Source organism: Pelobates fuscus, chromosome 10, assembly GCF_036172605.1.
Source record: "Pelobates fuscus isolate aPelFus1 chromosome 10, aPelFus1.pri, whole genome shotgun sequence".
Classification (NCBI taxonomy): domain Eukaryota; kingdom Metazoa; phylum Chordata; class Amphibia; order Anura; family Pelobatidae; genus Pelobates; species Pelobates fuscus.
The window spans coordinates 30,923,427-31,067,605 of record NC_086326.1 but is presented as its reverse complement, the minus strand read 5'-3'; the positions used below and the strand labels follow the sequence as shown (position 1 = coordinate 31,067,605).

Genomic DNA, 144,179 nt, shown 5'->3' with positions numbered 1-144,179 from the left:
CACGCTTTTATGGGCCTCCCAGAGGCAGAGGGGTGTGACATCAGGCGTATCGTTCTCTGTAAAGTATTGTGTCAGTCGTTCCCTAGTCTCCGTGGTCGTTACTTCGTCGTTTAGCATTGATTCGTTGAGTCTCCAGTTACTGCAAGTGGGCCTGTAAAGTGGGGAGACTAATGTCGTTGTGATCGGGGCGTGGTCGGACCATGTCGCCGTCCCAATGTCAGTTCGTCTTACTTCGGTCAGGTAGTAGTGTGGGATAAGGAAGTAGTCTATTCTGGAGTATGTTCTATGGGGAATGGAGTAAAAAGTGTAGTCACGGTCGTCAGGGTGAAGCGCTCTCCAGCAGTCCACTAGTCGCAGCTCTTTCATGGTTTTCGCAATATGGGTCAAGATGTGTTGGGGAGTCGCGGAGGACCCCATAGATGTGTCTATGGTTGGCGTCAGGGCCACATTCAGGTCGCCTCCCACGACTAGGCAACCCTCCGCAAATCCCTCAATCTTTTTGAGTGTCGTGCGGAGAAATTGGTGTTGGCGTTTGTTGGGGGTATACAGGTTCGCAAACGTGTATGTGCGGTTTGCGATCGTTCCCTTGACACAAACAAAGCGTCCGTGGTCGTCTCGCAGTGTGTCGGTGGGAGCAAAGTGAAGTGATCTGTGAATTAGTATCGCTGTGCCCTTGGATTTCCCTTCAGGGTTATTGCTTAAAAAACACTGTGCGTAGTGGCGGTCCGTCAGTCTGGGTACTTGGCCTTCTTTGAAATGTGTTTCCTGGATAAAAACTACCTGTGACTTCTGGCTATGAAAGTGTCGTAGGGCGTGTGAACGTTTTTCGGGCACATTCATGCCCTTAGCGTTAATGGAGAGGAATTTTATTTCAGCTTGTTTGTGTGTGGCGTGGGACGGCATATTTGGTACGGTCCTAAGTGTACAGGGTGTGACGGTTGGGAGTGGTCAGGGTGGGTGGGGGCGGCTGGCTTTCCCCGTGGGCCCCGCTGGGAGAGGCGAGCGTCAGCTACAAATAACAAACTGTAGAACAGATTAGAACAATAAACCTTGTTGGTGTCGAAGCACCAATAAAAATGTGAACTAGAAGGATAAGGTGAAAAACACAAAAAGAAAAGAAAAGACTAGGGTACTGGCTAAGCAGGAGTCGACTGCGCCGCACCTGTCGGCACCGTCGAGTCCCCTCGCCAATTTCTGTGTGCCCCTGTCTGGTGGGAACGTGGCCTTGTGACCTCTACCCCACTTTTCCCCTTTCCAAGGGCCAGGTGAGGAGTAACTCTTCTCTGTCTAGGTTCCCCAGGACCCCCGGACCCCCTCCTCTTGGGAGCTATCTGGTCGTTCCGGGCGGTGTCGGCAGTTACCTGGCCCAACTTCCACCCTCCCTCTCCCACCTCAGTGTGTGCCCGTGTGCAGACCCCTGGAGTCGATCAAGTATCTCCTGAGTCACCTCCGTCACCCCACTGTCCCTTTGCGCGGCAGTGTGTGTCTGTATGCTAACGTGCAGACTGGTGTGGCAGCTGAATGTGTCTGGTTGGCCTCGTTTGGTCCCTCACGTATTCCCACCCCCACCCTAGCGGTCGTGCCTCCCCGTTGAGGTTGTCCTGTAAGGCGGGGGGGCTCGGTTGGGGGTCTGACTGCGTTCCCCTGCTAGGGCTACTCGGGTTATCTTTTGGGGAGTTCCTTCCCGTGTGTCCCCCGGTTCCTTTTCCCTGCGGCCCCATACGTGGTCTCAAACCGTCCCTTCCTCCCCCCCCTCCCGATCCCCCACCCAAGCAGGTGTTCATTAAGCATTAAGTCCCCCGTGTGTCTTTCTTGCTTTTCCAGGGTGAGCGGTCAGCTTATCCCGGATAACCTCTTCAGGGCACCCCCCCACCTCCCCCCGTATCCCCCACCCAAGCAGGTGTGTAGTAGGCATTAAGTCCCAGTGTTTCTTTTGCGCTTTTTCAGGGTGAGCATTCAGATTGTCCCGGATAGCCTCTTCAGTGTACCCCCCCCTCCCCCCCCTGGTACGTGTGGTGCAAGGTAGTGTAGTAGTGCATAATGTGGCCTAAAAGTGTTGTGGGCCTGCGTGTATATTGTCCCAATGCATAGTTACTAGTTCAGTGCGCTGCTCCCTGCTCGTTGGTTCTTCTCGGAAGTCCCTTAGCGCAGTGCTCCAGCCGGTCTCACAGTCTCCAATCTCGTCCGGTTTCTGCGCTGTTGCGGTAAAGATACTCCTTGCTGCGTGGGTGGGCTATTGTAGAAATCCAGCGGGTCTGGCCAAGACATGTGGAGGGGAGGCAGGTGCAGTTCTTCTGACAGCTCTTGTAAGTCCTGTGGGGTGCGGATCAGCCATGGGCCTTGCTGGGTGGTGGCTATCAGGCCTGTAGGGAAGGTCCAGCGATATCGGATTTTCTGTGATACAAGCAATCTGGTAAGTGGTTTCAGTGCTCTGCGATACCCCAAGGTGGCTGGGCATAGGTCTGGGTATATTTGTAGTTGTCGTCCTTCGAAGTCGATGTCGCCTCTTGTGCGCGCTGCATGCAGGATGTCTTCTTTCAGGGAGTAGAGTGCCAGGCAGCAGATCACATCTCTAGGCGGTGCTTCTGGTGGACCCCTGGGTCTTAAAGCCCTGTGTGCTCTGATAAAGTCTATGGGAGTCTCTTTGGGGCGATTCAGGAGCTCATTGAATATGGCCGTGAGTGTACCTTTAAGAAGAGCTGGTGAGTCTTCTCCTTCTGGCAGGCCCCTTATTCGTAGGTTTTGTCTGCGGCCTCTGTTATCCAGATCTTCTATATGTCTGGCCATTGCTTGCATTTGGGTGTTCTGTTTGGCTTGACTCACAGCATGGGCTGCTTGTGCTGCAGTGAGGGAGTCATGATCTGCTTCAATCTGGGCCATGCGGTCTGCTATGCCCTGGATATCAGCTCTCATCAGCTGTATGTCTGCCCTGATGGAGGACTGCAGGGCTGAGGTGGTCTGGGTAAGATCTGCCCGTGTGGGCAGTGCTTGAAGCAGGGCTAGCCATTCTGGTGGAGGGGTTTCCCTGGCTTCATCACGGCCTGGGGAGAGGGAGTGTGGTGTGGAGGCCTCTGATGGCGTGTAGGCCTCAGATTGCGCCTGGGATGGCGGGTCCGGCGCTGCGGCCAGGAACTGCCTTGGTGTGCTTCCCCATTCCCGGGTCCGAGGTTGGTAAATGTAGCTTGTTAGAGTGGGGCCGGAGGAGCTCGGTTCCTATGCGGCCATTCCGTTCCGCCGGCAAGCCACGCTCCCGTGTACGTTGCTTTTTAATCCAGTAACTACATAGTGAGAATGTGTCCATTTGGTCTGATAGCTCTCAAATTTAAATTCACTAAAAGTATTGGGGCATCAGGATCCAGCAAGACTACTGATCACTTATTATTATACAGTCATCTGCTACTCCCGTACCTCACCTCTCTGCCAATCATTACATTAGATTCCTGAAACCTTCAGATCCAATTCAGACTGCTAACACTAACCTAGAAATCCTTCACTAAACCCACTCCTCACTACATTTCCTCTATATTTAACAAATAGCCTCCAATACTTTAGGAAGTCACTGTAGCAGAGCTCCCATACTCTGAACCGAGCAACTCTGCCAAGTCTGCGTTCTCACCGCTATTAGGTACCCTGGATCGCTTCAGATCCAGTCGCAGAAGCTTGACTTAGGTTTCTTCCACCCTGAACCAGGCTTCAGCTCCCACCTTCTAGTCAGGTATTGTCCCCTCTGCCTCTTCTGTTCCTTTCACTAACAGGTATCCACGCCTCTGCCTGCCCTGTGAATAGCTCTTGCCTTTACAAAGACACTTGCGGCTCTCAAGACTAGCTCTTTTGCCCTTGTCCCAGGATACAGGACCCCTGCAACCAGCCAACAGGTCCAAAGACTCTGTTACTGGGAACCCCAAACAAATTCCCACAGGTCACACAGTTCCAAAAGTTATTAACATAACATCCTTTATTTTTGGACAAGGACTAGCTTTTGGGGACTAGTCCTTAAGCATATGGCGACAAACATTTAAAATACAAATACATAGAACATTGAGGAATGAGGAAATATAATTAATACATGACCTATATAATACAAGTAACATTTTCACACAATAAAAAACAACAAAATATGCATTTACCTACGTATTTGGTTGCCTCATTTGCATACCAGAGTATGTAAATATACACTTCCTTTCAACCAGCAAAGGGCGCAGCAGAGTTATCAAGTAACAATAAATAGTTTGTTTTTCAGTTGCTACCATCACAAGCCAGGTCCATAGTCTGACAGAAGCTCTCATGCCCTCAAACACACCTCTGTCTGCTGTTTGTAAATGACTTGTTGTCCAATATTCTTATTCTATTATTGCGGAATATGGCATTATATAAATAATGATACTACTAAGTAGATTGGCCTCTCCAGACCTTGGACTGTTGCAAACTCCTGTACATGTGCAATGTTGAACAGATACAGTTAAATGACTGTGGCCATCAAACATGCATATTTTGTTCTATTCTGAGCGTAGCTATTCTGCATACACATGGGTCGTTAAACCAAAATGTCCATTTGCAGTTTAACATTGGCAAACACCATGTGTATCTTGCGGTTCTCAATCGAATTTTTCTAGAAGTATCATTAGATTATTGTTTTGGAATGGTTTCTCGTATGCATTTAGTGGTTATCAGAAAAGCTCTCAAACTGGCCCAAGAAGTTTGGCATGCATCCTCTGTCCAAATGTATATAAGCTATCATGACCACAGGTCAACAATTATCCAAAATGGAACAGTCATTTTGATTCTGTCCACTGAAAAGGGAGTAGATTTATTTTTTCATGAACACCACATTTTTTCCCCACTGCCAGCAATTGTAAATTGAGAATTAAATATTTGTTTAAAATATACAATTTTTAAAAAATTGTTGTAAATCACCTTAAAGAGTACTTTCAATCAGTAGATAAAATTGTGCTTTTAGCCATTAGTTCTTAAGTCACAAATAATTTGTTAACCATTATGAGAAAACGTATTTTAATTAACAAATGGTAAAAAAAATGCATTTATGATATAATGCTACAATACTACCGGGCCAAAAAATATTGGGGTTTACTAAAAGAGAACTTTAAAATAGAAATAAAAAAAAACTGATAACATGATCTGAGTGGAGAGAGGAGTTTTATATACAAACCAGCAAAACTAAAGGTCTTTGGTAATGTATTCTAGATGTCAAGTACCTTCATAAATTAAAGGGAAACTCCAGTGCCAGGAAAACAATCCGTTTTCCTGGCACTGCAGGTCCCCTCTCCCTCCCACCCCCCAATCCCCGGTTGCTGCTTCTTCCTCCACGCCCCTCCTCCTAGTGATTGCGTTGGCCGGTGGGCGAGACTGATCCCGCCCACCGGCCGGGGAGACCTAATGCGCATGCGCGCCAATTCCGTGCATGCGCATTAGCACTCCCCATAGGTAAGCATTGAAAATGCATTTCAATGCTTTCCTATGGGGAAATGAGCGACGCTGAAGGTCCTCACACAGCGTCTAGTAGACAGCCACTAGAGGTGGAGTTAACCCTGCAATGTAATTATTGCAGTTTATAAAAAAAACTGCAATAATTACACTTGCAGGGTTAAGAGTAGTGGGAGTTGGCACCCAGACCACTCCAATGGGCAGAAGTGGTCATGGTGACTGGAGTGTCCCTTTAATAGAAGATGGAGGAACAGCAAAATGAATCTTCTCCTGTTATTCCACCGCTTATCTGGAATCGTTTGGCCAGATTTGGAATGCATTCCTTGGTTGAGCATGTTATGTTGTCCAAACAAGAATGGAAGTGATATTGCTAATGTAACCATTATGGGTATGGGACTGTAGGTGACACTCTATGTCAAAGTATTTGAGAGAAAAATATGAGTCTGAACCAGGGGCCAGAACCATAACCGCAACAGTGGTATAAGGGCTGTAAAAATATTATTCCTCCACATTCTTGTATATGATGATAAGTCCTGGTGCATTACAATAAATCTTTAAATCTTCCTTCTACCAGATCTCTCAGACTTGTTTCTGGAATATTTGTCACACGTTTTCTCACACGATATGCGTTTTCTATCACGAGTTCCTTGTTTTGGATATTGATATCTGAAGCTAAGAGAAATTCAAGCACAAATTCTTTTGTATTTTCATACGTAATGGATTCAGGGATGATGTTCTTTATTCTTTGCCTATCTTCCAATAGATGTATTCTTTGTTCCAAGGTGTTCACATCATTTTTCATTCTTTCTAGTACCTCAGTGACCATTTGGTATTTTTTTTTTCATATTTTTCTATATTTTTCTTCCATCTTGGTTATTTTTACACCAATTTTTTCTATTTGTAATTTTAATTGACATGTGCTATTATTAATTTCTTTTTTTTAAAAAGTTTCAGTTTGACTTTCCAAGTTGATTTTAATAAATTCTTGCAGAGCCCACAAACCATTCCCACTGTTTCATGATGCCTATGTGCATCCAGCTCGATAGATTCAAAACTACACTCTTTCATGTGTACAATGTGCTTGTGTTTGTAAATTCCTTAATAAAATAATGTAAGTGACAGTGCAGAGAGACAACAACAACGAAAAATCAATAGTTATGGAGGGGCTGCAAATAAACATTGCCATACCTGGTGCCAGGTAACCTAGGTACGCCACAGTTTTAGGGTAAAGGAGTGTATTTATAGGTGTTTTGAGAGAATTTAAGTCAATATATACCAGATTTAACATTTACCCTTGGTCTGAAGCTTCATGTCTTTTTGAAACCCAGCTACGCACCTGCCTGATACACCGTCCTTTAACCCCTTAAGGACACATGACATGTGTGACATGTCATGATTCCCTTTTATTCCAGAAGTTTGGTCCTTAAGGGGTTAAAGGACCACTCTAGTGCCAGGAAAACATACTCGTTTTCCTGGCACTAGAGTGCCCTGAGGGTGCCCCCACCCTCAGGGACCCCCTCCCGCCGGGCTCTGGAAAGGGGAAAGTGTTTAAAACTTACCTTTTTCCAGCGGTGGGCGGAGAGCTCTCCTCCTCCGATCCTCCTCTTCTCCTCCCCGTCGGCTGAATGCGCACGCGCGGCACGAGCTGCGCGCGCATTCAGCCGGTCACATAGGAAAGCATTTATAATGCTTTCCTATGGACGCTTGCGTGCTCTCACTGTGAAAATCACAGTGAGAATCACGCAAGCGCCTCTAGCAGCTGTCAATGAGACAGCCACTAGAGGAAATAGGGGAAGGCTTAACCCATTCACAAACATATGTGAAAAAATGGGTTAACCCTAGAAGGACCTGGCACCCAGACCACTTCATTAAGCTGAAGTGGTCTGGGTGCCTAGATTGGTCCTTTAATGAATAGGTGTGCTTAGCCAGACAAACAGCTCAACTAATAAAAAGGAAAATGTAAACCACATCATCAGATGGAATGCATTGGACTCAACAGCCCGACCTGTGTATCAGCTACTGGCATACATACCGCGGTCGCAGGGGTCGCAGCTGCGACCGAGCCCGTCACTCCAGGGGGCCTGGCCGCCCTGCGGACCCCGCGACCGGGTACCAGCTGACACATTTAGCGGCAGCGATCCGCACGGAAAACCGCCGGGGCCGCATGTTAAGGGGTCCATCGGGTGACCCATGCTGTCAGGGCCATCCGATGGATATGGATTATTGGTGGGCCTGGTCAGCGCTGGGCGCTTTAACAGCGCAACCGGGCCCCCTGTGATGAGATCAGTGCTGGGAGTAAGTGACTCCCCGGTCACTCCTCCCAGCTATTAGAGCCCACGCGGGAGGAAGGAGGAGGGATTCAGAGTGGGAACTCTGACTCCCATCAGTCTGAGCCCCCACACTGGACCCCAGGGAAAGTCACAAAAGGTAGGAAACAGGAAACATTTTATATATGTGTGTGTCTGTATGTGTGTGTGTGTTTCTGTATGTATGTGTGTGTATGTGTCTCTGTATGTGTGTGTGTCTCTGTTTTGTGTGTGTCTGTCTCTGTATGTGTGTGTGTTTCCGTGTCTCTGTATGTTTGTGTCTCTGTCTCTGTATGTGTCTCTGTGTGTGTATGTCTGTGTCTCTGTATGTATGTGTGTTTGTCTGTGTCTGTGTGTATGTATGTGTCTGTCTGTATGTGTGTGTGTCTCTGTATGTATGTGTCTGTGTGTGTATGTGTGTGAACGTTTGGTTTGTAGGCCAGCAACTCAGTCCAGGTCAAGGAGCTCCATAAGCACTTTGTATTTACTTTCCATGCAAGGCATGTTCTCTGCAGCTGAGCTGATGTTTAAACTACGCCTTCCTGCATTGATTCTTTCCAAAACACCGGATGCTGCTCCTACAGGTTATTTTGTAGTTTAGAAACTGTGCGAGCCATTGTATGTTGTTCATACTGTGACTTCTGAAATCCCTTCTCATCTTGCCTTTTTGGGGTGTTTTTGACCAAACTCAAAAGACTTGCTTTTACCACAGAAATCTCACTTTAACAGTGCACTCACTACTGCAAGTGATTTCAGGTGGAAGGGGTTTTCATCCACAATTTGGAATATATTTATATATATTTGCCATAATTTTTATTTATTTATATATAGATATATATAGAATGCCATTCTAAGTGTATTTTTCTACCTATATATATATATGTATATATATATATATATATATATATATATATATATATTAATATCAAAATACAGCTAGAATGAAATTACACATGTATATATAATTTATTTATATTTATTTTTATTATTGTAACTATATGAAGATATATATATACATATCTTATATATATGTAACTTCATTCTAAGTGTATTTTGATAGTAATATATGTAATTATATTAAAATACACTAAGTATTACGTTACATATATATAAGATATATATACATTGGTTCGAAGTGTGTGTGTATATATATAAAACATTGACTTTCCATCCCCTATTTTTGTGTATTCCTCATTCTCAGCCCTCGGCCTGAGAATCTGAGGGTTCTGCACAGTATCTACACTCTTCTGGGCAGAGATCTCAGATGTTCCATTTTAAATCTGCTGAAGCTACTCTCCCAACTGTGGTTGACAGCCTAGAGTGCTTTTATCACATCTGGGACTACCATTGCCTTCACTTTCCACATGCTTTCTAGCTCCTCTTACATTCTTTTGTATATGTCCTACTCCCCATGCTCCTTCTTCTTCTTGATGGACATTCACTACCACTACATTCTTCAGCTCCTTGTCTACAACTAAGATAGTACTTGTCTGCCTGGATCTGTATGTCCCACAGGATATTCACCCCGTCATTCTCAACTATCATTTGTAGTATCTTCCATCTACACATGGGAAAGGCCAGCCCAAATTCTGTGCAGATAACTTTGTACACAATCCCAGCAACTTGATTGTGCCTCTCAGTGTATGCTGTCAGGGCCGGCCTTAGGGGTGTGCGAGCTGTGCGGCCGCACAGGGCGCCATGGTGCAGGGGGCGCCCTGCGGCCGCATAGCTCACACGCCATATCTGTTAGCTGCAATGCTAACAAGGCATTTGCCTTGGGCGGCATTTTCCAGGGGGCGGCAAAAAAATCCGCCCCCAAATGCCCAAGGCAAATGTCTTGCTAGCCTTGCGGCTAACAGACATGCCGGGCTGCTGGGCGGTCGGGCGGCGCTGGCAAGGGAGCACTTCCTCTGAGCTGTATGTATGCTCAGCTCCCTCGCGCGCCGCAGAGTGAGGCTGGGAGCCGGAATATGACGTCATATTCCGGCTCCCAGCCTCACTCTGCGGCGCGCGAGGGAGCTGAGCAAACAGCTCAGAGGAAGTGCTCCCTCGCCAGCCGCCCGCCAGCGCCGCCCGCCCAGCCCAGCAGCCACTGGACCACCAGGGAGGAAGAGACCCCCCCAGCATTCCCAAAGGTAAGGAGGCTGTGGGGTGTCTAAATAAATTTTAAAAAATGTGTTAATGTGGGTGAGTGTGTCTGTTAGTGTGTGTGTATGTTAGTGTGTGTCTGTGTATGTTAGTGTGTGTCTGTGTCTGTTAGTGTGTGTGTGTGTCTGTTAGTGTGTGTGTGTGTGTCTGTTAGTGTGTGTGTGTGTATGTCAGTGTGTGTATGTTAGTGTGTGTCTGTGTCTGTTAGTGTGTGTCTGTGAGTGTGTTTGTCTGTCTGCGCGTGTGTGTGTGACTGTCTGCACGTGTGTGTGTGTGACTGTCTGCGCGTGTGTGTGTGTGACTGTCTGCGCGTGTGTGTGTGTGACTGTCTGCCAGTGTGTGTGTGTGTGTGTCTGTCTGACAGTGTGTGTTTGACTGTTTGTCTGTGTGTTTGACTGTTTGTCTGTGTGTGTGTGACTGTGTGTGTGTGTGTGGCTGTTTGCCTCTGTGTGTTTGGCTGTCTGCCTGTGTGTTTGTGTGTGGCTGTGTGTGTGGCTGTCTGCCTGTGTGTGTGTGTGTGTGTGTGTGTGTTTGTGTGTGACTGCCTATGTGTGACTGTCTGGGCAGACTAGATGGGCCGAATGGTTCTTATCTGCCGTCACATTCTATGTCTGTGTGTGTGTGTGTTTGTGTGTGGCTGTCTGTGTATGACTGCCTGAGTGTGTTTGTGTGTGTGTGTGTATGGCTGTCTGCCTGCCTGTGTGTGTGTGTGTGTGTGTGTGTGACAGGGTGTGTGGGAAGGGGTAAGGAGGGGGGGAGCTGTGAAGATTTTTTGCACAGGGCGCCCAAATGCCTAAGGCCGGCCCTGTATGCTGTTCCTGCTAACATCTTGCACACAGCTACTATGTGCTGGATTGTCTCGGAGGCCTCATTGCACAATCTGCACCTTGGGTCTTGTCTGGTTTGGTAGACCTCCACTTCTCTTGATCTGGTGCGGAGTGCCTGTTTTTGTACTGCTGTACAAAAAGATAAGTATCCAGGCACACCTGAGGTTTCACCTGAGGAACAAAAAAGTGGAGACAGATGAATCACCAAGAGCCGAAGAGTATCTCAAGAAAAAAAGATGTCAGTGCTCGCAAGGGACAAGTTTATAGCCACTGAATACAAGCGGAGCAGTCACCATCTGTGGTCTTTGCAAAATATGCTTAGACCCCAGAAGGTTACAGAGCTGCTTATAGCATGGTGTATAAATAAAAGAAACTATTGTGGGGGATAGGAAAGGACAGAGGGTGGGATATGTTGTGCAGGATGTTGCACTGGGGAAGACTGAGGGAATGAGATTAGACACGCACTGTGCACAGATAAGGAACTTTATTTGTGGTGAGATACGGGGGACAACAAAAAAGGTATTATTGCAAAACAAGTTGCAAAAACGAGTTACAAAAAAATATGCAAAATGAAATGGTATATATGGGGAAAAAATTCTTTACATTTGTGTAAACAGTGTCAGTTTTTAAGGAAACAGTTAACATTACAAGTAATTATGCTTAAATCTATTTAGAAAGACATTTCAAGGAATGGAAAGAGAGCACGGACACAGGATGTAAAGTGGTGATCCTATAGTCACACTGACAACTTGATGAAAGATTTTAATCCAGGGTGAAGCCAGGATGTGACCTATCACCTTAATAAAGCTTCATAGAGAAAGACCGAGGTTAGGAGTGGCTACAAACAAAAACCATGGACACCCAGAGGAAAGATCTATCTATAGCTTGATTTCCTGTCCAAGCTCAGTGCGAACAGTGGCCATTTCGCACATGTGGTCATCATGTGCAAAACCAGAAGACTCACTGGCCATTAGCTCCCATGCTCCATCTACAGGTAGATCGTATTCCTGCAGGTCATTCTGATTGTGTGCTGTAGATAATAAAATTATCCGTATTCCACAATTACATACACTGTCTGCAGATCATTCTTCAGTTACTTATATGACGTGAGCTCTGCTGAGAATCTGTAGTTTCTGCAAAGAGCTGATGATCTACTGTTTTGCCTTCGCTGTTTTAAATAATTATTGTACTTGACATCTACTGGCCCGGCTGCAAGGACAATATTGTATGATTTAAAGATTATTCATTGTATAATGCACATATGAAAAAGATTTGGGCAAATGTCTTCAACGGCAAAAGGGATATTTCTTCAGCTGTTTCCACACTGAAGGATTCTTTACCCTTGGCTTTCCCTAGTGAAATATCATTGGCTAGACTGAACGGCTGAATTCCTTGACTGGTAAACTGACCCCAAAAGGCAATAGCCCAAGGATTTCTACATCCAAAACTGACTCCTCGAGAAATAAAAATAAAAGGCTTTCTTGCAGTTATACAACATGCTTTCATGATAATATACAGCCGAACACAAAGGCCTAACTGAAATAGTTAATCATAACGACTGCTGTAAACTCAGCGTTATCATGACAAATACTCGTATTCCAGAAAATTGCATTTTACAAGGATATTGCACAGCTTAGGACAGCTTAGTTTATTTATTTAATGCAACTACCTCTGCCTACGTTAAATTTGGAATATTCCACAATAATATGCATTTAGTCTGTAAACCAACTGGAAAATATAATCTAAAAAAAAAAAGTTACCTGCACACTATTTCAAATCCCTACGCACATTTAAATAACTGGAGATTATTTAGTATTACTCCAATGGCCATTAAAGTGTGAGCGCCCTGAGGAGTAGTGGGAGTTTGAGCGCAGGGCTTAACAGTGGCGGCTCTAGACTTTGTGGGGCCTTAGGCGTAACTCAAACATGAGGCCCCCACTAACACCCAAAGTGAAAAAATAAACAGGGGTGTAAGGTGCTGTAGTTATATTGAAGGACCGGCTTGCAGCACTGGATACAGAGAGCTAGTCTTGCAGTGCTCCCTGTGCCGCTGCAATGTAAGTTCTCTGACTGAAGTTATGGCATATTTTGCAAACTAAATTAATTTGCAATAAACAAATGTAATTATTATGCTTATTGTTTATACAGGATTGCAGGGTATGGTTACATAGCCTGTCAGTCATGTATACATAAGTGCCGATATGTATATTTCTGAATGTGTCTGGCATTGTCTACCTGTGTATGTATAAAATGTATAGCTTGGAGGAAAGACGAGACAGGGGGGATATGATAGAAACATTTAAATACATCAAGGGAATCAACACAGTAAAGGAGGAGACTATATTTAAAAGAAGAAAAACTACCACAACAAGAGGACATAGTCTTAAATTAGAGGGACAAAGGTTTAAAAATAATATCAGGAAGTATTACTTTACTGAGAGGGTAGTGGATGCATGGAATAGCCTTCCAGCTGAAGTGGTAGAGGTTAACACAGTAAAGGAGTTTAAGCATGAGTGGGATAGGCATAAGGCTATCCTAACTATAAGATAAGGCCAGAGACTAATGAAAGTATTTAGAAAATTGGGCAGAGTAGATGGGCCGAATGGTTCTTATCTGCCGTCACATTCTATGTTTCTATGTTTCTATGTATGTCCCGGAAAGTGGGTGTGACAGAGAGTATCCTTAAAATTTATGTAAATGTATGTCTTTGTAAGCATGTGTCTGGGACCAGAGGCGTAACTAGAAACCACAGGGCCACAGTGTGAAAATTGCCCTGGGGCCCCAGTGTGAAAATTGCCCTGGGCCCCCCCCCACTCAATGTGTCTCATTCATACAAACACACACTGACAAACATGCAGATACACACCATATAACACATACAGATACATACATATACATACATGGACACACATACACACACACGCAAATGCAGACAAAAATGAACACACAGATACATATATATATACACACAGACACACATGCAGATACACAGACACACATAATTACACACTTTGAGAAACACAGAATGACACTCCTATAGATACAAACACTGACACAAATATAGATACACAGACACACATACAGACAGATGCACAAACACTTAAGGACAAAACATTAAAATACACAGAATGACACACATACAGATACACAGGGCACACACTGACATACAGATATGCAGACATACAGATACGCAGACAAACAGATACACATGCAGACACACACACACATACATGCAAAATGTCACCCTCCGGTTTCCTACCTTTTAGGTGCAGGAGGGTGACTTACCTGGGGTCCATTGTCTCAGGCTGATGGGAGTTCCCGCTCCCCCCCCCCCCCCCCTCGTCTCCTTCTTCCCGCATGGGCTCTGTGTAAGCTGTGAAAAGTTACCGGGGCAATCACTTCCTCCCAGCTCAGTCTGATGTCATCACAGGGTGCCCAGTCACGCTGTTAATGCACCGCAGTGCTGACCGTGCCCCCCGGGAAACACATAGCCATTGGGTGGCCCTAATAGCATGGGCCACCCAATAGGCCCCTGAATGTGCGGCCCCGGCAGATCTACTGCGCGTTTGGGGCCGCAACACATGGTAGCGGGCCCCTGGGTCCCCAGAGTGATGGGCCCGGTTGCAGCTGCAGCCGTGGCAGTTCCGCCAGTGTCTGGGACTATATATGTGTGGGGGGTAGCTGCCTGCGGTGTGTTGTGTTTATGGGGGGTGCCTGTGGCCTTTGTGCATTGTGTTATGGCAATGCTACGTTTCATGACTGTGACAGGATTATAGGAGAACAATGTGACAGGGTGAGTGTGGAATAGTTCAGGGATGTATCAAAGGGTTAGTGTAAATTTGCCATGTTTGGAGGAGGGAGACAGAACGAGGGGAAGTTTGGGGGGAGTGTAGCACAACTGGAGTATAGGATTGGAGGGGTTTATGTGGTTGGGTGAGTGTGGCAGAGTGAAGGCTTGTAAGTGGGACAGACTGATAGAGGATGAGTGTGACAGGGCTGGGGGTGTGACAGTGCGAGAGAAGGTCAGTCTGACAGGATTGGGGGTTAATCTGATATGTTAACTTTGGCAAAGCAAGGGCGGGTGAGTTTGGTATGGTTGGAGGGGTTAATGTGAGTGTGGCTGGGTGAAGGGGGTGACTGTTTGTAGTGGCTGAAAGTGTTTGGGATATTGGAGGGGATATTGGTGTGTGTGGTTGGGGGTTGACAGGGTGTGTGTGTGGGGGGTGTCAGGGTATGTGTGACACAGTTAAGGGTGCGGTGACAGGGTGTAAGGGGGCTGTGACAGGGAATGTATGAAAGCTGTAGCAGGATGGTGGTGGCTGTAACGGTGTGTGGGGTGACAGGGTGGTGGTGGCTGTGAGGCTGTTGACAGGGTGGATGGGGCTGTGAAAACCTATGGGGGGGCTGTGGGAGGGTTAGGGGGGCTGTGACAGGGTGGGGGGCTGTGGCAGGGTTAGATAGGGGGATCTGTGACAGGGTAGGGACGGCCGTGACAGGGTAGGGGGGGACATGACCGGGTAGAGGGGATGTGACAAGGTGGTGGGGTTGTGACAGGGCTGAACAAGGTGTTAGGGGGGCTGTAACAAGGTGTTATTGGGGCTGTGACAGGGTAGAGGGGGCAGTGACAGGGTTGCAGGGGTTGTGACAGAGCAAAGGGGGTCTGTGAAAGAGTAGGGGGGGCTGTAACAGGGTATGGGGGACTGTGACAAGGTGTATGTGGAGTGACAGTGTGGGGAGGTGCTGTAACAAGGTGTGGAGGGGGTCATACATACCTTTTCTTTGTTTTCTTTATCCATTTCCAGGTAGGTCCAGTAGTCAGCTTTCCCTGGTGGTCCGGTGGACTGGCTCTCTGGTCTGCACCTCCGCCACGTGCAGAGCTGCAGACCACATGGTAAGTCTCGCGATCTCCAGTCAGAGCATTGCCATGGTAACCTGTGGCAACACTCTGATTGGCTGGAGATCGAGCGATACCTCAGTCTGCAGCTCTAGACCTGGCAGAGCTGCAGACCAGAGACTGGGCTCTCTGCTCCAAAGGCAGACTGTATGGAGGAGCCTCGCAACCGGCGGCATAAAGTGCAAGCCGCCGGGCCCCCTCCTGATGACGTGCCCTCGCCATAGACTGAAGACCCGACAGGTCAATCTGCCCTAAGGCGATTTAGGCGCCCGCGAGGCCCCAGTCTATTGTGTGTTTGGCAAATCTAATCTGCATCATCTTCTGTTTCCTGATTTAAGGAAATTTAGAATTTGGCTTTCACAGGAAGGCAATTTGAAACAGAATCGTGGGAAAGGAAAATACACTTTTTCTTTTTAATATTTATATAAAATAGTAAGTCAAAAATCAAAAAACAAACTGCAAAATGTAGGCCTCAGTTGTCAACTTGGAAAAATATCTCAACTGAAAAACGTGCTTTCTATTTTCGTTTAATAAGTTGCCCTAGAGTTTAAATTCACTGTTAACCGAAATTTCCCAAATTTTCTTTAAGGAACACTATAGTGTCAGAAATACTAACGTGTATTCCTGACACTATAGATATAACAACTGTTTAGGTTTTGGCCCCCCTTGCTCTCCTGTAAAAAGTAGCATACTTAACTTTTTTCCAGTACCGTGCAGGTCTCGTCTGGTAGGCCCGCCCAAGTTCAGCATCAAAGATGATGATCTCAGCCAATCCAATCCTTTGCCGTAGGAAAACCCTGGAGGTTATTGCGCATGAGCAGCAAAACGCCACTCTGCGCCAATCACTATCTCCTCTGCCATTAGAGGTATTCCTAGACAGCAAATAAACACTGCCTTTTCTCTGAAAAGGTAGTGTTTACGTTAAAAATCCTTCAGGGACATAGACACACCCTAGAACAACTGCTTTAAGCTGTAGTTGTTCTGGTGACTATAGCGTCCCTTTAAACTAATTCCTAGTTTGAAGAACTGTTTTCCCAACTCAACCCATCAGCTGTTAAGACGATTTTTCCATAACGCTCTACTAATCAACTGCTGGCAGAGAATTATGGGAAATTTACACGGACTGAGTCAGTAAACTTCTGCTTTTAGGAATTTGGTTACAAAGGAATGCAAAAACTTGAAAAAACAGAAGCTTGCAACTGTTCTGTTAAAATATACTTTTAACGCCACTATTATTTTTATGCGAAAGGTAAAAATCACTCCATCCCTCATACACTGTTAAACAGATTCCGAATATGGTTGGAGGCTCTCTATGTATGCCATGCACAAGGTCATACACAGAACAGTTATAAATTGCAGAGTTCTCTAGTAAACAGTGACAGGCCAAGATACGCCAGAGCTCAAACAAAAAACAACAAAAAACAAGCAATCTATAACAGCAAGACATGTCAAACAACCCCGAGTCTGTGTTTGCCAACAAAATATTTTCTCACCTAAAACGCTGAGTGGAATTTGAAAGTGTGCCTAAGTTTCTCTTAAATACTGGTACATTTATTGTTTTTCTGATTTAACTTCTCAAAAAAAGGATTTGAAAGTATATTCAATTATAAAAAGAAAAAGCCTTAAAGGGACACTATAGACACCAAAACAACTTTAGCTTAATGAAGCAGTTTTGGTGTATAGAACATGCCCCTGCAGTCTCACTGCTCAATCCTCTGCCATTTAGGAGTTAAATCCCTTTGTTTATGAACCCTAGTCACACCTCCCTGTATGTGACTTGCACAGCCTTCCTAAACACTTCCTGTAAAGAGTCATCTAATGTTTATCCTTCCTTTATTGCAAGCTCTGTTTAACTTAGATGTTCTTATCCCCTGCTATGTTAATAGCTTGCTAGACCCTGCAAGAGTCTCCTGTATGTGATTAAAGTTCAATTTAAAGAGAAAGAGATACAATTGTTTAAGATAAATTACATCTGATTGAAAGTGAAACCAGTTTTTTTTTGTGTGCAGGCTGTTTCAGTCACAGCCAGGGGAGTTGTGGCAAGGGCTGCATAAACAGAAACAAAGTGATTTAACTCCTAAATGACATTGAATTTAGCAGTGAAACCGGAGAGGCATGATCTATACACTAAAACTGCTTCATTAAGCTAAAGTTCTTTAGGTGACTATAGTGTCCCTTTAAAGCATCCCAAGTTTTCTAGTTTTATAAAAGATTCTATGGGGGGATGCTACACTTGCTACCCTTGAACTTAGCTGTAAGTAGAATAGGACACAATGTAAGTTTCCCGGGCTCTCAGTCAAATTAGGTCCAGATGAGAAGATAAATAGTTCTTTAATGAGGTATCTGTGCACTGGAAGTAGCACATAGGGACTCATTACTGTATATATGCTCGCAAGACCGCAGTGCCAGCATAACAATGCTCCCTTGTGTAGAATCCTACATGTAATGAAATGCTACTGAAACAACAGGTTAAGTAACCTCACAGTATTGTTAAAGTCGTATACTACTGTAACAGAGTGGATCCAACAAATGGTAGGTAACAATGTCAGTTCAGAGTCTCCCAAAGTGACGATAGACCAGCCACATAGTGCAAGTCTAGGGTTAGATTGCTGCACGGGGCCAATCTGTCTATGTAAAAGATTTCATACTAAGGCGTAGGCTGATTTAGCTACTCAAAGAAAAAATAATAATTATAACAATTCAATAATGGGGAAAAAAATAAGACTATAAAAATGGATTGCAAGGAGTCATTGTACTGAAGAAGGTGTAAGCGGCTAGTCAATATAAGCACTCTGTAGAAGTTATGGCTGTAGCATTAACAATACAAATCTGTATTCCTAACGCCATATTCTCCCTGTCTCTAGCTAGATTCAGGGATCCCACGGTGTGCAATGTAATTAAAATATATATATATATATTATTACATTTATTTTATTTACCTTTTCGTCAGCTCTGAGTCTCCCTCGGCACTGCAGACCGCTCCTCCTCGCTTGGCGTCATCCTGTAGGCGTGCCTTCATGATGAAGGTCAAATGCAACACTCCTTATTGAGGAGCATCGGGGACCATAGGAGCATGTGTAGCACTCGCTGCGATCCTCAAAGATTCTGTCAGATAGAATCATTGAATTCAATGATTTTCTATGACAAATCATGACGGCACTTCCCATGCGTGGCTTGGAGGCTTGGCTTGAAGCCGCACTTCTAAGTCTTGTGAGTTGTGAAATAAATAATTTTCGGTGCAATCTCACTGGGGAGCAACTATAGGCACTATAACAACTTCAATTAGATGTTGTTATAGTGACTACAGTGTTCCTTTAAGAGATAGGATTGATCGATTGATCCTATATCCATTTTTTCTCTCTTTCATTTTTTACATGTTGGTTTTTGGTTGAAAAACATTTCTGAAAATGACCAAAGAGTATGGGAAGATTGGATGGGAGACCTACCTCTTCCATTCCGACAATAAGAAAAATTAGTAATATTAAAGGGACACTATAAGAACCAAAACAAGTTTAGCTTAATTAAGCAATTTTGGGGTATACATCATGCCTCTAAAGATCCCTTTTGTTTCGGACTATGCAACCCTAGCCACGCCTTCTTTGGCTGTGACTGACACAGCCTGCATAAAAAAAAATCAATCAGATGTTAACTTACTGCAGATATTTATCTTGTGCTCTGTAAATTGCACTTTAGAGGGACACTGTAGTCACCAAAACAACTTTAGCTTAATGAAGCCATTTTGGTGCATAGATTATGCTGCTGAAGTTTCACTGCTCAATTCACTGCCATTTAGTAGTTAAATCACCTTTTTTCTGTTTATGTAGCCTTAGCCACTCCTCCCCTGGCTGTGACACAGCCTGCATGAAAAAAATGGTTTCACTTTCAATCAGATGTAACCGACTTTAAACATTTATATCCTGCTCTGTAAATTGAACTTTAATTACATACAGTAGACTCCTGCAGCTGTTAAAAGAGCAGGAGACAAGAGATTCCAAATTAAAGAGAATTTGCAAGAAAGGTAGTGTAAATAGTAGATGACTCTTCACAGGAAGTGTTAAGAAAGGCTGTGTAAGTCACATGCAGGGAGGTGTGACTGTGGCTGCATAAACAAAGTGATTTCATTCCTAAATGGCTGAGAATTGAGCAGAGAGAATGCATGGGGCATGATCTATACATGAGGACTGTTTCATTAAGCTAAAGTTGTTTTCTTGGTCATGTTATTGATTAAGGGATCAGTTATTATTATACTTATATAATATAGCGCCAACATATTCTGTAGTGTTGTGCATTGGTACAACTTGTACAAGCAAAAAGATACAGTGCATCTAAGAGACAATACAACATTTTAAACACAAATACAGGAGGTGCAAACGAAAACAAAAAACACTTTGCACATGTATTCCTACTGAACTGGGTTTATTTATAATATTTTTTGAAAATCAAATAAAAAAAAACTGACTAAAACAAAGTACCACATTTTCTAGAAAACCATGAACCTTATTTCGAACACTAGAACTGTACGGTCGCTAGTAACAGTATATTAGTAAAATGGTTTATTTGCGAGAGGAGTGAGAATAAAGAATTTTCGAACGCACAAGCTAACAATGACAAGAAGTCCTGTAGTTTATGTAGGCAGTAACAGTTACGTCCCAGCATCCCATAAGAACGCTCGTGCAATGCCAAGCCTCAGTGTTTCATAAGTTCCTGTCATAATGGTAGCTGTGTGCAACACTTTCCTCATTATTTGAAATTTACGTTCCACATAACACTATCACAAAGCATTGGTATTCCATAAATTGAAAGGAAAAAATATCTATTTTCCACATAAGTACAAATCATGTCAGCCTTACTAACTTCAATAAAATAAACATTTCCCATCAGGTGGTGGACGCATATTTTAACACTAAGTTTGCTAGCAGCGATCGTGTATGGGATTGACAGACTTAAAGGAACACTGTACAGCCCGTAACTCCCTCATCAATGAGCCCCCCTATCCCCTCACTTCCAAGCCCTCTAATTAGTGAACAAAAGGGTTTTGGGGGTAGAAGAAGGGGTAGAGTGGACGGCATCACTGCAGGCACTATAACTACTTCAATAAAATTAAGTTGTTAAAGTGCCTACAGTGTCCCTTTAAGTTACTGATAATCCACAATATTACACTGCAACACTAACAAAATAAACACAAAGTGGTACTTTATTCTATCTACAATAGGATGGTTTTGGCAACGGTGTTACCAGCCTAATATTGCACCCACTTTCGCTCCCATGCTGGTTAGGAGAATGTGTGTCTACATCACGTTCTACTTATGTTACTCAATGGTTTCACTGGGTCCATTAGCATGGCTACCTATACTTTAGCTGTCAAAAAAATGCACTAAGATTGTTCTCCAAGTCAGATTGGTTTCCAGTGCACATTGGAGAGTATTGTTGCCAAATAAATGAATTTATTGAGGGCAGTTTCCTGAGGTTTGATCAATATTATGTGCCCATCCCAACTACTGGGGACCCACTGGAATTGTATGGGTAACTGACCTAGCGTCTCAAAAATAAATTACAGGGACACTGTAACCATTTAATTTATTTGAATTGATTATAGTGTGTGGAGTCCACCGACACTGTCCCTCCATGCAATGTTAAACCGTTTTAGAGCACTTTAACACTAAATACAGGTCCCTGGCCACCCACAGTCCGGCCACTTCTAGAGGTGTGACTAAGGCAGAGATTACACACTTCTGTGTAGTTATACCCTTCATTCTAAAAGTAGTCAAATGACAGTCTCAACCAATCACAGCTGCCCATTGCTACTTAGACTAATACTTCCTCATTACCCAAATCAGCACAATGGGGATGGGCTGCTGGGGACTCTCAATTAGCATTAAAACATTAAAAACTGTTTAATGCTGAATGAAATGATGGTACCGGGAGATTCCAGACACTATAACCAATTTAATGAGATAGAGCAGACACAGTGCCTACAGTGTCCCTTTAATGATTTGTCTTAAATGAATTGGCCTGTCTGCAAATTTCACAGAGCAATAATTTTATAAAGCAGTACTGGCCAAAAAGTTTAAACTCCAGCTGTTCTTGATTAGCCTCTCTCATAAGTCTCAACATATGGCTGAAGAATGAGATTTTTAGTTTAAAGTGGCGTTGTTACTATTGAGTACCTCATAAAGAGCAAATCCTTATGAATTACTCATTTCCTGCCTTAGAATTTCAATGAAATTCAACACAATCAAAAGATAGCATAAGAGAAAGGAGGAACTATTTTGTGTTAGGGGCCAATCCAAAGTTAACAAAAGGCAGGGCTTCCAAAGTCAACTTTGGTCAGTTCTTGGGGAAAAAAATATTTTTCTTGCACATTTTGTGAGTAGTTCTACAGAAGATCCAGGGGTCTGGTTATATGCGAAAGTCCGACAGTGACGGTCTCCTGAACCACCAGGAGCTAAAGAATATTCTCACGAAGAACAAGGAAGAATCGCAAGGGAGAATATGTACAGCTCCGAATTGCTTCTCTGTCGAGCTGTAGCACACTATGCTGGCAGGTCACCTTTACAAGATAAGCAAATACATGATATTATAGAGTAGACAGTCACTAGAGGTGGAGTTAACCCTCTAAGGTAATCATTGCAGTTTCTGAAAAACTGCATTAATTACAATTGCAGGATTAAGGGGCATGGGACACTGCACCCAGACCACTTCAATGAGCTGAAGTGGTCTGGGTGCCTATTGTGTCCCTTAAAGTAAATTTATAAAGATTATCTTGTCTTGTAAGATAACCTGCAGGAATAAAATGCAAACTTAAATGACATTACTGCTTTAAAAGGGACACCATGAGTACCATAATCATTTAATCTCATCAATTCATTATAGAGCCCCCATGCAGCGTTAAAATATCAAGCAGTTTAACATTGAATGAGGGTCTCTGGCCATCCCTGTCCACACTGGAAGTACAGCTGATATTACACACTTCATTCTCGCCAGCAGCGGTCAACTGACACTCTCAGCCAATCACAGCTGCCAACTGCTGCTCAGGTTAATGCTTTCTGATCACTCCAAGCAGCACACAGAGGACAGGCATTTTGCATTAAAACAATAAAGAAAAATTGTTTTCACTCTGAATGGAAGGATTGTGCTTGTCAACTCTAGACACTAAAACCACATCAATGAGATTAAGGAGTTATAGTGCATACATTGTTACTGTAAGTGGTATAGTCCAAAATTGAACTTTATAGAACCCAAATTTAAAGGGACACTATAGTCACCCAGACCACTTCAGCTCAATGAAGTGGTCTGGGTGCAATGTCCCTTAGGTTTTAACCCTTCAGGTGCAAACATAGCAGTTTTCCTTCTAACCCTTCGGGTGCAAACATTGCAGGGTTAAGACAGCCTCTAATTGGGAGCTGACGTCGGCTGGAGGCATATTATACCTCCATCACGCAGAGCGTCCATAGGAAAGCACTGAGAAATGCTTTCCTATTGATAGCTTGAATGCGTGCGGCACTTGCTGCGCATGTGCATTCGGCTCCGCTGACATCAGATGGGGGAAGCGGACGTCGGCGGGGGAGAAGAGGTCACCAGCGCCGAGGGAGCCCGGCGCTGGAATAAGGTAAGTGACTAAAGGGGTTTTAACCCCTTCAGTGCCACGGGAGGGGGACCCTGAGGGTGGGGGCACCCTCAGGGCACTATAATGTCAGGAAAACCGCTATGCAAATTAGCATCAATGTAAACTTGGCTTAGAACAGAGATCACAACGCATCAGATATATTTCAGATATATGAATGCATGCTTAGAATATTAAATGTTAAGACATTAATCGACTGGGGAGGTGTAAGATGGAATCTTCTGACAATCTTCAGAACGGTGAGATTCGTCACATTCACCATTTCTGCTCATTTTTAATATGCTTCTTCTATGGGTTTTCCAGGAGTCTAGTGCAAGAATTAAATTGACAATGTAAAACATTGTTTCAGTGATGGAAGGAAGCACAGTGGAGACTACACTTATTTGTAAAGTTCACAAGGCACTAAAGCTGCTTTTATGTAGCTGGCTTGCTCCCTTTTACACTTTTTGCTACATGGCTTAAAACAAATCATTTTGGAGGTTAATAGTAGCAGGTTAATAACCCGAGCTGCTATGACTTTAAGTCAAATTGGCAGATGCACTGTTTGCATGAATTAAAGACAAATTATGGGCATAACAACTTTTTTTGGAATTAAGTTGTTATGGTGCGAGGAGGTGCGGGGGTTTGCTTACCTCATAGGTTTAAGTAATTGACGAACAGTTTAATCCCTTAGTGTTGAAATGTACCACTCTGCCTATCACCCATCACAGGAAGCCTCGGACAGGGGTGCTGCCAATAGGCTAAAAGTGTCAGCTGACAAACAACCGATCAGAATACACATGTATTTCTCTATTTCTCTCAGGCTGTTCTGTGAATGGGTTCAGAGAGTCCCTTTAAGCGAATTGCCACTGGGTTTGTTGCATGCTGTACAGCCTTCAGCAGCACCCCAACAGCTGAGCAATCAATCCCATAAATCTATAACAAAGTACAGCTCAATAGAGAATCAGCAGAACCAAGCATTTTGCAGAATCCCAAAGACGTTCCAAAGCTCTTTATTTTGTATTCAATGTGTTATCTATTTGATTTTTTTTCAACATTTATGTCAAAATTTCATTTTTCAGCCTAAAATGTGCCGACCAGGAAACGTAAACATTAGATGACTCTTTACAGGAAGTGTTTAGAAAGGCTGTGTAAGTCACATGTTGGGAGGTGTGACTAGGGCTGCATAAACAAAGTGATTTAACTCCTAAATAGCAGAGAACTGAGCAGTGAGACTGCAGGGACAAGATCTATACACCTAAACTGCATCAAAGCTGTTTTGGTAACTATAGTGTTCCTTTAATTGAATATTTTAATCCAAACTAGCCTAAAACAGATCACATTTTATTTTAATTTTCCAGTGTGGTCATTGTGGCCATTTTAAAAAGACTTAAAAAAAAAAAAAAAAAAAAATATAGATTTGATTTAAAATAAGAAATACAGAATTTCACTTTCTATAAAAATGTATTTTAAAATGTCTTTTTTGTGTTTCTTTTTAAACCAGTTAATTTGACCTGTAATATTCAGTAACGGTTTATTTAAAACAAAATCTAGAATTGCTCATATTCTTTGGAATGTTCCCAAATGCATTATTCAAGATTTCTCACTTGGAAACCCTTCCAACAAAATTAGCAGTCGTCCAACTCCTTAAAATCACAACCCGCTAACCCAACTACACCCCCAAATAAATAAATAAAGATAGATAGATAACACAATAAAATGATATGCAGATAAAAACATAAGAGCCAAAACAAAGCCTATATTCTGTGGAACAGGTTTGTTTATTTAAATGGTATTGCTTTTATTCCCCAATCATATTTAGAACCATGTCAGGGCATTTCTTCCTAAACATGTTAATACACACACTGTTCTGTTTCTGATTATTGTTCCCTCGTTCCTATAGAGAAATATCAGATTGAAAGGGGTCTATTTTAAAAATCAGAAATAACTTACAAATATAAAGTATGCACAACGTTTCCACAATAAGTGTTTCTGACAGTCTCGGTCAAGTATTTAAATTTAATGTATATATTGTGCCAGCAAAAAGAATCATCAACAAATGCATTTGTTAAATGGGATACTTAATGGAACCCTGTCAGGGTCCCAGCCGTTTTCTGTGGCGTGTGGCCTTTTAATAAACTCTTAGTCAGTAGCATGTGCTCATGAGATCGAAGATCACATGGCTGGCTTTCCCTAATCACACTTTCATATTGCAATGATGTCAGCCTGGATCTACAGGTAAAATTGGGTGATTTTGTTTGTGTGAGGTAAGCAGGTGCTTCTGACCAAGGGTCTTGTAAATAAAAGCACACAGGTAGAGAAAGGCTAGGAACATGATACTTCCTTTAACTGAGATGTGCTTGTACTCTAGTATTCGTGGGCTGTATATGCATATGTATGTCGACAGAATGCACACATCCACTGCAACCACAATACCTTTATTTCATACATCTATGCTGCCCGTATGATTAAAAAAGGGAGGAAAATTTAACTATTTAAGTTTGAATGTCATTCAGCTAGCACAATATATACAGAGTGTAAAGCCTAGAAAGTACTACCATGCTACATATACATGGAAGGTACCCTTTAATTTTAGAACACATCCTGCGGAATACATTTGATATGTTCAAATAGGATCTGTGTCAATAGGAAATGTAAGACCACTGAAAATGTAGTGCATGGTTTTACAAATTGGTCTATAAACGTGATGGATAACTGTGGAATTTTACGTGGTAGGGTAGTTCTAAAAACACCTTGGCTGCCAATGTGTGCCTTTGCGGTTCTAAAAAGCAGGTAGATCACTGGGGTACAGGGTAAATATACAAAACAGCTCAGATGAGCAAGTTAGCAAAAATGCCAATGAATTCATCGGACTGGCAAAAAAAGGTATCTAACAAAGACAGCTTTCTGATCCTACTAGAGATTCCGTTATCATAAAGACTAAAATATCAAACGGTAAAATGGTAACATCAATATTTTTCCATTCAAAAGATTAAATAAATGCCATTTCGGCAGCAGTAGACGTGCTATATCGTGAACAAGCTACTGTCGGCTGGTACGTAAGCCTTTAATTAGAGTTGTAACAGTGAAAAGAAAAAAAAATATTGTGTTGAACTTGGAGTCCCTTCAAAATATAGATGAAAACTATTTTGGTCTTAAAGCAGCATCCTTTTGTTTCAACATGATATTCAGTCATTCAGATCCTGGTTCTATCAGAGGAATTATTTCTTCTTTGCATTTACATTTTTGCAGACCCAGTTCATGCCGTCCTGAAAATGAACAAAAACAAAACCAGTTAGATTGTGTTAATCAGCTTCCTACATGTTCTAACCATGATCAGATTACACATATACACATACTTTGACATCAACACTTAATCAGCATTTACGTACAATAGCTTCTGGGTGTGAGGAGTAACAATAGTTAGGTGACTCTCCAAAATCCGTTATTGGACCACAATATATATTTATGTACTCAACAATGATATATGTAAAAATACATCTAAATAAGCTCAAGAATGTGACACTTTAAAAAAGATGGATACCACCTGATAAACAGACTGGTCGCAATATACATCTGTATAACGACAAAAAAAAAAAAAAAAAAAAAAGAAAAAACTGCATATGGTTTTAAAACGTTAGAGATTTGGGGGTGGGCAGGTGTGGGCAACTCTCAAGACATCAGATTAAACAGGCTTGTCTCGGCATAAAGGGGTATAAGACCATGTAGATCGATCCTTCGTGTAATGAGCAGTTTAATGTAGTTACGGTCAAGGACTGCTCATTATACAGAGGATCTATCTACATGGTCCTATACCCCTTTTTGGGGAGACACGCCTGCCGTGCAGGCGCATTAGACCTCTCCATAGGAAAGCATTGAAAAAGCTTTTCAATGCTTTCCTATGGGGATTTTAGCGATGCTGGAGGTCCTCCCACAGCGTGAGGACGTCCAGCGACGCTATAGCACAGAAAACCTGTGCTATAGACCAGGAAGTGCCCTCTAGTGGCTGTCTAGTAGACAGCCACTAGAGAAGGAGTTAACCCTGCAAGGTAATTATTGCAGTTTATAAAAAAACTGCAATAATTACACTTGCAGGGTTAAGGGTAGTGGGAGTTGGCACCCAGACCACTCCAATGGGCAGAAGTGGTCTGGGTGCCTGGATTGTCCCTTTAAGGAAAATATCTTATATTTCCCAGACATGTAGAGAACTATGTAGGAGAAAGTCGTATCCCAGTTTCATAAGGGTTTTCAAAATATAACACAAAAAGCAAAGTGACTAGTAAATTACGATCAATGCTGGAAAATGTAGACACACAGGAAGAACAAACAAGTGCTAATAAATGCTGCCCTTTCAGCCACCCCATTCCTTTAACCCACTTAGATTTGGAGAACCATTGCTGAGGACACACAGGCCCAAGATGGCAGCCACCACCTCATCAAATAAACACAGAATAGACCATGTTGCAGTTGCTGGTGATCTTTATGCCAATTCACAGATATGGATCCATCTATGTACAATGTATATACGAAGCTATGGCAGATATTTGCACAAAACATTTACTTATGCAGAGAATCTCATGAAAATGTATCAAGCCCTCAGAATTAACAAGGTAGATGACAGAAATTAACACTTGAGCCTCGTAATCAGGAAGCCACCACATATTATTCGGCATCTAATCACAGCTTTTCTATCACATAAGCAACCACAAGGCATAATCGTCCAGGGTATTTAGAGACTCACCAAGTCTCAGAGAGCTTCTAAATCTGTCCTAAAACGAGAATTTTGGGAAACTGTGTTTGAGAATCCTAAGGAGGTCCAAGAATACCTGACAAAGCAGATCATATACTTTCTACAGTCATTGTAAGCAGGACAAACTGACTTTCGAACTGTATATGCACTTCTTAAAATTCTCAGTATTCTACCCCAATTTTAAGAGTAGCTCTTTTATTTATTTTTTAAAAGCTTCTGGACTATCTTCATATGGTCTCAGTCTTATGAAATCCCTTACAGGTCATTTAACCCTCACAATCTAAATATTCTTGGTTGTTTAACTGGACTAGAACAGCATTTTGTCTTTTTTTTTTTTTAGACTTAACCCACGTAACATGATCCGTAATATGTGGATGGCAGGTCTGACATCACCATCTGTAAAATTATCGAGATCTTTGCATTTCCTACTTAACAGTAATTGAATCAACACAAGAATCAATCACATAACATTTTCCCATTCATCACTATACTGCAGTAAACTTAAAAGAGGCAAATAAAATCTGTATAAGTATCAAATGTTTATCGGGAATGAAGTCATGTCATTGCTTTGTAGTTCGATATCTATCAGACCAGTCATCATGCCAAACATGAAACACAATACTTCATTCATTTTGAATGTGGGTTTATTGGCTGCACCAGAACAGCCGAGGCAGCTAAAAGCAATAAAGATCTGCTGACACCTACTACTATCCAGTACATTTATTCCATAAACAATCCATAGCGGCTAAATAATAACCATGCAATCAATCTCTCAGCTCATCTCCCTGTCACACACAGGCTACTAACAAACAATACAGGCTGTTCAGAATCTGAGAAAAAACTTGGATTATTGGTGTCGTGTTTTTTCTCAGTGGCACAGAGTGGCAATAGAAGAGATGGTACGGCAAGAAACCATAAAAGCATCCGTTATAGACGGCGATATTTGAAGATAACATGAGAAGGAACAGAAGAACTGCTATAGGTTTTAACATCAAACATGTATACCTTTAACCTAAAAATACTAAACAGTAAACCAGTACACGGCTAGAAAACACATCCAACAGTCATGGTTTGCTCTAGCTATTAAGCCGATATATATACTAGGGTAAGCTTCGTCTTTGAAGTTTACTCTGGTTGTTGGTTCTAATGAAGGATGGTACAAGTCTCCTGGCTCCTATGTTCTGTCTGTATAGCAATTTAGTGTGAAAGCCTACAGAATTGCTTGGGATTTATTGTGGTGTTATCGGTTGTACGATTAAAGACCGGTTACTTGGGATGCTGATTACTGTGCATAGTGTAAGCCAACCTACAATAGGCAATGAGCAAATGGGATATGTTGTTGCAATTTTAATCTCAATAATGCAGAAGGCCAATAATAATGCGGAGAATGACAATGGTCACAATGAGGAGACAGCAGGAGATGTATATCAAGTGAAAAGAACACATTAAATGTTAACATAAAGCATCTTGATTCCTCTGAGTTGCATTTCTATGCTAGCGTAGCATCATGGGAAATGTAGTTAGAAACATTTGGTGCTCTAAGGTTTGCCATCAATGACATACAACTGTCTATAGCTTTTTAGCAAACATAAAACAAGTAAGGACTCATTGAAATGAATTCACTCACACAAAAGTGGGATTATGGACTTTTAATATAACACAATTAAAGTGGAGTAAAGAGGTTAGAAATATTGGCATGGCTTTAGCAATACATAAATCGGATTCCAAATAAATGGAATAGAAGTAACATTGCAGGCACAACTGACAGAGTTAAATAACTGGAGAGCTTCCGGCTGACTCAAATAATGGAATATTGCTTTGTAACACTAGCTAATGTCCCTGTTATTGTGTGCAAAATTCTAGCAAAACACACAGGTATTATTTGAAAATGTATTTTCCAACAATAAAACTGCCATAACAGGTTGAATAATAGGTTTCAAAATGTTAGTATTTATAACAGAAACCAACAATAGAAATAAATACATTTGTAACGACGGCAAGACAAGTTCAACTGCAGGTAAATTTAAATAGACACTATAGGCACCAGAACGACTGCAGCTTAGTGTAGGGGTTCTGGGGCATATAGCCTGTCCTTGCAGCCTCAGCAATGTAAACACTGCCTTATCTTAGAAAAGGCAGAGTTTACATTGCGGTCTTGGCCTCTTCTAGTGGCTGTCACTCTGACAGCGACTAGAGGGACTTCCTGGATTTGGTCCTGCAATGATTGCAGGCCCGATGTTCAGCATCTCCATACACATCACAGAGATGGTTAACACTCCTCACAGAGCTTATTTGATTCAACGCAAAGGCAACATTGTCTTTAAGCCTGAAAAGGACACTACAGTCAATTTTAACAATTTTTTAAGAGGAGGGCCGGAAACCTGAACTGCATGAAGGGGGAATGGGGGAGGGAGTCAAACGTTGTGAAGGTAATCAGCATCTCCTCCACAGGAAAGTTCAGAGTCTTCAAGCAGAGCATGGAGACGCTAAACGTCAGTGCTGCAAGTTGTGCAGCAATGACCTAGACGGCACCTCTAGACGTCTGAATGACTGCCACTTGAGGTATTTCTAGGAAGCAATTTTGTCTGAAAAGGCAGTGTTTACAGCAAAAAGCCTGCAGGGGCTGACTTTACTCACTAGAACAGCAGCATTAAGCTGTAGTTGTTCTGGTGACTATAATGTGTCTTTAAGCTAAAGTTGATTTGGTGCCTAGAGTGTTCCTGTAGCCCACAAAAACAAACAGCAATTTACCATTATACTTTCATTTTACTAGATCAGGGTAAGTGCATTTCTTAGTCTAGCCTGGATTTCTCAGACATATGGTAGATTCTAGATCGCACTATACAGGGATAGGCAACCTTCGGCTCTCCAGATGTTGTGGACTACATCCCCCATAATGCTCTTACACACATAATGCTGGCAAAGCATCATGGGAGGTGTAGTAAAAACATCTGGAGAGCCGAAGGTTCCCCACCCCTGCCTAGGATGATGAAATTGATATAGTTGATTTTGATTGGTTACCTTTGTGAGTTTTCCATTCTTAGAACGTCAAACCCATCTCCTATAAAATTATGAAAACTTAGTACAAGCAGCTTTTTGTTCTAAACTATTTGGCCTAGTAGTGCCTGGTTACAATCCTTACTGGAATTAGGAGGAAGAAGTGCCAATTCACTGTGCACTCCAATATTCCTTTCTGTCCAGGTACCAAGCCACCTCATTACAGTGTTATATAATGAAGGACGATTGAGGCAGCCAGCAGTAGTAAATGAGTTAACTAAACAGTCATAGAGAGGGACTGTTTATGGCCTCAATATTAGTCCAAACTCAGCAAATCTGAGCCATGTGAACACAGAATCCCAGCTCTAATACAAACTGTAAACGAATCTCACTCCATACCTGCTTATTCTAACACACACACACCCGCAATGTCCTATACATCCATTTTTAGCTGCCTCGTTCATCTTTATCCGATCCTACTGCATTGCTGCTCCCCTACTAAAAGTTCACCTTTGATTGTTCATTAGAAAGCAACGTGTTCTTCCTGAAACATTGAGAAATGCATTTCCTTAACTAGTTTAAAGGAAATACTATACACCGAGTGGTATCTGCAACCTTGGGCATGTCTACGTGCATAAAGCAAACACTATTTATTGTATAAAAAAACAGGATAGAACAGAAACGTGAAATGAAGGGGACAGCAATTAGATAGATAGCTCCAGACAGAAACTTCCATAGAACACAGGATACAAAGAGATGTGTAGCGTGGATGTGAGAGTCAGGGTAGCTCCTCCTAGTGGTGCTCTCGGCTGAGGTTACTAAGCTACAGCAGTAAACCATAGCAACCAGCCAGTATTACAGAGGGAAGAAATGTGTGGGAGGAACCAGCAGAGAATGTGTTAATGCTCTGGCTTTCTGAATGTAAGATAAGGGCAGATCAAAGTATCTAGCAGCAGAGATCACCTTCTTGTAGATATCCTGGTGGAAAGATGCAACCAGTTATGAAAGAGAGAGAGAGAGGAATACAACCCCAATTACAATGAGGGAAGGCAGGATGGAGGAGGCAGCTGTGAAAGCATGGATGGCAGCCAGGGGGAGTCAGAAGGCACCAAAATATTACAGTTTGGAATCCTCATCACTGCAATGGTTTTAAATTAACACACAGGAGAATCCACGCACACAAAATAAAATCGAGAAAGGTTCTCTCTACTGCAGTAAGGCATTCATTCTGAGGGGGCAGGCGAGTACCTTGGTCCCTCATGCTCTTCTAAAATCTCTCCTCTTCACAATGGAAGGTTAAAGCACAATTATTTTTCTAGCAATTTCTCAGCAGGAGAGACTGCGGTGCAGTTTACTTTAAATAGGTAGTGCCTTTTGCACCTTTAACTCTTCTAAATCAGTAATTTAAATAAAGGTTCGTAATTACAGCTTCCTCGGATTAAGGTTCTGCAAATTGATTTGTTTGGTCATTGTTTGTAGTATATGTAAGGTACAGTGTCTTATACAGCTGGTTCTGTGAGATTCCACAGATAGGCAACTATGTCCCAAACAGAATCCAGTGTAAAGACAACATATGTATTACAATATTATATGGATCATAAATATACATTTATATGTTCCTCATGTTACAGCTGTCTTTTATAACCAAAAAATTAGAATTAAACCCCAAGCAGCTTATTGTATCTCTGAACATAACTTGCACATTAACAAAAAATGCAGAGTTCAATGCGAGGGAGCAAGGAGGATGGGTGGCTAGACAGAGATAAGAAAATATTTTTTTAATCCTTGAGGAATTAGGTATCATTATTAGTAGTAGTATTTATATAGCGCCGACTTATTCTGTAGAGCTTTACAATATTATGAAAGGTGGGAAATTTTACAATAAGTGAAACAATTACAAAATTTGAACAATAAGTAGATGAGGACCCGGCTCAAATAAGCTTACAGTCTAGAGGAGTGGAGTATAAAGACACAATAGGAAGGGCATCAAGGGGGACAACTGGAAGGGGCGACCACAGGACTGATCCAATATTCCCTGCGGCGGCCACCTTCAAAGCTCCCTAACTCAAGGAGGTGGCAAATTCCAGTCGCCAGGGTGACATTTCTAGTCGCCATGGCGACCTGGGATTTGTCGAGCCCTGGGCTACAAAATCTGACTTTTAACCAACGTCTGTTGCAGAGCTCATGCTATTGAGTCATGGTAGAAGTGAAGTGGCCATAGATTGCTTTTGAGTGTTGATCAATCTCGGAATAGTTTCATGATTTGTCCCATCATTGAGTTTTGCTCATATGTCAGCTAACTATTTAGGGCTGTGGTTTGAGGCACTAATGTTAATATCCATGTCATCAAGAAACAGATAAAAAAGCATGCATCCTGGGATTAGCAGATTAGGGTAATGCTTACAGTGACGTCTATGTATCACAAAAGTCTTTAGTATGCTGGCCAATGTTCTCATTACCAGACATTCAGAAAATACTTGGGGGGGTGGGGGAGAGGGGCCCTATATAATCATGCTGTTATAGATCTCTTAAGAATGAGTAGAGCATTGAATGCCAAAACAGATATATGGCATAAAGATGTGTAGAAATTTAGCTCGCCCCTTGGGCAGAATTTAGGCTGCATGCAGTGTGTTCAGCTATATGCAATCCAAGAATATATAAGCATTAGCCCTGCTAAAATAATCCACGTTGGGGGGGGGGGTGGGGCCTGACCATCATGGAGGTGAGATGCATCTCTAGTGAGCTCCTCCATTACCTAGCTTAAACACACGTCTGACAAGCTTAATCAGCCTGATTAGAAGCAAATTCTGCAACACTGTGGCCCTCCAACCTACCTGATAGGAGTAGGAGTGGATAAAGAGCCACAGGGAGCTTTCGTGGATGCGGCCTAATGCTCGCCGGGCGGGAGAGGCGGCCGATCTCCTGGAGGGGCCCAGAGGACGCTATATGCCAGCAACAGCCCCGTTCTCCCCCCCCCCCCCCCCCTGGACCGGTGGGGGTGATCCCGGTCCACCTCTGGGAGGTAACCCAGCACAGGAAGACTCGCAGGGTGAAGCCAGCCAAGCTGACAGACACCACTACGACCAACGCAAAATGGCGGAACCTGCGTGTTTACCTAACTCCAGCACATTATGGTTGGACGTGGAATCCAGGCTGGATAGCCTCTTTGAAAGATTCTGGCAGCGGTTGGAAAGCAGACAACTCCACCGTGCACCATCGCAGCCAAAGGACCTCCCACAAGACCTGCAGGCTCCAGATCACCACCGTGAATCACTCTTACCAGTGAAGAAAGCCCAAGTACGGCGGAGGCGCAAGCAACACAAGCAGCGGAGCTTACCAAAACTGAAAGGGGCACATATGCTGAAGACCACTCAGACCAAGACCAAGCCCAAGCACAGAGACAAGCCTGAAAAGCAGCGGAGAACCCTGTTCCTGATGTATGTCCTGATCAGCCGACATTCATACCGCACCAAACGCCTGAAGCACTCCTTTGGGGAACTGGACAGTGCTCTGCCAAGTAAAGGCATAGGGTGACTGGGGATTACAGCATGGTTGTAGTGGGGAAACAGTTATTTACCTAATTTTGAGGCATATTCTCCTACTGCTGCCAAAGTTTAGTTATGCCTGTTATTTCTTGCTCACATGTCTCATTTACTCTTTTTACTATGGGACCTCCTGGGGTAACCAACTTGCTAAGCTCTGTAATGCCTGTTTCTCCCCAAAAAGAAAAGAGCAGTCCTTCCTGACTTTTCATTTAATGCCAACACCTGTTATTGCTGACCAAACTCATGTGAAATGTCTTTAAACTTATGTTTGCTATACAATGCTCAACTGTTCTTGTTTATCTTCTTTAAAAAAAAAAAAAAAAAAAAAAAAAAAGAGGCAGATTTTGCTAGGAGTTATCTCCTATCTTTGTTTACCAAGCTTGTATGAAACTTACTATGGCTCTGTAATGCCTGTCATGTATCCTTTCAATGCCTCAATAAAACAAAGAATTAAAAAAACAAACAAAAAAAAAAAAGAATCCACGTTAACCTCCTCAATAAGACATTAAGTAAAAAAACATTGGTATCAAAGATTACAACCCAAACAACAAACTCCCTAGTACAGCAATAGATGAGCTTATCCCCACACATATCTGCAAACTGAATCTCTCAACATACTTAGACAGCCTTAAAATGACACTGTAGGCACTACAACCATTTTACTTCATTGAATTGGCTACATTTTCTGAAGTCACCTGGCATTGTCCCTCCATTCAATTAAAACTATAAGAGTCCATTACCACCCATAGCCCAGCACCCACGTAATGTATGGCTAGGGCAGAATTACACACTTCCTTCTAGCCGTACCAATTCATTTCAGCAATATGTGCTGTGATAGGCTTAAAGTGGCCAGCTGCCCATTGCTGCTCGGGCCAACGCTTACCATTACCCCAAGCAAAATACTAAGCTGGGCTGCTGGAGACATTAAAAATGATTTAAAGCTGAATTGAAGGATGGTGACAGGGGAATGAGAAATATGAGCCACAACATTCATACCACTGACACGTGAAGTGAATAACCATTAGATTCTTACAAGGCACCTATCAAGGGGTGGGATATATTATGTAGCAAGGAAAGAGCCAGTTCTTACATTTCATGTGTTCTGATCTGAGTGACTTTGACAGAGGCCAAATACTGATGGCTAGACGACTGGGTCAGAGCATCTCCAAAAAGACAAGTCTTGTGGAGTGTTCCCGGTATGCAGTGGTTAGTACCTACCAAAAGTGGTACAAGGAAAGACAACTGGTGAAGCGACGTCATAGTCATGAGTGTCCAAGGCTCATTAATGCACGTAGAAAACGAAGGCTAGATTGCTTGGTCCAATCACACAAAAGAGCTACTGTAGCTTAAATTGCTGGAAAAAAACAAAACTAATGGCCATGGTATAAAGGTGTCAGAATGCACAGTGCCTCACAGCCTGCTGTGCTGGGGCTGCGCAGCATCAGACTAGTCAGAGTGCCCATGATAACCTTCAATGGGGATGTGAGTGGCAGAACTAAAAGATTGCCTGGTCTGATGAATCACGTTTTCTTTCTGATCAGGTAGATGACCAAGTGTGTGTGTTGTTTACCAGGGGAAAAGATGGCAGCAAGATACACTATGGGAAGAAGGCAGGCCGGCGTAGGCATTAGATCTGTATTCGCAGTACGAGGGGGGCTAACATAATGTTAGGCAGGTAGTTTTAAAGTTGTGGCTGAGCAGTATATACATTATATATATATATATATATATATATATATATACACATATACACATACACACACGCACGCACACACACACACACACTGGGCACTTTGGAACGTGGGCAGCATCACAACAGAGATCGGGTACAATTTCTTACGATTTCTCTTCCTATATATGCATTAACTTGGTTGTATTGTAATTGTTCCTGATGAAAGTCCCATATATACATATAGATATGAGATTAGATAGATATCTGCAGTTGCTTGAATTTCCCAAGTGTTCCTTATTGATTGGGATTAAAGAAATGCAATCTTTTTGTATCTTTCTTTGGAGCTCAAAATCTTTGGTCTACTATAAACCCTTTCAATCAATGTCACCATATCAACATAAGCAACATGGTAATTTGTCAAATGTGATTCCTATGTACTAACCAAATGCACATAAATAGATAAAACGTTGTCACTAGTTTGTTTATTTCTTATTTTTTTTATTATTATGCTATCAGTATAGTGATAAAGACAAAAAACATGGAATGCACAGATGGCTGTGAATTAATCCACATTCTTCAAGTCTCATGCTGCAACGCTTATGCTCCATCACACTAGAAATTTTGGAGTGCAGGGTACCCTTATTTAGGTGTAAGGTAGTCACTCAAATCCATTGCAGGTGATATTGTTGAAGGAGGCAATTTGTAGGCAAGTATAGAAACATAGAATGTGACGGCAGATAAGAACCATTTGGCCCATCTAGTCTGCCCAATAGAACAAAAAAAAGTATATATTCTTCATATTGTACTGGCAAAATAAAGTTACCTGGTTGATCATCTAACCACTCAATTGACAACAAGTTAATTTTAATGTACACAACAAACTTCCAAGAAAGAATGTTTAGACATAACATCCATCGAATATATCCTGCATGATCACTCACTTGAACTCCCTCTCCTGTGAGGGCTGAACAGGACTGAATCTGCCAGACTCTGTCTCGGATTGTGTGGAGATTGAGGCCTTCAGCAATTTCGGAGGCAGGAGCAGCAGTCAATAAATCCTGTTTATTAGCAAATATCAGCACCGGGACGCCACTTAGTTTCTCTTCATCCAAAAGTTCTGCCAACTCCTTCAAAAACACAAACAAAGGACAAATTAAAAGTATATAATGGTAACAGGGCTTAACATTTCCACTTGCCACTGGCAAAAACCTAGCCCTGGCAAATAGAATTCACCTCTAGTGACATGGACTCTTCAGGTTTACCGTGGCAAGTACCGTACATTTAAGACCTGACTAGTAGTGCAGGACTTTTAACTCCTGATGGTCATAATGTCCATGCCTTGGGTTTTCGAAGTTGGCTCAATTGCCTAAGAGGTAAATCCCCTGGCACTGTCCATTAAGAAGTTGTATAGGACACCATGATGTGCTGTCGTAGACAAGATAAACCAAGCAAGGAAATGTTGTGCTTGCTTCGCTTGAGGCAGACAGGCGACCATCTCCAGGTTAAAAATAAAAATCAACTATTTTTTAGCCTAGATTCTGCAATTATTTTTTCAATAAACTGCTTAGTGAATAACCCCCATAGTGATGTTTAGAAAGTATTAATAACTGGACTACTTTGGCATACATTAGATTCTTTACATGTTCAAATAAATTTTTTTCTTATTTTGTTTTACCATTTACTTCCAGAATGCACAAAGTGAGCAAATAAAAAATTAGTGCAGTGACCTATACAGTTAAAAGATGATCAGGTATAACTGGCACAGCAGAAGCTTTGTCCCCTCCTGCATTCTGGTCATTTGGCAGGAAATTGTAAAACGATGCAGGAGAACAGGCTGTCAAAAATACGAACCTGACCAGTTTCCTCGAATCGCTTTCTGTCCGCACTGTCAATCACGTATATCTGCAGAAACAAATAGGGCTATAAATATTTGGATGAGAGACATTTATACACCTATTTATACTGCCTATTGATTTATGTACTTTTGCATCAGTTACAAGCAAAATGTGAAATCAGGACACACACACACATACACCCCTCAATCATACGCTTCTACTGCTCCATTTAAACCCTGATCAGTACAAAGCACTACAAGCAAATGCAGTGCCATAGCCATGTCGCTGTACATGCATCCCCCATCTGTGATCTTTACCTTTCCTAATGGGATGCACCCCAGTAAAACCATCCTACGCTATTAAAGTGGGAGGAGAAGTTAAACTGCTTGTTTTCCCCAATACAATGGAAAACAGCCACAGCCAAATTCTGGGGGTGTCCAAATGTTTGGCACACTGGGAAACCAATCGCAAATTGACCCATACACCTTCCTAAGGCCAAACTGCTGTCGATAAGCTTTGTGAATGCTGTTCTCTTTACCTGTAACTTAGTAATTGTGTGCCCACTGCTTACACACAATGAGTGTAAATATCTGAATCAATAAAAATTATACATGGGGAAAAAAAGGCAAGCAGCCAGAGACTGTCAATGGCTTTCATGGTAAGAGAAAGATATATCCGGTACAGCTGCTCAGTGATGCATTATTCACACCAAGCCTGATGATGTCATTCACAAATAAGGTTTGCGGTTAACTGAAATATCAGCAGACTTGTTGGTGTGAATAAAGCATCAGTCAGCCCTTGTGCCAGATCATCTGTTTTATGATTCATTAGGACCTTGTGGGAACCCCCTGTCCCTGGCACCTGCAGTTGTTTCCATCCACACCCATAACATTTTATCAACATCACCCAAAGAAATGGAAGCAGGGCTCAAACAAATCAAGACATACATTTGCATTTAAGCTCCATAAAACAGTGGAAGGATATGTTCGATCCTTCTGAAATGCAATCGCTATGTTACAAAACAGGCAAACATGAGAATTGGCAGCATTTTCATCCTTTGGATAAAGATCTTGGTTCATTATGGAATACTTTGTAATGTGGAATTCTCAATCTACATAAGAAAACTCAATGCCAAGATGCTGGGGGCAGATTATGTAAGCAGATTAATTATAGTATTTTATTATATAAAGGGCAAAAAAAAAAAAATACTACTATGGAAAAAACAAACTGTAAACATTATGTTTTAATTAGATTTTATTATTAGTAAATAATGTATTGTGTGTATCTGCGTGCCATGCAGAGAGCTGCTAGATCACAATGCAATCTGTGATCAAGCAAGTATATATATATATTCAGCAAGACTCAAACAGGTCTTTACATGTCGCACAAGTCTCCCTGAAACTGCCCAGAGGTCAGTGACAGACATTCAGCCATGCAAACACATATGCCAGCACCTATTTTACAAGACAGCATGGAGCTACTGAATGCGGGCCATGTTCATAGTTAGGAGTCACACCTTTCAATCCATATCCATCATAATTTATCAGATATTTTCTAATTTTGTGTTTACATATTACTACTGGCATTTAAAAAACACCAACATATTCCACAGCGCTGTACAACTGGTGAAAATGAACAATACAACATACACAGACCAATACAAAAGGTAAAGTGAGCCCTCTCTCTGAGCCGTGATCTAGCCATTGAAGTAAGTTAGAGAGCTTGTAACCTTCCAATCCAAATATACCCAGCTATGCATTAACACAATAATGTGTAGTGGAGATTATAGTAACATTTTCTGGTGTCATGAAGAATGTCATGGTTGAACGAATAATTGTAGTAAAATGTTACTGCTAAATTCAGTGACTGCTAACTATGGCAGTGAAGAGGTTTATAAATTACATTTCTCACTCTATTCGGCCAGCTACACAGGTAGCTCTCCAACGCTCTTCTAAAATTAAGTAACGCAGCTGGCATGCTTATCTCCAATGTTAATTAGATTAAGTCCCACCAACACAGGGGTACAATGACGTAACGGGCTTAACATGGCATGGACATATGGTGTGACCAAATCCTAATATATTCGCTTGAGATAGGCGACTTTACATATCCTTCATAGAAACAATTTATCTTTTTAATGTCTGTGCATTTTATAATTTGAGGTCTTTCCAGAAACACCATCATTAAGAAAGGAAAAAAAAAAAAAAAAAGACAAAAATCAACTTACTAGCACATCGGTATTTTCAAAATAATTCCTCCAGTACGGCCTGATTTTCCTCTGTCCTCCTATGTCCCAAACATTGAGCTTGAAACCCTGAGACTGTACACTCTTTATGTTAAATCCCTAAAATGAAAAGACAACAATCAAACAGATATGTCAAGACAAGTTATAACTAATCTGTAAGAAAAATTACTATAATAAAGTGTTCGTATAATACACGGAGGACATTTTTTCTCAGAGAGATATCTGTAAAATATGGTCTATATAATTCTACATATGCAAACACAAGGATATCTTCAACTTTTGTACAACTACAACATTCATAAAGCTTTGCCAAATGGAGACACCCGCAGCCTATTGAACTACAACTCCCACAATGCTTTGTTTGTCTTAAAGCTGCCGCTGTCCAAGTGTATAACAGCATGTTTACAGACCTCTATTAGTCTCTCTTGCTTGCTCACCTGTGTCGGAGTGATGTGACTGATATCTTCTGAAGCAAGCTGTTTTAGCAGAGTGGTTTTGCCAGCATTATCGAGACCCAGGAGAAGGATCCGTACCTCCTGGTCTGGAGCACTTTTCAACTTACGCAAGATAGACAGCAAACCCTTAAATAGGAATAAAGATAAAAAAAAATGCACACATCTTGTGAACATTGGAATGGAAATAACAATACTTTATTTTTTTCTAGGGCAGCCTATACCTTTCATTAGCATGAATCCAAAAATACATCCTACCGAACACTGCTGCTTTAGTCAAAGAACAGCAGCTTTTTGTTAAACTTTATTTCATGTGCGCATTTTAGCCATCACAAAATGAAAACACAAGTACATTTAACCCCTTAAGGACACATGACGTGTGTGACACGTCATGATTCCTTTTTATTCCAGAAATTTGGTCCTTAAGGGGTTAAAGGGGTTGATTTCATAAAAAGGTGAACAACTATTGCACAAATAGTTTTCTTCCCAAAAACATTTATAAAATAAAACCAGATTATACGCTGTGGCAAAACAAAGTTATGCACAAACACAAAAAGTTAACCAGAAAGCACTATTAATATAGTCGCTGCAGTATATGCATGCATCATTTTGTAGCAATGATGCTAAGTGCTTAATGGTAACCAAGGAAACATCCCGCAATGTCCACCTGGAAGGAAATACATGCCCATTACCGCCCACAAATTATTAAAATTTGCAAGTCATATAATCAGAACAATGCCTTGAGTTGTGCAAGATAAATGGCGGTTTGCAGTAAACTTTTTGGGGAGCGTCATAACTATTAACAGTAAAGAGGGAAACAAGCTCCAACTGGATTTAGAATTCGGGGACAGGTGAAAGGAAGAATCACAGCTCCCATGATGCTTTGCCAGTTTTTTGGATGGCATAAAGCACAGAGGGAGATATAATAATACAGCTGACAGCCTGCCCTCTGGCCACTACTACTCTAATTGGATCAAAAGATTACATGTTTATATGGGAAGGATGAAGGGGGTGGGAGGGAGGATATGATTGGGCACCCAAACAAAGTGTTAAAGCAGTTGAAAAAAAAAATGATCAGTTAAGCTATACAGCACAATAAGGAAAACAAGTTACCTGCACTCTCTCCTTAATCCCTATGTATTTTTAAACAAATGGAGGTTTTTTTTAGTTACCTCCAATGGCCATGAGAGCATAAGACCACCTGCCAACGTCAACTTATCCTCTCATGGCCATTGGAGGTAACTAAAAAAAAACTCCATTTATTTAAAAATACATAGGGATTAAGGAGAGAGCGCAGGTAACTTGTTTTTCTTTGGTTTTTACTATATATTGGGGCTGATGTGTACTGTAGTCATTGCTGCCGCCCAGTGATGGGAGTGAGCGCACGACTTATCTTTCTGCACAACACAATAAGGGTAGGATTCCTCCCTGGAAAGAGTATGCTTTTGTTAGGGGTAAGTTTAGTGATTAATTCCATTGATAGACTGTCAGGTTCATAAAGAGACTAACTAGAAAAAATAATAGATAAATAAATACCAGCAAATATAGCTTCTAAAAATATAAATATTAATGTAAGCATCCCCCATAATGTTTATAAATGGCTATGGAAGGCACCGCACGTCTGCATGTCTAGCATTGATGGTATTGCCAGCATAAAACATGATTTACATATATTTATTGTAATCTATACGTTAATGGTGAACAAAACAGTCTAGGTTATGTTCTTATATCTCCTTGAAACTGGCGTTATCATATGGTGTGTGGGCGATAGGTGAACAGCTGTTTCTCTACCTGTGGGTATGTGGGATGAAAACCTCTAGAGCGGAAAAAACAAGGCCAAGAACAAATGAAATGTGTCTATATTTTTATAAACACATGCTTTAAAGAAACCAAGCCATTTCATTGGAATATTTCCAAACAAGGATGTTAAATTTAACTAAAAAATTCCTTAATGTTACTGGAAATCACACAGAATAATTTAGGTAATACTTTCTAGTCCGCTGCTCGGCGATATTATACTTATTACATCGAGGTAATAAGTATATAAAAAAAAAAAAAAAAAAAAAAAAAATTTAAAAATAAAATTAGGTGCACATTGAAATAAACGGGAGTAGTACATAAAATCTGCACTTGACTTGCAGGCCTGCTACACAACCCTGCAGCCGCTATGCCATACAGACCCTACACACTGCTTTTCTTATTACGTATAGTGACTCAGTTAATATTTCATTATGGACTTTGAACGCTCCTTAACTACTATGATACCATGAGAATGTCAGCCTAAAGTCACGTTTGCCTTTCTTAACTTCGCTACCTAGGCCTGACCTCTTACTTAATTTTTATTGTTAATTTTTTTTTCTGTTGCCAAGCATGTCGACAACTCCATAAGCGTGCCCTAGCATTTTAGCAGATTTCCTGTACTATTTTCTAGGGCACTACACGCCTGCTTATAAATGTTACTAGCCCACTGCAATCCTGATTTAAATACCTTACCAAATTCGTGCGGAGTGAAGGGCCGAGGGGGCAGAGTCCGTCACCTTGAGAGACCCTAGGGGCCTCAGTTAAGCTTGTAATGTTGTGTTCCCCTGTTCTGCTTTAGTTTAGTTTATTTTCTAAGCTATTTCACCCAGAGCACTATACAGATATAGCATTAGACAACCGTATCACATAACGAGCAGCCAAACTGCAGGTGACCTATATTTTTACAAGTTGATATCTTCTTTAGCCTGACCATAATCACTTAAGAATGTGCAGCAACTACACTTTTATGCCGTCAGTTTTCTCACTAAGCATGTTTAATTTTTTATGAAAGCCCTCACTGTATAGCCAAGATGAGGATTACTCATGTTTTTTTCTGCTGTGGCCTTACACACTACTTATTTACTATGTGCCTAAGTTTTGCATAGCCTAAATGTTACTCTTCTATAGCCTATTAGCCTTGAATTTATGACATGTTATCGTTTTAACCTATGTGATGTTTTTGCTTATGGTTTTTCACACTAATATCCTTACTGCTTAGGCCTCACCTATTGTTCACTAACTATGTGCATAAGCCTTGTATACCCTCTTACAGTCTAACAGAACAACACACATACTAAAGCAAGAGATAACCCGTCACACACATACTAAAGCGAGAGATAACCTGTCACACATATACTAAAGCGAGAGATAACCTGTCACACACATACTAAAGCGAGAGATAACCTGTCACACACATACTAAAGCGAGAGATAACCTGTCACACACATACTAAAGCGAGAGATAACCTGTCACACACATACTAAAGCGAGAGATCACCTGTCACACACATACTAAAGCGAGAGATCACCTGTCCCACTGTGGTGGAATCTCGGTAAAAATAAATTTAGTAGGCCGAGATTACCACGTGGCATGTGTACGTGCATATGCTGACGTATCGATCAGTTGGTTGCACGAGGCAAGATACGATCAGTAGTGTACGGAGCATGTGCAAGAATACAGGATATAGTATTCCCCCTCCTCCATTGTGCTGGACAAGCCATGCGGTCAAACAGGAAGTTAATTCTTATTTGTGTTGATTGGTTAAGAGAATGTGCGGGTGGAGCTTAATATGGGAGGAGTTATATGCCTATATAAGGAGCCTGCACTATTGTCCGGGGCTCAGACTTTGCTGTATTTTGGTGACGCTAGTCCCTCTGAGTCCCGATCGGTGATCCAATAAAGAATCTCTTCCTTCCTGAAGAAACCTGTGTCCATCTCTCTGTGCTTGGCTTCCGTCAGTTTCTCCGGTATCATTTGGTGCATTGGCCGGGAAGCTCATCGTTCAACGGTAGCTGAGAGGCAGAGGCGTGAGACGGTCTATCTTTGCCCACGTTCTCTACGGCTGCACCCCTGAACTTCTGCGTGGACCTCCCTTCGTCTCGGCGCCACTGGTCTGTTGTCCAGGAGATCATCGGCCTCTACGTGAGAAGTGCTGGGGTGTCCCCGTCGATGAGTGTGAACTCAGGTTCAGGAACGAGGAGGTAAGACAACTGCTGTTTTAGACGGCAGGACCTGCTAGGGGTATACCGATTGTGCGGTAGGCCCAAAGGGGTTTTTGAATCTGTATCTGCCCCCTCTGTCGGAGGGAAGGAGCGAAGGCGCACCGCTCGATCGAACGCTCTTTAGTCAGACCGTTTGATTTGGTTAGTCAGGCAGGGCGCTCTGGTGTAAAATAAGCCCTAGCCGGACACCGGTGTCTTGTCTAGACTAGCGTTCTAGGGTGTATATTTTGTTCGCTAGGTCGGAGGGACCGGGAGACTAAGCGGCGCCTGTGTAAATTCGGTTCGCTAGTTCTCATCCTATCTGGGCTAAGTGGGAAGGCGTGTAAATTTGGAACCCACTAGACTTTTGATAGTACGACTAAGAGGCGCCTGTGTAAATTCGGTTCTCTAGCTCGTTGTATAGTGCGACTAAGAGGCGCCTGTGTAAATTCGGTTCTCTAGCTCGCTATATATGTGGTGATTGGGCAGTGTGGCTAACCAAAACGGGTGTATATAGTTTTAGGTAGTCCATTCAAGGTACTGGCCAATAGTTTAGTTGGGAATTGTAAATGTGTTAACGATTGTTTTAGTAAAGTGTATATCTTGTTAGATAGCGCGAGCTCAGCCGTCTAGCGAGAGTGTTAATAGTGTGTTGCTGTATTATAGTGCACGGTACCATAACCCTGTATATTTACTGACACTGTATATAAGTACTAATCATTGTCGTCCATTGCATGTTTAACACCATAACCACTAATAATTGTATTGTGACCTTAACTTGTGCTTTGACCTATGCTAACCGTACTGTAACCGCTATTTGTAAAAGACGATGTTACTGGGGTGTGTTATAGACGGGTAATTCGTATATAGAGAATTATAGCGTGGGTGACTGTATAGTTACGCCAAAGGGCATAATATTGATTATATAGTGACTGGTGTAACAGCTGTGTGTGTACGGGAATTCCCTGAGTGTTTATTGTGTTATTGTGTACGTTTCACTTGGTAACCGTACCACGTGGTGCTGTTGCCAGAGGAAACGGGTGTGACTGTTGAATAGTACGCGTGTATAGTATTCGTTGTCGACGACGTTCCATTGTTAAGTATGGGTGCGTCGCAGTCAACGATTCCGGATCCCTTAGGTTGTATGGTGAAGAATTTTAAAAAGGGATTCAAAACTTGTGATTTTGGGGTTAAGATGTCTCCTGTACGTTTAGTTACTTTGTGCACTAGGGAGTGGCCTACTTTGGTTGCGGCATGGCCGCCACGTGGCAGTTTGGATCTAACTCTGGTACAGCGCTTACACGTGGCTGTATCAGGTAGGCCTGAACTTTACGGCCAGTTTCCTTATATTGACTGTTGGAGACAGGCCGTAAATGACTCGCCAAAATGGCTCCAGACATGCCACGAGGAGCAGTGTCGCCTCATGGTAGCTAGGACTTGTTCGTCCACTAGGACTGGTGTTAGGCCCATTTTGGACACGCCCCCTGAGTCCGAGATCCCTTTGCCGCCCCCTTACTTTCCGTTAAGAAGAAGTGACGCAAACGCAGGAAGCCCTGCACCCCTTCCCTCATTGCCCCCATCCACTTCCGCTTCCTCCTCCAGTACAGGATCCACCCCCCCTCGTACTAAATCTCCCCTTCCGGAACCAGAACCCACCCCCATTAAAAACGAATATCCTGATTTGGCGCCACTTCAGACTTCCGGTCAAGCTTCATCTAGCTCGGCTCGAAGTGTTTTATTTACGACCTTTTCCCAAAACCAACCTCCCACATCCCCATACCCTATCTCTCCCCGACCGGAACCCATGACTGACGCCTCTCTACGTAGCCCCATCCAAACCCGACAGTTGACTGGTGCCCAACAATTAAAGCACTATCAGATGCCTCTTCGCCTAAATCCCGGGTCAGCTTATATCGATGCCGCAGGTCAAATGGCACACGCTGACCCAGTCTTCGTATATGTCCCATTTACCACTACTGACCTTTTAAACTGGAAGACCCATAATTCCTCGTATACTGAGAAACCACAAGCCATGACTGATCTGTTCACCTCAATAGTACAGACGCATAATCCGACATGGGCTGATTGCCAGCAGTTACTAATGACTTTATTTAACAATGAGGAAAGGACAAGAATAAATCAAGCAGCCATTAAAGCACTAGAGGATAGAGCCCGTGCTTTGAACCAAGCTAATCCAGCAGCATGGGCCGCAACACATTATCCCAACACTGATCCCGATTGGAACGTAAATGGTGCTGATATGGTTCAACTCAGAGCCTATAGAGACGCTATAATTGCTGGCATGAAAGCAGGAGGAAAGAAAGCCATTAACATGTCGAAGACAGTTGAGGTGATCCAGAAAAGCGATGAAGCGCCCAGTGTCTTTTATGACCGATTATTGGAGGCATACCGCTTGTATACCCCCTTTAATCCGGAAGACGCAGACAATTCCCGAATGGTTAACTCCGCCTTTGTCAGCCAAGCATACGGAGATATTAAGCGCAAGCTACAAAAGTTAGAAGGGTTTGCAGGTATGTCCATCACCCAACTAATGGAGGTAGCAAATAAGGTCTATATGAACAGGGATACAGAAAGTAAGAAAGAGGAAGAGCGCAAGATGCGTAAAAAGGCTGATATGCTAGCGGTAGCGATCGCAGGCGTAGATAAACGGGGCCCAGATAGAGGCAATAATAGATGGAATAGGGAGCCTTTGAGTAGGGATCAGTGCGCGTATTGCAGGGAAGAAGGGCATTGGAGGAACGAATGTCCGCAAAGAGAGCAGTACGAGAGAGACCAACCCAGGGCAGGCTACGGAAACTTTAGAGGCAGAGCGAGAGGTAGAGGAGGCCCCGGAGGGAGTAATGGTTATAGAGGGAGTAATGGGAACAGAGGAAGTGTTAGGGAAGACAGGTATATTCCAGCAGCGCAAAGGTCCCGCGATAGAGAAGGTAGGGACTTCGTAGGATTGGCTGACACGGTCATGGAGGACTATTGATACCGACCGGGCTCCATCCCCCTTGGTCGAGCGGAGCCTATGGTCGATGTATCAATAGGGGGAAAAAGGAGTGCGTTCATGATCGACACTGGTGCTGAACATTCAGTGGTGACTAATCTAGTTGCTCCTCCATCTGGAAGGACTATTACTGTGATAGGAGCAACTGGAAGAAGTGCTGAAAAACCGGTTCTTAAAAGTCGACTCTGTACATTGGGAGGCCACGTAGTAAAACACCAATTCCTTTATATGCCTGAATGTCCAGTCCAATTGCTGGGACGTGATATGCTATCAAAATTACAAGCGCAGATTACGTTCCTACCAAATGGAACAACATCTTTAAAGTTTAATGGACCTTCAGGTATTATGACTTTATCCGTACCAAAGGAAGAAGAGTGGCGACTTTATACAGTGTTGACTAGCCAAGACCCTAGGAGTGATGAGACATTATTTAACATACCAGGAGTTTGGGCAGAGAACAACCCACCAGGACTGGCCCGCAATATTCCACCTATAAAAATTGAACTGAAACTTGGGGTTTATCCAGTGAGCCTAAGACAATACCACATCCCACAGAAGGCTAAGAAGAACATCCAATCCTATCTGGATAAGTTCATACGGTATGGTATCCTAAAATTCTGTACTTCCCCCTGGAACACCCCATTGCTGCCTGTTCAAAAGCCCGGTACAGATGAGTATCGACCTGTGCAGGACTTGAGAGCAGTCAATGATGCGGTTGTTAATATACATCCAGTTGTACCCAATCCATATAACCTGCTTGCTTTAATTCCGGGTGGGGCTACTTACTTTACAGTCTTAGACCTCAAAGATGCCTTCTTTTGCCTCCGAATTGCCGCAGAAAGTCAATGTATTTTCGCTTTCCAATGGGAGAACGCTGTAACGGGCTCAAAACGCCAGATGACTTGGACAAGACTGCCCCAAGGGTTTAAAAATTCACCTACCCTATTTGGTTCAGCCCTAAGTCAAGATTTACTGGATTTCGAGTCTATCCCAGGAGAATGTGTATTGTTACAATATGTAGATGACTTGTTGATAGCAGCAGTTACAAAAGAAAAATGTCAGCAAGCAACGCACGATCTACTACATATTCTCTGGAAGGCAGGATACAAGGTGTCTAGAAAGAAGGCTCAGTTGTGTTTGCCAACTGTCAAGTATCTGGGATTCCATATCTCTGAAGGTCAAAGGATTATGGGGCCAGAGAGAAAAGAAGCTGTCTGCCAAATACCAATACCCAAGAATAGAAGACAAGTGCGAGAATTCTTGGGGGCAGCAGGCTTCTGTAGGATATGGATTCCCAGCTATGCGATACTGGCAAAACCTCTGTACGCAGCCATCAAAGGTACAGAGCACGACCCCTTCTTATGGACCCAAGAACAGCAAACGGCATTTGAAGATGTGAAGAAGGCTTTGATGAGTGCCCCAGCATTAGGTCTACCTGATCACACACGACCATTCTACTTATATGTACACGAGCAAAGAAGAATGGCTGTGGGAGTATTGACACAGTACTTGGGATCATGGCAAAGACCTGTTGCCTACATGTCTAAGCAACTGGATGCAGTGGCCAGCGGACTTCCACCTTGTCTAAGAGCCGTAGCTGCAGCCGCCCTGCTAGTAGCTGAAGCCGATAAACTCACTCTGGGTCAAGAACTTTATGTACGAGTCCCACATGCAGTACAGACGTTGTTGGATTACAAAGGAAATCATTGGTTTAGTAACAGCCGTATGACCAAGTATCAAGCAATGTTGTGTGAAAACCCAAGAGTGCATTTAGAGACTGTAAACACCTTAAATCCAGCTACCCTTTTGCCACAACCTACTGAAAGTCAACATGATTGTTTGGAAGTAATGGATGAAGTATTTTCAAGTAGACCAGATCTTCGTGATTTTCCCATCCAGAACCCCGATGTTCAATATTATACCGACGGCAGTAGTTATGTGAAAGAAGGGATCCGCTATGCAGGATATGCAGTAACAACAATAGACAAGGTGATAGAAGCTCGGCCACTGGCGAAAGGAACATCAGCACAAAAGGCAGAATTAATAGCACTAACACGAGCGTTACAATTGGCTGAAGGTTTAAGAGTGAATATCTATACGGACTCTAAGTATGCGTTCTTAACCACTCATGCCCACGGAGCTTTGTATAAAGAAAGAGGACTACTGAATTCAGAAGGCAAAGAAATCAAGTACGCAGCTGAAATCCTACAACTATTGGAAGCAGTGTGGGAGCCGAAAGAAGTCGGTATTATACATTGTCGAGCGCATCTGAGAGGAGATGGTGATGTAACCAAGGGAAATCGGATGGCAGATAGTGCAGCTAAGCGTGCTGCTGAATCAGGAAGACAGGAGTATGTGGGGCATATAGCTGCTCTAATACCAACCCCACTGTCTCAATGGACTCCAGTTTATACAGCTCAAGAAGAGGAGTGGTTAAAGACTGAACCGGGAAAGTATTTGGAGAACAAGTGGTATCAGCTAGAAGATGGAAGAATAGTCATACCAGCATCACTAGCAGTAGAAATTGTCCAAAATTATCACAACGGGACACATTCTGGGAGAGACAGTACTGAAGAATCTCTCAGGAAACATTTCTACATACCAAGATTGTCCAACTTGACTCAGGCCATTGTACGCAGATGTGTAACGTGTGCTAAGAATAATGCAAGACAAGGACCAGTAAAGCCACCAGGAGTCCAGTTTATGGGGGGACTCCCCATGTCCGATCTACAAATAGACTTTACAGTGATGCCTAAATCGGGTGGACATCGTTACCTGCTGGTAATTGTGTGCACCTATTCAGGCTGGGTAGAAGCATGTCCTACTCGTACAGAGAAAGCAGGAGAAGTTGTGAGATTCCTGCTACGAGAAATAATACCCCGATATGGACTACCCTGTTCTATAGGATCGGACAATGGTCCAGCTTTTGTTCACCAGTGCCTACAACAACTGACTCATATGCTTGGTATAAAGTGGAGGCTTCATACTGCATATAGACCCCAGAGTTCTGGTAAGGTAGAGAGAATGAATAGAACTATTAAGAACCAGTTGGCTAAAATGTGTCAGGAAACCCAACTTAAGTGGAACGTTCTCTTACCTATAGCTCTATTGCGAATCCGCAGTACCCCTACCAGAAGGATGGGCCTCTCTCCTTTTGAAATTATGTATGGGCGACCACCTCCCGTACTTGGTAACTTAAGGGGGGATTTGAGTCAGTTGGGAGAAGGAATTACTCGGCAGCAGGTTGTAGAGTTGGGTAAGACTATGGAGGAGGTACAGAAATGGGTACAAGATAGATTACCTGTGAATATTTATCCCCCTGTTCATGGTTATCATCCAGGAGACCAAGTGTGGATTAAAGAGTGGAATAATGTACCGTTAGGGCCCAAGTGGAGAGGTCCTTATGTTGTTCTTTTGTCTACCCCTACAGCGATAAAAGTAGCAGAAGTAACTCCGTGGATACATCACTCCAGGGTTAAACCAGCAGCAGTCGATTCTTGGCAAGTTACAGCAGATCCAGAGAATCCCTGCAAGATCCGGTTGAAACGCACTACTCAGTCGGAGTAACGAGGAATTATTGTGGATTACAAATTTTATTGTTACAGGTGTGAGTGAGAAGGCCATAATAAAGCCTGTCCGCTTACCATCACATAGTGTATAAGCCAGGAAAGTCTCGAAGGGACACCTGTGAAGACGAGCAGAACTCCATTCCCTGCAGCCCTCACATCCTGGAAGCTGAGGTTCCATCGCACGGACGAAGACTGAGGATGACGGCGAAAGATGTGCTTTTGATTGTGTTTATTTACATGTGTTTTTATATTCAGGAAGGTAGAGGTACCGACACTCCTAGCTGTGAGGTATGCATTAAGACTACGAGAACAGGTAACCATATTTCCCAAACCCTAATTTGGCATTCACAATACGAGTGTAAAGGAGATGTATCGAGATGTAGATACTTAAATATAGACTATAGTGTGTGCCATTTAGGAGTAGGAGAACCTAAGTGCTTCAGTCCAGAGTATCAACCTCGTACAATTTGGTTGACTCTCAGGAATGGAGATCCTCAGGGGACCCTAATTAATAAGACGGTGTTAGAATCCGTACATTCTTCGGGTGTTCTGCTATTTGATGCGTGTAAAGCGATATCGAGTGGTAGAAAGCCGTGGAATGTATGTGGGGATCTTAGATGGGAGAGGACGTATGGGTCTAACGATAAATACATTTGTCCCAGTAGCAAAAATAAATATGTGAGTCCTAGATGCCCAAATAAAGACTATAACTTTTGTCCATATTGGTCTTGTGTGGGGTGGGCGACTTGGGGACAGACAGTAGATAAAGACATGATAGTGACTAAGTTGCCGACTAGCCCTTATTGTAAGTCTATGGAATGCAACCCAGTCCATATACTTATTAATAACCCCGACAAGTTCCTAGATAAGTATGGCAATTTATTTGGGTTTCAGATATACGGGACGGGTTTAGATCCTGGGACATTATTGTTTATAGGAATAGAGACTGATACGGTATCCTCCCAGACTCATCAAGTATACCATTCCTTTTATGAAGAGATGAGTATAGATAATAAGATCCCCCATAACGCTAAAAACCTGTTCATTGACTTAGCTGAAAGTATTGCCGGTAGTCTTAATGTTACCAACTGCTATGTGTGTGGAGGTACTAACATGGGAGACCAATGGCCTTGGGAAGCAAAGGAGGTAATGTCCGGTTCTGAGGCAGTTGACCAATTAATATCTACACAAGCCGATTATCATATGAGTGTTAGAGGTAAATCTGAGTGGAGATTAAAGACCTCCATCATAGGTTATGTTTGCATAGCAAGGAAAGGAATAATGTATAATACTTCTGTAGGAGAATTAACTTGTCTAGGGCAAAAAGCTTATGATGATGATACAAAGAATACAACTTGGTGGTCGGCTTCAAATGTCTCAGAACCATCTAACCCGTTTGCTAGATACGCCAATTTAAAGGATGTGTGGTTTGATTTATCCATCACATCTACCTGGAGAGCCCCAGCAAATTTGTACTGGATCTGTGGTAAGAAAGCCTATTCGGAGCTGCCACAGGACTGGGAAGGGGCATGTGTGTTGGGTATGCTCAAACCATCCTTCTTCTTGTTACCGATTGAAACAGGTGAGACTTTAGGTGTTAAAGTGTATGATGTGAATCATAGGAAGAAAAGGGGACCCATAGAGATAGGCACCTGGGAAGATAATGAATGGCCTCCCCAGCGTATTATAGATTATTATGGGCCAGCCACGTGGGCTGAGGATGGTACTTTTGGTTACAGAACCCCTATTTATATGCTCAACCGAATTATAAGATTACAGGCGGTGGTTGAGATTATCACAAATGAGACATCACAAGCGCTCAATCTTCTAGCGAAGCATAACACCAGGATGAGGACAGCAGTCTACCAAAATAGATTAGCCTTGGATTACCTTTTGGCAGTAGAGGGAGGTGTATGTGGGAAGTTTAACCTAAGCAATTGCTGTCTTCAAATAGACGACGAAGGGCAAGCAATAGCTGAGCTTACTAGCCATATGGTTAAACTAGCGCATGTGCCTACTCAGGTATGGAAAGGGTACAATCCAAGTAGTTGGTTTGGTAGCTGGTATGAGTGGTTTGGAGGGCTTAAGGCAGTGGTAGGTGGAGTCATACTAATTTTAATGTTGTGTCTACTCCTACCGTGTCTTATACCCCTAGTAGTCAGGTCTGTGCAAAGCCTGATAGGAAGTATAGCAGAGAGGAAGGCTGCTGCACAGATAATGGCGATTTATAAGTATAAGGCTTTAGATCAGGGAGAACCAATGCAGGAAGATGAGTGTTAAAAGATTCACATCATAAGATAAGTCTGGTCTGGTTCAAGGTAACTTGCGGTGTAAGCAAACCAAGGTTAAGTGATGCCTCAAGTAATTGTAAAATATCAAGAGGCATCAAAGGGGGGAATGTGGTGGAATCTCGGTAAAAATAAATTTAGTAGGCCGAGATTACCACGTGGCATGTGTACGTGCATATGCTGACGTATCGATCAGTTGGTTGCACGAAGCAAGATACGATCAGTAGTGTACGGAGCATGTGCAAGAATACAGGATATAGTATTCCCCCTCCTCCATTGTGCTGGACAAGCCATGCGGTCAAACAGGAAGTTAATTCTTATTTGTGTTGATTGGTTAAGAGAATGTGCGGGTGGAGCTTAATATGGGAGGAGTTATATGCCTATATAAGGAGCCTGCACTATTGTCCGGGGCTCAGACTTTGCTGTATTTTGGTGACGCTAGTCCCTCTGAGTCCCGATCGGTGATCCAATAAAGAATCTCTTCCTTCCTGAAGAAACCTGTGTCCATCTCTCTGTGCTTGGCTTCCGTCAGTTTCTCCGGTATCAACACACATACTAAAGCGAGAGATCACCTGTCACACACATACTAAAGCGAGAGATCACCTATTACTACACTGATAAGATGACTTATAGCATGTTTATTGCAACGATCTAACCTAACTATACTCACAAGCTATGTTTAAAGTCAATTGTTTAAGCCTGATAAAAACATAAAAATTGTGCTTATTACTCGTGTGCCCCACATGTTTTACGTGGGATAAGCCAGAGGACTGCTTTTGGGGCACCTCTAGCCAGCTTGTATTACATATATGCACGTCAAAAATAAAGATTTACAAAAAAAAAAAAGAGTAGTACATAAAATCAGTTATATAAACCCAAGTGTCATTGAGTATAATTATTTAACCCCTTAAGGACCAAACGTCTAGAATAAAAGGGAATCATGACATGTCACACATGTCATGTGTCCTTAAGGGGTTAAAGATATTGCACTATATATCCTGTTATACATATCTCATGTGTATACTGTGGAAGTTCATCGATGGAGAGAGGATCAGTGGCAACTAGCCAGGAAACAGAACTACAGCAGGAAGGTGTGCAGCCAAAATGACCAGCAATGACATTCACAAGGTTCGGTGGGCATTAATCACCTCACTTGCCTGTCTGCTGACGACAGACTTTCCTGCCCATCAACAAATGAGATCCATCTCCATATTCCGCCATGCATGTCTATCCAAGAACTTACTACATGCAGTTAATAGCTACATCACTCCCTTATACAAGGGATTCCTACAACATTATAATGTCCACATCACCTCACCCACTCACCTGTGGACAATATCCGCCCCATAACATCTGCAATGCCAACCTACCATAGGGGGCCTGGCCTCCACGCAGGTACATATACACACAGCCAGATTTATTAAATTGGATTTAGTGCCACCACACTCTGCACTCTCACTGTAGGCTCACCCACCATAGGTTCACTACTATGCAGAACCTAGAACTATACTTGTATCCACCATACCAGTTGCCCTATTTCAAACTCCATGCCTGCCATTACCAAACAATTACACTACTGTTATTTAAGATTCCTTCCTGAAACAACCTATACCATGTATCATAGTTACATAGCTGAAAAGAGACTTGCGTCCATCAAGTTCAGCCTTCATCACATATGTTTTTGCTGTTGATCCAAAAGGCAGCAAAAAACCTAGTCTGAAGCTTTTTCCACAAACTAGGGAAAAAAATCCTTCTCGACCCCAAAATAGCAGTCGGATATCTCCTTGGATCAATCAGCTATTACCCCACTAATTAGAAATTATATTCCTGTATGTTATGTTTTTGGAAGTATTTATCCAATTGCAGTTTAAACATCTGTATGGACTCTGATAAAACCACCTCTTCAGGCAGAGAATTCCATATCCTTATAGTTCTTACTGTATAAAAAACATTTTCTTGTAGGATACACCACCAAGCATTCTAACCCGAAATGCAACACCGCAACAACCCCCTACAACTCTCGACTCGTCATTCAATATCCGAAATTCTCGATTTCATTCTGCATCTACTATGCAAGGTCTCCCCCGAGAAGGTCCAAGCATGCCTGCTTTTTATTACAAGATGTACTTTTAGAAAGTGCAGCTAGTTTAGGGATTTAGAACATCATAAACACGCAAACAGTGTTTTAAATGGTTTATGTGAAGTTTTTGTTGTTGTCCCCCCTGCCACAAGATGTATACCAGTAAAAAAGAAAATCTAGATACTTGTAGGCACGGCATAAGACTCCACAATTAACATATTTGCTTGTCTGTCTGCCAGAGTCCTGGAATACCATTTATTTACGGTTTTAAGCACTGAGGATGGAGACTTAATATATACAGCCAGCTTTTTCCCTTGGATTTGTATGGTGGCACCAGCCCTTAAATGAAATTCTACACACACACACACACACACACAACTCCCTCTGGTTTTCCGAGACACAAGAAAATTATAGCTTGCCTTAAATTTAATTAGGCAATCGGCCAATATTAAAATGCAGAGAGAATGCAACGCACAGGAAATAAAGGCTACTGAAAACCCACACAGACAGGACCCAGTATCCAACATATTTTCCGCTATGACAGACTATGGTGAGAGGGGGGTGGGGATAGAAATAGAAGATAGTATTTTGTCTTTCATGCCTCCCATTGTGAAATGCAGGAATAAAATAAAAAGCAGGGCATTATTACTCCCTGCCATAATTTCATGGGGTTTTCTTGTACCTATTTTAACATTTTGTATTGCAACGAAGAAGATTATTATTATTTTTTAACCAGCAAGATGCCGTCTCCATCTTTGAGTGCACGAATGATCTAGGTTAATGTCATATTAATGGAACACTCTTGGCACCATAACCACTTTGTTTCAATGAGTGGTTATGGTGCACAGATTCACCCAGTACCTTCAGATTTAAAAATAGACACACAGGGGGGCGGAGCTTGACCGCCGAGCAGGATAGACGCAGCCAACATGAGCTCCGGTCGAGCGGGCACGATCCGAGGCCAAAGCGGCGACCACCTCACCCAGAGCAACTCGGGGGTGCGCCACCCACGTCGGGGGTGCCCCCCTGAACCCAGCGATACCACTCCGGGGTCCGTGGAGGCCGGGAAAGCCAAGAAACGAATGCGGCCTACTGAGGCTGAAACCGGGGAGAAGCGGCCGCTATCCCAGACACAAATGCCACTGAACGACAACTCTGCAACCTACCCCCCCCCCTTTGGACCGGCGGGGTATATCCCGGTCCACGCTGGAAGCAAGCAGGCGACCTAGACACAAGCCACTCTGGGGAAACAGACCCACAGAGTAAATCTTTAATGGCGGCTGGGCGCAAACACGGGAAGCGGAGCACACACACCCAGCCACCCAAGTCACCTTTGGAGACCTTTGATCACCTCTGCAAAAGCTTCATGTATGCCCTGCAGAAGAGGGGTGCTACCTATCGGCAAGCAGAGAGGACGGTGACCTCGTGGATGCGGCCCGCAGCACGACGGAGCTACTACAGGCAGACACCACGAGGCTCCAAAATGGCCGCCCGACTATGCAGACGCAAGCGGGCCCAGCGACAAAAAATGGCGGGAGGCCTATCGGGTGCATCCCCTTACCCACAGCTGTACCCATCCAGACCGGCGAAACAACCGCTGCACGCCAGCGACTTCTCTGATCAAGCTCTCGGCATGCAGAGCAGCTTGCGCCGACCACATGCACACGACGAGACGACACAAGTGACTGTGCAGCAGATGTCTCCACGACACACCGCCGGAGCTAACACCCGCAGCGGCAACAACGGACCAGTGGGCGACAGGAGAGAGACTCAGAGGGAAGATGCCATGCGCTGGCCGGCAATAGGTATCGGCTAAAGCACCAAGCATACCGCCCTCCACAGGTACTCTTAGCCTGGACAGTTAAAGTGCTATCACAGCAAAGAAGCACCCAGACTTTGATGCCTAGTACACCCGAGAGAAAGGCCACGACCAGCACTAATGTGTGCTCCTTTGGACATTCGAGAATACCTTTGTTCCCAGTAGCCTAAGAAATTTACCCCAAGAAATGTTAGGCTTTACCCCAGGCCGCCCATGTTTCACGAGACTAGCATGAAAAGCAATGTTTAACCCATAGTTTGCTACATCCTTGCATCAACCTAGCTGGTATCATCGGGGTGCACCCCGTGGGCACTTTGCTCTTACTTAACCTACAATTGCATACTACTGTTGTGATGATGTGACCCACCAAAGTGTTCATGTTTCATTCAGCTTTCAATATTTCCAGCCTTAGCATAATATGTGCCCAGTAAATCTTGTATATTAAATGTGTGAGCATAAGCCAATACCAGTTATACCGTGCCCATGTTACAATCAGCATTCTCTATGCATGGACCCACTTTGCACCTGCTGTTACCCTCTACCACTTAAAGTTCCAGTGATATGGGCAAAGCAATAAGCTACCTGAGTCGCTCGTACCAACACTAGCATAAGTCTACCATAGGCCCAGCATGTTTACTTCTACATACCTCTAGCTTAAACAATCGCCGGTAGTATGTCTCTACCATTATAATGTTCCTATATTGTCTCACAACGTATAAGCTTGTTTTCACTTTAAAAAAAATGTGCACTGTTTCAATTCCATAACTGTATAATAACTGTATTGTGTTTCGGCTTCCAAACGCTGTTGTGGCGAGGTAAGCCGTCTGTTATCATTCATGCACGCAAAAATAAAGAATTTAAAAAAAATAAAAATAGACACACAATTTTAAATCATTTCTCACTTTAGGCAACTGACTATCTGCAGGTTATTACTGCTGCTCAAACAAATACTTTGGTATTTGTGGACCAGAGAGGAAACTGGACCGAACCGTTCAAAAACAGAAACTTACTTCTCTGGAGCATACACAATTGAATAGAACACTGGAAATCACTTGCAACTACTGGTAACTTTTATTTGCCTTCACAAGACGATCCATTTTCTTTCAGGCTTATATTAAATATTTAGCAAGTGACATCATAAATTAGCTCAGACAAGGCAAAGCCGTGCAAGCATTGCAAATGAGGATGGGAATAGAAACATTGCTTCATTTCTCTTCTTTGTCTGCTCTCTCTATGATGACTGCCAGGTGCAAAGAAGAGAGCTTACAACAATGACTGACAGGGAGCCAAGATAGAGGTGCCCAGTTGTGGATTTCTGCATTTGATTTTTATTATTCACAGCTCACAAATAAACATTTACTAAATATGACAGTTCCCATTTAACACTTGAATGGGGGAACTCCACTCAAGAAACAAGAAGTGGACATGGTGCATCCTTTTAAAGGGACACTCCGGGGCTAGCTCAACAAAGTGATATAGCCCCTAAAATGACAGAATTGAGCAGTGAGACTGCAGTGGCACTAAGACAGCTTCATTTAAAGGGACACTATAGTCACCCAGATCACTTCAGCTCGATGAAGTGGTCTGGGTGCCAGGTCCCTCAGGTTTTAACCCTTCAGATGCAAACATAGCAGTTTTAGAGAAACTGCTATGTTTACATTTGGGGTTAAGCCAGCCTCTAGTGGCTTCCGGACAGCCACTAGAGGTGCATCTGCGACGCTGGAGGCATATTATGCCTCCATCGCACAGAGCGTCCATAGGAAAGCATTGCCGCGCATGCACATTTGGCTCCTGTGACGTTGGACGGGGGAGCGGACGTTGGAGTGGGAGGAGAGGTCACCAGCGTCGAGGGAGCCTGGCGCTGGATTAAGGTAAGCTGCTGAAGGGGTTTTCCCAATGCAATAATGTTCTAATTAGTTGGATTATTGGATCCCACCTGCACAGGTACAAAAATGATATGTCCTATAACCTGTGTTACTCTGCTGCGCCAAACAAAAATTCTCTATCAGCATAATTTGACTGAGAAAAGAGAGTCTGTCACAGTCCTCAAAGGGAAGGCGCAAACAGTGGTCTGTGAGCGTTTATTGTTCCTTAAAGCTAAAGTTGTTTTGGTGCTTTGCACGCCAAGCCATGGCATCACGCTACCAGAGTCTTCTGGGAGACAGCAGTACTTCTAAATATTACTAACCTCTCATATACCATGAAATATCCTTCTCCAAACCTACCCACATACCATCATCCACCTGCAAACCATTATCATATGTAATATGTGAAACATTAAGGGACACTTTGGCCACTGTTACAACATTAATGCATTTGATAGATTTTGACCTCACTAAAATTCTTTTTGCATGCTCAAATCTTTGTACGTACCTTTATGATAAGGAAGTATTTTTTTCTGGAGTGAGGGGGTGTTACTAAAGAGGCAGGCTTGTAGTGCAGCCTTCTGCAAAACATTTATTTATCTGTAAACTAAACTATAAAGACTTGAGCACGTAAAAAAATAAATAATAATAATACAGTTTAAAAACAACGCCAAAAACATTCAAATGTACTCAAGTTTTATGGGTGCCCAGTGTCCCTTTAAGTTCATTTAGTATGACAGTTACTCTGTACACAGAACAATTCCTTCCAGACTATATGTACTCAAGCAGAGAACATAGTTGGGAAGGGAATAAATAAGAAATACTATTTGAATCACAACGTTTATACTTGTACTGTGTCCTTTTCACTCCTCTAAAAGGCGCTTTTTTGTAGGAATCTCCTGAAAACAAACTTGTTATGGTTTATACCCCAGTGTACCTTGTGCAAACCAGTACTGTCTTTTTAATTACAGTGCTAAAGAACATGCTATTCCTTGATGAATAACTGTAATAAGATTGAGTTCAACTCTGGACACAGATATCTACATGTTTTCTATAGTTACCTAATCTCCCTAAATGTGTTGTTTGCCTTTAACAAACACACTCTGAAATGTCACCAGGTAACTGGAGCATCACAACGACCCCAAGGTAAGTATCAAAAAGCAGTATTGAATTGGTTCCTAAATGTTGTACTTAGAATGTCACCAACATCTGACATTATAGATAAGACATCGGACATTGTTCAGCCCTTTAATTAAAAAAATAGAGCTTTTCTTTAAGTCACTGTATCACATTCTGAAATACACTGCTGAAACTTCTAAATACCATATCTATATAGAAGCATTAATGTATTTAGAACAAAGCAAAAAATATGTCTCCATCTATCTATAGAGCTTATGGTATTCCACGCCTCAAAATTTGAATGTGAGGATATAACTGCAAATGAGATTCATGTCAATCTGAATTTTAATTTCTGAATTGCTTTACATTCTGAATGTAACAATGAGATGCATTTAAAGAATGCAAAATTTGACTTTAAAGACAGTCGAAGTGTAAAAGATTTGTTCACAAACTTGTCAGTGGAGACAAATTTTGATTTACAAACAGGACACAACAATGTTTAGCTAGATAGTGATATGGTGAACAGTTTAGATAAAGATAAATGAATGGCTTGAGACAGTACTGGGATACATGCATACAAATAAGTGAATGTCTATGATAGCTGTACTACATAAATGAATGGCTGATAGTACTGGGAGTCAGGGATACAGATACTAAATGGCTGAGAGTACTGGGAGTCAGATAATGAATGGCTGAGAGTACTTGTAGCCAGGGATGCAGATAATGAATGGCTGAGAGTACTGGTAGCCAGGGATACAGATAATGAATGGCTGAGAGTACTGGTAGCCAGGGATACAGATAATGAATGGCTGAGAGTACTGAGAGTCAGGGATACAGATAATGAATGGCTGAGAGTACTGAGAGTCAGGGATACAGATAATAAATGGCTGAGAGTACTGGGAGTCAGGGATACAGATAATAAATGGCTGAGAGTACTGGGAGTCAGGGATACAGATAATGAATGGCTGAGAGTACTGGGAGTCAGGGATACAGATAATGAATCGCTTAGAGTACTGGGAGTCAGATAATGAATGGCTGAGAGTACTGGGAGTCAGGGATACAGATAATGAATGGCTGAGAGTACTGGGAGTCAGGGATACAGATAATGAATGGCTTAGAGTACTGGGAGTCAGATAATGAATGGCTGAGAGTACTGGGAGTCAGGGATGCAGATAACGAATGGCTGAGAGTACTGGGAGTTAGGGATACAGATAATGAATGGCTGAGAGTACTGTGAGTCAGATAATGAATGGCTGAGAGTACTGTGAGTCAGATAATGAATGGCTGAGAGTACTGTGAGTCAGGGATACAGATAAAGTCAGATCATGCATTCTCCCTGCAGGTTAGGCTCAGTTAATCCATCCCATAACTCCCTGGATATCCTCTTACTATCAGTCAGCCCAGGATGAGCTGCCAGAGGAGCCATCCTCCTCCCTCCTCAGCATCATGGCGTCCCAGCAACCACTGCTGTCTGCGAACCAGAGCCCAGCCACACACAGCCCCCAGCCAGCCAGACACACTGCCCGCCACCCCCCTACCGACCCCAACTCCTACACCCGCCATCCATCCCGCCCGCCCGCCCGCTGCCGACCCCGGGGATCCCCGAGCAGCCACCGCACTCACCATCCTCTCCTCGGCGACTCTCCAGGTTACCAGGGGCAACTACGTCACCCAAGCCACTGTAACGCGTGACGCTCCACGCCATCTCGGGAAACCCCGCCTCCAACGCCGGAACGTTGAAGCCAAAGTCTGCCCTTATGCCAGTGAACCAACGCGCATGCGCAGTGACACGGCTCCAGCTGGCAGCGCTGCTGAGCTCAGCATGTCCCGAGCACATGTGGGCAGGGCAAGGTCTCACTCTCCCATTGGGCGTTCCCGCAGCGTCCCGGCTCCTGATTGGTCAGACTCTTTGAAGCCGTCGGCGTGGACGGAAGGAGCTTAGCTGAATGGGCAGCAGTGCTGATAGGAGTCAGACAGTGGCTGCAGGTACAGTATGGAGGGATTCCCATACTATATAATATTATTATATCAGAATATATTAATACATAATGAATGGCTCACACCTGGGGGAGGGGTGAACACTTTAATAAACCCATAAGTAATTAAATAAATACATTAATAAATTCAGGAATTAAATTAATACATTAATTAACCCAGGAATTATATAAATACATTAATTCAGGAATTAAATACATTAATTAACCCATAATTAAATACATCAACCCATAATTAAATAAATACATTAATTCAGGAATTAATGTGAACACATAATTATTCTATAATACAATATTAATAGAAGGGAGAATCAGAATTAGTCATTGTGTTTGCTTTATAGTGGCCAGAACTACTTTATATTCATGGATATCCAGCCTTTATTAAAGCTGTTGGGTTGGACAGGATAAATGCTGCCCAGAGACTGGTAGCAGGCAAATGTGACAAGCAATAAATGAGTTATAAATATAGGTCTTTGGGGATCTCCTTATTTATAACAATCTATAATCCTCCCTGTACAATGTTATTATTGTATGGCATGTTATAAAGTGCTGGGCAGCAGCTTTCCTGCACTGCCAGTCAGAATGCAGCAAGTTATTTGTGTCCAGGGAAAAAAACTAGTAGGTCTGGCAACTATAATTGGCTTCATAGAAATAACAAAAGAGATATTGTGCTTAAAGTCAATGTACCAGTGGAAAAAATTGTGCTGCTACCACCAATGTGCAATTCTCTCACAGCTTAGCACAAATGTATAGAATGTGATGGTGGACTGTGTGGTTAGAAAATGTATAATAATTGGCTTCATGTTGATATAACTAGCACTATAATATAAATCTACCTCACATGCTTCTCGGTTTGTTGTTTGTTTTTTTTACATGTTTTTGTGACTCATAAGTATGTCTGGATCCTAAATTAATTTAAAAACAAAAACGTACTTCTCATTGAATTACGGTGTTTTTTTTCTGTCTACGTTTAGACATATTTGTACAAATCAAAAAACAAATACAGGTTTCGCCTAATGACAAATTAATACTGTAATTAACCAAATGGTTCAAGAATACCAAGAAAAAATATTTTTCTACAGTCCTGGGTATACTTTTCTGTTTGTTTTCAGCTGTGCATTGTTTCTTGGGGCCTTTGAAGGAGTCCCCTTTCTCACGGTTTGTTGCCGTAAGTAAGTGTTGTTTAGATATGTATACATTATTTTGTTTTTTTCTGCTTGATATTTATACAAATGTCTTTATATGTTAACACTGATTTCCATTCGTTGTTTAGCTTGTTTTAATTTTTTTGCAAGTCCTCTTTAAGGCAAAAAATTTTTTTTCGTTTTAAATAAATCCACAGCAAAATAAATATGAAGCGATAATTAGCATTTTAATGTTTTGCTTGTTTATATAATTCTATGCAAATCTGAATTCATGTGCAGAGAAAGAGGGGGATGGAGGCATGCAAACAAATGTTATAACTTATTTGGTATTTTATTAATCAGAATAATTCCTCCACTAAATTGACTTGTGGTGAATTTAAAAGACAATTGTAAAGTTTAGACCAAAATAGCTGTACTGGAAAATATCTTTAATTCCGGATTTTCTTTTTCTGACATTAACCTAAACTATTCAATTGTTGTTTCACAACAATTCACTGTTTAGTGACATAATAAACCCATTCATATTTTATCATTTATTAACTGCTAATTTGAACATTAACCTGTAATTTATTGTTTTTGTTTTTTTTAACAAATAACATTATTTGAATAGAGTAACACATAGCTTTCATGCTATAGCCCAGTGATTGTATAGAAGTGAAAACAGAAAATAAAGCTTTTAGGTCAAATAACCAATATGGGGGGGGGGGGGGGGAATCCATGGCCTTTTCTGCTGGTTCACGATTGTGGTTTATTGAATAAATCGTGACACTCCGGCTGCAAGCCTCCATAAGCCTAACCTTGACCATGCAGCACAGCTTTTCAGAGTGATGGTGGTCTCCGTGTGAACTATTTCACCTGCATATCTAAGGTACCAATACTTTTTTTTTTTTTAAATGGTTTTATGCCAATTTGGATAGTGTGTATGTATGATGCATTCTTTAACCAAACAATGTTTTATTTGGCTACACGTCAATGCAATGATTGCTGTAGTAAATATGTATTTGTTAGCATGACAAAACAATTAACCACTGTGCCAATTAAGTAGAATGGAGAAGCAATCTGCGGTCTTTGATCAGAAGTTAAAAATCAAAGTTGTGTGTACATTGGGGCTATCTCTAAAACAGCTTGCAAAACCTGCAGATCTCTTGTCTGAAGCCTTTGTAAGCCCCTCCCTTCTAACCCCACCCAGACTTTCTGTGGATGGCCAATCACAGACTTCCCAATGCAGTTGAATAAGAAGTTTTGGCAAGACAGGTGCTCTGGCAATTGTGGCCTCTTGAGTTTAGCTCAAACGTGCTAAACAACCAAGAAGGAAATAACTACGGTAGTTGTCCGATGGCCAGAGGTGTAACAAGGTTAAAGGGACACTGTAAGTAGCTAGACCAGTTCATCTCATTGAAGTGCCCCTTTTAGTCTTACAAAATAAAACATTGTGTTAGAAACACAGCTTTGTAATTCAAAAAAGTACCAGTTTCTAATGAAATCTGCACTTTTTGTAAAATGAAAAATAGAAGCCAACCCTCAAGGCTCCCCCACCCCAATTGGGATTACCCAGTTTTGTTTAAGGTGTTTTTTAGAAGAAAAAAAAAACACCTTAGCCCCAACTGGGTAATCCCAAAATCCTGGACTGGAAGGGTTACCTCGAGGACTGGTTTGGGAACCACTGCTTTAAGGTAAGATGTCGCCTAGGTACTCCAGTCCCCATAATGACTTGAGATTTTATAGGTACTGGAGTGTCCCTTTAACCCCTTAAGGACCAAACCTCTGGAATAAAAGGGAATCATGACATGTCACACATGTCATGTGTCCTTAAGGGGTTAAATATATTGGGCTCAACCTATCATTAGCGTCTTAATATGGACAAAATAGATATTGCTAATGTGGAAGCGGAACGTCTGCGTTTGCAATAGGTTAGAAAAGGACTGGGCTTGAGGTGCCTTGACAACCCAAGTTTTGGTCAAACAATTTAAATACTGTTTAACCCGGCCTAATAACATCATATCTGCTACATATCTGGTTAGTGTGCTTAACAAGCCACTTTATTAACACATGGTTACTTTTTACTGACCTGTTTTTTTAGCAGTGCGTATTTAGCGACCTCACCATTTTAAATAATGTGTTCGCCCTGTAAGATGAAGCTGGTCTGTTCTGACCATACGTCTGAAAAAAATATCGTTTTTGTTTCCTCTGAAGATTACTGCTCGAGACATGTTCTTTGTGTATTAACAACTGCATTCTCAACACAGCAGAAAATGTTGCAAAGCACTTGATGTGATTCATTTCATCTTAACATGTTATTAATCAGGAAGAATACATATTGTTTTTCTTGTTTGTCAACTCTAGAGCTCATTTAAAAATGCAGAGATTACAGTGAAACATTAATTAGGTACAGTTCTATTCAAAACGAATACTGAAGCGGTTCACGTTACAACAGATACATTTTGGTTTCTAGGCACAATTTAGATGCACTCTCTTCCGATTTGTGTTAAAAAAAAAATAATGTATGTGATGCATCTTCTACTTGTCTCACGTAGGACCTTGGGAAGAGTCCAGTGGGGACCTTTTATCAAGTTTATCACAACATATTCAGTACTTGGCTTTTTCTATAATTGAATAGTAAATAAAGTGAAAATGGACAGGGGGTAGAAGAGCTTTGTTTAGCACAGTGGGTCCCTATTCTTTCTTGTATGTAATTTTGGGGTCCTGTAAAAAAAAAAGGTTGAGAATGAGTGGTTTAGTAGAGCTTAATCATAGTCCAAATGTAGCCTAACATGTCTTTGTCCTGTTTCCATTAACTTAGAACAGTCATCATGGAGGTGGATATAACCAAATTTACCATCGATGCCCCTCGATGGGACCAAAGTACGTTTGTTGGAAGGTTGAAACACTTCTTCAATATCACAGACCCCAGGACGGCCATTGTGTCGGAAAAGGAGCTAGACAGAGCAAAAATACTTGTGGAGGCATGCAGGTAAGAGCCAACAATACAGATTTTTTTTTTCCAATTTAAAAAAATAGATGAGATAACATAATTTTGAAGAGTCAAGCTAAACACCATAACTACTTAATCATAATAAAATTGTTAATTTGAAGAAAAAAAGATGTCGGTGTGTTTTTTTTCTAGAGGAATGTTTTGGGTGAGGGTGGTTGTTGGTTTTCCTTGTGTGGGACTGCCTCAATCAGCAGTCAGTCAATCTGTTGGGATGAATTTATTTATTCAGCTGGCAGTATCAATGTTGTACAATCCCAGATGCCTTGGACAGGATGCTAGTGGCTGGATCACTTACGTACAATGTAAAAGCTGCTGGTTTAATCTGTTTTATTTAAATTAAGATTTCTTTAGAAGGGACAGAAAGTCACTGTGAGAATCTGAATGAGACTAGATGGAGTTGTGGAATATAAACCCAGTCAACCCAAAAAAAAGATTTATATAGCAAGTCACGGTTTTAATGGACACAAAAATTGATATGTAAAACAACACTTAAACTAATACAGCTCTACAATAAGCATTTTTTTTTTTTTTGTATGCAAATTTGTAAAACTCAATGAGAGTACACATCTCTATGGGAAACTTTGGAGTGGAGATTCCTTCTCAGTGCGTCTCTATGTGAAGCATTTGATTGGACAATGCCCACCATTAACAAGGAAGTAAGTGATGGGCAAAAAGGAGACAGATATTCATTAGCTGCAGAGACCATGTCTGAACTAATCCAAAATGTTTTTGGTTTTTTTAGGGCTTCGCAAGCATTTTTGCTAATTTTAGTAAATGCATATTTATTGCAGTGATTAATTATAGGCATGAAAAATATGCATTATTTAGACAGTTTTCACATCACTTAAAATTCATTTAGCTTCAACAGAAGATAGATATATAATATAATTTTTAATTTTTAATTGGAGTGTTCCTTAAAGTGTTCCACTCACATCCTTTTAATTTTGTCAATGAGAGCACTGTGTAGTGGTTATGGTGCCACAAGTGCCGTAGCGTCACGCCATTTTGGAATGGTTTGACTTCTAACCAGGGCTACGCCGGGCTCTCTCCAAATCTCCACTGCTACTTCCATAGAGCCAATAGCCCAGGCTTGTCTCGGCTAACTGACTGAGAGTGATCAGGTGGCACCCTCTGCTACGAGAACTGACAGGATCTCCTGGCTCTCTGTCTGCTGTAGTGGAGCAGTAGAAATCAGGCCATCCTAAAATGGTTTATTTTCTTACAATGGGGGCGCCATGGCACTACTGGCACCATAAACGCACTGTAGTAGTTATGGTTTTAATTGAACTATCCTTTTGTCCAGTTACAGGAGTGTTTACTTACTGCAGCTCTGATCCTCCTACTATCACTACTTATGAGTTGTGTCCAATCCGATGCTTCACATAGAGAACGCCAATAATACTTCTCATAGAGAAGCATTTAAACCAATGCTTCTCAATGAGAAAAGCTCACTCCCACTTTGAACTACAGTGAAGTGAAGCAGGAAGCCACTTCCAGCAGTTTGCTTAACAGCCGCTAGATCAGTGATGGCTATCCTTGACACCATAAATTGTTCTGGACTACATTTCCCATGATGCACAGCTAGCCTTTAGAGCATCATGGAAATGTAGTACAGAAATAATGTATGGTGTCAAGGTTAGCCATTACTGCACTAGATGTTACTAAGGGGATTAAAAATAGGCACTTTTTATAAAAATAAGCCAGAGGGGAAATGAAGTTAACCCCTCAAAAACTTTTTATACATGATCTCCCCGGATTAGTTTTCCATGACTTGGTATTTTTGCTTGTTATTGTTAGGCTGTGATTTTATTTGATGACTCTGTCGCTCTGTTCGTTGGCATTAAGTGTATGTTTACGTCTATCAGAGCAGGCTCTGCACCACCAGGAACTAGCATAGAACAGCTACATTATGCTAAAAAGCTGTACGACTCTGCCTTCCACCCCGATACTGGAGACAAAATGAACCTGATTGGTAGGATGTCGTTCCAGGTCCCTGGAGGAATGGCTATCATAGGCTGCATGTTACAGTTTTACAGGTACGTGGGGGATTTCTGGGATGGCAGTGGTACTACTCCTTGCCGTATGCAATATTGCTCTATAAAGCAATATTGCATCCAGTTCTCATTGTTTCACCATCGTCATTAGAAGCTTTCACTTGTCATAGATGTAATTTATGGGGTCTTGGCTCATGTCACAGCAGAGGTAGGTGGCAATCAGGTTGTGGCTCTGAGCTGAATGTTCTAAATCCAATTTCAAATGTGAGTCTTATTGAAGTCAATGGTTTTAAGAATTCCACAGACTCTAAATGTATTTGTGTGTGTGTGCTGAGTGTATATATAGCAGTGTTAAATAAGGGAGCTATCCCGACTTAGGATCCAGAGGTCAAATATGGAAAAAAAAACTAATATATTGTATGATAAGAGATATTGGTAGACAGAAGGCAAAGAAGGATTAATTGGAGGGTGAGGGAATGGTAGAACATTCACCTCTCTGGTTTACTCTTAAAAATCTAATAGTCCTGAAACAGTGTGTGGCCTTGTCTCCCACGCATGTATCCACATGTTTTGTAGCACTGGATAGGTAGGGGAAAAAAAGCCTCAAAGATTGCCAGCTTCCCATACTAAACTGTGGCATGATAGTTTAGTTCTGTGAAGCTAAACTCAAAAGGCAGTAATTTCCCAGAGCACCTGCCTTGTAAAGACTTCTCATTGAGCAGCAGTGGAAGTCTGTGATTGGACAGAAGGTCTGGGCGGGATTAGAAGGGAAGGCTTGCAAAGGCTGCAGACAAGAAATCTGCAGCGTTTGCAAGCTGTTTTCAGACATACCAACAATGGGAAAACAATTTGTGTTTAAATGCATGCATGTTTCCATTTGGGATAATTAAATAGTGATATATAATTTAAAAACATTGTTTGGGGATTTGGGCAGTGGAGTGTCTGACAGTATTTGATCAATGATGACAAGTCCAAAGATATCCTGGGAAAAAAAGAGATTTTACTTTAAATGGAGTTCTTTGTTCTTGGTGGAATTGTCAGACTTGGGATAGTCAGGGTTTCTGTAATTTCTTAAATCCTCCTTTGTCACACTTTGTGTTACTGACCATGTCGTTGTATTCTCGCACACACCTAAAATAAAAAAATGTACATAAGGAATTGTGAGATATATAACTTTAGCTAGATATCATCTTGTATGTGTGCATAGAGATGCTATAGGCATATATTACCCATTGAACAAGGTTTACTAACAATTATACCGCTTTCATTTACAATTTTTCATATAAACACGTGCCTGCAAAACTCGAGTTTCAAAGACCTAAACCGCTTCTAATCAGTAAGTTGTCATTAATAAAAGCTCAAATGCAGCTCTAACCATCTGGTATTGTGGGAGTCAAATGGTTAAATTCCAATACTGTCTATTCTCTCACATTTGTCCCCACGAGAGTACAAACTGGAACTAGAATCTACATTATGTTGTGTGTGAAATCTTACAGTAACACAGCTGTTTGTGACATGCCTGCTCACAGCCTGTGTCCCAAATGAATCTGTTAATTATTGCCAAAAATGCCAAGTCCTTTTATCGTGAAGGTAAATAAGGGCAAGAAGGCACCTTTGCACTTCGTGTTGGCCAATAATGATGCAATCTCTCTCAGGAGATCTTATTTTAGTTTGGATTTTCTCCTTTACATTAGGTATTACCCTCTCCTGTAAAGTCCATAAAGCATGCATAATATCTATTAGCAATAGTTTGGGATTCTATAAAGAATCTTTTATTTGTTAAATAATCTTGAAGGAACGTGGGTTAGGTTACAGATATTTTGATTTTTCTTAATGTATTTATTTTGCACTTAAACTCGTTCCATTTATTCCCCCCCAACTTGCATTGTTCTTTTTTGCTGCAAAAATACACATTTCTGTGGGGGGGGGGGGAAAAGACGTGGAGCATTTCGATCCTCTACACATTAGGCTTAAACAATGTTTAGATGTTACAAAAATCTTTTACTATCAAATGTATTTATTTGAAATCTGCTAATACAAGAGGTACCATCACGTATGCACAGTGGTGATTGGGGGCCCACTTCATGTACCTAATGTGCCAGTCAGGTGACAGTAATTGGGGATTACAGCTGGGGTGGTAATAAGACACCCAGAGGAGAGGAGGTAGGAGATGGAGAATTACACTGATGGGGGGTCAGGTGAGGAGATGCTAACTGGGACAGAAGAGGCATAAAATTGGATTTTGAACTGGCACTGAGGGGCAGGAGGGAGGACTTTGAAATAAGACAGAGGAATTAGGACAAGAGATACGGAGGAATCTGTAGAACAGAAAGTGAAATGGGGCAAAGGGCTATTTTATATCATTTCTGCTTTAACTGTATAATGTGTTTGGAATATGTTAATCATATAGGTGCTTATTTTTCTTTTAATGTTTAACACGTTCTCTTGGGTTAATATTTTAACAGAACCGTTCCAGCTGTGGTATTTTGGCAATGGGTTAACCAGTCGTTTAATGCGTTGGTAAACTATACCAATCGGAATGCAGCGTCGCCCATTACACCAAGGTAAGCGTTTTGTTTCCTTTCTTTATGAAGTTACAATGCATGTGATAGCATTCAGCTCTCCTTGGTATAAATAAATGGCAGCTATGTTTGTTACTTATATATTATACTATCCTAGGTCGAAATACCTATATTTAAAGGCATGTATATGAGTCTTTCTCCATTTATGTGCAATAAATGATTTCTAATGGTAGTTTAGCTGTGCCCACATTGTGATGTAATGTATGCAGAAGGGGATTTAACATTAATATTAGTTTTTTTTCTGATTCTTGTATATCCATTCACATTGCAAAGCATTATATGATATCTCTGTATCAATTCACTCGGACACATCATATTTAGCAGTTTGCATTACCTGTAAACAGTGATTCAGGGCCGGGTAAAATAAATGTGGATCTATTGGCACTCGGCAGAAAGAATCAATTGGTTTCCATGGTGATTTTAGGACTTTGCCTCAGAAATTGCACTTTTAAACATAACATCAAATGTCTAATTTAGGACACAATAATATCTTCTCTTCTAAAATGTTAATTATCCCATCATAGAACTTCTGTCTATGGTCCTTTACCGAAACCCCCATATTCTCTGTTTGTTTCTCATCCTCTCTAATGCATCCCATGTAACTTCTTCATTTAGGGAGAATGGGGTGTATGGGAGTTGGTTTGGAAACTCCTGTAGCTAAGTTAACGGATATTCCATCTTAAGCCTTACTTTGATACTCTCTTGAACTCATAATGGCCATTCAAGATGCAAACTGTATTAATTCCCATGTTTGAGCCACAAATACAATCGATCATAGTTTCCTATTTAGAAAGTACTGTGCATCTTTTATTGCATCTACATGCCATCAGGCAAATTGGGAAGCAATATCTATCTCTATATCTATCAGGAAATCTCTAAAGATTGTGCAACTCAGCCAGGATGTCATGAAAATATATCCTACGAAGCACAGTATTTTTACTATTTAAATCTGCTGTCTGAGTTTTCAAAGGCTCACTTTGCAGTGAAAGATAAAGATATGTTAACATACAGGTTATATAATATGAAAAATCAAACCTTTTTTTTTTTTTAGTTCTCTTTGGCAAACCTTCCTTGCAGATTTTGAGACAGGTGTCTGTTTTAGTTTCCACGTGTACTTTGTGTTTAGATTGATCAACCTGTTTTGTCCTATAATGCTGTGCAAACCTGTGAAAAGAGGACGAGTCACCAATTGAATGTGCCTATTTGTTGCACTGGTTTCCACGTGATTGTCCCACTTTCAGTACTTTATAGAACAGAACACATTGATAAATTGCACATTTGTGTTTTACATAAACTCATCTCCAAGTAGAGAGGGAAATGTGCATAAGAATGCTGTAGTGTAAATATAGTTGATCGTAGTAGCCTTAATTTGCTAATGATTTTTAGCGGCACTTAAACATCTTATTCTTCCTAAATTAGAATTTCTTTTATTCTTTTATTTTGTACATGTGCATTTTACCCCCCCCCCCCCCCACATTTCTCTCTTTCTATTTAGGCTAGAGTTAAGTATTGTTATTTCTGAGTAATTCTGTATCAAACTATTTGCTTTATTTTTAGCCAGATTGGGGTGGCCTATGTGACCGCCACAAGTACAGCATTGGCCACAGCCGTAGGATTGAATCTTTATACCAAGGTATTGGAATGTTTCATCTCAACGTCTTAGAGTGCAACTGATGGACACATTGGATTCGTTTTTGCTATTTATACTATTAGTGTATCGCATTGTTTTAGCGTGTGTCGATTACAGTATAACACTTTGTAGTCTGCCCATTAATGTGTTACATATTCTAAAACTCTAGTCAACTGGACCAACTATTTAAATAGAAAACGTTGCCCAGTAAGGTCTTTCTTGGTGACATATTAATTACTTAGGCATGTAAAACCTGGAGCGTTGGCTAAAATAACAACAAATACAGTAAGGTTTTAAACCTATAGTGCTGTGCCAAGTCCATGTGATATCTCTGAACAAATATTTGCTAAAAGTAGAGGATTCTGGGTATGTAGCACTCCATTTTTAATGACATTGTCCAAAAAATTATTTTTACATTCCAATAACATGTGCACAGCTGGGATTATATGATGGACATTGCTGAAAAACTGCATGTTTATTTCTGTCTATGTACTAAGACCACAACCAGAAGCAGAGTAACTACTTTATAAATCTAGCAGAGGTCTTAAAGGAACACTCCAGCGCTAAAAAAACACACATTAAAAGCTGGAGTATTGGAGGGTGGGTTTCCTACAATTTCATCCAGTACTTGTAAACTTACCCTCTAACCCAGTGGCAAGAAGGTCCCTCTCTGCTGCTTCCTCACCACAAAGTGATCAAGAAGAGCACCCTGTTGGCTCTTTAATAGCTGGGCAGCTGCTGGGATGCAACTTTTGAAATCTCTCGAAATCAGGACTTGTGTAAAGTGGCAAGGAGAGAGCCACTTTATTAACCCCTAAAGAAGGGGTAGGCAACCTTTGGCACTTCAGATGTTGTGGACTACATCTCCCCTAGTGCTCTTATCATAATCCTGGCAAAGCATCAGGGGAGATGTAGTTCACAACATCTGGAGTGCCGATGGTTTCCTGACCCTGCCTTAAAACACATTCGCAAGCTGAGGTGTTCCTTTAAACAGATTCTGGTTCATCTTCACGCTTGTTGACCATCGGCAGTGATTGTGAGATCTGTTCTCCATTTGCAACTTCTCTTTCTTCTGTGTTGTTAAGTATAGCAATACGGTTTTAGTGCTAGAAGCATGTACTGTCCGTGGTGGAGAGGAGAAGGCTTCTTGAAGTATCGTTTTTCTCCACCCCTCTCTAGTAAACCAGTAGCACTGACCTCTTCCCATTCACCTCTCCTTTAATTGCCTTCTTGTCTCTGACTTATTCACACGTCGTTATGCAGAAAGCCAGTTACTAAGTTTCAACATTGAAATTAAAAATCTTTGATTACGGGGGGGCGGGGCCGACCGCCATGCCGAGAGGTCGCATTCATGTCGAGCTCCTGCAGACTCACGATAAATATGCTCATAAAAAAGCAAAAAAGCTACTCACCTGCAGTTAAGCAGCAACGGTCCTGCGGGCAAGGAGGTGCTGGAGCTGAGGCTACTCGGACTTCAAGCGTTTTGACCCCTGAGAAGGCACAGCTCCATCTGAGGCCTACCCGAGCGGTGAGTGAGGTGGACGGCCGCCACCTCGCTATCCTGCCCTGCGGTTCCCCTTCGGAACTCCGATGCCACGCGGTAAGGGCCCCGTATCCCCCCCCCTTTGGACCGGGGGGGTCATCCCGGTCCCAGGAGACTGCCTCCGCGACCTGTAGTGCTTGGGCCTGAGCGGGTTCCCCACGACCAATATGGCGGAAACGGGAGGCAACCTTAAAATGGCGGCGCAACCAGATCAAGGCTACACTACTGCCGAGAGACTGTCCAGAAAAGCAACAGGGACCCTCACCACAACGTAGCTACCAACTTACCCACACACAGACGGGGATTCCCAGCTCCCGCGGCAACATGCAGGCTGGACTTGCCACCCGGTCCATCAAGAGGCAAGGCTGCTACTTCTGCCGACCTACACGACAACACAGCAACCCGACCACATCCAGCTGAGAACCGCACGACGGAATCTCATAAGGGGAGAGCACACACACATCTTACCGGTGACCATGATGGACCCATTGCTGCCGTGCCGCACACTCTGCAGATCGAGGGCTGGACAAACAAGAACTGCCACAGCATGTAGTGCCAAAGGGACTCTCTCTCAAGGTCTGAGCTGCACTCAGTGGGAGCAGCTCCGATCACTTTTCAGCAGCTACAGGATGCTAGTCCAATTTTGTATAGCTAAATGTGCCTTATGGCAAAATTACACTGCTTCCTAGTTACTAATCTATTTTAATTCCTGTGACCTATCTGTGGACAAATATTACCAGCCTGAGTACTAATATACTCCCTGTCTACATTAACCATCAGTACACTCAGACAAATGATATGCTTCAATATGTCTACTGATTACATTAACATGCATAGAATCATATTTCCTAGTACTCAGTAACTAATCTACAGCAACAGTTAAACGTAACCTGCCATACTATGTATACTTATGCAGTATAGTTTAATCAACTACTAATCTATATAAAAATGTGCAAAATATTCTACATGCCAAAAAAAAAAAAAAAAAAAAAAAAAAAAAATCTTTGATTACACCTTTCCATCAGAAAGCACCGCCTTTGATTGCTCGCTGGGTCCCCTTTGTTGCTGTGGCTGCTGCCAACTGTGTCAACATCCCCATGATGAGGCAACAGTAAGTGAGAGATTCCTCTGTTTTCTGCGACTTTAAAACATATAGTATAACTGTCTATTACTTCTCTGGTATATGCAGCTCATAGAATAAGACAACGTAACATTAGATCACATTTTTGTAATTGCTAGCATAGCAAATACTTACTTCAAATTATAGGTATATCATAGTTATGATGGATCACGTTACAGGAGAAATCCATTTTATTGCTACGATCCTTGTATAATCATCATGATCTTGGAGTGCTGTATAGGGATCGACCGATTATCGGTTTTACCGATATAATCGGCCGATATTCGGTATTTTCGGCAATATCGGTATCGGCCAATAGGGATACCGATATTGCCGATAATACCTCCCAGGACCGCCAGGCTCATTACAATCCCGGCGGTCCTGGGGGGGCGGGCAGCAAGCGTTTACTCACCTCCCAGCAGCTCCTCCAGCTCCCCAGTGTAAATCTCGCGAGACCCGCGGCCAGCTCTGACGGCCGCGGGTCTCGCGAGATTTACACTGGGAAGCTGGAGGAGCTGCGCGGAGGTGAGTAAACACTTGCTGCTCGCCCCCCCCCCTAAGCCAATGCCACTGACTGGACCCCCCCTCCCTGGCAAGGCAACAAACAGGGAGGGGGGACAACAAAACATTAATAATTCAACATATAAAAAAAATATTAATTTAATATAAAAAAAAATTAATAAAAATGCCCCCTCACACACATACACTATTATTATACACATACACTACACAAACACACTGTGTATATAATTCAGTGTGTTTGAATAGTGTGTTTATATAATGCAGTGTGTGTGTATAATAATGCAGTGTGTGTGTGTGTGTGTGTGTATAATAATGCAGTGTGTGTGTATAATAATGCAGTGTGTGTGTGTATAATAATGCAGTGTGTGTGTGTATAATAATGCAGTGTGTGTTTGTATAGTGTGTGTGTGTGTATATAATGCAGTGTGTTTGTATATACACACACTATACAAACACACACTGCATTATATATACACACACACTATACAAACACACTGCATTATACACACACTATACAAACACACTGCATTATACACACACTATACAAACACACTGCATTATACACACACTATACAAACACACTGCATTATACACACTATACCAGGGGTAGGCAACCTTTTAGCAGCACTGTGCCGATATCGGATTGTGATGTCCCGTAGCGTGCCGGTCCTATTTTTTTTAAATGAGGTGTGCATGGTGCCGTATCCTGCTTGTGTTATTTTTACTGTAATTGCTTTGTATCGTTGTATTTGTGCGTATATGCAGGGCCGTCTTTAATATTGACTGGACCCTGGGCAAAGCATTTGTTTGGGGCCCCCTGGACCCTGTCCCCCCTCCCCAGGCGTGCAATCACGTCCTCCACCTCAACGCAGTGGCGGACCTAAAGTAGAGAGGTGCAATAATGTTTTTGGGCCTCCCTGTTGCACGAGTGATTAAAAGATAGATCCCCGTCTGTCGTGCAACTCCAGTAATGCATGGACAGCTGGGGCTCTACCATTTACCCATGTTTCCAGGTCTTGGCACTAAGCGGTTTTTGTATGGAATATGTTTGTATGTGGTGTTGGCGTGACTGCAAGCATGTATTTGTGTAGTGTTGGTTTTTGAATGCAGGGGTGTATTTACATATAATTTTGGTGTGTAACACAGAAATGTGTTTGTACATAGTGTTGAAATTTGAATGTAGGGGTGTATTTGTGTGTAGTGTTAGTGTGTGAATGCGTAGATGTATGCACATATACACGCACACAGAGATATATACACACTGAAACACACACACAGACATGCTGACATACTGACACACACACACAGATTTACTGACACACACACAGAGACATACTAACACACACACACACACACACACACACACACACACACACACACAGACATGCTGACACACACACAGATATACTGACACACAAACATACTGACACATACACAGATTTACTGACACACAGATATACTGACACACACACAGACAGACATACTGACACAGACATGCTGACACACACAAACTGACATACTGACAAACACAGATATACCGACACACACATACTGACACACACAGACATACTAACACACACACTGACAGACATACTGACACAGACATACACACATACAGATATACTGACACACATAAAAATTACACTTTTAAACCCACCCTCCAGTTTCCTACCTTTCCTGCTGGTGGCTGAAGGTGTTGGGAGTTGGGGTCTGGCTCTCTCGGCCAGCCCCCCTCCACTCTGCCTACTCTTCTTTCCCGCACGCTCCTCTCTTTGTGGGAGGAAGTGATGCACGGCCGTCACTTCCTCCCAGCCTGTTGCCAAAAAGCAAGGGGCCCGCTCGCGCTGTTAAAGCGCCTCAGTGCGCCACCGGAACCCTGCTGACAGAAGCCCACCGTGTGGCCCTTTGTGCACCGGCCACCCGGTGGGCCTCCTTAGTGTGCGGATTACCGGCCGGGGGTTAGAAATAGTTGAGGCCAGCGGGGCTCACGGTGCAGCTGCCCAGTTTGCCCCACGTTAAAGAAGGCCCTGCGTATATTAGCTATTATATTGTATATGTTCATGAGTAGTTTATGGTATTGTGTATGATACATTGGAATTGTGTGAATGGATATGTCACATTGTGTGTTTGGTAGTATGTGTGGGGGCTGTTTGAGGTATTGCATGTGAGAGACTGCATGTGGGGTTGTGTGCATGTATGTGGATTGTTAGTGGTGTTGCGTTTGTGCAGATTATGTGTATGTTTGTGTGTGGGCTGTCCGTACTATTTGTATGAGGGATTACACAGGAATGCAGGATTCTGCATTCCTGTGTATATCTAGCAGTCTGGGTGGCTTCCCTGGGTTCCAGTGGGGACCAGACCGGCCAGGTACATGTCAAGGACAGGAGCTGCAACAGCAACTGCGAGCTGCTCTACTACAGTGTGGATTCCTATTCACAAGTGCTGTGAGGAAGTGATCTGAGATCACTTCCTCTACGTGCTGCAATGCATAAATTGAGGATTGTCCTTCACCACCTTTTCGGATTAGCAGATATCTGAAGTTTTACTGGGACTCCTGATAGGCCAGAACCTATTTGTCTCTAGCGGCCTTGAGTGCCGTGCAAAGACACCTCGAGTGCCGTGCATGGCACTAGTGCCGTAGGTTGCCTACCTCTGCACTATACAAACACACTGCATTATACACACTACATTATATAAACACTGCATTATATACACAGTGTGTTTGTGTAGTGTGTTTATATAATTCAGTGTGTGTTTGTGTAGTGTGTTTATATAATGCACACTACACACACACTCTGCATTATATACACACACTATACAAACACACACACTCTGCATTATATAAACAGACTACATTCACTATACACACACTACACAAATACACACACTCTGCATTCCTTATATACACACACTACACAAACACACACACTTTGCATTTAGTATATACAGCATTCACTTTACACACACACTGCATTCACTTTACGCACACTACCCACACACTACACAAACACACACTGCATCCACTACACAAACACACACTGCATCCACTACACAAACACACACTGCATCCACAACACTCACACTACACAAACACACACTGCATCCACTACACACACACTAAACAAACACTGCATCCCCTACACACACACTACACAAACATACACAGCTCCCCTGTCTAAACACACTGCATCCACTACACGTGGCATGTATATTTTGTGCATTTACCTTTAGAAATAGTTTTTATTTTCCAAAGTGGTAAATGTACAGAATATCGGCAAATTATATCTGCTATCGGCCTGAAAGTTCACAGAATATCGGTATCGGTATCGGCTCTAAAAAAATCAATATCGGTCGATCCCTAGTGCTGTATGTAAAGATTCAGTACATCCCAGCTCTACAAAGCTCCTTATGCATAGTTTAAAAAATATATATTATATTTTTTATAAATTAAAATATATTATATTTTTTATAAATTATTATATTATTTATTCTTTATAGTAACTTGTTCTGTTGTTTACGTAGGGAAATACTTAACGGGATTGCTGTTACTGATGAAAATGAAAATAAGCTTGGATACTCAAAGGTAAATATACTTTTTGTTTATAATTTGTTTGCGAATTTGAAATCTGACAATGTCCTTGTCATGGGTATAAGACTGTACAATTCACAATATAAGCTGGTGTTACCCAGACTGACACTGGCTTGTTCCTGTCCTGCAATTGAAGTGTAAACTTGGCTTGGGCCCTGGAAAGAACTGTCCTTAAATTTTCTCTTCTTGTTTTTAAAAGTTTATTACATTTAATGAAACTTAGTGATACCATTTTTTTAAAACATGATATACATTTGATTTATTTAAATATTTTTAGATTCGCTTTTTTTTCTGGCTGAGCAGCCATGTTGGATCAGACTGTACTGTTATCTGACCAACTGCTTCTCAACCTAACTTGCCTGCTGCTGTGATTGTTCTCGGTCAAACTGCAGCAGCAGGCAAGTTAGGTTGAGCAGTAGTTGGTCCGATAACAGTAGAATCTGATCCAACACGTGAATAAGAAAAAAATAATAATAATCAATGTACATCATTTAAAATAAAAAAATGTTTTATTAAAATTAAGGAGGACTGAATTCTACTGCTGAATATAGTGGTATATTCCTATATTTGAGTGGGTAGCACTCTCTCACTAGTTTATCTGATCTGGACTGACTCATTGCAACTTCCTTTGAAGTAGTAGGGATTTGTAAATCAAAACCTTGAGTTTGTTAAAAATATAAGGTTAAGTTATGTAAATGATTCTACTCTACACACATAAGCTTATTTTATATTTTCAAAAACAAGTTAAGGGACACGCCAGACACCAAAGCAACTTCATCTAAATGAAGTTGTTATGGTGCAATGAGGCACTCATACCTTAATGGGATAGAATAAACCATTCTCAAACTGTTTAAATCCAAAATTCTCCAGCAGCGATGTCCACTTCCGCCTTTCCTCCCCCCTTCTTCCCCGGTGGCATCCGGCTTCTGAATTTTCAGATTTAGGATGTGCATAGTGCTGCCGGGCAGGGGCGCCACTAATTGGCTGAAAGTGGAAAGCTGTAAAACTGGTTTCGAAAGAAACATTCAGAAATTCATAAGCTGGATGCTGCGGGGGGGGGACATTGTCACTGGAGGCAATTTTGGAGGTAAGAGTGTCACCGGTGGGCCTCTTGACCCCATAAAAACTTTTTATAGATTAAGTTGTTTTGGTGCCTGGAGTGTCTCTTTAATTGCAAAATGAATAGTGCCAAATACCTTTACAATAAGCTATAATGTTATATCGCTTGATGGTTTCCACGTACTACCAGGCACTGACCCAACTGAATGCATACACATTGCAATCGGACAATCCCATTAATGAATGAAAGCGCTTTTTGTCCAGGATTGCAAATTGAGATTACTCGAGTAGCCTGTGGATCAAATGCAATCTGCAGGTATCCCTCTATCTTTGGTGAAACTACAAATACTATTCTGCTCAGCAATCATTCTCCATCCTGGGCTGGATGAGCTGACAGTTTTAGTTCCCCAAGAAATGGGCCATTCTATTTTGTCTGACATTGATGTATTGAATAATCTATTTTATATTCGATTAATGTAAACGTACACCCATTTCTTTATCCCCATTAAATATAGCATGTGCTTTGACTCATAATGGGTAATAATTTTTTTGCCGTGAGTTTATCAGTAAACCACCACCCACTGCGGCTGCTTGTAAAAGACTATAATCCTCTTTCCAGCATTTAATTTATTTCTTAATTGCTTTTTTTTATTTGTTATATTTTGTTATTTGTTATATTTTACGTGCTGTTTCAGAAAGCTGCTGCTAAAGGGATTAGCCAGGTTGTAATATCCAGAATCGCTATGGCTGCACCTAGCATGAGTAAGTAATTAATATATTTCTTGATTTAAGGTGTAAAACACATTTTAAACTAATGTATCTTAATTGTGATCTGTACTTTTTAATAAAACATTCCTTTAGCCATAAAGCTTGTGTCTAGGTGAGATCCAGTTCTAGTTGAGACCCTTTAGTTTTAACCGTGTAGTTTTGTCAAAATATCTCCAGTGGTTGTCAGCCATTAGGGGCACTTCCTCCACCAGAACCAAATCAAAACTTTGGGGGTGGTGGACAGTGCTGACCACAATAGAATGGATCACATAGTCCTGAAAAAAACAACTGTTCTTTTCAGGACTAGTTCCATTTAGGCAGTGTAACCACACAATAGGAATTTTTTTTGCAAAACATATTTTGCAAGAAATATCCTAATGATGACAACGTTGTTTGCAGTGCAGTGGCCGGGTGGTGCAAGGGAGTGTGCGTTTTTATCAGAGGGAAGATAATTTTGCACTATTTTAGTGTGAGGGGAAACAGCTCTTGTTATACTTGTAGGGGGTTTGCCCTGATAGGAGGCCTCAGAGCCCCTGTCCTTGTGGAGAATGCCCTCTTTGGTTGTGTAGTAATGCAACTGCACCAGCACATCCCTTGGTGTCTCACCTCCTTTTCATCTTGCTCTGAGAGCTCAATGTGCTCTATCAGTTGTGAACATGGACTGTGGGATGTCAGGCAGTAGGGGCTGAAAGATGCTCAGCATTACCTCCATCATAGGTCCTTCTCCCATGGATTTGGGAGGCCCCGGATTCGTAGGTTATAGCTGCAAGACCTGCTAGACATGTCCTCAACAAGGATCTCCATCGATGTTGTTCATATCTGCACATTATTAGACCTGTTGGCCATATGGTTGTGGGCTGCTGTAACCACTGCCTCCACTCTGTGCTCTGGACCCACTGTTCATGTGCCAAGGGCCTGTATTTCGGGTTTCACTACGGCTGTACTTTTCTTTTTGTTTGGCAAAGGCTAATTCAGAGCTCTGGGCTCAGCCGTCCATTCAGTTTAGAGTCCAAGCCGAGCCCCCTGTATTTGTGTATTATTTTGTTTAGTTTTCTTCATTTTTTCATGAATAACGTTAACATGATCCACTTTTTTGACATCTATTAGATAAACGCTTTCATAAATGATATGAAAAGCAGACATTTACTATAGTAGATGGAGTGACATACATCTGTGTTAGTTCAGCATGCAAGGAAATGCTTTAGATGGGGTCTAGGAACAAAAAATGACAAAAGGAAACTATTTGCACATTACTATTCATGTGTGGGTGTCTAAGATGTCCCTTCAACAGTTTCCATACTGTACAATATGCCAATGTATGTAACCTTCTCATTACAAGAAATCATTTATACATTTTTATTTTCTTTGTTTAGTTCTGCTACCAATCTTGATGGAAAGACTGGAATCATATCCCTTTATGAAGGTAACTTTTTATTTTTTTATTTGTATTTTATTGAGGTTTACAGCCACATAAATACGCGTAAGATAATGGAAAAAATGACTTGTACATTCCAACATTTACCTTGTTTGGCATCGAACCTTAACATTTATGTTGCATTATACAGTTTTAAACATCAAACAATTTGCGTGTTATCAAATTTTTCTAAGTCTTATTTTATTCTGAAGTGTATAGATTATCTGTAGTATAAACCGTATTTAACTAGATGTGGGGGGAAAGAAATGGACCAGTAAGAGGGGATAGGCAATATATCGAATGTACATAATTAACAAGGAATACTGTGTAAATTCTATCTACGCCTGGGAGTTTGGCTCAGATCAAGCTCATGAGATCCAAAGTGACTTCTTTTGCAGCTGAGTCTCCCCTATTAATTCACTCCACAATTATTTTGATTCCGTGGACATATTATTTTACGTCCCTGATTTAGTGGGTGATTCCTACACTTGGGTTTGGCCCTTTCCCTACGGATGGTCTGCTCTGCACAAAACCTTGACGCAACTCCCATGATTTTATTGCCCTTAACCACTCTATTTTTTGCCTCAACAACATTAACTTGTATTCAATAGTTAGGGAAACTTGGTTTACTATGTCATCCACTGTAGGGTAGTTATTTGCACAACACTGTCAAGCTGATGAATATATTAAGGATATTGTTATGTGGGTTATCACTCATCCTATGGTATTGGGAGTTGTTTTTGGTAGTATAAGTAACAAATAAGTTTCTATCGTTTACCCAGTGAGCATTTACCAAATTTTCCCACCTCGTTCCATAGTTTTTGTACTACTTAGCACCCTGACCATATGTGGTTCTCCATTTTTATTACACTTTCAGCACTTGTCTGTAGACAAGCCTTGAGTGTTGTAGCCTGGATGGAACACCATCGACACCGTCTGTTGCAAGATTGTAATAGCTATACTGTTTTGTCTTAGTCCAATCAAACTGGATTAACTTTAGTTGTGAAAGAGAAAGGCCCTGGGTGGTTTTAAGGTTTATAAATGGGTATTTAAATTTAAATAGAATTATCATTTTTATGGCTGATATTTGACCTACTCATGAAATAAATAGAATTTTCAATGTACCTATTATTTGTGTGATTTATTTTTTGCTTAACTTTCTCGTCAGTTGTATCGCCAGCACAGTCAGGTAGTCCTGTCTCCAGTCGTAATTGAAAATAGATTTAAGATGTTGTAGGTTAGGTTTGTCTCTCCTGGCATTAAGTTTATAGTATGAGTGTTGACTATACTCCAATATTGTGCTCTGTAAATTTGGCAGGGATATTAGTAGTTGGCTCATCTGCAAATACATTAAGTTTGCAATCCTGTTCTACTTGAATTCCATGTATGTTTTGGTTTTGTCGGATGGCTACTGCTAGCGGCTCCAAAGCTACAATATAAAGCAGTGGAGGCAGTGGGTATTCCTGACGCGCATCGTTGCTTATATGGAAACTGTCAGTTAAAATGATGTTCAATTCCTGGGCTTAGGGTCGATGAGATAATTCTTTTACTTCCCCGAGAAACTGATCAGGGAATTTAGACTTGTGCAGGACCACCTCCAAGAAAAGACAGTTGAGGCAGTCATATGCTTTCAATGCATCTAAAGGCAGAAGGATGTCTTCTTTGTCCAAGTCACTTGGTATATGTAAAAGGTCTGGGAACTTTTTAGTGTTGTCTGTTCCCATTCTGTTCCCGTCGGTAATATATTTTCCAACCTATTCACAAATATTTTAACAAATAATAATTAAGCGTCCGTATTCCGGAGTGAAATGTTCCTTCTTGATCTATATTCTATATCAGTTTAGTTTAGTATTGCTCCATTTGGCATTCTAGTTGTAACCTGTCTGCCATGCTGTTGTGGGCCTCTGCATACTCCTCAAATCTGGATTCCATATGTGCAGTCCTATTTTCCAAATCTTGGATGTTTTTCTGCAATTCTGATAAGAAGCTGTCAAACCTTGCCATGATTTTATCTGCTGTGCTGTCCAACAGGGACCATATGACATCAGTTGTGACACAGTCTGAAGAACTCTGCTCCTTTATTCTCGGTGGGCTTCATATTCATTTGCTTGTCCACCATCTTGTTCCACCTTCGCTGACATTGTGCCTCTTTTCTGTTCCGATGTTCGGATTTGAAAGAACTCGGACTTGTCTGCCTGCTTCTTGTGGGCCATATTTGCAGGTTTCCATCATACATTATCAGCACACGTTAGGCTTCTTCATAGGAAAACATTGTTGCTTTTCTATGGGGATTTAGAAGACACTGGATGTCCTCATGCATAGTGTGAGGAAATCTAGCATTGTTAAATTCTGTGAAAGACCAGGAAGCTCCTCTAGTGGCTGACTGAGAAACAGCCATTAGAGACAATCTTTTACATTGCATGACTAAGGAGATAGGGACGCTGCACCCAGACCTCTTCAATGAGATTAACGGGAAACTATAGTCACCTGAACAACTACAGCTTATTGAATTTGTTCTGGTGAGTAGAATCATTACCTTCAGGCCTTTTGCTGTAAACACCGTATTTTCAGAGAAAATGCAGTGTTTACATTACAGCCTAGTGGTAACTTCACTGTCCACTCCTCAGGTGGCTGTTAGAGATCCTTCCTGGGTCATGGCTGCCTAAAATGCATCCAAACATTCAGTATCTCCTCCCTCTGCATGCAGACACTGAACTTTCCTCATAGAGATTCATTGATTCAATTCATCTCTATGAGGAGATGCTGATTGGCCAGGGCTGTGTTTGAATCATGCTGGCTCTGCCTCTTTGTCAGCCAATCCTATGGGGAAGCATTGTGATTGGATCAGGCTACCACTTCTGCTTATATCAGGAGGCAGTGGGCAGGTCTAAAATAAAACAGTGACAAAGTGAGCAGCTGCAGACTTGAATACAAGTAAGAATTTACTATATTTAGGGAGGCATGAGGGGACCAGGTGGGCTAGATGGTGGTTTTAACCCTATAGGGCCAGGAATACATGTTTGTGATCCTGACCCTATATTGATCCTTTAAGTCAGTGCTCCCCAACCTTTTTATCGCCGCGGACCGGTAAACATTTGATAATTTTTCCGTGGCCCGCTTGTTTTGATTTAATAAGACAAAAAAAAAAAACAGTCACATATATTAAAAAAACACGCAGACACATACATAGTCAGAAAATCACAAACACAGTCACATAAAGACACAGACTCAAAATTGTGTGTATGTGTGTGTGAGCGGTGCAGTGTGTATGTGAGGGTGGCAGTGTGTGTGAGAGTTGCAGTGTGTGTGTGTTTGGGGCGGTGTGTGTATGTGGGGCAGTGTTTGCGGGGCAGTGTGTGTAGTGTGTGTATGGGGCAGTGTTTCGGGGCAGTGTGTGTAGTGTGTGTATGGGGCAGTGTTTGTGGGGCAGTGTGTGTAGTGTGTGTATGGGGGCAGTGTTTGCAGTGTGTGTATGGGGCAGTGTGTGTATGGGGGCAGTGTGTGTAGTGTGTGTATGGGGGCAGTGTTTGGGGGCAGTGTGTGTAGTGTGTGTATGGGGCAGTGTTTGTGGGGCAGTGTGTGTAGTGTGTGTATGGGGGCAGTGTTTGCGGGGCAGTGTGTGTAGTGGGGCAGTGTTTGCGGGGCAGTGTGTGTAGTGTGTGTATGGGGGCAGTGTTTGCGGGGCAGTGTGTGTATTGTGTGTATGGGGCAGTGTTTTGTGGGGCAGTGTGTGTAGTGTGTGTATGGGGCAGTGTTTGTGGGGCAGTGTGTGTAGTCTGTGTATGGGGCAGTGTGTGTAGTCTGTGTATGGGGCAGTGTTTGCGGGGCAGTGTGTGTAGTCTGTGTATGGGGCAGTGTTTGTGGGGCTGTGTGTGTAGTGTGTGTATGGGGCAGTGTTTGTGGGGCTGTGTGTGTAGTCTGTGTATGGGGCAGTGTTTGTGGGGCAGTGTGTGTAGTCTGTGTATGGGGCAGTGTTTGCGGGGCAGTGTGTGTAGTCTGTGTATGGGGCAGTGTTTGTGGGGCTGTGTGTGTAGTGTGTGTATGGGGCAGTGTTTGTGGGGCAGTGTGTGTATGGGGAGTAAGGAGGGTAGGGAGGCTTTTTTATATATTTTTTATTTAATTAAAATTAATATATTATTGTCCCCCCTCCCTTCTTACCTTTACTGGGAGGAGGGGGGACATTTCTTAGTCCCTGGTGGTCCGGTGGGGATTCCCTGGTGGTCCCAGTGGTGGTGAGATGAACTCTAGCCCAGTTACAGGGCTAGAGTTCACTCTCGCGAGATTTGGAGCGTTGCCGTGGTTACCGCGGCAATGCTCCAAATCTCGCGAGAGGAGGACCCGGAGGAGCTGCAGGTAAGAGCTCCCGGGTCCTCTCTCACTCCCTCCCCTGCCGGCTGTCAGCACAGTGCCTGCAGACCGGGGAGGGAGATCTCTGATCTCCCCTCCGGTCCGCAGGCACATTGCAGGGCTGGCACTTGGGCAATGCCAGCCCTGCATGAGCTGGCAGGCTCGCACACCCCTGGGCGGCCCGGTACCGTTTGATCCACGGACCGGTACCGGTCCGCGGCCCGGGGGTTGGGGAACACTGCTTTAAGTGATCTGAGTGCCTATAGTGTCCCTTTAATGTTATGATGTGAAATAAAATAGTTGTGGAATTAGGATTTCATAATTGCTCCCACATAATAGATATGTGATGCATAATACTGGTGAAATGAAGAGTTGCAAAAAGATTTCTTCTTGGGAATTGACCGGAGAGTTTCAGATATTAGGACCAAATAGCCCAGCGTGATAAAGGCCAAAGTTCTACTACATTCGTCTAAAAAGTGAGTTTCCCTGATCAATTCCTGACAATTCTAGTGAATAATGCTGTATGGTTTATTCAGTAAACACCAAACTGAAGTGTCTTGTAAAATTCAAGACAAAATAGCCAAGCTGTGATTTTCAGGTTTTTTTAACAGTTCAGCAGTTTTCCAGGTCATGTTATGGTGCAATATACACACTAGCTAAGCATCCCGTGCTTGTGGACTTTTCCCCCAGTGATAAAACATGTTAGGCAGATCTCCAAAAAAATACTTATTGAGGAACCATTCAGCAAGCGGCCGTGTAAGTGATTGTGATGTTAAAAGTATCTTAGAATCAATAAATTATTTATTATATAAACTATATATATTGACTAAGGAATATATATTTTTTTTATAATTGGGCATACTTTGAAATCAGCAGTGCATATTTTCAGTCCGAGAACAGAAGCAACAGACCGGTCCCAAATTTAAAGTGTTTAAATATTGAAATCAATGTTTGCTATGGCAGATTCTTGTCAGCCAATCAGAGCGAGATAACACACCCATGCGTGCGCATTGTGTTCAAAGTACTGGCACTTGCGCATTGCTAAAAGCTGTTAGCAGTTTTCTGCAGTTTGCTGGGAAAATAGGTGCACAAGAGGTCTCATGTCTTATTGGGAGGTTAGTCCTTTGAGTAAATACTTTAGCATTGTCTGGATTTAGGAAGGTTACAATTCCAGATTAGTTTACTTTGCCATGACAGATCTATGGACTATCACATGTCAAATTCAGAAAGCCGTGATCTATAAATGCATCAGTCTACAGCTCATGTCACAGAAAAAAGATAGTCTTACGCATGTCTTATTACACCGGTCTGTACGCTGAGCCATTGTCCTGAACCTACAGTTTATAAGTTGAAGGGGATTCCACTTAGATCCCATTGCAAACTGAATCTTCCTTTCCTGTAAATACCACCACTAATACTGAACTCCAATATATAGTTATTACATTTCCTTGCTGCAACAAAACTGCTTTTTACCCTAAAAGGGTTGTGCAATTTGTCAGTTGTGTGTGTGTGTGTGTACGTGCATATTTTACAAAAGAAGCAATGCTTTTTGTTCTTTGCACCTTCACCCAAAGGAAAGGTCTTTCCACATCCCACAATCTTTTTATGTAACTTTCCAAATCGTATCTGTAAACTTTATACTTACGACCTTTCTACAGACTAATTGGCCAGTGTATCAGATTGTTTAATATTTGCTATACATAAGAGATGCATTTATTGTTTTGATATATTTTTTAACTGTTTGTTATAAAGGGCAAGACCCTAAAAAGTGAAAATAGAAGCAATGAGCAGAAATATATAAATATATCTATATATATCTATTTATCATATCGCTGAAAAAGTGCCAAGACATGCACGAAACGCGTCGTCCAGGTCCTCTTTGAAGGTTTGCTGGGCCCCTCTCCAGTGTCTATTTTTTTTTTTTCTCCTAGTAGGTTTTGCTATCTCCAGTTGCCTTTTGCTTTTCCCTACTTCACCCTTGTTTCCTTTTGGATGCAGGGCGTTTCATTTCCACCTATTTGAATGTGCATATCAGTTACACACTGTCTTTTGGTGCACATATTTGAGGTGACATCTTAGGTGAGCTACTAGTTGCTGCCATTTTTATTATATTTTTTTCCACTATTTGTTTTATTTATTTTTATTTTTTAAATTGTGCACTTTTTCATTACCTACTTGTGGCATTCTTTTGGAACAACTACTACCGTGTGGACTTCAATGGAAATATTGGTTTACTACATAGGTTATGGACTACAGTGGTATAATCTGCTTTTTTCTCATGCCAAATTTAATACCACTGTCAGGACTCCCGCTTGTTAATTTATTAAACAATTAATATAATTTCATAATTTTTGCTATTTTTACATTAAAAACATAATTTTAGGGGCGGCGCCCGACCGCCATGCTGACCGGTCGCGGGCTGGAGAGGCTCCTGCAAGAATCTGCCTAATTTGGGAGAAAATACCAACTTAAAGCCTGACTCGGAGCCAAGAGGCCACCTCTCATGTCCGGGCGGTTACCGGTGCCACTGCAGTCCCTGAGATCGGGAGCTTTGCAGACCCAGGGGGAGATGCGAGGCTTCAGAGTCTGTGGCCTACGCGGGTGGAGAGCGGGGCGGACGGCCGCCGTCCTGCTTTGGAACCTGGCTGCCGCGCAATAGCCCAGTGATGTGTCTCACGGGCCCCTGCTTCCCCCCCATGGACCGGGGGGGGTTATCCCGGTCCTCCCTGGAGGGAATCACCACCTAATTCTGACCCTCCGAGCCCGCCTGACAAAACGCACCGCACGCCGGGGCGCCAAAATGGCGGAGACGCAACTGATGCCGGGAATGGCATCTGCAGCTACCTGCAAGCAGCTCTGATCACAGGACCACACGCAGCATACACCATGAGCCTACAGACAAGCGTCGGACCCTCTGAAAAGCCCCTGCTTACCTCCCACAGATCGAGCCCGGCTCCACGGCTGCCTTCCTGGGCGGGATGCCGGCGGCGTGATGATCGTTGTACCACCCGAGCAGAGGCAGACACCAAACACCAGGAGGATGAGGGAGCGGACCACGGCCAGCAAGCGCCGCAGATCTGCCAGTGCCCACTCCCTCCAGCACTGCACGCCGGCACACGGAACGCAACGGCTGCTGCATGACAACGGGGCATGTTGTCCTGGCCCTCTCTGACCTCGACCCGGGACTGCATGACCCAACCACAGGGGATGACGAAGTCTCGAGTGGTATGGACTGATCCAGGGACTATACCTACCAATAGAGCGCTGAATGCTTCTTACCCAGTCGCAACCATACTGCCACACATCCCCTCTGCTCTCACCACCGGGGGTTACCTGCTGGGAAGTTCATCCTGATCAACGGTGCTGTGACTCATAATAATCTGACACTCCAGGTTTAAACATCCTTTACCAAGCTGGTGTACCATCTTAGTCTTAAATCCCTCTCTCTTTTACTTTTTTCTAATTTTTGTGTCTAAGTTTAAGTTTAAGCATATTTGAGCCTGTGTACCAGATAACTACTACATCTCATGTCTAAGCTTGCTAGGGAAGCTTGCCCACCTATATTGGCTTGGCATTCACACAGTGAGGCTACTTGCCTGCATAGTTTAGACATTAAGACATAAGTTTATATTATACTGTTAGCAACCTATGACAGTTCTGTCTATATCTCTTGTAAATGAATCTTATGCTATTGCCACTCGCAAGGTCTAATCTACAGAATTACTCAGCATTACTCTAACATATATAAAAATGTGCCGTTAATCTTAATGCACCAACTGTATTATCTGTGTATAAGCTCGAGGAATGCTGTTGGGGCACCACGAGCCTGCATGTTATTCATTCACAGCACAATAAAAATAAAGAATTTAAAAAAAACAAAAACATAATTTTAAACGTTTATCCAAAAATAATATATAATTAGAAAGGTTTATCCAAAAATATTAAATCAAGGCTTATATTCCATATGCTGATATACTCGTAGTGATGATCACAATAATTGTGTTCCACTTTATTGATCTCCTGCGTTCCGAATGTATTCTCACACTGTCCCAGCACAGACGTGCATCATATTCAGAATGCAATTCACCCCCTGGTGAGGCTTTATGGGGATAATGCCACTATGTGCCACCCTGCTCTTTATTGTATCAGATGAGACAGGATTTAAACCATGTGTTTATTTTGCAACCTATTTATTGTATGTGTAGGTTTTACGCTATAATTGAGTAAATATTTCCAATTTAAAATGTTCATATTTGTGCCTCATTGCAGAACCATTTCTTAAATGTATGTATTGTCTTATTATCAAGTTATTAGTCATCTATACTTTAATTTATTATTTTCCAGAAAATACGTTTTTTTCACGCTCCTCTACAAGTGATTCTGGCAGGTGGATTGTAAGTACTATTTTTATGGGTTTCTACATGGGGAAATGTTCATGCATCGGTATCTCTGGATTAGTAAATCTAAAGTATATTTCATAAAAAAAGCCAATATGTTTATTAGCCACCCAGCACTCCTGTCCCTTTATAAATATGTCTAGAGTATTTTTGATGATTTTCCATTAGAGTTTGAGGACAGGAGGTGGGTTTAGAACTTATTTAGTGTTTAATGTCTTTAAATTTATATATTATAGGGCCTTGAAAGAGTTAGCAGGGACCAAGGGTAATGGTCACCAAATATTCCAAAATGGAATGTTCATATCACAAGTGTTAAAATCCATTGGCTGATCAGTAGCTTTAACCAATCAGCATCTTTTTCCGCTTTGTTTCATTTTGTAGTCAACTCCTCTGTCAATTCCGATAACATGGATCAGATGGAAAATAGCACAGTCTTGTGAAATTAACCAATGTACGTTAAAGGAACACACCAACATTTTACCTAAATATATTCATAGAGAATGTATTTATTGCTGCGGCACAAAGCAATCTGGGAAAGCAACCTCCTGGCTGTTTAACAGCAACTAGGGTGCAACCTAGACACTATATAAAAGTGCCGATTTCTCTGGTGCCTTTATGAAGTGACAAAGAGCCTACGCTAACGCCTGAAGCACATCAGTAGGCTGACGTTTGAGGGGGTGTGAAGTGTTCATTTAAAACAGTCAGCCATTTGCTATTAAATGGGCACTACAGTATTCGGAACACAAGTGTGTATTCCTGACACTATAGTTCTAAAACCTCCGTTTAGGTGGTTGGCTCGCCCTTACCTCGAGTTAGAAAGGCGACTTACTCTTTTTCCAGAACAGTGCTGGGCACCTGCATCTGGCCCCAGCTCCGATCCGCCTCCTTGACTGACATAACTGTCTGAGGAGTGGCCACTAGATGTGCACCTTGGCTGTATTCTCTGAAAAGTTAGTACTTACAGCAAAAAACCTGCAGGGACTGACTATACTCACCAAAACAACTACATTAAGCTGTAGTTGTTCTGGTGATTATAGTGTCCCTTTAAGCGTCTTTTCCACTGAAGACCCTGGAAATTGCTACTCCCATTCCTATGGTTTTGAATATTTCTTCATATGAAAGTTAAAACTTGTTTTCAGTATATTGAAATAGCCATTGTGTTTAAGATTAAGACAGCCACCGAGGCTCAAAATCAGGACAGTGGATTATCTCAACAAATGTCTGGGAAGAGATAACAGTTGGTGGGCAGGTGTGTGTGTGTGTGTGCGTGAGTTTTAGCGTAGGCCTTCTACTCTGCCTAGAATTTCTTTTTTTTATTATTATATTAAGTGTTCTTAAACGGAGATTGAGATTTACTGGTTTAAATAAAGTCTCTGTTAATGGCCCGTCCGTGCTCTTTCTCTTTGTGTATTAATTTGTTTTATGTTTGTTATATTTTGCAGCTTACTATTCATGGTTCCTGTTGCCTGCTCATTATTCCCACAAAGATGGTAAAACATTTAAAGTGTTTTTTTTCTTTTTCCTTTTAAGTATTATTTATATTGTTGCACTTCCAAATCTGTATGTGATACCAGTGTCAGGGGACTATATTCTCAAAGTCCGTAAATCCTAGTCTTTCAGGGTACATACAGAGATACTCTTACACTGGGAGAAGGCTGAACACAGGCTTGTAAACTATAAATAGGACAGCCATATATAATAGATGACGTCCATTTCCCAGTCTTTATACATGCCACCCAATATTTCTATTGGCCACTCGATATTTCAATTGGCCAAGCAGAGATGCATGTTTAGGGGTAATTCTGGAGATGTGGCCCAGGGACAGGTCTATTTGGGGAATTTTTCAATGTTCCAGACCTAGCTATAGCAAATTATGGAAATTAGTAAGTTAAGTGGACCAAAGTCAAGGCATTTACACAGTCACACTGTTCTAAATCCATTTTATGTAAATTCTAACAAATATTACATCCAGTTTTATTAGTATGGCACTTGTGATACATTTATACACAACAAACATTCTAACCCCCTACAAAAGGACAGCTAGGTAGAAAGAAAGATAACAAGGGATTTGGGTCGGAAAGAAGAAACGCTCCTCCTAAATAGGGACATCTGGAAGGTGTATAGTCTTGCTTGTTCTGAGCATTTCCCACTTACATTTAAATTCTTTATCTCCCCAATCTTCCACTCTTGTTCGATTGTTGTGTAATCAAGTCCTATTTTCCCAATGTCATTATTATTGTGTACCCTTTTTGCTCCAATACAGAATTCGGCACCATTTTATTATCTCTGCAGCCCTTGCAATGCTTGTGTTGCCTTTTACCTGTCTGTCAACATTCCTTTGTTGGTCTGCATCTCTTGCAGCAACCAGTTTAACCTTCTGTCTGTCTTTCACTCTTTGGTCAGTCCCTCCCTTGTTCTTATTACTTGGAAGGCACAAATGTGTTTGTATTAACCAGTTCGTTCCTTGCATGCCAGAATAAAAATATTGGTTTAACTGCATAATTTAAAATGCTTGACATTTCAATGCATAGTGCATTTCTTGTGCAAAAATAGTACTCTTGCTTTCCAGATAATATTTTCGGGGGGGGGGGGGATATTTTTTAATTTTTTGCCATTTGTCTCTGTGGAGGTAAAACACTGCAAAATATGGACACAGAACAGGATGTTTGTTCTTCTCCCAACCCCCGAATGATGATATTTTGTCCCACCCTGCTGACATTGCTCTGTCGTCCACATATTTTCTTGAACATATTTTTTGCGTAATAGCTTAAAGGGTTACTCCAACCACCGTGACCATTTCAGTGATTTGAATAGGTCATGGTGGTAGAAGTCCAAATGTGCAGTGTTTCTGCTTTTAACACTGCACATACAGAGATATTTTGTAATTGTGTGCTGGGGGCTAGTTGCACCACCATCACCCATGATATTGGCAGGCCTGTTCTGGGCTGCATAATGTCAATTCTAAGCATAAATTACATCTGTTGTCAGCACGCATAGCACACTGATAACAGATGTTAAAATCTGCTCCTTGCAACAGAATGCCTGCAATGAAACGCAAGCACCCGCGCCCTCCCTTGTTGTGGGTGCTCCCCCTGCATGCGCTCAGAGCCAGCGTGCGGCCCAAGTGACGCCTTTGTTTTAAACTCATTATTTTAATATATATATATATTTTTTTTTTCTTACAGTTCGATGGCAGTGAATTCCCTAGAGCCAGAACTTCGTGATTCTATCGTGAACAAGTATGGAGACAAAGTTCGCTACGTTTATTTTAATAAAGGACTATAGAAACATTAAAACATATTGTTACTGACGGACAGTGTTTCAATAATAAGATTGGTGCTGCTTCGACTGGTCCATTTCTACTCTCTTTTCCACGTTTCTCTTAAACCAAAATGAGCCAAATTCAAATGATTCCAGAGTCGACAATCTACATGTAATCTCTTACTTCTCAAACAAATGAATCAAACTGAAATGAAACAATAATTTTAGGAACTTAGAACCATGAGGGAAAGTCTCAGAATTGCAGGTGTGTATGAACAAAGCTTCTTCTGTAGCTTTGACAACCTTATTTGTTGGCTGAGAATCGTTATATATATATATATATATATATATATATATATATATATACCTCACACACTGCTGTAACACCCAGCTTAACAATTTGAGGCTTTAGTTGACCTGCCTTTTTTTAATGCACATTACAATGCAAAAACAAACCAAAAAAAAAAGCTTTAAAAGACAATATAATAAATACACTTTAAAACAGACTTGTTCATATGGTTTAAAATCTAATGGGGTTCATCCAAATTATGGACAATTGTTGGATCATCTGTATTCTGTAAACACCATATGGACGTAACATGAACAAACGAACCAGACAATGGACGCGCATGTTCATTTGTTTCGTGATTCGGAGTTCTGTCTGTGGTGCTATAAATAAAACTGACCATACATTATATTTTTTTCCCCCATCAATCATCTGACAGTCACTAAATGTTGATTTTAGTCACAGATTAGATGAGAAGTGACCAAGAGAGGGGGGGGGGGAAAGTAATATATATAAATATATGAAAACCAATATATATATATATATATATATATATATATAAAATCCAGTATGCTTGCACTCCAGGTATAAATGACACTATTGCCCAGTGCAAATCCAGCAACATTTTTAGGTATCCAAGTAAACAGAATGCACTTCAGGGTCTTTGAAATTATAAAAAAAAAAAAAAACTTTTAATTCAAATTTAAATTAAATAAAAGAATATACATCAACGTTTCGGCTCACATCAGGAGCCTTCCTCAGGATGGCAAATATTTGTATTCATATTTTTTTGATATGAATTAAAAGTATATATAACTGAGTTATAGAATCAATTTCGACGATAAATTAGGACTTGAGCAGACCCATGACATGCGTTTCGCCAGTCAGATGGCTCTTCAAGGGGGAACATCCAAAATGCTTGCTCTTAAATCAGGCACTCTAAGAAATAATTGAGCAACTGTGGTGTCCAATCAAAAGTCCACGCATAGATCGATGTTGGATTGTGCCAATTGATATCTATGGAGGAGAGGATATGAGTGGAGAATGTTATCCCAAGGGAATGGGCAAAAGTCTGATGTAAACAAATGTCAATAATTTAGTTAAAGGGGCGTGGTTCCGGCTCTGACCAAGATGGCCGCATAAGGAAAGTGCTCCGCTCCACCGGACCCCGAAAAGCCGAATAAGCACCGTATTTTTCAAATTAGCTGACCTCATGGGGCGCACAAAACGCCCGGAACACCCCCAGACCCCTAAAAGCTCGCAACAGGGGCCGCTGGACGGCTTCTTACAGCCGCAACAGGGCTCGAGCGGAGGCCCCCCTAGCCCCAAAATGGCGGCGCCTACTACACCGGCCCCTGACATGGAGATGCCAGCCTTGAGCCGCATTGAAGCTTCCCTGCGGGACCTAAAAGACGCTGCAGTAACTAAAGCTGACCTCCAAACCATAATCGCTGCAATTCAGGATACCCTGCGATCCGAGATAGCGGAGATGCGTAACGACCTCACCGCGCAGGCAGGCCGCATCACTGTAATGGAGGAAGCGACTGAGGCCCTCACAACCAGGGTGACGGCCACTGACACCGCGGTGGCGCGACAGGGCGAGATGTTACTCTCCCTACGCCGACAGATGGAGGATGTCGACAATAGGGGGAGAAGGTGCAACATACGGGTCCGTGGGGTCCCAGAGACTGAGGGACCGGAAGATGCAGTGGCCACACTCACGGATCTCTTTAGCTCTCTCCTGCAACCGTCTCCCCCAACAGAAATTGAGTTTGAGAGGGCACATAGAGCCCTGCGACCCCGCTCGGTCGAGGAGGGACCACGTGATCTTATTTGCTGCCTACACTCGTTCCCACTGAAAAACGCCATAATGCTGAAGGCCAGGGAACGGCAGACATGGCCCTTCCGGGGGACTCAGGTTTCCCTCTATAATGACTTTTCCCCGATGACTCTTGAAGCCCGGAGGGCCCTACGCCCGGTCACTACAATATTACGTGACCGTAACATACCTTATAAATGGGGATTCCCCTTCTCCCTGCAAGTCCGACATCAAAACCGGTGGATATCGTTAAGGTGGCCAGAAGAGGTACCTCGCTTCATGGGAGAACTAGGCCTACCCTCTCCGCCGGTCTCTAACTGGATCCTGGGCCCACTGAACCCGCCACCAAGACCGCAAAGGGGACCCAGAAACCGGGGTGGGAGAATGCCCCCTGCTCAACATGTGGGAAGCCGCGGTGATCCGTTATCTCCGGAGGAGTGATATCGGAGGCCTGCCAGGACCCATGCACTGCTTGGTTCCGACCCGAGACGGCACTCCTTGTTTGCGCCCTCTACATCTCAAATGCCCCTCCTGCACGACCACGATGTAATCCCTTAAGCCGCTGCCAACTACCTGATTTCGCCTACCAGAGCCTACAAGAAGCAGGTTTGACTTAACACTCCGACTCAGGTACTATATACTTTGGGCTCCAAGCACAGAGATAAGGGTTTTGGGAGGGGGGGAATAGGGACATACAGTTTGGGTGGGGATATTGTTCCTATCTCTGATACAAGCGAGGGTCCCATGGGGGCTATGGCACTGACATTTGCATATCTCCAACCACCAACTCTTTCCATGCTAGAACGGGTTTACCCTGCCTTGGGGTGGGGGGAAAGGGGGGGTATTGCAATGTATACGCACCTACTGTCCCGTGGGGGACATCCCTCATGAGTTTCCTCCAAGCGCAGACTACTTGGAATTGAATGTTCAGCTGCTGTGGGGGACTTCTTGCCAGGGACAGCAAGGGGAATGTTGGTATCTTCTTGGTTCGATTTGGGGGGGAGTTGGGGGGTAACGGGAATTGCATTTCAAGCTTTAATATACAATGTAATGTTTTGTTGAATTTGTGCCTGCACCTTACATAAGGTCTGTACCCATATTCATTTTCAACTATGTTGGGACGGAATGTTATAGAAGCCCGTAGCCCTTTACCACCACATCCCCAGCCCCCCTCCCCCCCCCCATCCCCCCTCCTCCCCGGCTATTTGAAAGATTGCATGACCCACCGCTACACCCTGGGCCCTCTAGCGCGTAACAGCGCACACTACGCTTGCCCTCAACCGAGGTCCTTTGATGTGGTCCCCCCCCCCTTTACACCTTCCTGGTTGGTGGGACACCTGCACGGTTTACAGCTACATCGTAGGCCTACTGGCTCATAACAGCGCATGCGGTGTCCACACTCCACCCTAATTATTTAGTGTAATGGTGACCCCGAGAAACTCCCCCCCCCCCCCCCCCTCCCCTGCCGACACGCTTGACCGTGCGGTCACCCGGGGACCCCTGGGGCGCAGGGCCCCCGGACACTAGAGGTAGATATGTGGGTATCAAGGGGCCACACACATTTTATCTTGGGGGACGATGTATATATGACCATAATGTTTGATGTTCTTACTTGCTCGCACCATTTGTGCGCGTACTGTATATATGTTGATATTGTTTATTTAGAGCTCTAACTAGGGGGCTCGGTGGAGCGGACGACCTCGTACTTGACCCGTAGACTCTCTGACGCCTCACTTGGCTGGGGCTTGACCCACGTTCTCTATAATTTCCACTCGCGCTAGTTGGTTGGTAACCGGACGGTAGGAACTTGGACTCCTGGGCTGGTCCCGGAGATACCCTCTGCTGTACCCGGTTACCGCGCGAGTCTTCCCCCCTCACCCTGTTGAAGGGATTCTACCTGGAATAGCTCACGGGGATCGGGGAAGTGACCTACGTACAGTTACACGACTCCCTATACATACACAAGACACTGCTAGCCTGACCCCCCTGTGCCGGCTTCGGTTCACCGGCTACCGACATCTACTATCTCCCACTCTTCCCCCTCTTTCTCGCCCTCGCCCTCCCTTCCACACGTCCTCCCCCCCCTCTCACCCCCTGCTCTCTTCTTGCCGCCCGCCGGCCGGCCCATACCTCGGGTGCGCGATTGCCCTTAGCCCTCTGCGTCTTGGGGATACGGCCCGGCCCTCCTCCATTTGGAAACCCTGCCGAGACGTATCATGGCATTTCAAAGTGCACCTCTGAGATTCCTCACCCAGAACTGCAGGGGACTTAACATTCCGGAAAGGCGCACGCACCTGTTGCGGGAAATGAAAAAGAATCACATCTCAGTCGCCCTGCTGCAGGAAACGCACTTTAAGGAGGGATCGGCACCTGGATTACGGAGTAGACACTATCCTGTCAACTGCTTCTGCAACCACCCTATGGCTCACAAAGCAGGTGTAGCTATATTGATTGCGAGGGAACTGGATTTCAAAGAACTGGAATGTGTTCAGGACTCTCAAGGGAGGTATCTCTTCCTCAAAGGCGTCATAGCGGATAAGATCTACACTATAGCGACTATATATGTCCCCAACAAAAAGCAAGCAGCGTTCATTCGCAATGTTTTACTCCAACTGGAGGACTTCACGGATGGGATATTGGTGGTGGGAGGGGACTTCAACGCCCCACTTGACCCGACTCTAGACTCCTCCACAGGTCATAGCTGTATACCACAACGCAACATTAGGGCAATCCGGCAGTCACTCGATTCCCTTCGGCTAGTAGACTGCTGGAGGGCCCTTAATCCCTCGACAAAAGATTACACCTACTATTCCGCACTCCATAATCGATACTCACGTATAGATTACATCTTCATCGCGAGGGAAGGACTCTCCCATCTCCGCGGGGCCGACATAGGAACAACCACCTGGTCAGACCATGGATCAGTCGGGATAGAGCTGAACTCACCCCTCTACAGACCGAAGACCTGGACCTGGAGGCTCAATCCGTCTTTATTGCTGGACCCAGGCGTTAAAATACAAATCCAACAGGAACTGGACCAATACTTCCGAGAAAACGACACTCCGGAGTCTTCCCCGATCACCATCTGGGAGGCTCACAAGAGTGTAATCCGGGGCACACTCATACGCATCGCGTCCCAGAAGCGTAAGGCCCATATGAAGGATATGGTTGAAGTCTATACTGCCATCTCTACTCTGGAAAGCCAACATAAACGCTCCCAACTTAACGCCACTTATGGCGAACTAATGGAACAAAGGAGAAAATTGAAGGACCTTATCCTTAAAAGGCATCTTAGTTCGGTTCAACGCACAAAGGGCTTCTACTACACGCACGCCAATAAGGGGGGCAAATATCTGGCGAGACTGCTGAAGGGCCCCCAGCCCCGACAACAAATTCATAAGATCCAGCTGACCTCCGGAGAAGTCTCCCCATTCCCGCAGAGAATTGCGGAAGAGTTTCGGCTATTCTACGAACGATTATACAACCTCTATGGCCCTACTGGAACCCCTACAGACTTGAGGGTACGCAACGCGACACGAGAATATCTGTCCGGAACGATCGCCAAGGTGATCGATCCGGAATCAGCTACACTTTTGGATGCCCCGATATCCACGGAAGAAATAGCTGCGGCCCTTAAGGCGTCCAAAACGGGTAAGGCCCCCGGACCAGACGGTTTCCCCACGGGTTACTACAAGTGTTTTACGGATATACTGTTGCCCCGGCTTTCTAAGGCGGTCAACGCAGTTGGAGAGGGAGGAATCCTAGGGACGGAATCCTTGGCTGCCACCATCACGGTCTTACTGAAACCGGGGAAAGACCCCTTGCAATGTGGTAGCTATAGGCCGATCTCCTTGTTAAACGTAGATGCCAAGCTGTTCACGAAGGTTATAGCCACCCGTCTTAAACATCTACTTCCGGACCTTATACACCCTGACCAGACGGGCTTCATCCCGGGTAGGGAGGCCCGGGATAGCACATTGAGACTCTTCTCCATTCAGCACCACGCGAGGAGGCTGGGGACACGGTTGCTCCTGTTATCGACCGATGCCGAGAAGGCATTCGACCGAGTCAACTGGGCATATATGCTGGAGACCCTCCGATTACAAGGCTGCGGGCAGAGACTCCTAGCTTGGATATCCGCGCTATACAGCAGGCCACGAGCATCGGTACGGGTTAATGGGGCCACGACTGGGGACTTCGCGATCAACAACGGGACCCGACAGGGATGCCCGCTTTCGCCCTTACTGTTCGCTCTCTCCCTGGAACCTTTATTACAAGCGATTCGTAGTAACCCGGACATCCAGGGGTATGACTGGAAGGGGGTACAACACAAAGTGGCAGCGTACGCGGATGATCTCCTCTTCTTTGTCCGCAATCCCAGGATCACGTTGCCGTGCCTCCTCCAAGAACTCGAAAGATACGGGCAGATATCCGGATTTAAACTCAATGTCTCGAAGTGCGAGGTCTTGAACATCACGCTCCCCGCGGAGGAATTCCGTTCCTTGGAGACGGAGTTCGCATTCCACTGGTGTCAGGACAAGATGAGGTACCTGGGGGTTTGGGTGTCTGAGAACCCGGATAACATCTATCAACACAACTTCGCACCCTTACTGAAGACCGTACTCTCGGACCTCACCAGGTGGGCGCACCCGCACATAACGTGGCACGGCAGAGTCGCGGTCATTAAGATGAACATTCTTCCGCGGGTTCTGTACCTTATGCAGACCATACCTCTTGCTCTACCGCCGGTTTTCTTCTCTACCCTGAAGACGGCGGTGCTCAAATTCGTCTGGAGAGGCGGTCGATCTCGGATCCGACACGAAATCATCTGCCGACCTAGAAACCAAGGTGGCCTGGCATTGCCCGACTTTAGAAAGTACCATCAGGCCACGATCATGCAACGCATCCTAGACTGGCATGTAACGTCCTCCGCCAAGCATTGGGTGGTACTGGATAGAGGCCTTATTGGTCCGTCCCTGGAAGAACGAATATGGGGCACCTCGGGACGATCACCGGCCCACCCCCCAGTGGAGGGACTGGTCCTCCAAACCCTGACGGGATGGAGATCTGTGAGACAGCTGGACCACATATCCCCATCCCCTAGCCCGATGCTCCCGCTCACGTATAATGAAGCCATAGGGGGGGGACTTCCCCCCTTGGCTTGGCCTATCCAAGACACAGGGACATACATACCGATACACAGAGCTCTAGAGGGCGGGGGGCTGAGGACTTTGCCCTCGCTGTTGGGCGACAGACCACGAACGCCTCTCATCTGCTTTCGTTACTTCCAACTACAGCACTTTTATGAAACATTACCACATAAAGAAAAACTACATAGAACCCTCACATGGTTTGAACGCCTCTGCGATCGGGGTACCGTGGTGGAACACGCCATCTCCGTCTTATATCACCAACTCCTGACCAATCACGCGGAAACACCTCAGACATTCAAAAGACAATGGGAGGAACAACTTGGAACAGCTCTTACGGTACAACAGTGGGACACAGCATTATTATGGCAACATAAGAGCTCCATGAGTTCTTATTACCAAGAGGTGAATTATAAACTCATTTCCCATTGGTATAGGACACCGGCTCTACTGCACCGCATATTCCCCTCCATACCCTCTGTATGCTGGAGGTGTCAAGAGACGCGAGGAACAGTTCTGCACATATGGTGGGACTGCAAGGCTATAACCCCATACTGGGAGATGATCAGGGAAACAATCATACTGATTCTGGGGGATATCCCAGACTGGACTGCAGAACTCGCCTTACTACACATCACAACGTCCTCAGTCGCCTCGTACAAGAAGTCAATATTGCGGCACCTGCTCAATGCCGCTAAAGCCAACATTCCAGCCCACTGGAAAACATCTGATGTACCTTCCAAATCAGAATGGATTCGCAGAGTAGAGGAGATACAGGGTGCCGAAGCAGCCTACTCGGCCCTAACCGGCAGGGAGACAAAACATGCGGAGGCTTGGTCGCCGTGGTATATGTATATCTCACGATGCTGTGACGCTGGGGGCATATCGGGGAGCCCGACGGGGGCACGCGTCGTTCCGAGCTAGGCAGAAGAGACAACACCCCGACTATCTCATCCACTCTATCCTCTTTCATTCCCTTCCTCTACCCCTCTTGTCGGTGGCCGGGGCTCCGGGGTCGGCCCGGAGGAGTCTCCTAGACACCTACTGTAAGATAACGACTACACACTTATTTCCTTGAACACGAAGAGGTGCCTTGAGACACACACGAAATTACCAGAAGTTAGCGAACACTTATGGGGGGGTGCTCCACATCTGGCTAATAGATGTGATAACCAACTGCCTTATGACGAGATAACACCCACCGGGACGTAGGTCCCAGTTGAGACGCACTCACGATACAACCTCTCTTCATACAACAATAGCACCCACAACACACACCACAATGCACACCTCTGACGAAGCCCGAGAGAGGGAAATCCCTTATGTTCCCCCCCCCCATATCTCAGATACATTGACGCGTGATGACCTATAGGCCTAACCCAATGTTGGGATGATGGGGCTTGTCGAGGTGACAAATACGAAGCTACTGTTAGACATAGGACCCGACTCCCAGGTTAAATTGAGATCTGGGGTCTTCACCTAAGTACCCGCAGCTATCCTTACTATAACCAGGGTTTTGATCTGGCATTATCACTGCAAGCTCGCAAATCTTGGATACCTTACTCTCCAAACGGATACTAAAGTCGAGCGCACTGTAGGGTAGAATTCTACACTGAGTAGTGCACACAAGGGTAGGTCCTCCCGGACACCGTCCATTCCTGAATACCACATAACGCACCGGGATTCAATGTATAAAGAGTCTACTACGTGGGGCTGCCCACGTTTGTTTTTCTTTCTCCCTTTTTATTTTTCCTCTCCTTATCACTTATCACTGTATATATAATATTGTATTGAACGCCGCTGATCCTTTGTTAACCAGCCGTTAATAATGTTTAACCGTTCTCATATATAGTATGCTCAGCAATGCTGGACCTGCGCGTCCTAACCGCTTGATAACATTGTCTTTTTGAATCTCTCAATAAACAGATTTACAACAAAAAAAAAAAAAAAAATTTAGTTAAATTGGAAATCAAAGTTATTACAAATTGTGGCCTCTGTATGTACAGAATAGGTAGCTGTATCTAAAAGATCTGTTTGATACAGCAGGTTGTCTGACAAATGACAAAACCTGTAACAGGTCACCAGTATATGCTATACCTAAAACAGGATATGATTCGCTAAATGCTGAAGACCTCATTTAAGTATTAAAGTGTGTGTCTATAGCAGATAAAGTAAAATTATCAAAAAATAAACAAATGTCCGTAGTATAATGAGAATTGAAATGATAATCCTGAAAAGACCGAAAGCTCATCATGGGTTGCTATGACAACAATGCGGAACATTAGTATCAACAATAGGTCTCCGTTGATAATACGAGGTGGGTATAGATTGCCTGCAGGCCAAATGCTTGAGAGACTCTAATGCAACATTTGGATAGTGAACCTGCATCAATGACATTAAACATGAAATTGTTCACTAAATGCTGGAGACCTCAGGCAGCCGGCTATACAATCCGGTAACGATGGGTAATCAAAGGGTCATTTGGAATTAGAATGGGTAGGTAGGGTAAGGGTATTAGTGGTATGGTCAATTAGTTAACCTACTCACCCATACCTAAAAATGAAATATTGCATGAAGCGCAAATGGTCAGAGCAAGATAATGTCCCTCAATAGCTTATTATTATTATTATTATTATTATGGTCACTAGAAGTTCTGAAACAGTTTGAGATCCTGAGATATCCAGTCTCAAAAGCAAAATTAACAAATGTACTAATGATTCCAAAGTGGATCCCTACATATGTCTCACATCCTTCAGTGTTAATTCCCCAAGGGGAAAAGTAAAAGTCCTCAGAATATAATAAGCAGCAGCCTGGATAACTGTAGCATTAAGTTACCGTAACTAGATCCTAATGTAGTAAGATAACTGGTGTATGTAAGAAATGGCCGTTGTGTTAATGTTTCCTTATTCTTGGATGAAAAATGTGAAGTTAAATTCTTTGTTTTAACCCTCAGGTGCCATAATGTTAAATTCGTAAATCCATTTAGATTCCATCTTCAACGGGGGCAGATGGAAATTCTCTTTCCGTGAATTAGTGGTTGATTTCTCAGAAGCTTTAAATTGCAAGTTTTTTAGTTTTCCATTGTGGAAATGTACAACATGTCGAGCTGTAGGAGTGGAGACATTGGGGTTAGTTATAGAGTCAATGTGTTGTAAGATCCGACATCTAAATTGTTGGGATGTTTTGCAGATATATTGTAAGTATGGAGCTGCAGTTGATGAAGTAATTGATGTGTACAGTCGTTCCTGTTTGAGAGCATGTTACAGATTGGCAAGGTTTAAAGTAGTCACATGCTTTACGGTGTCCACAACAAAAGACCCCCTTGGTCAGTGTTAGCCGTTCCAAGTTCGGTTTAAGTGGCTCAAAATGACTGTGTACCAAAAGATCATAAGGATTTCTAGATCTGGAGACCGAAAGGGCTGGTGTAGAAGTCAGAACTTCCTTGAGCTTCTGATCGTGTAATACGATTGGCCAATTATGTGCCATGATCACTTTTTCTAGGTTAATAAAAGTTATGTTTTATTATATATAGTATTCCAGTTCTGGGGAAATCACTTTTATCTCGCTGTATTTGTTGCTATAATTGTCTCACCTTTTTATCATTGCAATAGAAGCCGTATAGTGGTGTTTTTAGAGTTATTTTTTTTGCCATGAAGCCATTTTAGGTGCATTCTTACCTCTTCAGTGCCCAGAATCCCTCTGATAATAAGCTGTTGGAAAGTTAGCAAAAATGCATTCAATGTTCTTGTGTTCTTTTTGTTAGTTTTCAAACATGAAATGCAATCAAATTCTCTAAGTCACTTTAGCTATTCACTCTGTCACAATGTATAATGCCTTCCTTGTGACAATGACTGCCAGTGACTGTCTGAGATTTCGAACAAGTTTTATTCGTCTTGGCTGTCTTGTCACTTATCCAGCATTTCTAAACCAAAACTACCAAAATATGTCTGCATCCCACTGTGGGCAGGTAATAATTTCACTTTCCTCCATGGAAACATGTCACACCACTCCACAAGTAATCCTGATTTTGTCCATGTTGGAACAATGTTATAAAGCATGGTATACGTCTCTGTGTATTTCCACAGCAAATAAAATATTTTTAAACAAATGCCACTTTACATTTGAGTTATCTGCTTTCCACTAAAAAGTCTGAATTTTGGATTAATGTGCTCCACGGACAAGCGTGATCTTATATACTGTTAATATATGGCACTCTCGCTCTGGATCAAGGGAGGAACAAAAAATCCAAGTATAAAAAAAAATATTTATTATATTGTTTATTATTCTACTTAAACTTTTTGTTTTCTCCTTTTGATCCAGAGCTGCTGTCTCTGGGGGAAAGGAGTGCGACCTATAATTGGGGCAATGCTTCATACACTTAGAGCCAGTGGTTCTTTATGAGGTGAGCACAACACATAGTGCCTTACTTACAATTTAGATACCTAAGGATAATGCACTTAAACGGACACTCCAGAACCCTAAAGCACTTTCGTTTGCTTAAAAGCTTTGTGTGTTAAGAGTGTCTTTTTTTTTTTTGCAAAAATTGTAGATTTTATTAGAAATTTACACTTTTATAGAATATACTGGTCACAGCCCATTGGCCCTTTTAACAGACAAGAGCTTCTGTTACTTCCTGGTTGGTTAACTTATTTGCACTGAACTCAAGTAGTAGCAATTGCCCAGAGCTCATTGAGCTGCATTGGGAGGTCTCTGATTGGACAGCCACAGAAAGTCTGGGCGGGGTTTGAAGAGGGTTTGTAAAGGCAGCAGACAAGAGATCTGCCGTTTTTGCAAGCTATGTTTTGATATAACTCCATTTAAAAAATGCAACATTTTCCAACTGGATGCTTCTCCGAGAGGAACACTATCCCAATACTTTTCTGTGTGAACATTTTTCAGTTGTCTAAGACATCATTCTGATTGAAAACGAGAAGAACTGTTATTTTCTGTTTAATGTCCTCATAAGGCAAAACCTCTAGTGACTGTCAGACTGGCAGTCATGTTCTCTGACATAGGTAAACATTGCCTTTTCTGAGAAACGGCTAATTTTACATGGATCACAGTGCCAGGACAGGGACTTTGCACTAAAACCACTATATTAAGATGAAGTTTGTTTAGTGTGTCCATCAAACCTCCTCAGTTACCCCAAGCGGACAATCTGGCACATGCTTGGTAATTACAGTTTTAAAATGTATTTTCATTTTTATCCCCTTCATTTATTTTGACAAATAATGAAGTCCTTGAGCAGTGGAGCTGGAGTTGCGGGTCTAGAGGCAGTGTTGTACGTAACAGCGGCAGGGAGCCTGAAGCAGGTGATATTCGAGAAATTCAACACCTACAAATTTAACCCCTTAAGGACACATGACATGTGTGACATGTCATGATTCCCTTTTATTCCAGAAGTTTGGTCCTTAAGGGGTTAAAGAATAATTGAAATAATTTCGGAGGCATGTTTATATGGGCTGCATAGATGTATGGGATATTTTGCACAATAGTTATTCATTGATGTTGAACTGTTTCACATAGAAAAAAAAAATAAACAAGACAAGTTAGTAATCTCAATATTGACATTTACATGAATCTCATGAGCAATCCTCGGAACAAATTATTCAGTAGAACATGTAACACTGTATGACTGAGGACATCTACTGGTTACTGCGGGCAGTGCACAATTCTTCTATCACATTTACAATATATCTTCCTTTTGTTTTCTGCTATGTAGTGTACACAATGCCTGATCTAAACAATGCTTGACCTCAGTTGTACCTGTATGAATTATTATAATATTAGTCGGAATATTTGTTCCCAAGTAGAAATGGAATATGAGACTCCGTATTGTACTGGATTTTACATGTCTGATATGCCTCTGTCCAACTTTTAGGCATCTTAAAATGAATTAATGACAAATATAAATAAACAAGGAAGTTTTGACAGATGTAAAATGTAATTCCCCTAAAACTCTGAATTGTAGCAATTTTACATCCAAGTTCCAGAACTAACGTGAAGGAACCCAGGCTGTTTCTATACCGAGTTGTTGAATTTTTCCAAATGTTACCATTTAAATTTTCATTAAATTGTGGCATCTCAACCATTAACACAATTTGGAAAAAATGCAGAATGGTGGCAGGGCAACGAGCCAACCAATTTAGAGTTCTTCACAAAAGTGATAATTACCCGGAACTCAAAGTGAATTTAAAATTTAAGATCAAAATAGAAAACTGAAAACAGGGGATATGGAGAATTTTCAGCATTTGCTATTTGGGCTTAAATTTCGAAATTCACTTTTAATTCCAGATGATCTTCACTTTAGTGAATAACTCCAATTGAGTATAGATCAGAAACAAGAGGTAAGAAGGGAATCTGACTAAGGGCATGTTCCTGAGCCTCGAGTGGTTCGGTCTAACACAGCAGAACTCAGAGAGGAAAACTTGTATAAGAGAATTAACCAGGAATAGCCAGAGCTGGACACGTCTGAGACACAATAACAATAAGACAAGCCTGCTCGATGATAACTGATATCAGGAGCGGATAACTACCCAGATCAGGGACAAGGGCTACCATGAGCAGAGCAGGATACTGAATGCTTATCTCAGAGATAAAATCACAGCGATGGTTCAGGGAGCTCATTCCTCTTCTAAAGTTTGAGTTCTGTTGGTTGAATATGTGGTGAATGGGTTGTATCGGTGGACTCGGGGTAATAGTTACGACGCTCAAGAGGTCATATGTTTGCATATTAAGTACTCGCAATGGCGATCGGTAACCATATTTCAAAGCTCTCTATTTACAGTAACACTATAGTGTCATGAACACAATTCGGTATTACTGACACTTTAGTGGTATAATCACTATTAAGGTCTCTGCCCCCCACCCCTCCTCACTTTTTTTTTTACTTCTACACTGCGCCAGTGTCGACATGGCTGGCCCTGCTTTGCTCCGCTTCTATGGCTAAGATCATCAAACTTGATAATCTTAGCCAATCCAATGATTTCCCATAGGAAAGCATTGGAAGGCTATTGTACATGCGTGGCAAAACGCTGCGCTGATCGGCATCTCCTCATCGAGAAACATCACTCACTGTGAAGCACTGAGAGAGGAAGCACCTCTAGTGGCCGTCTGAGTGACTGCCACTAGAGTTGTATCTTTTCTCTGAAAAGGCAGTGTTTACATTAAAATGCCTGCAGGGACTTACAATACTCACCAGAATAGCTACATTAAACTGTAGTTGTTGTGGTAATTATAGTGTCTCTTTAATGTCCTTGATCTTCCCCTTCTCTATCTACCTATCCATCCATCCATTCAATCACACACTTTTTTATGTTTTTACTTTTTGTTTCTGTGAATACCAACTTTTGTCAATACTAAATAAATGTAGCAATACTTCAGCTAATCTTGTGTTTCATTATATGTATTCACCCATTGAAGTTTTTAATGATGGTTATTGAAATTGACAAAAACCAATGCAGCTATATTAATAACTGAATGATCTACATTTTTTTAGTCTGTCCTATAGTATAAATGTGATTATTCAACTCATAGTACGGGAGAGTGGACCCAACCCTGAAGGTGAACAGATACTGCACTCTATGCATTATCCATCTTTGCTGTGATACGCAGCGACTTCAAGAGTCAAGAGCATTCTGGTAGCACACCAAAGCTATTGCAGCCCTGATCCTTACCTAAATGCAAGAAACCTTTAGGCAAGCACGCTTGGCAGTATAGTAAAGATTCCATACATATGTTAGTGGTGCATAAAATAAAGGAACACTTATTATGGTGCTAGGAGGTCCTAGATGCTGTCTTAACATAATGGGTTCAATTATTTATGAACGGTTTAACTCCAAAGTTGTGGAAATGGCTCCCGTCTGCTCTGCCCCCTGGATTTCTGTGATGGTCCATGGCTTCAATGCTCTGCCTGGGTGCCATGGATCGGCTGAGAGCATCAGCTGATGAATGTTGCTTTATAGTTACACACATGCAAGGGAGGCAAGTGCTTTGGCTTTTCAGAGTAATCCTGCTGACTGTTAGCAGCGGCCACCATTGCATTTCCCTGCTTGATCTATAAAGAGCTGCTACACTTTTTAGATGTTATATTTACCAGCAACGCTTTGATATTTGTTGTATTACTTTTTTGCCTTATGACGGGTTTTTTTTTGTCACCGGTTCACATTAACCCTTTTTCGTTCTAAACCTCTGTATAAACAGGCATTTTTTTTTTAAAGACAACCACACACACCACCACTTTACTCCTCCATTAGAAGAAGATATAAAAGTTAAAGCCTCCCTTAACTTTTGTGAGACACTACACCCAAATTAACTGTCATTTACGCAAACACACACACACACACACACAATTAGCTACAGGCTCCTACACACAAACATAACTAGCCACACACACACACACACACCAACCTAATTACCAATATGCTCACACACACCCAAGCCTTATATATATCAGAGGTGCCCAAAAGGTAGATCCCCAGATGTTTTACAACTACAGCTCCCATGATGCTTTGTCATTCTAGAGGCATGCAAAGGATCATAGGAGTTGTCGTTCTACAACATCTGGGTATCTACCTATTGGGTGCCGCTGGTATGTAGGCTTACTAACCCTCAGCCATATGCACATATTAACATGTGTACTGGTACACACTAATGTGCATGCACAAACTTACATGTAATGATAAACACCTTAACAAGCATAAATATAAGCATTCTGACACACTGATAGACACAGAAAAAAAGTAACACACAGACACAAAATAAAAATAAAATTTTATAGTTATATGTAATCAGTGGCGTACACATGACCCATAGGGGCCCCAGTGCGAAAATTGATCTTACTCTGCGCGGGCCGGGGCCGCAACACATGGCGGCAGGCACCTGGTCGCAGGGGTTGCAGGGCTGCGACCCCTGCGACCGCGGTATGTACGCCAGTGCATGCAGATGCACACACACTTAAAGGACCACTACAGACACCCAGATCACATCAGCTCAATGAAGTAGTCTGGGTGTCAGGTCCCTCTAGTTTTAACCCTGCAGCTGAAAGCATAGCACCCTTTCACTGAGGGGTAATCCAGCCTCTAGTGGCTGTCTCACTGACAGCCGCTAGAGGAGCTTCCGCGATTCTAAGACACTGAACATCCATAGGAAAGCATTGAGTAATGCTTTCCTATGGGCGGTTTGAATGCGCGCACGGCTCTTGCCGTGCGTGCGCATTCGAAACTGAGCGGTGGAGGGATCCCCAGCACCAAGGGAGTACGGCACTGGAGAAAGGTAAGTGCTGAAGACACACACACACTCTCACAAACAGACGAATACACACTAGCTAACAGACACACACATTTACTGACAGAGACACACTCAGCGACAGACATACACACTCACTTACAAAACATACACTCTCACTGACAAACACACACTAACAGACATCAAACAGACTCAGTAACAGACACACACAGTAACACACTCACTGACACTAGCAGACACACACTCAGACACACTCACTGACACTCACTAGCAGACACTCACAGTAACACTAACACACAAACTCTCACACACACAGTAACACTAACACACACACTAACACTCACACACACACTAACGCACACACTAACACTCACACTCGCACTAACACATGTTTTTTTTTGTTATTTAATCCCCCCAGCCTCCTTACCTTTTGGAGTGCTGAGGGGATTCCCTGGGGTCCAGTGGTGTCACCCGGCAGGCAGGCAGGCTGGCCAGCGCGCGAGGGAGCACTCTCCCCTGAGTGCTTCCTCTTCAGCTCCCTCGCACACCGCGTACTGATGCCGGCGCCGGAAGATGACTTCATCTTCCGGCTCCGGTATCAGTATGCGGCGCGCGAGGGAGCCGAAGAGGAAGCACTCAGGGGAGAGTGCTCCCTCGTGCGCCCGCCAGCCTGCCTGCCGGGTGACAGCAGGGCCAGCCTCGGGGGGCCCTGAGGTGGCCGGCTCCTGGGCCCCCCAGGAGAAGAGGCTGGCCACAGTGGGTACATACCGGGTTGCAGGGGCGGCCGGGCCCCCTGGTGGGCCGGGCCCGGTCGCAGCCGTGACCCCTGCGACCCTGGTATGTACGCCACTGTATGTAATACTGTAGTTTTGTTGTAATTTCATATGATGTGTGTATATGTGTGTATATAATTATTATTTTTAAAAAAAATTCTCTTGTGTGTCAGATGTTATACTTAGGAAATAACTTTTACGTAACATAGCAGGCCAGGAGCTAAACCTGCATCCCAGGCACGACTAGAAGCAGCTGTTTTTCAAGTTTTTTAAGTAACTCAGATAACTAATGACTATTTTTGTTCTGTAACAGAATATTTGTATTTGTTGTTTTGACTTGTTTGCAGGGTGACTGATATTAATATCCCGTAACTGAATATGCTGAGAGTGTTGACGGTTCCAAATAAGCAGGACACATGTTTAAACTTATTGTTCGACGGGATCTGTTTGTGCAAGTACTGAAAGCACCTACCGTATATACTCGAGTATAAGCCGAGTTTTTCAGCACATTTTTTGTGCTGAAAAACCCCAACTCGGCTTATACTCGAGTCACTGTCTGTATTATGGCAATTTACATTACCATAATGCAGACTGGGGGCTGTGTGCGGTTACTTACCTCTCCTGCAGCTCCTGTCAGCTCTCTCCTCCTCCGCGGCGGTCCGTTCAGCACCTCTGTCAGCTCCCAGTGTAAGTCTCGCAAGAGCTGCGGGGTCATAGTGCGGCTCTCGCGAGACTAACAGTGTGAGCTGACAGAAGAGCTGCACGGACTGGCGCGGAGGAGAAGGGAGCTGACAGGAGCTGCAGGAGAGGTAAGTGCTCTCTGCCAGCCCCCCTCCCCCCTCCACTGAACTGCCAATGCCACTGGACCACCAGGGAAGGAGAGCCCCTCTCCCTGCCATGTATCAAGCAGGGAGGGGGGACGAAAAAAAAAAACAAATTAACCCCTTAAGGACGCGGGACGGTTCAGGACCGTCATCGGCATTTTTGCGTTGCCGACCGACGACGGTCCTGAACCGTCCTAAATTTAAGAGGTACTTACCCAATCGCCGTCGTTCCCCCGGCGGCGATCGGCGTTGCTCCCGTTGTGGGGAGACTGCCTGCAGCCCAGACAGTCTCCCCATGGCGGATTAGGACCCCTGTGGCCATGTGATCGCCCAACAGGGCGACCACATGGTCACAATAGGTGTCCTAGACTCTGCCTGCAGGGGGACTGTCTGTGCTGACAGGCAGTCTCCCTGCCAGTGTAAAATCCAAAAAAAATTTAAGTTATAGTGAATAAAAAAAAAATATTATTATATATGTGTATATATATGATATATAGACATATATTATACCTATATAATATATGTCTATATATCATATATATAATGTCATGCTAAGTGTATTTTTATATTAATATGTACATATATTAATATAAAAATACACTTATAATTAATTTACACACGTATATATATAATATATATAATAACTATATATATATTGTATATATATATTATTATAAAATACGAATAATAAATAATTTAAATTAAATTTAAAAAATTAAAAATAATAATAAAAATTAAAAAAAAAATATATATCTATACGAAATGTTATTCTAACTGTATTTTGATATTAATATATATATATTTATATCAAAATACACTTAGAATGAAATTGTATATATATCTATGTATATATAAATAAATAAAAAGAATGCGAACTATTCATATGTCCATATACAAAATGACATAAATAATTATATAAATATACACGTAGACTTCAAATATATAAATATGCATATATATTTAAATTCTACGTGCATATTTATGTAATATTTTTACATAATTAAGTTATTTTATTGATTGCAATTTAAGGGACCTGTCTGCCAACCCAGGCCAAAAGTCTAGAGAATTTAATTTGCTAGCACTGTATTTTACCCTGTAACGTTCTACGACACCCTAAAACCTGTACATGGGGGGTACTGTTTTACTCGGGAGACTTTGCTGAACACAAATATTAGTGATTCAAAACAGTAAAACGTATCACAGCGATGATATTGTCAGTGAAAGTGACTTTTTTTGCATTTTTCACACATAAACAGCACGTTTACTGATGATATAATTGTTGTGATACATTTTCCAGTTTTGAAACACTAATATTTGTGTTCAGCAAAGTCTCCTGAGTATAACAGTACCCCCCATGTACAGGTTTTATAGCGTTTTTGAAAGTTACAGGGTCAAATATATGGGTCAAATATTTTTACATTGAAAATGACCAGGTTGGTTACGTTGCCTTTGAGAGCGTATGGTAGCCCAGGAATGAGAATTACCCCCATGATGGCATACCATTTGCGAAAGAAGACAACCCAAGGTATTGCAAATGGGGTATGACCAGTCTTTTTTAGTAACCACTTGGTCACAAACACTGGCCAAAATTAGCGTTCAATTTAGTTTTTTACTTTTTTCACACACAAACAAATATGAACGCTAACTTTGGCCAGTGTTTGCGACTAAGTGGCTACTAAAAAAGTCTGGACATACCCCATATTGAATACCCTGGGTTGTCTACTTTAAAAAAAATATGTACATGTGGGGTGTTATTCAGCGATTTATGACAGATAATAGTGTTACAATGTCACTATTGATAAATTTTAAAAATATATGTTTTGAAACCGCAATATCCTACTTGTACTTATAGCCCTATAACATGCAAAAAAATAGCAAAAAGCATGTAAACACTGGGTATTTTTAAACTCAGGACAAAATTTTGAATCTATTTAGCAGTTTTTTTCACTCGCTTTTGTAGATGAATAAAAGATTTTTCACATAAAAGTCAAAAAACATGTATTTTTTTTCAATTTTTCATCATATTTTTTCATTTTTTAAAAATTAAATTACATGAGATTATATAAATAATGGTATGTAAAGAAAGCCCCTTTTGTCCTGAAAAAAACAATATATAATTTGTATATGAACAGTAAATGAGAGAGCGGAAAATTACAGCTAAACACAAACACCACAAAAGTGTAAAAAGATGCCTGGTCGCAAATGTACAACATCGCAAAAAAAGTCCAGTCCTTAAGGGGTTAATAATAATAATAAAATAATAATACCAATAAATAAATAATAATATAATTTTTTTTTAAATAATAATAATAAAAAAAAATTAAAAATGCCCACCCCCCACCAAGGCTCTGCATCACACACACACACACACTGCACTCATACACACACACACTGCACTCATACACACACACACTGCACTCATACACACACACTGCACTCACACACTGCATTCAAACACATACACTGCATTCAAACACACACACTGCATTCATACATACACACTGCACTCATACACACACTGCAGTCATACACACTGCACTCACACACACACACTGCAGTCATACACACTGCACTCATATACACACACTGCATTCATACATACACACTGCAGTCATACACACTGCACTCATACACACACTGCATTCATACACACACTGCACTCATACACACACTGCACTCACACACTGCATTCAAACACACACACACTGCATTCATACACACACACTGCACTCATACACACACTGCATTCATATACACACACACTGCATTCATTATATACACACTGTAAATACATATTCAATTAATATAATTTTTTTAGGATCTAATTTTATTTAGAAATTTACCAGTAGCTGCTGCATTTCCCACCCTAGTCTTATACTAGAGTCAATAAGTTTTCCCAGTTTTGGGGGGTAAAATTAGGGGCCTCGGCTTATATTCGGGTCGGCTTATACTCGAGTATATACGGTAATAGCCAATTATTAATGCACGGTCTCCTGGTTGATCACATTTGGTTTAGTAATCAGAAACTCCCCCAAAAGCCTTCAGCGGAACTCACATGGTACATACTTTTTATTTTATTTTTTTAAATACTTTTTATTTATCAAAAATTAATACCATATACAATCTTCATATCGAAATTCCAATATATCTGATATGTGAATAAAGACATTTACTATATTATCATATTTCATCAAACAATTAAAAACATACATTAGCATTAACATCAAAACAAATAAAAATAAATAGAACTTCAGATATTGCTGCTTTGCTATAATTGATTAATCTTAGGGTTATAGGGAAGAAACAGCATATTAAAGGAGCACTATAGGGTCAGGAACACAAACATGTATTCTTGACCCTATAGTGTTAAAACCACAATCTAGCCACCCTGGTCCCCTCATTCCTCCCTAAATATAGATATTTAGATATAAAATCTTACTTGTAATCCAATCTGCAGCTGCTTATTTTGTCCCTGTTTCCTTTAGACCTGCCTGCTGACATCATCAGAAGTGGTGGCCATGGGCGTCCGCAGGGGGGGGGGGGGGGAAGAGGGGGTACTTGCCCCCCCTGGATTTTTCATCTTGTGCTGCTATTTTTGGTTTGTGTGAGAATACACTGCAATACCGGCGCCCGCCAGTAGATGGCGCTGTGAATGGAGAAAGGCAGGAAGCTACAGCTTAGCCCTGCCTCTCCTCATCACTGAAACCGCAGGGGAGCAGCACAGAGGCAGCCTACAGAGCAGGTAAGTGAGGAATGGGGGGCACTATTACCCCCCTCACCACCCTCAGCATCAACCCCCCCTCACCACCCTCAGCATTACCCCCCCCCCTCACTATTACCACCCTCAGCATCACCCCCCCTTCACTATCACTCCCCATCACCCCCCCTTCACCATCACCCCCCCTTCACTATCACTCCCCGTCACCCCCCCTTCACTATCACACCCTATCACCCCCCTTCACTATCACACCCCATCACCCACCTTCACTATCACTCCCCATCACCCCCCTTCACTTTCACCCCCCCACTATCACCCACCCTCAGCATCACCCCCCCACTATCGCCCCCCTCACCACCCTCAGCATCAGCCCCCCTCACCACCCTCAGCATCAGCCCCCCTCACCACCCTCAGCATCAGCCCCCCTCACTATCACCCCCATCACCACCCTCTGCATCACCCCTTCACTATCACCCCCCATTACCACCCTCTGCATCACCCCCTCACTATCACCCCCTCACACCCTCAACATTACCCCCCTCCCTCAGCATTATCCCCTCACTATCATCCCCCCTCACCACCCTCAGCATCACCACCCTCAGCATTACCCCCCCTCACCATCACTCCCTCCCTCAGCAGCACCCCCCTCACCACCCACAGCATTAGCAGCATTACCCCCTCTGTCACCATCAACCCCTTCCTCAGCATTACGCCCCCTCACCATCACTCCCCCCATCAGCATCACCCCCCCACCATCACCCCCTCTCACCATCACCCGCCTGTCCCACTCACCATCACCCGCCTGTCCCACCCACCATCACACGCCTCTACCTCTCACCATCACCCCCCTCTCACCATCACCCCCCTCTTCAAGCAGCTACCTCATACACATAGGGTACCAGACAAAAATGCAAACATGCTCACAGAGACATATACACATACACACACACACACACTCACTCCCTCTCTCTCTCTCTCTCTCTCTCTCTCTCTGTCAGACACACTCTCAGGCACATACACAGGTAAACTGTGCATCAATGTGTATATGTGACAGTGTGCATGTATTGCAACTATTTTTTTCACTTTTTTGTTAGTGGGGCCTCATTTTTGAGTTTCGCCTAAGGCCTCATAAAGTCTAGAGCCTCAGAAGAAAAAGAAGACTGTGTCAAATGAAGGAGAAGAAAATGAGATTGGAGCACTTCATTCTGGACACCACATCATAAGGCTTTGGTACCTGGGCCTTGCAGGGAAACTTTAGACCTTCTCATCTCCCCAGGTAAAAAAAAAATATCAGTGTTAATGTGTTCACTTTAATTTACTGAGTGTCAGGAAACACAGAGGGTCGCTGGGTAGGGGTGCCGCTGATTGGCTAGAGGGTCAGCTGCCACTCTAAGCCAAATAGTAGATCCCCATTCATGAAAACGTAAACAAAATTTATGAATCGGGAACTAGCGATTGGCTTAGAGCGTCAGCTGACCACTCTAGCCAATCAGCGGCACCCATGCCTGACATCAGTCTGCACTTCCTGACACTCCGTTTAAGAAGCTGAATACCACTGAGCGACCTGGAGATCTGGATGGGGGAAGCCTTTGTGGGTAAACCATTTGAGAGTGGTTTCACCCCTTAAAGGAAATAGAGCACCCAGGGGCCTCCTTGCATCATAGCATTTTCATTTAGTTGAAGTTGTTATGGTGACCAGAATGTTCCTTTAATTTTATCAAAGGAACACTATAGTGTCCGGAAAAATTCCTGCGGACGCCCATGGTGGTGGCCTGATCCAATCACAATGCTTCCCCATAGGATTGGCTGAGACTGACAATGAGGCAGATCAGGGGCAGAGCGAGCACGATTCAAACACAGCCCTGGTCAATCAGCATCTCCTCATAGAGATTAAATGAATCAATGAATCTCAATGAGGAAAGTTCAGTGTCTGCATGCAGAGGGAGGAGATACTGAATGTTTGGATGCATTTTAGGCAGCCATGACCCAGGAAGGATCTCTAACAGCGATCTGAGGAGTGGCCAGTGAAGTTATCACTAGGCTGTAATGTAAACACTGCATTTTCTCTGAAAAGACACTGTTTACAGCAAAAAGCCTGAAGGTAATGATTCTACTCACCAGAACAAATTCAATAAGCTGTAGTTGTTCTGGTGACTATAGTGTCCTTTTAATGCTAAATTAATATCTTCCTCTTTCCTTTTCGTTTCCCTTTCCCCTCCCTTATTCTCTATATTATTTTTCTTTTGTTGTACAGGGTTTTTATATATGTCCTAATTACCATACATTTTCTCCCTCTGGTAAATCCTGTTTTGGATGTTTTTAGCCATTTTGACTCAGAATTTATCTTTTTGATAACCAATACCTCCATTGCTTTTGATCTTTTTTGTTCCAGTTTATTTGGTAAGATATTCCTTTCTCCATTTCTAATTGTGTAATTGTTTGATTCTTAATTTCTTGCCAAGTTGGAATTTTTTGCTATTTCCAATTTCTTGCAATTGAAAGTTTTACGGCAGTTAAAATACGTAATATTATTTTATTTTTTTCGGAATATTTTGTTTTGGAAAGTTTAAATGTAATAATGCTTGAACAGGTGTTAAATTCCAATCGAATCCGAAATTTTTAATTAATCTTTGAGAGATATCAAACCATACTGCCCGAATCTTTGTACATCACCACCAAACATGCAAATAATCAGCATACTGATCCCCACATCTCCAGCAATTATGAAGAGCATTTGGATATATATATATATGGAACATACTTTAACCAATTGAGGATCAGAGATGTTTTGGGATGAATTTTTTTCCTGCAGTTTATGCGTTCAATACAAATACAATGCAGGGTAGCATTTTACATGCATACCACTGAGTGGCATGCAGAAGTGATGTGTCCATGAAAACATGGTGAAATTTACAAACGTACATGGACGTAAAATTAAACTAAAATTTAGAAAAGCATCTTGGACATTTTCTTATGTTCTTGGAGTCTTGCGCATACTTCAACTGATACTTCCCAGCTCTATATACCTGCCAAATGTCTTAATTCAGAATATGCAGCTTGTAGTTTCACTTGCATACTGCTGTTCCTATGATATCTAAAATTTCAAGGAAAATCTGTCATATTACAAGCCCTTTAGACTACACTGCAGGAGAGGGGTTTATGAGATATAATCCAACACCTCGGAACTGAATGAGAGCTTCCTGAGTGATGGTCTCACTACTGTGTCTGTGTGCCTGTCTCAAGTAGCAAAGTGTGACGTAGGAGACATAACATGGTCGGTTAACACGCTGGAACTTGAAGACCAATATGACTTTAAGCACCAAAGCCTCTGGAGAATACAATCCACAATATTACATGACACAACTTTTACACAAGACTTGAGGAGCACACTCCAACACTACTTTACAGAGAATAACACACAGGTATCTTCACCAGCGCAATATGGGTTGGGCACAAAGCTATAGCTAAAGGAATTCTTATAAGCAAAGCAACGTACCTGCGCAAACAGCCACGACAACAATTTCAAAAGTGACAGAAGGAACTATACCACCTGAATGCCCAAAACCAGATCAACCCATCACAAGACTTAAAATCTAAAATTGCCCAAGTAACTAGGAGTCTGCATCAGCATGCCTTAGATAAAACAGGGCACTACCTACTAAGCTACCTCCTACGCCCAGGGAAACAAAGCTGGCAGAGTATTCGCGCATAGCCTTAAGGCAAAACAAGTACAACAAAAAATAGCGTATCTTGTATCAAACACTGGGGGGGAAATCATGATTCCCAAAGAGATTAGTGACACGTTTGCTAGTTATTATGCCAACCTCTACAACCTAAAAGAAGACCCAAACGCGCATCAACCGCTCACAGACACCATTGATGCTTATCTGGACATGGTAGACCTTCCTAAACTAACACTGCAACATTCACCAATAGAATCACAGAGGACAAGGTCGAAGCTCCAATAAAGACCCTCCCTCTAGGCAAATCGCCCGGGCCAGACGGATTTGACAACCTGTATTACAAGACCTTTACCACTTCCCTGACTCCACATCCCGTAAAAACCTTTAGAGATGCAATTGCAAACCAGACACTACACAAAGACATGCTTGCGGCACATATCATAACTTTACCTAAGCCAGGCAAACCCCCTACCCAACCCTAAAATTTTAGACCCATATCAATGCGGAACACCGATGCCAAAATCTTTGCAAAAATACTGGCCATCAGACTAGGGGCCCTTCTGCCTCACATAATCCATAATGATCAGGTGGGCTTTGTGGCTGGTAGACAAGGACCAGAAAACACACGCAAAGTTCTAGACATAATGTATAGCCCTAACCAGCTCAAGATAGGGCAAGGACTCCTTGTATCAGTGGACGCTAAGAAAGCATTTGACCGCCTGCATTGGAAATTCCAGGGGTCAGTCATGCGCAGATTCGGACTCCCATGCATGTTTCTCTCAGTAGTACAAGCACTATATAACTCACCGACAGCCCTAGTACTGAACGCCGAATAACTAATAGGACGAGGCAGGGATGTCTGGTCTCACCACTGTTGTACATAATAGCATTAGAACCACTGGCACACCGCATTAGACATAACTAATCCATACGGGATATCCGGATTGGAGGCACAGAAGATAAAGACAACCTTTTTGCCGGTGACTTATTGCTAAACCTAACACAACATCAAATATCCTTCCCAAATCTCCTAAACGAAATTGCAGTTTATGGAGAAAATTCATATTATCAACTAAATGTGCTAAAAATAGAAATTATAGTGTTAAGAAGTGGAGCAATATTAGCGCTGAAGAACACAACCCCTTTCCCACATGCAATCAAGTAAAGAAATTTATACTTATATTGCTTGTTGCTTAATGTCCCAATCCAAGCTCAGCATATATGGGAAAAAATATATATAAAAAGGATCATAGAACAGATCTGCATGAATCAGTAGGTGTTATTCAATTCTAAACACACTGAGTAAAATTAGCTTAAATAGCTAATGAAAAATGTATTACAGTATTACCACAAGTTAAAAACGGATGATCATTAATACAAAGCAGGCTGCAGAAAATGATAAAAGAAAAATAATAAAAACATAAAATCACTGCTAAGTTGACATATGTTTAGCAGATTACTGCTCAATTAATACAAAAGTGAAACTAAACACTATCAACATGTACAGCAGGTTACTGCTTACTAGATATGGTGGTATAACGGTATAACTCCGTTTACTCACAAACAGGTTTTCCCGCTCTGTGTCAGGGTACCTGAAGTCTCTGCCTCCGAGAGAGGTAGAGACTCAAACGTTTATCCGTCCGGACGCCAGGTTTCTCCTGTTCCTCGCGGTCGACCCGGTCACATAAACGCCGGCCGCGAGGGAGTCACTTCCTTATGTAGCATGGCGCCCGGAGACCGACGTCATGACGCCAATCCGGAACGACCTGTCACTCAATCCATTGGAGACTAATCAGGACTCGTCGGAGGCGTGTCTATCCCCTCTAGCCAGGGTATTTAAACATACTTCGCCCTGTTGCTCATTGCCCTGTCGTGGTTCTAGCCTGTCTAGTCACACAGTGCTCTGGTGTTTTTCAGTTATCCTTTTGGTTCCGACCCGGCTCGTTTGTCTTACTCTGTTTACCTCTGTTATCCTTGACCCGGCTTGTTCCTCGCTTACCTGTCCTCTCGTTCCCTCGAACTCGGCTTGTCTCTGACCATTCTCTATACTCTCCGTACGTTAGTCCGGCCATTCTAAGGTCCGGTATACGTACCCTGTACCTGTTTGTACTTTGCGTGTTGGATCCCTGTCCCGATCCTGACACTCTGGGAGATGTCTCCTGTGCCAAAAACAGGCTGATCGTCTGTGGGGTGCCTTTTCGCCCGGCTTCCAAAACAGTCTCCGCCCCCTTATCGACGTACTTCCGTGTCTACGCGTTTCTCCGTTCACAGACGGCTTCGTCAGGACGTGAAGTGTTTGAGTGTTCCCTCTATCTGGGAGCTTTTATATGCCTCGCTTTGCACACAATTGGTGCATTTGGATATTGTCCACATATGTTTGGCATATTTATCAATAAACATGAATTTGTCTTAAAACAACCTTGTTTTCTTCATTTTTCATTTCCAGAATTATACATTTGGCAACTTTTAATATTATACATTCAGTTTATATGCAGTAATACCAATAAGATTCTTAAAATTAAAATAATTCAACATAATCTATTCAATAATCCCAATTATCTAGCCTCAATCAGTAAAGTACATTTAATAAAAAAACGTGTAATTCAATTAGAAATACCTAGTTCAAAAAATGGAAAAAAGAGAGAAAAGGAAACAGCATATGTTATTCCATCATTGTTACAATATACTATCATCTCTATATTTAAAGTGACCCAATAGTAATGTCTTTTCATGTTATGCAGACAACATATATACTAAATATAGTATTCACCTCATTTAAAGCAGAGCCTGAGTGGATCTCCAACCCTATGCTGATTTAAAGGAATACATCCCTCCAAAACAATTTAGAGTGATATATCTCTCCAAAACAGCGATATGTCTACACAAATACACCTCCAAAACGTGCATTGTATAGAAATATATAAAAGTTATAAAAAGTGACAGATCTCAAAATCATTATTCATTCCGTGAGGAATGAGGGTGTTCAGCTCAAATATCCACCTCATCTCAGTACGACCCAAATTCTGGATCAAATTACCTCCTCTCCAATTGTTCTTAAGCTGTTGGATCCCTATAAATTTTAAACGGGATGGGTCTGAATTGTGAAACTCCTCAAAATGTAGAGACACTTGATGTAGTTGGTATTTTCTTTTTATATTATAGGTGTGCTCACATATTCGTGTTCGTAACTGCCTAGTTGTCCGGCCTATGTACCTTAAACCACATGGGCAAAGTAGCATATATATCACATTCTTTGTTTGACATGTTATGAGTTCTTTTATTTTGTATGTTTTCCCATTCGCCATAAATTCTTTAGTACTTTGTTTATTGCTGCCCGTATTCCGACAGGCATTGCAATAACCACATCCAAAGAATCCCTTTATTTGACTCATGAAGTTTGATTTAGATACATTCTTATCTGGGATGTTATTGGTCAAGATCATTTTCATATTCTCCACCCCTCTATGTACTATTCTTGGGGTAGGAGGTAAGAATTTTGCTAAAACAGGATCTTTTAATAGCCAATGCCAGTGTTCAGAAATAATTTTTCTAATTTGTTTATTCTGTGGTCCTGAGAATTGACAAATGAAGGGAACACTTTCTTGTTGTTGTGTGTTTTCTTTTCTAACTTTATACTTTAATAGGCTGTCTCGATCAATACATTGAGTGTCCTCTATGGCTTTAAATAAAGTATAGTCTTTATAGCCTTTCTCTTTAAAATCAGATATAATTTGTTGACTTTGATGTAAAAAAATATTTTGGTCTGTACAATTCCTTTTTATCCTGGTTAATTGGCCTTTCGGGATGTTAGTAAGCCAAGGGCTAAAGTGACAGCTGTTGATCTCTATATAGCTGTTTACGTCAACAGATTTGAAAAATTATTTAGTCTTGATAGTGTCAGGTTCTATATAGATAGTAAGGTCTAAGAAATTGACCTCCTTTTTACTGTAGTCAAAAGATAGGTTAATCCCCCACTGGTTGGCGTTCACTTGCTGGATAAATGATTTTAGAAGTTCTTCCCCTCCCCGCCAAATGAAAAACAGGTCATCTATGTAGCGCCTATATAGCACCAAGTTCGTCTCCCAGCCACTATCTCCTCCAAAATGTGCTAAAAACCCAGGCCATGGGGTGGGAATGCAAGCAGACACTCTACAAGCCCTAAAGGAAACCTTTCGCCTTTTACTGGAGGGATGACCACGTCACCCTCCTGGGCATAAAAATTACAAAAGATTTAGATAATCTATACCAATCTAATTATGAAGTATTAAAAAACGGAGCTGACTAACACGCTATGAAACTGGGAAGACAAATACTTGACATGGAGAGGCAGAATTGCAGCAGTGAAAACGTCTCTTTTGCCAAAACTCCAATACCTCTTTAGCACTTTACAAATTAAATTCCCTATGACCGTCCTAGACAATGTCCAGAGGCAGATAGTACAATTTATCTGGGCCAAAAAGAGAATTAGAGTAGCAACCAAAATTTTACAAAGCCCGGTTGACGAAGGAGGGCTGGGATTACCCAACATTAGACTATACTACAGGGGGGCTATATTGTCATCTATTCTGACATCCCATGACGAGCAGCGACCACCGCAATGGGTGGAGATAGAGTCTCACAGGGCACAATGAATAGAACTGAAATATCTGTTCTAGATACCCAAGCAGCAAAGACCAAAGTTGGAATCAATACTACCAACCACAGACTTGTTGCTTAAAACCAGGGACTCGGTTCGACACTTGATGTGCTCTAGTGCACCCTGGTCACCCGCAACGCCTATTTATAGTGTACAGGTAGTGCATCCAACATTTGACCACCGTTTGTGGGGCAAGGGAGGATGTAATCATATTCAACAATTGTACTCTAAGGGGTCATTGTTACAATTGCCAGATTTAGTAACTAGGTTTAATCTACCACAAAGAGCAATATTTCCTTATCTACAAATTAAATCGATATTACACAACCAAACACAGATTAACGACCCACCGGGTACCATAACTCCATTCGAAAAATATGTCTGGCCCACGACACTCCAAAGAATGCGATGTCCCTCTGCTATAACTCGCTACTTAACCACACCACAACCCCACCATACGCACATCAACAGGCCTGGCAGTTGGATCTCCACTGTATTATTGCCAAAAGCCAATGGAGACAATCCTTTACAGCCCATAGAGGTAGGACAGCATGCGCCATACACGTTGAACAAATCAGGAAAATAGGCTACAGATGGTACATGGTCCCTAAAAAAAAAAAAAGGCTGGCACGCATATACCCCGGGACAACAGATAGGTGTTGGAGAGGTGGCACAGCCAGGGGTATAATCGCACCACATTTGGTGGACGTGCACGCACCTTCGACCATACTGGAATAAAGGGAAGGAACTGATCGCAGACCTAGTACAAACAGACTTTATCCTTAAAACCAAACTTGGGCTTCTATTTATGGGACTAAAAGATTTCCAGCATGATGACTCCATATTAGTGTTCCATAACCTGATAGCAGTCACACTAACAGCAGGAGCATGAAGGGAGGCAGATAACCCCATCATGGAGTGCCCTTATACAACAAATCACAGTTAACTTAGATTATGAACATATGGCAAGAACGCACCTTAGATCGGGGAAACATGTATCAGACGTCAAAGCAAAATGGAGACAATACCTAGCACGACCGACCTGTGACATGACTGGTAGTTGAGAGAGAGGAGAAAAAAAAAGCCCCTGAGCCCACAAATGCCCTCTCCGCAGTGGAAAGGCACGATATAACTCTCTAGCTATATACATTTTCGCTGATACTCACAGTTCTCGCGGACTTACGCTTTGCAACACTCCCACTTTGTGTATATATAGTGTATATAGTTAAAGCTAGCCCTGTGCTGGGGGGAAGAGGGTTATCTCGCGAAATAACCACTCAATGATAGAAAGGTTAATACCCACAATCAGACACAGAGTTGTATACATCCATGACTACCAGCTATACACTGTAAGATATCTACCCGAATGGTCATACCTACTGCCCAGCCAGGTTCCTTGGGAGGCGGGCCGCACGGGTGGAGCCACCATGACCCACTCAAAGGCTAGCTAGAGAGAGCAAGCAAAATGTAGAGGCACTCCACCCCCCCACCCCCCACCTTACCTCCTTAATAACTGGAGATTAACATAAAAGACAACTGCAGGGGGGGGGGGGGGAATGACCGAACATAGACAGGCCCGTGACAAACACCAAGGCTGTGGGGAAAAGCTGTGATCCACCCTCTAAACTGACTTGTACAGGGGTAAATACCCTAAAAATCGGACTCCAGCACGTGGAGAAAACTCGGGCCCCAGAGGTAGCCGAGTTTGTGGCCAAGAGATGCAGGCCTGCACACCAGCCTGGGGCTGGAGGGACATTCTCACTAACACCCGCACGTCGGCGGACCGCTGAGACCCACTGACGGGCTCCTGCCACTTCCCGAAGGAAGGCATCGGATGAAGAGACCCTATCTGGGGCCGCCTAAACTTGTTGCAACTCGACCGTACAATAACATTGTACCAGCCATGTCACACAAACGAGACTGTAGAGCTTGACGGGCGGCATGCCACCCAGGAAGATCCCAGACCACAGTGAAAACATTAATCCTTGAATCAGCTTGTATTTGGCTTAGCGTGTTTATTTCATGTGAATTTCATATTTTAACTAGCTTGCCTACTAGCCACATAACCCACCTCTCACGTAGCTTGCATATGTACTGGTTAGAGCAGACTGGGACCCCTCTGATATGATATTGCCTGTTTACCTTACATTACAGAATTACCCCACACTCACACATCGCAATCTAACGCATATTCTTCTCTGATGTGAGAGTTTCTTTACACAAGCAAGCACCCATGCGACCATCACACCCTCACACCGATCGTATAGCTTTCCCCAAAACATGTGCTTGAGCGTAAATTGTTTAATTGTTTCTCATGATATGCTACATCTTGACTTACTTAATTACAAAAAACATGCCAAGTTTACTCATGCCACAACAATGTTTTATTATGTTGACTGTGACTGCGCCTGTTTCTGCTGTTGTGGCACTACAGGCATGGCTGTACGTATCTGCACGGCAAAAATTTAATATAAATAAAATAAAAAGATATGTATATAATTGATGACTCTTTCCCCCTAGTAAACCCCCCTTGTTCCTTTCTGTACCCTCATGTTTTGACCTTGATGAAAAATAAAATAAAAATTGTCGAATAGGAAAAAAAAAAAGTTGTTACAAAACAGACAGCTATTTTAATAATTAAGGAGCCAGGAACTGTGAGCAGAGTATTAGACAGCCGCACCTCTCCCAATATTAGACTGTATAAACATTCAGTTAGCTTCAGGTGAAATGAACTTGGCAAATAACAAACAGCACATTGCAATCATAAATTACACAACGTCGTCCTACAGGAGGAACCTTTTCGTATTAGATTTCAAATAAAGTAGAACGTGTGAATAAACATCGCAAAGTGGTTTCTAATTAAAGCAGATCTGTCAATTCTCCAGCAAATACTGTTGTAGACCTTAGCAGAGAAATGAGTAAAGTGAAGTAAACGCACTTACCAATGCAGCTCCTCTTTGTCCAGGATGATGCCACCACCCTATGATGCTCCCCGCGCGCTTAGACATGTGCAAGAAATGCCATACATATGCTATAGCTTTCGCGAATGCTCAGAGCACTAGGAATCGTACTTGATATTAGTCGTGAAATGTAAATATGTCTAGTACTTTTTGTACTAGACAGATGCTCTCATCTCTAGCTGCCAACTGAGAATATAAGTACACAGTGTGACTTGCAATAGGCGGCCAGTGATAGCCCGAAAGTGTCAGCCAAGGTAAAAGTTCCCTGTACTGTACGTTGCCAGGAGTAGAACCAAGGGGGGCAAATTCTGTGTTAAAACAGTTTAACCGTAAGGTCAGACAGTGCCCAGACACTCTTGTAACCATAACTATTTCATTGAGATGAAGTTGTTATATGATGAGTGTTTCTCTAATCTAAAATATCAATGTTCCCTCGACCTGTTGAATTAAGACTGTGTGTGGATAATGAGTGTCAAAACACTGAGCTCATACCTATAGATCAGCAGACTGCTAGTTTGTTCTGCATTTTGTATTCTGTGGTCATGCGATTTCTGGGATATCCTGTACCGCTGAACTGTTTATGCACTACAATACTTGTTTAGATTATAAACTATTCTAACGCATAGGGGAAATGTTTCACTTGTTGAACAAGTGATAGCTATCTTTAGGGACACAATAGACAGAAATTGACCCACTTATTTAATGCGTTACTTAAATAACGTATTAAAAAATTTACATTCCAATTTCTAAACGACTAAATTTATAATCCTTTCTGGACATTAACACTGGTTGTATCGGATTCCCTGTATCAAAACATTTGCTGTGATCCAAAGTTTTACAGTGTTAAAATTACCCTTTCATTTTAAAAATACATATTTCATTAATCCAGGGTTTCCCAATTAAATTTTACTGTGGAACCCTTTGACATAGTGTATCAAAATCGTGGAACCTCCCCGGAAACAAATTGCGCTGTAGCACAAACCTTTTCATTAACAGTGGCAATGTTTGTTTGTTTTGGCATATTTTGTTTTTGGGTATATATACTCTAATTTCTGCAGATAGTAAACAGATTGTAGTGCTTAGCAGGTGTACTTCTGTGTGTAGAGTTTGTGTTTGCATATCATTTTAGCATTTTAATACAGGGCTTTGTATGTAATGTTTGCATTTGTGTGCAGTGGTGTGTTTGCATGTAGTGAAGGATTTGAAATGCGGATGTACATTTGTGTGTAGTTGTGGTGTGTGAGTGAAGGGTGTGTTTGAGTGTTTTGTATATCATTTTGGAGTTGAGTTCAGGGGTGTGTTTGTATGTCATATTTGTGTTTGCAATGGTTTGTTTGCATGTTGTGTTGGTGTTTGATTGCTGGTATGTCTGCACATACACTGCCATATATAGTGAGGGAAAAAAGGATTTGATCCCCTGCAGATTTTGAACGTTTGCCCACTGACAAAGCAATGATCAGTCTATAATTTTAATGGTAGGTGTATTTTAACAGTGAGAGACAGAATAACGCCTCCCCCCCACCCCCCAAAAAAGAACGCATGTCAAAAAAGTTATAAATTGATTTGCATGTCAATGAGTGGAATAAGTATTTGACCCCTTCGCCTTAGTATTTGGTGGCAAAACCCTTGTTGACAATCACAGAGGTCAGACGTTTCTTATAGTTGGCCACCAGGTTTGCACACATCTCAGGGCATCCGGTGATAGGCTGAAATTACCAACTGATACCTTTAGCCTATCACTGGCGCCCAAGCTAAATTAGTGCAAAATCAGGATCAGGAGAGAGGAGTCAGCGAGGACAGGTGCTCTGAGATGAAGTTCTTAAAGGGGTGGAGTGTCCCTTTCTTTGTGTAAGTGAGTGAGACACTTAGCACAATTATAGTATTAGTCTGACAAAGTAACTCATTTAGAACCATGATTAGTGCACTTTAAACACATGTAATTGAGTTTTATGGTTGTGTAGCTCTGATTCTCTCATACACACACAGCATTCCGAACGCCTTGGAGAGTGAAATGGGAGGTTTTGGTATACACACGTAAGGAACAATATACATACCTACAGAGAATGATATATTTCGATAAGTAATTTAATATCAACGGTGAAAGAGGAACATTTACTTTGGGAGGAAAGGCATATACTAATTGCCAAGTAAATGATGGAAATCTTTTCCAATACTGCCAAACAAACCTCCAGTAAGACTGAAGCATATTAGATGACCACCCCACTGTATAGAGAACATTTCAAAGTATTTAGATGAAGATGTTCCCAACAAGGGAACATGCAGAGCAAATAATCTTGTGGCACAGCCCGAAAATAACTGAGCTTGATACATGCTACCTTGGAACAGGGGACTGCTTTGTGGGATCCTTTTTTTTTTATTATTTATTTATTTTTTTTATTATAATTCTTTATTTTCGAGATACTTTGATTTAACACAATTCGTATGAGCGGTAGGCATATGATAAAGGCATATCGGTTACATATAAACAGTGAGTGAATCAACACTTTATAAACTTGCAGTGCAACAGTGATTAACCCCTTAAGGACCAAACTTCTGGAATAAAAGGGAATCATGACATGTCACACATGTCGTGTCCTTAAGGGGTTAAAAGCATATTTTTTTTCTTTATGTTCCAAGCATTCAACATTTGGTTAAGGACAACAGGAATTAATTAGCTCAGGTTTGAGCCTTGATAGGACTATCATGCTTGTCGCGGTCCCTAAGTGTGGTACTTATGACCTGTGCCCTAAGGTGGCTCAAGCATATATGTTGAGGGGTGGACTAAAGGTGCGGTGTCATTTATGAAATATCGTGCTGGCATCAGGCTAAGGAAGTGGGTGCATATGATATCATGTTAGGTGTGAGCTTGTGTGCTCTAGATAATTAGTGGGTGGATTAGAGGGGTATGCATCCATGCTGGTAGCCCCTGACCGAGGAGGGGCACGGGGGGGAAGGAGGAGGTCACTGTCAGCTATATGTGCCAGCCTAATCAGCCCTCGTGTTTGCAGGCCTCATGCCTGTGAGGGCACTGTGAGGTATTTGTGGGATCTTTTTGATGGTTTCCTGACAACGCGATAAAGCCATATGAAGGCCAAGCTTTTTTTCCAGCCAGCTCAGAGGAGTTAGATCCCACCCATGTTATTTGAAAGAAGCAGTAGCAAAAACGATGGTAGGGACCTACATAGGAGGCTATTCACTGATGTGAGAAATCAAAGTGAATTCCCAGTTCATTTTTTTAATTTTAGGCCAAGATAGCCGCACTTGAAATATAGGTGACCGAGAGAATGTGACTAATTTGGCCATTTTTCATTAAATTTAAAATTCACTTTGAATTCTCACTTTAATGGGACACTCCAGGCACCCAGACCACTTCTGCCCATTGGAGTGGTCTGGGTGCCAACTCCCACTACTCTTAACCCTGCAAGTGTAATTACATAGTTACATAGCTGAAAAGAGACTTGCGTCCATCAAGTTCAGCCTTCCTCACATATGTTTTTGCTGTTGATCCAAAAGAAGGGAAAAAACCCAGTCTGAAGCGCTTCCAATTTTGCCACAAACTAGGAAAAAAATCCTTCTTGACCCCAAAATAGCAGTCATATATCTCCTACGATCAAGCAGCTATTACCCCACTAATTAGAAATTATATCCCTGTATGTTATGTTTTTGTAAGTATTTATCCAATTGCAGTTTAAACATCTGTAGTGACTCTGACAAAACCACCTCTTCAGGCAGAGAATTCCACATCCTTATTGCTCTTACTGTATAAAAACCTTTTCTTTGCCTTAGATGAAATCTCCTTTCTTCCAGCCTAAATGTGTGACCTCGTGTCCTATGTATAGCCCTGTTTATGAATAGATTTCCAGATAATGGTTTGTACTGGCCCCGAATATATTTGTATAAAGTTATCATATCCCCTCTCAGGCGCCGTTTTTCCAAACTAAACAGATTTAATTTTTTTTAATTTTTTTTTTTGTAAATCTTTTTATTAGGTTTTTCAGAAGGAATAAGAATAGTTGTTGCAACAATTAGTACATTGTATAAGAAAAAGGTATGTCGGACACGCAGGTCCTTGAAACTTCAAAAAAGTTATATGAAACATATCTACACAATATGGGACATACATAACCGGGTTGATTTGGCTTATTGGAGGCCCGCCTTATCACACCTAGGCATTTGTGTAGATAGATAATATGCCATATTACTCGTCATCACCTATCGGTTCCTAGTAACGACATGCACAACCCCGTAAGATTTACTAATGAGTTGCTTGTAGCTGGTATATCCTGCTATTCCGTGTGCTTTAGGTATTTCAGCGGTGGGGATATCACGTGTTTATCTAGTGGTCGGGAAGGATGGCCAACCTAGGGTGTCGTCTCGTACATCAAGTGTGAGTATGGTCTTGTGTGTTTATTTACAGATATATCACCCTATCTACCCGGAATACAGGCGTTTGTGTGAGAGGTGGTTGCCGTGTCGTCTGCCCGTGTGCCATCCGGTCAGTCCCGATCAGGGTGCATGTTTTGCATAAGCGTAGTGTTTACGTGTCTGGGTGCGTTTATGTGTTAGGGTTGTAGTCGAGTGTGATAGAAGTTGTAGAAGAAAATTAGATGAATTTATGAAGATGAGGATAGTGCGAGGGGTTCAAGAGGGGGGAGGGAAAGAAAGGTTGAGGGGGGGTTGGATTTCTATGACCTATCCCAAGCCGGGTCCGAGGGTCCGGGTCTCCCCTTGCCCAACTACTGCTCCGCTCGCTCACCTGTGGCCCTTCCGCCACCCGAGACGAACACGAACCATGGCTGCCACATTTCCGCATGCCTGTCTTCTCTGCCCGTTAATGCTGCTTGAATTGCCTCTGCGCCCTGAATGTCCTCGACCCTGCGGATCCACTCCTGGATTCCTGGTGTCTCTGTTTTCTTCCAGTAAAGCGGGATTAGGGCCTTGGCTGCATTGAGTAAGTGGCGGATGATGGTTCGTTTGTATTTGGATCTTGAGGACTGCGAAATGTGTAGAAGGACAAGAGCCGGGGACCAGTCCAACTCGTCTCCCAAGATTTCCTTCATCTTATCTTTGATGAGGTCCCAGTATGGGGTTATCAGGCGACATTCCCACCATATATGGGTTAGCGTGCCCCTCTCCTCCAGGCACCTCCAGCATGTGGGGGGTGTCGTGGGGAAGATTCTATGGAGCAGCGTTGGGGTCCTGTACCATGAGGAGATTAATTTATAATTCGATTCCTGGAATTGGGTACTTAAGGAGCTCTTATGTTGCCAGAACAGGGCATTTTCCCATTGCTGGTCTGTGAATTTGGTATCCAGGGCTATCTCCCATTGTCTACGGAATGTGTTGTTTTCTGTTAGGTGTCCTACCAGTAAGTGTTGGTAGAGGGTGGATACCGGTTTGCGAAGTGTGGAGCCCCTATCGCATCTCTTTTCGAACCATGTGAGGTCCCTGTGTAGCCGTGCCTTATCTCGCATGGTGTTGTAAAAGTGCTGTATTTGCATATATCTCAGAATGGTCAGGGGCGTCCGGGGCGCCAGATCTAGCAGGGAGTCCAAGGAACGTAGAGCTCCGTCTCGTAGAATCTTATAGATGGGTATACACTCCCTACCTTCCGCAAAAGGCCACAGCCGTAGTGAGAATCCTCCACCTATCGTCGGGTTATGTGCGACGGGGAGTAATGGGCTCGGGACAGGTGAAATATGGGGTTGGTCCCTCATTCGGTTCCAACCGGTCAGGGTCTGAGCAATGATCCCTCCTGATTCCCACTTGCCACTGGTTTTGGTGTTTCCTGCCCAAATGGCAGAGTTCAATTGGGTTTCTTGCCCGTCCCTGGTTAGTGTCACCCATTGTTTGCATCGTGTGGTGGCATGCCATTCCAGAATGCACTGCAAGATGGTAGCTTGATGGTAACGTCGGAAGTCCGGTAGTGCTAGGCCCCCGCGGTGTCTAGGTAGGCAAAGTAGGTCATGTCGAAGCCGTGGTCTCTTCCCCAGCCACACATACCGGATAACTGCTGACCTCAGTGAGGTGAAAAAGTGAGGTGGTAGGCATAACGGGATGGTCTGAAACGAATACAGGAGCCTGGGTAGGATGTTCATTTTAAGAACTGCAATCCTCCCGAACCATGTTATATGTGGATAGGACCATTTCTCCATGTCAGCTAAGACTTTCTTCAGCAGTGTATCGAAGTTGTGAGTATATAGTAACCCCGGGTCCGTCGTAAGCCAGATTCCAAGGTATCTCATCTTGCAGAAGCACCATCGGAATGGGAACAGGGAGTCCAAGGCTCGGTATTCCACATCCGGGATAGTGATGTTAAGTACTTCGCATTTGGTGAGATTGAGCTTGAAGCCCGATAGCTTGCCGAATCGTGATATCGCCTCCATCAGGTTTGGTATCGTGGTTCTGGGCGAGGTGATGAAGAACAGGAGGTCATCCGCGTATGCGGATGTAATATCCAATGGATAGTCCGTCCGGACCCGGGGATTTGCCCTTTTTTGCCGATTTTAGGGCTGCCGAAAGTTCCTCCTCAGAGATTAGGGCATCTAGGTCCTCCGCTGTGCCTTGGTCGATCACATGCGTGAGGGATTCTCGTAGGTAGTCCCGTATCCCTGTCTCCTCTGCATCAGAGTCGCCTGGTCCTGTGGGTGAGTGTATATTATAGAGTGAGTTATAGTAACTCCTAAATTCTCCTGCAATCTCATTCGGAAAGATCGTTGTGGTGCCTGACGAGGTGCGCAAAGCGCGGACCTGGGAACGAGGTGTGTTCCCCTTCAGGAGGTGTGCCAGGTATTTTCCACCCTTGTTGGCATGGTTATAGAAGAACCCCTTAGAGCGATGTAGGGATCTGAGATAGCGTTTCGTGAGTAGGTCCCGTAGTTGGCGTCTCGCCTGCATGAGGGCCCCATATACCTCAAGCAACTGGGAGCGTTTATGTCGTTGCTCCAATTCCGTGATGGATTTGTAGAGAGCCGCCATTTCCCGGGCGGTGTCCTTTTTCTTTCTGGAGGCTATTTGGATGAGTACGCCCCTGATCACACTTTTGTGGGCCTCCCATATTGATACCTTAGACGTGTCTGGCGTGTCATTGTCCTGAAAATAGTGTTCCAGTGCCTGTGTGATTTGTGTACGTGTTCCAGGGTCTAGAAGGAGTGCCTCATTTAGCCTCCAGGACCATGTAGAGGGTCGAAAAAGGGGTGAGTCAAGTTCGACCACCACTGCGCCATGATCAGACCAAGTGGCTGGGGTTATAGAGGCTGATATCAGTCGCTGTAGCCCAACTTGGCGAATAAAGATATAGTCTATACGGGAGTATCGACCATGTACTGTCGAGTAGTACGAGAAGTCCTTAGTGGAGGGATGTAATGTCCTCCAGCAGTCTACTAACTCTAGGTCCCCCAGTGACCGTTTCATAGAGCGTATGGTGAGTTGCGGGATGCTACTGTGTCCTGTAGAAGAGTCCAGGAGTGGGTCCAGTGGAGCGTTGAGGTCTCCGCCAAAGATCAATGTTCCCTCGGAGAAGCCGCTCAGTTTGTTCAAAGTGTCTCTTAGAAACGGGGCCTGTCGCCTGTTGGGCACGTATACAGTGGCAAACGTGTATAGCCTGCCTACAATTGTACCTTTAACAAAAAGAAAGCGGCCGTGAGGGTCCGTAATACTGTCCAATTTTTGGAATTCCAGGTCCGCCGCAAGCAGGATGGCGACTCCCGCCTTCCTTGCCTATGGGATGGTTGCAGAAGTGGTTGGACGGGTAGGACTTGTTGTGTAGTTTAGGAGCGGCTCCCTGCCGGAAATGTGTTTCTTGCAACATAGCAACCGATATGCGATTCCTTTTTAGTTCTCGTAATAGATGGGTCCGCCGTTCCGGTATGTTCAGACCTCTGCAGTTTAGGGTGAGGACAGACAGGGGAGCGGGGCGATAAGCATCAGGGGAATCATGCGCTCTGTCGGCATTCATGGCGGTAACGTCCGGTTCCACCTTTCCTAGCAGCTGTAGCTGTGCGATTCCTCCGGGGGTTCACCGCCCCCACGGACCAGGCCCGGGAGAGCCAAAGAGGTAGAGGGAGGGGTAAGTTAGGTAGGACAAGGTGTAGAGGGGGGAGCCCGAGAGTGGGCGAGAAGAATAAAAGTGAAAGAGATGTGCCTGAATTTACAGGCTTCGCGACTGGGACCACAGGGGTCTCAGAAGGGCCACCTCCACTAGGGAGGAGACTCGTGCTACAGCTAGAGACCAGGGGTCCCGCTCCGGCTTCCAGTCCGGGCAGCAGGGAGCCTCTGGTGTCCGCCGTGCAGGATAAGCACGAGTGTGTGTTGGGGTGTGCGGCTGTGCACCAGCCGAAGGTGGGGTAGTATGTGGTTATAGGAGTGGGTCTCCGTAGCCGGTCCCCTCTAGAACATAACATTATATACGATGGAGAGAGATCCAGTTAAATTAGTAATATGCATGTACAACAGAACAACAATAATGGTACAATTATAGCTTATTAAATTGTGCTTGTATAACAGAAGCCAGAATTGGCATAGCAGAGCCATGTAAGTAACAATACGATAAGGTAACAATCCCTCCTTGTCCCCCCTCGTTTTCCCGCCCCCATCTTTCCCAGGTTGTCCCCCCGTCCTCCGTTTACGGTTGAACATCTCCTCCCTCCTATCCGGTCCCCTCCCCCTCTCGTCACATCCTGACATGGTTTCTGACCTATTCCTCGGGTTCCCCGGGACATGTGCGTTAGGACGATGTGGTTAGGAGATTAGGGTCGGGAGGCCTTGTTACCATGGTGGTATCCCTATGGTCCTTCAGCTAGCGGTGGGGTAGTACGGAGATTGTCGGTCATCGGGGAGTCCAGTGCCCCAGTGCGTCTTGGTGGTAGCTGTCACTTTAAGTCACATGGTGGGGTGGCCTGGGGGCGTACGTCATCTAGCCTATGAGTGTCACAGACGCTTGTCACGTCTCGGGCGGGCTAGGGCCGAAGTGCTCTACTACGTCATGGGGGTCAGGGCTTCAGCCTTTGCCCGGGGGGATCCCCAGGTGAAAGTTTGCAAAAGCCTACACCTCCCCCCAAGTCAGCGTGTGTGCGTAGTGCGAGGTCTACGGGCATACGTGCAATACATTCCAACTGCATATGTTACTGGACATGAATGAGGGTGGAAGGGTCTACGACATAACATTCAATAATACATGCCTTACACATTGAGTACCTTATTCCCCCAACCCATAGAGCTTCTCCAATCCCACCAGTTCCAGTGCCCCCTTCCCCATGTCCCCCTCCCAACAGCTCAGGTCCAGTACTGTATCGAGCCATCCCAGAATCTACACTTTCATATCATGGCTCAGTGTTGACGGGTCTGGTGGCAGTTTCACATATAATACGGGTCGTGTTTACGGGACCTTTGGGGTCTCAGGGAGCAGGGCCCCTGATGGGGAAGAGGGGAGGTTAGCGTCTTTGGGGGCGTTGAGAGGTTAGCCACTTGCCACATGAGAGCCAGACCCCATCGTGTCTCGGTACCGTCCCCCACCCAAAAAGGGGAAAACGGGGATTCCGCCCATCCCATGGTGTGTAAGGATGACCTTCGGACAGTGGGGCCTTTCCAGGTGGGGAGCCCCCCTTCGATCAGGGTGCGTGGGACTTGAAGACTGAGCCCTGCTCGGGGGGGGGGGGTTGTGCTCCCACAAGGTGTATCGATGATCAGGTCCCCCCCCAGCTTGCGGCAGTCCCCGTATGTCAAGGCCACCCAACGTCTTTCCCAAAAAAAGGGGTAAACACCCTAAAACAAAACATGTTAAAGTACGTGTCCCTCCTCGAGGAGCGGGCTACCGGCTGGCGGTATGGATTTCGGTGGCGGGGGAAAAATTGTCTCGACCTAGGAGCGTGAGGGGCAAAAACTAAGCGGGGGAGGGTTGTACTCACGCGTCCTGATCACCAGGACCCTGTCTGCGGCGGTGGGGGGGTAGGTCCGCTGGGGAGCCACCTCTGCGTCTGCGTGGGGGTCGCTGTTGTCGAGGTGCCTGTTCCGCTGGGCCCAAAACCCAGTTGGTGACAGGTGTGGGTGGTAGATTAAGTTCCTCCAGGAGCCGAGGGACTTCTTCGGGCCATCTGACTGGTATCCAGGTGTCATGGTGTCTTGCCATTAGTGCGAATGGAAAACCCCACTTATACGCAATATTATTTTCGCGGAGCAGCGTTGTCACTGGTCTAAGCGCCCGCCTGGCTTCCAGTGTGAGTGGGGATAAGTCATTATACAGAGACACTTGTGAGCCTCTGAAGGGCCATGTGGGTTGTTCTCTCGCCTTCCTCATAATAGTGTTTTTAATGGGGAAGGAATGGAGGCAGCAAATGATGTCTCTTGGGCCTTCGCCTTGTACTCGCGGCCTCAGGGCTCTGTGTGCCCTCTCAAATTTGTAGGATTGCGGGGCGTCCGCGTGTAGTAGGGAGTTAAACAGTTCCGTGAGAACCTCCTCCGTGTTCTCCCCTCTCTCGGGTTCCGGGATCCCCCGGATTCGGATGTTGCATCTTCGGCCACGATTATCGAGGTCTTCCATGTGTCTACGCATGTTGAGTATCATATCCCCTTGTCGGGCGATTGCTGTGTCAGTGGCCGCGTGTCTTCCCGCCTGGGCCTCGGCCGAGTGCTCCAGGGCCTGTATACGGCCTGCTTGCGTGTCCACCTCCGCTCGGAGCCCCGCCATCTCTGCTCTCAGGGCGTCCTGGATAGTCGTTGTTTGAGTGAGTAAGTCCGCCTTAGTGACCATGGCGGCCGCCATGGACCTCAGCTGAATGCTGATCCGCTCCAGTGTCTGGGAATCGGCGCTTGCTGTCGAGGCGGGGGACCGCGGAGCCGAGTTATGGCCTTCGTTCCCGCCGGCGGTAGCATGCGGGGGCTGCAAGTAGCCATCCATCGGGCCTTGTTGGGAGCTCGGGTGCGGGGTCTTAGGTGTTTGTGGGTGCTCTGAGCGTCGGTTGCGACCCATTTGTGTTCTGTAGCTAGCGTTGGATCACTTTATCGGGGTAAGGTTCGGCGGAGCTCAGAGATCAAGCGGCCATCTTGGTCGGTGTTCAAGCCACGCCCCCAGATTTAATTTTTTAACCTTTCTTAACTAAAATGCTCCATTCCTTTTATCAATTTTGTAGCTCGTCTCTGGACTTTTTCTAGTGCCATGATATCTTTCTTTAGAACAGGCGCCCAAAATTGCACAGCATATTCAAGGTGTGGTCTCACCAGCGATTTATAAAAAGGCAAAATTATATTTTCATCCCGAGAATTTATGCCCCTATTTATACATGACAAAACCTTACTGGCTTTAGTAACTGCAGACTGACATTGCATATTGCTGCCTAATTTGTTTTCTATAACAATTCCCAAATCCTTCTCGTGTGTGGTTATCCCTAGTTCTCTACCATTTAGGGTGTAAGTTGCTTGTGCATTCTTAACCCCGAAGTGCATAACTTTGCATTTCTCTACGTTCAATTTCATCTGCCATTTTAGTGCCCAGTGCCCCAATCTATCTAAATCCCTCTGCAGCAAAGCAATATCCTGCTCACATTTTATTACCGTATATACTCGAGTATAAGCCGAGTTTTTCAGCACATTTTTTGTGCTGAAAAACCGGAACTCGGCTTATACTTGAGTCAATAGTCTGTATTATGGCAATTTACATTGCCATAATACAGACTGAGGGAGAGGGGGCTGGCAGAGATCTTACTTACCCGTCCTGCAGCTCCTGTCAGCTCCCTTCTTCTCTGCGCCGTCCGTTCAGCACCTCAGTCAGCTCCCACTGTAAGTCTCGCGAGAGCCGCGGCTCTCGCGAGACTTACAGTGTGAGCTGACAGAAGAGCTGAACGGACGGCGCGGAGGAGGAGAGAGCTGACAGGAGCTGCAGGACGGGTAAGTAAGATCTCTGCCAGCCCCCTCTCCCTCAGACACACACACACAAACACACTGCACACACACACACACTGCACTCATACACATACACACACACTGCACTCATACACATACACACACACTGCACTCATACACACACTGCACTCATACACACACACAGTGCACTCATATACACACACACACACACACTGCACTCATATACACACACACACACACTGCACTCATATACACACACACACACACACACACTGCACTCATATACACACACACTGCACTCATATACACACACACACACACACACACACTGCACTCATATACACACACACACACTGCACTCATATACACACACACACTGCACTCATACACACACACTGCACTCATACACACGCTGCACTCACACACACACGCTGTACTCATACACACACACTGCATTCATACACACACACACTGCATGCATACACACACACTGCATTCATTATACACACACTGCATTCATTATACACACACTGTAAATAAATATTCAATTAATATTTTTTTTTTAGGATCTAATTTTATTTAGAAATTTACCAGTAGCTGCTGCATTTCCCACCCTAGTCTTATACTCGAGTCAATAAGTTTTCCCAGTTTTTTGGGGTAAAATTAAGGGCCCAAGTATTAGGGTAGATGGAAGGAAGAGCACGGGCCCTGCTTCCAAAGACCACTAATCGAGGGTGTGCCCATACAGGAGGGTACAAAATTAACTAAAGTACCATGGCTGCATAATGTAAGTAAACGTAGGTAAATACATAGAAAAATAAAAAAGTCTTTAATAAGAAGTTAAGTTGCTAGAAACCAAAAAATTGGTAACCCAAGAAGGTGCAGATAAACTGTGACAAAAAAAGGGGGGGGGGGGAGAGGGTGTATGTATGTGAAAAACACGTGCTACACACACTAGGTCTCAATCTTACAAAAATAAATGAAATTGAAGGTAACGTAGGTATACCCCTACAAAATAATATACTATATGTGGAGTATATCGTAGGGGGACCATACAATAGCGACTGGCTAGATAAAGCCAAGTGAAACTCAGCGGTAGGCTAGTAGTAGTGTAGACAAGTAGAGGATTTTAGGTACGTAAATAGACCTCCACTACGTTAGCACAGCTTAAAAGCGTAGTGCGGTCACCTTTGTAGACCATAGAGTGAGACAGCCCCTAGTGTGAGCTGCCCACCTAGTACAAATAACAGTCGAGGTGAAGGTGTCACCTATATATTGGTCTGAGGGCAGCAGAAAAGCCGGCGGGTGACCTCTACAGTAAGGTATGTAGGTACAGGTAGAACTGAGAGTCAGTACCACTATAGAGACACCTCTAAATAGCCCCCCTCCTATAGTACACCTAGGAAGACAGGCTCGGTGGAGGTGTCACCTATATAGTTGTCTGAGGGCAGCAAAAAAGCCAGCGGGTGACCTCTACAGTAAAGTATGTAGGTACAGGTAGAACTGCGAGTCAGTACCACTGTGGAGACACCTCTAAATAGCCCCCATCCTACAGTACACATAGGAAGACAGGTTCCACTAGTATGGAACTAGAACTAACAGCCCTCCTAGTAGTTTCGAGTATGAGGGGTAGGTAGCCTAAACTCCTAACTGCATACGATATTAAAATACTAGGTAGCCCTATCGGAACAAAACAAGAAAATTCCAGGCTAACAAAATAGGAGATATCAGCAGAGGAGTCCCTGAGAGACGAACTCTTAGGAGGTAAATAATAAGATGTAAGCCTTCCTAGAGCCTTACTAAAGCTGTGCGGCCAAAATGCCAGGCAGAGTACAGCCCTAAGCCTAGTAACCGCTAAAAATCATATCGCTACAGAAGAGACCCAGAAGTGGTAAAATAAAAAACCCCAACACCCCAGCGTCTAGCTCAACGCGCGTTTCGGCGCTATGTGGCCGATAAAGGCGCCACATAGCGCCGAAACGCGCGTCGAGCTAGACGCTGGGGTGTTGGGGTTTTTTATTTTACCACTTCTGGGTCTCTTCTGTAGCGATATGATTTTTAGCGGTTACTAGGCTTAGGGCTGTACTCTGCCTGGCATTTTGGCCGCACAGCTTTAGTAAGGCTCTAGGAAGGCTTGCATCTTATTATTTACCTCCTAAGAGTTCGTCTCTCAGGGACTCCTCTGCTGATATCTCCTATTTTGTTAGCCTGGAATTTTCTTGTTTTGTTCCGATAGGGCTACCTAGTATTTTAATATCGTATGCAGTTAGGAGTTTAGGCTACCTACCCCTCATACTCGAAACTACTAGGAGGGCTGTTAGTTCTAGTTCCATACTAGTGGAACCTGTCTTCCTATGTGTACTGTAGGATGGGGGCTATTTAGAGGTGTCTCCACAGTGGTACTGACTCGCAGTTCTACCTGTACCTACATACTTTACTGTAGAGGTCACCCGCTGGCTTTTTTGCTGCCCTCAGACAACTATATAGGTGACACCTCCACCGAGCCTGTCTTCCTAGGTGTACTATAGGAGGGGGGCTATTTAGAGGTGTCTCTATAGTGGTACTGACTCTCAGTTCTACCTGTACCTACATACCTTACTGTAGAGGTCACCCGCCGGCTTTTCTGCTGCCCTCAGACCAATATATAGGTGACACCTTCACCTCGACTGTTATTTGTACTAGGTGGGCAGCTCACACTAGGGGCTGTCTCACTCTATGGTCTACAAAGGTGACCGCACTACGCTTTTAAGCTGTGCTAACGTAGTGGAGGTCTATTTACGTACCTAAAATCCTCTACTTGTCTACACTACTACTAGCCTACCGCTGAGTTTCACTTGGCTTTATCTAGCCAGTCGCTATTGTATGGTCCCCCTACGATATACTCCACATATAGTATATTATTTTGTAGGGGTATACCTACGTTACCTTCAATTTCATTTATTTTTGTAAGATTGAGACCTAGTGTGTGTAGCACGTGTTTTTCACATACATACACCCTCTCCCCCTCCCCCCCCCCCCCTTTTTTTGTCACAGTTTATCTGCACCTTCTTGGGTTACCAATTTTTTGGTTTCTAGCAACTTAACTTCTTATTAAAGACTTTTTTATTTTTCTATGTATTTACCTACGTTTACTTACATTATGCAGCCATGGTACTTTAGTTAATTTTGTACCCTCCTGTATGGGCACACCCTCGATTAGTGGTCTTTGGAAGCAGGGCCCGTGCTCTTCCTTCCATCTACCCTAATACTTGGGATTTCTCCTTTTGTTCAGTTCATATCATTCTGGGTTATGCCCATGTATGTTGCCCATCTAGTCCTCTTTGACTCCAGAGCTAGTTAGTTTTTTTCTAACTCTGTAGTCATTCCTTTTCTTATATAAAATTAAGGGCCTCGGCTTATATTCGGGTCGGCTTATACTCGAGTATATACGGTACTTTACAAAGTTTTGTGTCATCTGCAAACACTGATACATGGCTTTCAATGCCTAGTTCAAGATCATTTATAAATATGTTAAATAGAAGTGGTCCCAGTTAAATAGAAGCTGCAATAATTACATTGCAGGGTTAACTCCACCTCTAGACAGCCACTAGAGGGCACTTCCTGGTTCCTAGCACAGGAAACCTGTGCTAGAGCGTCGCTGGACGTCCTCACGCTGTATGAGGACCTCCAGCGTCGCTCATTTCCCCATAGGAAAGCATTGAAATGCATTTTCAATACTTTACTATGGGGAGCGCTAATGCGCATGCGCGGCATTACCGCCCATGCGCATTAGGTCTCCCCGGCCAGTGGAGGAGCGGCGCGGAGGGAGAAGCAGCGACGTGGGACATCGTCGCTGCCTCAGGTAAGTTACTGAAGGGGTTTTGACACCTTCAGCAACCGGGGATTGGGCGGTGGGAGGGAGAGGGAACCTGCAGTGCCAGGAAAACGGATTGTTTTCCTGGCACTTGAGTTTCCCTTTAACGAATAACTCTGTCAATGTGAGTGCGTTTTTTTTATAAATCAGATTATAACGTACATGCCTGACCTTTAAGAAAACACATACAGCAGATAGGAAGGGTGCCCTACTCCTGTTGTACACTATCAAGTTGCCAGTAGCAGAAGATGGGGTTTTTATCCGGTTGATGGCATACAATTGAATGGATTTAGGCAATAATAGAGTAGTAAATCGTCTGCAGAGCAAATGAGGCATTTTGGGTAAGCTTACATTATATGAGATGTGCCTTGTGTTAATATGACGGTGTCTCCTCTGGTCTTCCTAGGTATGGGATCGAGAAACTAAAGGTCTGCAAGACCTTGTAGACCTTCGATGTAGTCTGCTCCTGCGCCACTATTCATATTTATTTATTTATAAAACCTTTTACCAGGAAGGATACATTGAGATTTCTCTCGTTTTCAAATATG

The 144,179-nt window shown here is 42.9% G+C and overlaps 2 protein-coding genes across 5 annotated transcripts; one reads left to right on the top strand and one right to left on the bottom strand.

Moving 5' to 3' along the window:
* Positions 1-24,980: 24,980 nt before the first annotated feature.
* ARL3 (ADP ribosylation factor like GTPase 3) lies at positions 24,981-62,159 on the bottom strand. Its single transcript, XM_063434047.1, has 6 exons — positions 62,094-62,159; positions 40,702-40,845; positions 40,247-40,363; positions 38,036-38,086; positions 37,126-37,311; positions 24,981-26,489 (listed from the first exon to the last, which is right to left on the bottom strand). Exons 1-6 carry the CDS (start codon positions 62,094-62,096, stop codon positions 26,442-26,444), a joined length of 549 nt encoding a protein of 182 aa, XP_063290117.1. The 5' UTR covers positions 62,097-62,159; the 3' UTR covers positions 24,981-26,441.
* A 218-nt stretch (positions 62,160-62,377) lies between these two features.
* On the top strand, positions 62,378-94,899 carry SFXN2 (sideroflexin 2). Of its 4 annotated transcripts, none has more exons than XM_063435380.1 (13): positions 62,424-62,456; positions 63,577-63,632; positions 66,410-66,580; positions 68,467-68,637; positions 71,061-71,159; positions 72,735-72,810; positions 75,376-75,461; positions 79,515-79,575; positions 81,336-81,402; positions 82,782-82,831; positions 91,514-91,563; positions 93,009-93,056; positions 94,752-94,899. In XM_063435380.1, exons 3-13 carry the CDS (start codon positions 66,420-66,422, stop codon positions 94,849-94,851), a joined length of 969 nt encoding a protein of 322 aa, XP_063291450.1. In that variant the 5' UTR covers positions 62,424-62,456; positions 63,577-63,632; positions 66,410-66,419; the 3' UTR covers positions 94,852-94,899. The 4 variants fall into 4 exon arrangements, with proteins under 4 accessions (XP_063291448.1, XP_063291447.1, XP_063291450.1 ...); XM_063435379.1 differs by having other exon boundaries at positions 63,577-63,636; XM_063435378.1 differs by lacking the exon at positions 63,577-63,632 and having other exon boundaries at positions 62,378-62,456.
* Positions 94,900-144,179: the final 49,280 nt, after the last annotated feature.

Bases quoted from the DNA above. Each gene is read 5' to 3' on its own strand.
- SFXN2 (XM_063435377.1), top strand. From the start codon at position 62,417: ATGGGCAGCAGTGCTGATAGGAGTCAGACAGTGGCTGCAG. The intron at 75,462-79,514 runs GTAAGTGAGAGA...TTGTTTACGTAG, and splicing joins ATCCCCATGATGAGGCAACA to GGAAATACTTAACGGGATTG. The intron at 91,564-93,008 runs GTAAGTACTATT...TATATTTTGCAG, and splicing joins GTGATTCTGGCAGGTGGATT to CTTACTATTCATGGTTCCTG.
- ARL3 (XM_063434047.1), bottom strand. The intron at 38,087-40,246 runs GTAAGTTGATTT...TTGTTTCTGCAG, and splicing joins TTGAAAATACCGATGTGCTA to ATATACGTGATTGACAGTGC. The intron at 26,490-37,125 runs GTGAGTGATCAT...GTTCATTTTCAG, and splicing joins TCACAGGAGAGGGAGTTCAA to GACGGCATGAACTGGGTCTG.